Source organism: Ovis canadensis, chromosome 24 (genome assembly GCF_042477335.2).
Source record: "Ovis canadensis isolate MfBH-ARS-UI-01 breed Bighorn chromosome 24, ARS-UI_OviCan_v2, whole genome shotgun sequence".
Lineage (NCBI taxonomy): Eukaryota > Metazoa > Chordata > Mammalia > Artiodactyla > Bovidae > Ovis > Ovis canadensis.
This window is the reverse complement of record NC_091268.1, coordinates 24,498,410-24,641,303: the sequence shown is the minus strand read 5'-3', so window position 1 is coordinate 24,641,303 and position 142,894 is coordinate 24,498,410. Positions and strand designations below refer to the sequence as shown.

The 142,894-nt window shown below is 49.3% G+C and overlaps 2 protein-coding genes and 2 long non-coding RNA genes across 6 annotated transcripts in view; 3 read left to right on the top strand and 1 right to left on the bottom strand.

Annotated features, from left to right (window-relative positions):
- Positions 1 to 44,069, top strand: part of TEKT5 (tektin 5) — a 47,830-nt gene extending 3,761 nt beyond the window's left edge. Inside the window, exons 2-7 of the mRNA XM_069571370.1 lie at positions 2,465 to 2,548; positions 3,401 to 3,471; positions 7,589 to 7,732; positions 12,026 to 12,248; positions 40,636 to 40,790; positions 43,853 to 44,069. Coding sequence (XP_069427471.1) covers positions 2,465 to 2,548; positions 3,401 to 3,471; positions 7,589 to 7,732; positions 12,026 to 12,248; positions 40,636 to 40,790; positions 43,853 to 44,069 — 894 coding nt within the window. The remainder of the gene's footprint in view (positions 1 to 2,464; positions 2,549 to 3,400; positions 3,472 to 7,588; positions 7,733 to 12,025; positions 12,249 to 40,635; positions 40,791 to 43,852) is intronic.
- A 34,933-nt stretch (positions 44,070 to 79,002) lies between these two features.
- LOC138429595 (uncharacterized) lies at positions 79,003 to 95,773 on the top strand. The gene is made up of 3 exons (XR_011252855.1): positions 79,003 to 79,176; positions 90,637 to 90,747; positions 91,553 to 95,773. It is a non-coding gene; the product is annotated as an uncharacterized lncRNA (long non-coding RNA).
- Positions 95,774 to 96,957: 1,184 nt separating this feature from the next.
- Positions 96,958 to 141,193, top strand: EMP2 (epithelial membrane protein 2). Of its 3 annotated transcripts, none has more exons than XM_069571285.1 (5): positions 96,958 to 97,363; positions 129,480 to 129,611; positions 133,127 to 133,217; positions 136,477 to 136,623; positions 137,707 to 141,193. In XM_069571285.1, exons 2-5 carry the CDS (start codon positions 129,534 to 129,536, stop codon positions 137,892 to 137,894), a joined length of 504 nt encoding a protein of 167 aa, XP_069427386.1. In that variant the 5' UTR covers positions 96,958 to 97,363; positions 129,480 to 129,533; the 3' UTR covers positions 137,895 to 141,193. The 3 variants fall into 3 exon arrangements, with proteins under 3 accessions (XP_069427386.1, XP_069427388.1, XP_069427387.1); XM_069571287.1 differs by lacking the exon at positions 96,958 to 97,363 and adding an exon at positions 98,834 to 99,109; XM_069571286.1 differs by lacking the exon at positions 96,958 to 97,363 and adding an exon at positions 113,625 to 113,771.
- On the bottom strand, positions 112,958 to 115,428 carry LOC138429594 (uncharacterized). Its single transcript, XR_011252854.1, has 2 exons — positions 115,358 to 115,428; positions 112,958 to 113,299 (listed from the first exon to the last, which is right to left on the bottom strand). It is a non-coding gene; the product is annotated as an uncharacterized lncRNA (long non-coding RNA).
- Positions 141,194 to 142,894: the final 1,701 nt, after the last annotated feature.

Sequence of the window (142,894 nt, the reverse complement as noted above, 5' to 3'; positions counted from 1 at the left end):
CTGGAGTGGGAAGCCAATCCCTTCTCCAGGGGATCTTCCTGACCCAGGAATTGAACTGGGGTCTCCTGCATTGCAGGCGGATTCTTAACCACTAATCTATGAGGGAAGCCCATTTATACGTGTGCATATATACATAATATATATTGTTGTGTATATATATTATGTATGCATACATATGTATGTATATGCATATTATATACATATAATTATATATAACCTAGTTGACAGTAATCCCAGTGCAATCAGGCTTCCTCAGACTGAATGGAATTTCCTTTCTCCTGAGGGTACAGCAGAATCACAGGTGCTTCATAAAGACATCACAAGCACACACGTATGCGATGGTTTTTAGGAGACGTGTTTCAGTTAACTGCTTTATTTTTCTCCGTAGCCCTTAAGACCCTGCTAACATACTGGACAATTTATGTTTTTTACTTATTTATAGTTTTGCACTGTGCACTAGAATATAGGCTCCTTGAGGGCAGGATTTCAGTCCACTTTTCCAGCAAGGACTGCTGTTCAGCTGCGAGGGACCAGTATGTCTATGAAAAGTGAAATGAAAGTGTTATGTCCCGCTCTTTGCAACCCCATGGACTGCAGCATGGCAGGCTTCCCTGTCCTTCACCATCTCCTGGAGTTTAGCCCATTTGCTAGAACTCTTATAGGCTCCCTGGCTGCAGAGGAGTCTGAGTAACTGAGAATTTGTCACTGGGTCCTGGCCTGGACATTTTGGGGGGAGGGACTGGCATTATCCGTCTTGGGCTGTGGAAGATTATTGTGGCCACATGAGACAATGTCTTGCTGCTTCCTAGAGCACGTGAGGACACAGACATCCTGCCTGCCGACCTCCTGCATCTGCATCTGCTCTTTGTCAGGCAAGGGGACGCCTGCAGGAGGGGCCCTGCCTCCAGATCCCTTGGAGACATGGAACCGGTTCTGACCACCGGGTGGGGTCAGGGTCCCAGCTGTTTCCCTACACCCGCAGGTTGCCCACCTGGAAGGACAGTGGGCAAGGACTGCTGCTCAGAGATCCAGGGCAGCATTCGAACTCCAGTGCTCCCCCCACTTCCTCCAACCCTCCTCACTCGTCGAGCCTGTCTGGAAAGCACAGCTCTGCCTCCTCATGTACGCCCCCCTGTGACAGCCACATGGGGGCACAGGGATTGGAGACATATCACTTCTATGCACTTGTTTCCAACTCCAAGCTGACCACCTCAGTCCAGCTGCTTCTCAGTGAACCGTGATGACAGCCTCCTTCCTGGCCTCCTGACTTCTGCTCCCTTCAACCCATTTTCCAGACAGTAGCCAGAGGGATGGTTTTAAACATTAAACTAGATCTCTGCACCTGCCCACTAAAACCCCCTCAATGGTTTCCTAATGCATCGGAGGGGTTAACATCCGAGTTTCTCGTCACAGCCCCAGTGCGTCCTGTCTGCTGCGCCTCCTACCCCAGGGCCTTGGCGCCTGCTGTCCCTGCTTCCTGGCACAGTGTCCCCATTCATTTCTGCTGCTTCTCATAATTCAGGTCATGGCCTGCCACCTCCTTAGGGAAGTCCTCCCTAACCACCCGGTCGTCCCTTCCCCACCCACTCACAGTCCCTTATTTTCATCCCAGCCACATCACAGTCAGAAATGACTGAGTTCCTTTCTGTGTTCACGTGTGTTTGCATTCTTGCTCTTCTGTTCAAACTCCACATGAGCAAGGGCTGTCTGTTTAGTTCACTGCAGTGTCCCCAGTACCTTGATGGGCTGTGACACAGAGAGGAGGGGGCAGTCAATTCTCCTGGAATCAAGGGCTCCCCCTCCTTCCTGAGTTCCCAGATGCTTTTGCATCCCAAAGCCAGACGTCCTGCTATGCTCCCTGACCCCTTCTCCTCCCATGCTCTTTGTGACATCACAAGCCCGTAACCCGTGACCATTCTTCCTCAGGCTGCTGCTGAAGGAGCTGCTCTGAGCATCTGCTCCCCTGACTTCTATTCCGTTCTGCTCATGTCCCCATGACGCTCGTAAGGGCCATGTGGCAGGGTTGCCTGGGTCTCACTTGGCCTCAGCCACTTTCCAAAGCTCTCCCCTCATTTAGAGATCTCCAAAGAGGGGTTTTCACACATTCGTATTAATTGGTGATACTTACAGACAGTATTTTAAGTGCTTCATACTTGTCGAGCTGACTTAACCAGCATGACCTACTTGAGGTGTGCACTAATTTTGCACTCGTGCACCATCTCAGCATCCCACCGCCCCCTCCTTTTGTATCCCACAGCCCCCATCTCCCTCAGCATCTCGAAGCCCCCACTGATGGAGAAGGGGAGGCAGAAGCCCAGCCAAACACACAGTAATGGGGCCCCATGAAACATCCAGGTTTCCCAGGAATGAAACAGATCATGGCAAAGGTATAAGCGAGTCACTTCCACTCAGGGTCTACAAACAGCTGCAGGGAGAACACACGATTTTTCATCACTCCCTACAGGTGGCCCTGGAGTGTCTGTACCAGCGAGAGAAAAGGATCGGGATTGATTTGGTCCATGACAATGTGGAGAAAAATCTTATCCGGGTAAAGTGTTCCCTGGGTCTAGCCAGCTCCCTAAGGGAAGTGGAAGATCAACGGGTCAGAGAGGTTTCTGAGCTGCCTGTCAAGAACAGAAGCCACACGTGTCCCCACCCCTGCCCCCCCCCCCCCCACGCCATGCAAAGTTAGGACTCAGAAAGTGTGGCAGGGGTTAGGTTGCAATTTAGAAATAGTGAAAGATGAGGTCATTTGACCCTCAGTCTTTTCATCTCCACAACGGGCATCATAAATAGTGTGTGCTGTGGTGTTACTTCAGTCGTGTCCGACTCTTTGGGACCCGGTAGCCCACCAGGCTCCTCTGTCCATGGGATTCTCCAGGCAAGAATATTGGAGAGGGTTGCCATGCCTCCTCCAGGGGATCTTCCTGACCCAGGAATCAAACCTGAGTCTCTTGCATCTCCTGCATTGGCAAGTGGGTTCTTTGCCACTAGCATCACCTATCATGATAGCAATTCTAATAAATACCGGCAGTATTAGGCAGTGTTTATTGAGTACCTATTACATGTCACACAGTGTCACATACCATTTCATATGCATTATTTAATTCAATGATAAGATGTTCTATGCATGGACCTGTGGCACATAGTAGGTGCTGCATTTTCCTTTTTTCTGAAGGTATATAAAAGAAAGGACAGGAGGGTCATAGAACGTACAGCTTCCACAATCAACTCTCAGTTGCCTGGCCAGGGGCCATGCGCATTGAGGCTGGAAATGGACTCCACCCTGACATTTCACCCCATGGGATGGAGAGTGGGTAGTGAGTGGTGAGGGGTGGGGCGCTGGCCTGGGAGACAGGGTGCTGAGTTTCTGAGCTCTTTCTGACATCTTTCATTGCAGGAAGTAGATATGATAAAATGTTGCCAAGAACAGATGAGAAAACTAGCTCAAAGGATTGATATCCAGATGCGGTAAGAGCTGTTTTCTCTTCTTCCTCTTGGAGTTTTTGGTGTCCCAGGTTTCTAGGGGGCAAGACGGATGGGTTCCCCATCTCCAGGTGGCTCTTTTGATCAGTGGTGTGTTGGTAAGAGTTTAACAATCAGCTCTCCCCAGGAAAAGAAAGAAATCCTGATTCGTCACGTTTGTCAGTTTCAGGGACGTAAATACTCCGTGGCTGATCTCAGTCTACCGATAGGATGCCACTGATTGGTTTTCATGAGTCAGCACATCACTGGTGGTTCTTGTTGGCAGTGAGTCCCTTGGCAAAAGAAATTAGGCTCCCTGAGGCTCCTCTTAGCCTGTGGCTTCCCCGTGTGAGTCGTGAACTTTGGAATACATCCAAGAGTGAGTGGCATTGGCCATCAAGGTGAGGGGTCTGGGAATCTCCAGAAGGGAGCTTGAGCCTTGAGCCATCATTCCTTTGAGTCTTCAAAGGAATCAGCTTTTTGTTCTTGGAAGATTATGTACCTGGTATCATGACAAGCCAGGAACCTCCCCCGCCCGCACCCCCCCCCCATAATTGAAGGGGAGGCTTGAGTTTTACAGGACTTGTGAGACTCATAGCTGAGCCCTTGGCACTCAATCACGTGCAGGTAGCAGCCTGGCTCTTGAGCTGGGCACTTGCAGGGCAGGCTGCTCTACTGGTTTCTCCATTCTTCATTTAGATGGGCTGACAACCTTGCCAGGACTGCCCCTTCCTGCTGTGTAGGGCAAGTGGGCAGCCTGTGTGGGATGCTAAGGGGTCTGGGAGCTTGTACTTAGGCTCTGGGAGCTTGGTGCCCTGGTCTGCTGTATCCCCAGAAACAGCAGTCACCCACACCTGATACACATAGTAGCTCTCTGACCCCACTGAGGCTGTAAAAAAGGGTGGCAGGGTTGGAGAGAATTGTCCAGGATAAAATGTCATCCAGGGCAATGTTGAAAAGCTACCTGCAGATCTAAGGGTGCAGTCAGGGACAGAGGAGTTGGAAAGACTCAGGGAGACCTCAGAGGTGGAGAAACATCAAAATGAGATGCAAATACAGCAGTGACTGAGGTGGCAGTTGAATGCATGAAAGGAGAGTTGAATTCCATATTTATGCCTCTGTCCTAATTTGTGGCAGTTCACCTACTGCTTGGACTAAATTTGCCCAATATTTGTCTATAAACTAACTAACTTTTAAAAAAGGCTTCAGTAGTTGTATTTAGAACAGGAAAGTTTTAACAAAGAGAATTCTTTGGGCAGCAAATGTCTTTATTGCATTTTTCTTACCTTTGTTTGTTGATGTTGTTGTTGAGTCGCTACATTGTATCTGACTCTTATGAGATCCCACTGGACTGTAGCCCACCAGGCTCCTCTGTCCGTGGAATTTCCCAGATAAGAATTCTGGAATGGGTGGCCATTTCCTTCTCCAGGGGATCTTCCTGACCCAGGGATCGAACCCGAGTCTCATACATGTCTTGCATTGGCAGGAAGATTCTTTACCACAGAGTCACCTGGGAAGCCCTGCCCTTACGTTTATGATCACCTTTTTTTTTTTTTTTTTTTTTTCCAGCAAAGGAGCATGGTTTTGCATTTGTGGTTGTCTTGGGGCTGTGACAACATTCTGTGTCGGAGTGACAGACACAGACACATTTCCCTCTAGTTTGGGAAATGGGACAGTCTGAGCCGAAAAAGTGAACAAAATCCCAGACTTGAAATTAGGGAATTGAACCCCGGAAGAGAAATCTTGAAACTGGAGTGAGCAGAAGGCTGCTTGTGCAGGAAAACTAGAATGACCAGGGTGGTCTCCTTGACTGGGAGACAGAGAAAAAGAGACACAGAGCGAGCGCTGGTGTCAGAGGGAGAGAGACAGAGAGAGAAAGACACGAAGCTGTAAAAGAGAGAGATGAGGAGCAGAGAGACGGAGGGCCAGAGAGGGACATAGACACGCAGGACAAAAGAAAAATCAAGACTGAGAGAGCTGGAAAAGACAGATACGCAGAAGGAGGAAAAGAGAACAGGAGAGGCTGGGAGGGAAGCTGTTGAGGCAGCACAAGTCGGGGGGAGATGAGAGCGGGTGGACAGGACTCTGCTTTTTGCCAGGATCAGAGGTCCGCTCGCCCTGGAGAGAGGCCCTTTGACCTTGGGCAGTGGCCTGCGTGTCAGAGGATGCCTGTTATCTTGGAGGGCAGCCCGGTTAACCAAGAACTGGCCGCAGCCTCATCAGAGGGTCAGAATTCAGTGTGCCCTGACCCCGTGGGAAGGCTCTATCGCTGACCCACCTGGGAGCCACCCTGGCCCTGAGCAGGTGCTGGGCTGTGGACTCATGGTTTTCTAAGCGAGTCCTGAGGCCTGCATCTGGGCAGGGTTGAGTCCTCACCTCGCCAGATGCCCCAGCAAAGTAGAAAAGGCTTTCCTGACTGGGCAGGAGCCAAGTTCAGGCTTTTCCTTGTGCGACGATTGTAGGGCAAGCTTTGACACTGGCCAGAATCTCCTACGGCGGGTGATGGGTTGCCCCCTCCTTCACTGGGCCTCATTAGCTGGGGCTAGGAGCTGGACTGACTAACCCGTGAGTCTGAGGCCCCAAGTCCTCCTCTGATGCTCTGGTATGTGTCTCTACTACATTCTGGTCTTTTGTTTTTGTTTTTTAATCTTTTGGCCTTGCCATGTGGCATGAAAGTGAAAGGGGCTTCTCTCATGACTCAGATGGTAAAGAATCTGCCCATAATGCAGGAGACCTGGGTTCAATCCCTGGGTCGGGAAGATCCCCTGGAGAAGGGAATGGCTACCAACTCCAGTATTCCTGCCTGGCGAATTCCATGGACAGAGGAGCCTGGTGGGCTATAGTCCATGGGGTCACAAAAGTGCATGTGGGATCTTATTTCCTAGACTGAGGATTGAACCCATGCCTTCTGCAGTGCAAGTATGGGTTTTAACCACTGGACCACCAAAGAAGTATCCCATTCTGGTCTGTCTTCACATTCTGGTTCATAGGGTAGGATGGGGCCCCATTTCTCCATGGCTTTGCCAATTCCAATGGCCCCAAGGGCCCCAGTAGGGCTCTTCCTGCCCCAACATGACCCTCTGTGCATCCTGATGGGTGAGGACCCACCACGAGGATTTAATTTCTTTACTCCTGACCTGTTTTGGAAGCCTTTCACCAGCTTTTAGTATCCATAGCAGAAAAAGAACGTGGCAGAAAGATAGAGACAGGCAGGGAGAGGTGGAGAGAGACACACACACCAAGGCCCCAAATCAGAGAGAAACCAAGCAAGATGGCACAGAAAGATATAAAGATGAGAAAGACAGAGATAGAGGGAGGAAGGGAGAGAAAGAGGGAGAAAATGAGAAGACGCAGGAGGGGGAAGAGATGGATCCATGTGAGATGTGCACCGATCCCTTGGCCTGACCACCCCTCACCCTGGGTAATGGCTTCGTCCTCTATGTTGCTGTGTATCCTTTTCAAACCTGCAGTGTTGCCCTTATTCTTTATTTTTACAGTACTTATTTACACACATCTATGAGCAACTTGAAGGTAATGACTGGGTCTTACTCATGTCTTTTCCTGCTGGGCCTGGCATAGGGTCAGACACAATGATTTGTGAATTGATTTAAATTGAAACCTGACTTTGTCCAAAGTGCAGATTTGTATCTTTTATATTAGGTCAGCAAACTATAGTCGGAGGGCTGGAACTGGCCCACCATCTGTTTTTGTAAATAAAGTTTTATTGGAAAACAGCCATGACCATTCATTTACAGATTATCTATGACTATTTTCCTACGTAGTTGAGCAGTTAGTTGCAACAGAGACCACATGGCCTGCAAAACCTAAAATATATAGTATTTGACCCTTTACAATAAAATGTTTACTCTCTCCTGTTCTAAGTGACAACAGGTCTGTTAGGACCGGGGTGGGGGCAGTGGGAGGGGGAGTAGGTGGAGGCCCTGGATGTGTGGTGGGGCCTCAAGGTGGGAAGAGGGCTGGAAGCTACTGCGGGTGGACAGAACATCCTCCTGGGGTCCAGAGACTCGGTTTCCAGCGGTGGCTCTGCACTGACCTCCCCTGTGACCCTGGGTGAGGGACTCACCCAGGAAGCACAATCTAGGGACACATCCTTGCCTCCTAGTGATAACCGAGATGCTCAGCACGCCCTGGAGAGGGACCTCGAGGACAAAAACTCGGCCGAGTTCATTGATGAGAAGTGCCTTAACCTACGGAACACATCAGACTGCATCAGCTTCTTCCATGGGGTGGAGAAAATTGATGGCACGTAAGTACCGGGCTCTCGGTCCCCACCTGGCTATGCCCAAGGGGAGCCACGAGGCGGGCTCTGGGTTCACTCCTGCCAAGGAACAGAAAAGGGGCATCAGGCCCCAGTCAAGTCTGGAGCCGTGGGTTGAATAGGTTGTGGGTTGAATTCAGTTGCATGCCACAGAATCCGATTCTGGCTAAGCTATGATGGAATTTACTGGAAGGCTGTCGAGGAGCCTGAGGCTCCAGGGGAAGGCTGGAGGGGGAGGTTCTGGAAGCCTGAATGGGCTAATCGGCTTTGGTGTTGGAGCACCACTGTCTTGCCCACTTCACCAAGATCCAAGTTCCAGGAAGGGAGCACAGGTGATTGGCTTGCGAGGGTCCCACAGCCGCTGCTCTTGGGGCGCCTGGATTGGCAGGTGCACTGAACAAATTACAAGACAAGATGGCTTCAACCAGGAGGAGGAGGAAAAAAAGCTTTGTTGGGAGAGCCAACTGATGCCTGCCCACTCTGGTTAAGTGTGGGTTCTGGGAGTTCCAGGGGCTAAAACTCCATGCTTTCCATTCAGGAAGTGCGGGTTCAGTCTCTGGATGGGGAACTAATATCCCACATGCCTCACTGTGTAGCCAAAAATCATATAAAAAGCTTAAAAAAAAAGAATGGATTCTTGAGCCAGGTTGCCTGGTTTTAGATCCAGGCTTCAATTAACCCTCAGGACAAAGGACTTAATCTCTCTGGGCTCCATTTCCCCGCCTCTACCACTGGAATAAAAATAACATCCACCTCCCAGAGTTGCTGTGAGAGTGGAAAGGTGGGTGTCTGAGGCGCCGAGCACAGATCCTTGCATCGGGAATGATGATGGCTAACGTTTATTGAGCGCTTGCTGTGTGACCTGATTTTCTCGTCACAACAACCATAAAATAGGTGCCTCCTGTCTGCCTGGCACTGCTGTGGGCATGTCCCAGCATCACGGAACTGCTTGAAAATGAAAGCAAGCTTTCCCCATTGGTAGTTTGAGGTGTGGGGTAACGACGGCTGGAGAGAGATGCTCTGGGTACATGCAGAGGGTGGGGTCTCTCTTGGATCCCCTTCAAGAAAAAAACCCTCTAGCACATAGAATTGTGCTTTTCACATAGTAAGTGTGCAAAAAATGTCTGTTGACTGAGAAAATGAATGAAAAGGAGGAGGGAGGGAGAGGAGAGAAGAAAGGGAAGGTCTCTTTGGCTTATGCTGGGGTCGCTTTCTGGATTGTATTAAGCATGCGGCTATTGAAAGAACCCTTTGGGGTTTCCTGCAATGACAACTTCCAGGGGCCCTTCTCCTTGTCTGGACAAATTTGACTTCCCCACGGCAAGGTGAACAAGGCCTTGAGAGCGGGGCCCAGTCTCCTCAGCCATAGCTGCCCATTTGGACAGGGAATCTGGAAGGTTCCCTTCCTAAACAGATACCTTCCTGGAAGCTGGGCAGCCACCCTGGTTGGTGGAGACTGATTTCCATGCCCACGAAGGGTCTGCTATTTCAAGGGGTCTGCTATTCCAGTGACTCCAGCTGGAAAGCCAGAGCTGCCATTTGGGGTGACTAACTGCTCCCTAGATGTGCTAACTCGAGGCTTTGTATGTGGGTTTGTTCTTTTTTTGCCGCACCTGGCTGCATGTGGGATCCTAGTTCCCCAACCAGGGATTGAACCTGGCCCCCCTGTATTGGTAGCATGGAGTCTTAACCACCGGATCACCAGGGAAATCCCTGTAGGGTTTTTTAAGGCGAGGCCATGTCTTGGTAGGTCGCAGCACGTTTGGAGTTTGCATTGCCGTAACTGTTCTTGGAATTTCTCATCGCCTCGGATGATGTGGATGAAGAGGCTAGCCATTGCCTTTTACCCGCTGCTTGCTATAGGCTGGGCACTGTGCTGAGTCCCTCCAGAGCATCTCGTGAAAAATAAACATTTATTAAGCGCTTTCTATTGTCAGGTGCCATGATAGGGGGTCTCACATTTAGTCAGTCAGTAGCCTCTAGGGAAGGCACCATTTTTATCCCCATTTCACAAAGAGGAGCCTGAGACTCAGAGAGGTGTAGTGACTGGTCCAAGCTCACACAGCAAGTGGCAGAGCCTCAGTCTGAGTCATGTGGGACACTGGGACCCTGTTTTACCACCGCGCCTTCCTGCCTTCCCAGCGAAGCTTGCTGTGTCCTCCTGTTTTTAGAGGACACAGGCTCCAGAAAGCATGTCCCCTGCCTCCTGAGGCACACCACCCATGAGGAGACAGGCTGCCGCGGCAACCCCCCCAGAGAGAGGGTGAGTAAATGGGCTATTTTCCCTCCGGAGCTCAGCTGTCTGCTCCTGGGGAGGGGCAGCTGCTGCCCTTGACTTCGATAGCAGCCCACTGAGCAGCCGCAGGTGCCCTCAGAGTCCACATAGTGTTCTCTGCTCTCTTTGGTGTCTCCTCCTTCCTTGATTGATGGTGAGTAGCTGTGTGACCTTGGGGAAGACACTTTACCTCTCTGAGCCTCAAGTCTTTGTTGGATGAAAGCTCTGGATCAGACTCAGTGCCCCCTCACATCTCTAGAAGCCGAGACCTCTCCAGAAGTTTGATTTTAACTCCTGCAAAAGCCAGACAAAACAAGCACATGTTGTATGCTTTCTAAAATATTTCTAGTCACCATGCAGTCTAAGTGCTTTAAAATGTCCTGAAAGAGCCTTCTATTTCAGATGATTGAATCTCTTTTTTCCTGCTGTCTGAGAATAAAAATCTGCTTTATTTTAAGAACTGGAGACTTCCCAGCTAGAAAAGACCTCAAAAATGTATCTAATCTGGTTTACCCGGGGACTGAAGTCAGCTCAAAGGAACATGTGTATGTGTCTCTCTTTCTCAAAGGCTTCCCGGAGGAGAAAACTCTTATTGCATGGATTTACATACTCAACCAGGAAGAAATTTCTCTTCCCTAAATGTGTCACCGCCTCCAAGAAGCCTTCCCAGACTGCCCTTTCTAATGTAGCCTGAACTCTATTCATCCTTCCAGATCCATTCTCTAGCTGCCCTGGTGTGAGTCCGATAAAGGAGTTTGCCCTCTACAAACTGCCTTTCCTGGGTCTTTGCCATCTGGTTCCCAGCAGGGTTCAGCCAAATAAGAGGGTCACCAGCAGGAGATGAAGGAGAAGGATGTTGAGGATTTATTCTCCATGGCTTCCTCTCTTTTCCTTTCACAGCTGGGGTTGTGACAACTTTAGCACTCGCTAATCTATGAGCCCCTCAGTGTTCTCTGAGTATAAATTCCATCTATTTCCTTTTATGACACATCTATTTCCTTGACTGACACATAATGACCCACTCCACTTGTCTCTCTTCCTCATTCTGCTTCTAAATTCCTTCCCAGAATGTAACACCAGGTGTAAACATCTTATTAATTTATTGTCTATCTCCCTCCCCTGGAAATTCATCACCATGAAGACGAGGATGTCACCTGCTCTATCGCCAAGTGACTAGAAAAAGTCTTGGCATGTGGTAGGTGTTCAGAGAACATTTGCTGAGTGAATAAGTCAGCGCAAGTAGCGTGGTCGCAGGCTCATCACTGAATGGAAGGGGCCCCGCAGCCAGCAACATGCCTGATGTCCCCTTCTTGAATCTGTATTTTTGGTGGAGAAGGAGGGAAGGTTAAAGAAAAGAACCCGTCCACGGGATCTCTCCCCTCTTGCAATTCACCAAGTGCCCTTTGGGGAAGCCAGCCAGGCTGCAGTTGCTTTATCTGTAAATGAGGGGTTTGGATCAGCTCAGTGGCTCAGCTAGGGGTCATTGTTCCCCCTCCTCCAAGGAATATTTGGTAGTGTCTAGAGACATTTTTGACTGTCACAAGGAGAGAAGCATTACTCCGGGCATCTATCTGGTGGTTAGAGGCCAGGGATGCCATTAAGCATCCTACAGGGCAGAATACAGCCCATCATCCCCACCCCAACAAGGAACTGTCTGCGTGTGTACTAAGTCGCTGCGTCCAACTCTGCATGACCCTATGAACCGTAGCCCGCCAGGCTGCTCTGTCCATGGGATTCTTCAGGCAAGGAAACTGGATTGGATTGCCTTGCCCTCCTCCAGGGGATCTTCCTGACCCAGGGATCGAACCCGAGTCTCTTACATCTACCTGCACTGGCGGGTGGGTTCTTTACCACTAGCGCCACCAGGGAAGCCCCAACAGAGAGTTATCCTGACCCAGACGCCAGAAGCGCCAAGGCTGAGAAACCCTGGATGCAGAGATCTCCAAGCCTGCCGCCGACCCCCCAGTCCTCCTCGCCCGGTAAATTCTCTCTCCTGCCTCCGCTAGGATCTCCGTACCCGAGACGTGGGCCAAGTTCAGTAACGACAACATCCGGCACTCGCAGAACATGCGGGCCAACTCCATCCGGCTGCGGGAGGAGGCGCAGAACCTCTTCGATGTGTTGGCAGACCAGCTGTGGAGGCAGTTCACCAACACCAACCTGGCCTTCAGCGCTCGCATTGCGGAGGAGACGGAGGTGAAAAACAAGCTACAGACGCAGTTGGCTAAGGTAAGCGAGATGCCCCGGAGGACCGTCGTCCAGGCTGCCAGGACCTCACCACGTGCCTCCCCTCCCCCGCTCCTTGGTCTCAGCGGCTTCTGGTTGCTGGTGCAATGGTCCACGGTTTATGAGCCTGTTCACCCAAAAGGGGGCGGAGGCTGTGAGCTTCCTGGGGAGACTCCAGCATCCTGTGGGTAAATCTTCCTTGCTCACTAACTGATGGAGCTTGGCCTGGGTGTCACAGCAGCACCCAAAGAGGTTGCTGATGGCCCCTAGGGTCCTTCAGTCTACCTGGGGGCCACGTGGCTGAGCGTGACCAGTGAGAATGGTTGTCAATGCCAGACCCCCAGGAAACAGGTCTGAGCCGATCTTAAGATCTTAAGAAATGTCACATCAACATCTTAAGAAATGTAACCTCTTGACCTTCAAAGGCTTCAAGGGCACCCCTGTCGAGGGGTGGGGTGCTTTTTGAGTTGGAGGAGCCACAAGGATAGCCTAATCCTGCCACAATCCTCTGCTATTCCCTCACCGACATGGCCCTTTCCCTACTCCTGCATCTGAACCATCATGCTGTTTCCCAGCCCTGGGGAAGCTCTGCTGCATGGAATCAAGCCTCTCTGCTCAATTTAGAGCACCTACTGGGTACCAGATGCTGTGCTAGGGGCTGGAATGAGAAGAGGAGCCACACGAACAGTCCCCTGGTACCCATCTTCAGGGGGCTTATGGTAGCTGTGGTGGGAAGCAGTGATGGCTGCCAAATTTATACACAGTAAGGGCTTAGGGATGACAATCTGGTTGGAGAGGGGGAGGCAGGGGACTAGCATTGAACCTAAACTTGCAAACAGTACCCGTTTTTATTGTATATATGCTTGGTGAGGTTTAGGGGGCTGCAGGCAGGGTTTAATGGATATTATGGGGGCACTCTAAGCCCACCCACATAGGCCACCCTTTGGCGTGGGGTATGGAGTGCTATGCTTAGCCACTAAGTCATGTCTGACTCCTTGTGACCCCATGGACTGTAGCCTGCCAGATTCCTCCGTCCATGGAATTCTCCAGGCAAGAATACTGGAGTGGGTTGTCATGCCCTCCTCCAGGGGATCAAACCCAGGACTCCTGAATTGCAAGTGGATTCTTTACTGTCTGAGCCACCAGGGAAAGCCCAAACATTCTGGACTGGATAGTCTATCCCTTCTCCAAGGGATCGTCCTGACCCAGGAATTGAACCAGGTTCTCCTGCCTTGCAAGCAGAGTCTTTACCAGCTGAGCTGCCAGGAAAGCCCAGTGTTAGTTGCTCAGTCGTATCCGACTCTTTGTGACCCCATGGACTGCAGCCCACCAGGCTCCTCTATCCATGGGATTCTCCAGACAAGAATACTGGAGTGGGTAGCCATTCCCTCCTCCAGGGAATCTTCCTGACCCAGGGATTGAACCCAGGTCTCTGGCATTGGAGGCAGATTCTTTACAGTTTGAGTCACCAGGGAAGCCCATAAAACAGAAGTTTCTCTAAATAATTGCAAGGTTGGTAATAAGTGTTAGTGAGAGAAGAAGCCAGGAGATTTGCCAGAGATCTCCTGGGGTCCTTACTTCAGGTAGATCAGACAGGCAGTTGTCACAATTACATCAAGAGCAGATGGATAAGGAGATAGGCAGCTGAAGGACTGGGCTGGGGGCGAGTGTTCCCAAGATGATGGAGGTGGGATGAGTTTGGAGGGAGGGGAAGACAGAGGAGGTCATGCGGATTCTTTCTTTCCTCCTTCCTTCCTTCCTTGAAAAATCCGTCTATTATTGTGATGAAATATACATAACAAAGCATTTGCCATTGTCTTAGTTGCTTTGCGCTGCTATAATAAAAATACCATAGCCTGGGTGACTTATAAACAACAGAAATTTAGTTTTTGATAAATAAAGGCTGAGAAGTCCAGGATCGAGGCTCTGGGAGGGGTGGTATCTGCTGGGAACCTGCTTCTTGGTTCTTGGATACTGTGTCCTCACATGGCAGAGAGTGTGGAGCTCCCTGACCTCTTTCAGAAGGGCCCTACTCCCATTCATGAGGCTGCTGCTGACCTAATCACTTCCCACAGACTACTCCACTTCCCAATACTGTCAACAATGGGGGTTAGGTGTCAACATCTGAGTTTGGACATTCGGTTCATAGCAACCATTATTAAGGGTATAGTTCCGTCATGCTGGGCTTTCCTGGTGGCTCAGATGGTAAAGAATCTGCCTGCCATGCAGGAGACCCGGATTCAATGCCTGGGTCAGGAAGATTCCCTGGAGGAGGGCATGACAACCCACTCCAGTATTCTTGCCTGGAGAATCCCCATGGACAGAGAAGCCTGGTGGGCTACATTCCATAGGGTTGCAGAGTCAGACGCGACTGAGCGACTAATGCTTTCCGTCATGTTAGACGTATCTTCACATGATGCAAACATTGCCACTATCCATCTCTAGAACATTTGTCATCTTCCCAAAGTATAAAGAACCCTGTGTTTAAACTCTGTGTCCATTAAACGATGACTCCCCATCCCCCTCCCTTTCCCCTGGTGACCACCAGTTCCACTTTCCGTCTCTATGAATTGACTAGGTACTTAGAATTGTGCGGTGTTTGTCCTTTTGTGTCTGGCTTATTTCACTTAGCACAATGTCTTTAAAGTTCATCCGTGCTGTAGATTGCATCAGAATATCCTTCTTAAAGCTGAATGATATTGCCTGGATGTATATACGATTCATCCCTCAGTGGATGCTCGGATGGCTTCTACTTTTGGGCCATTTGTGCAAGCGATTTCTTTAATTTGGCATTTCCTGTAGCGGATCAAATACAGTTCATTGCCACGTTTTACCACATGAGTCTGAGGCCTGGAGGTGACTTGGGATTAAGTTGGGTCACGGTGGCTGGTTTCTCACTTGTGAAACTGGGGGTCAGGATTCCTGTCTGATGCCAACAGCATGAGGATTAGTGAGTTGATCTTTATGGAGACCTTAGAACGCGCTTGGTAGACAGTAAGCACTCAATAGAGGTGTTTATTAATTGATTTAATTAATAAAATCAATATTATTGATAAAGAAAAAGGGATCTTTTGGGTGAGGGTAGGTAGGGAGCAAACATTTCCCCTTTCCATGTATCTCCAGGGAAGTTTTCAGTGATTACTAACAGCCTCATTACTGCTTATCAGGTTTTGCCACCAAGTGGATTTTTATTAATCATCATTATTTAATTACCAGTTGCTTTGCAAACAAGCCAGTACTCATTCTTGTCTGGTGGGCTACAGTCCATGGGGCTGCAAAGAGTCTCGGACATGACTGAGCGACTAGGCACACAACTATCTTTTTCTGTGCTGCAAAGCAATTATTGGCCAGGTGGTCATAGGAATTCACTTTGAAAGACCAGGTCTACACAGTTCCCTAAGCAGATTTTGAATGTCCCAGTGGCATGGGGGCTCTATCCCCAAGGCCACACCCCAAGCCTTGTAACTTATCCTGGGTCCTCACACTTTGGGGCCTTGGGATGTCACCCAATCATACTGACCACCGCTTAAAGAACGGCGGGTGACCTCTTTGAGCTGAAGCAGTTGATGGTCACAGAGTGAGTTGCTGCCTTTGAGAACTGATAGCTCCTGAAAACCAGGCTCCCAGTGTGGGGCGTGGCCAGAGGAGGGGCTTGTCCCCAGATTACCCAGTCCGAGGTGCCCTGTAGAGTGAGACTCAACGTGGGGGGAAAGATACAAGGACCTGGGGGGAGGGAGGTATGGAGGGAGGGAGGCATGGGGACAGAGGTGCCGCGGTCCCACAGCGCTTGTTCTGCAGTTGTGGGCGTGAGGTCCCGGCAGGGGAAATGACTGGGTGTGTTTGCAAGGACGCAGCATTAATAGCATGCAATCACATAGCGAGAAGGTGTTTTCTCCTTCTTAACATTTTGGTTGTGCTGGATTCTCACTGCGGCATGTGGGCTCTTCACTGGGGTACGCAGGTTTCTCTAGTTGCGGCATGGGCTCTGTTGCTCTGCCTCGGCACGTGGGGTCTTAGTTCCCAGACCAGGGATGGAACCCATGTCCCCTCCACTGGAAGGCAGATTCCTAACCACTGGACCATCAGTGAAGTCCCCTTCAACCCTTGTGACGCTCTCAAGAGGAAAGTGTCGATTGGATGCTAGAATGCCTTCCTCAGCTCTTTAACTCCAACTGATCTCCCTTTGAAGCAGAGGGTGTGGACCTCAGGCTGAGACCTTTGGGCCGTACCCAGAGTTTAAATTACACGCTTTTACTCTCATCTTGTTCGTGCATTTTAATGGTTATTCCCATTACGGCAAACGATGCCAATTTTCCATTGATAATAGTGATATGACGTTTTATTTTTAAACAAATACATTAAAAAATTTTTTTAAGACAATTGATTTGAAAAGATTATTAACCATGTTACAAATGGTGTGAGGGGATATGCCTATAGTGGTAAAGATGGTGGGTGAAAGCCTGACTCTTGTGTGCATAAGTCCCTTCAGTTGTGTCCAACTCTTTGCAACCTCATAGATTGTAGCCCACCAGACTCCTCTGTCCATGGGGTTTTCCAGGCAAGAATACTGGAGTGGGCTGCCTTGCTCTCCTCCAGGGGATCTTCCCGACCTAGGGATCGAACCCATGTCTCCTGTGTCTCCTGTGTTGGCAGGCGGGTTCTTCACCACTAGTGCCACCTGTGAAGCCCCTGACTCTTGGCGAACAGCGAAATAGACTTGTGTCTCAACTATTATTTTCTGTGCTGTAATCACCCATGTTGCCTGGGGATTGCATCGAAATGCAGATCCTGACCGAGAGGGTCTGGAGTTGAGCCTGAGAATCTGCGCTGTGAACAACCTCCGGGGTCCCCAGTGCTGCTGGCGAGAAGCAGGCAAGAGTGCATGTTGCAGAGCAAGTTGATCTTGACGATTTTGAGCTGTTTGCATCTCTTCTCTCACTCCTTCCTCCTCCCTCTCTCTTCCAGACTCAAAAATATTGGGGGAACCCAATCTTTCCAAGAGGCAAGGCGCAGTCATCCCATTCTAATCAGATCTTCTCTAATTGCATTTTACTTCCAAGCCCAGCCGTTCCTTCCTGGAGGGATCCGCCGGCTCAGGCCGGCTCAGCCTCCCACACAGATCTTCCCAGATTTATGCAGATGTATATGTCCCTCTGGGGCTTCTGCCGCCCCTCCGAGATGCATGCCCTTGAATCAAAATCTCATTTTCCATCTTGATTACTAATGTGGTGGGAGCGAATGACGTTAGGAGCTGGGGAGTCACGATAAGGCAGAAGCTTAGCTTTGACTGGATGTCAGAGAGAGGAATCGGATTTCTCTGCTGCTGCTCAGCAGCCTCCCCCTTCTACCTCCCTTCCCCCTAACCTCACGGCACCCCCTCCCCCCGCCCCTTTGGCTGAAGGCTTTCCTGTAGCAAACAGAATGAGCCAGCTTTCAAGCTGGGAACTTTCCTGTTCACTCTCCTTCACCTGGAGCCCCTTCCCCCATCTCAGTTGGTAGCTCTCACTTCTAGATGCTTCCAGAAGCTTCCAGGGCTCAATCCTGAATCTCAGAGTCCACCTGGATGCCACTCTTTCTCTCCCATGCCCCCATCCTCTCCATCAGTAAATCCTATTGGTTCCAATTTCAGAAGCTCGTCACTCCTCCCTCCTCCTCTGCTTCCACTCGGACCTGAGCCTCCATCGTTTCTTGCCTGGACCATTGCTGAGGCCTTCTAAGTGCTCTGCTCGCTTTTGATGTTGCCAGCTGATGGGCTGGCAGCTTTTTGAGAGGGCATTCGATCCTTCAATAGGACTACTAGATTTACAGAGAGGAAAAGTTCAATTGCTTTAGATTCTGCAGGAAACCTTGAGAGTCTAACTGGAGAATACAGGTGACAGGCTCTGCCTCCATCTTCACCTTGGCCAGGCCTCTCTGCACCGCTGCTGTCATGGGAATTTCTCACCATGCCTTTGCAACCTCAGTGCCTCCCAAAATGCATGGTGCCTGATGAAGTCTAAGGAAATGCGGGTGGAGTGGTTTTTCTTTTTTTTTTTAAAGATTTTCTTTTTTTAATGTAGACCATTTTTAAAGTCTTCACTGAATGTGTTACAATATTGCTTCTGTTTTACCTTTTGATTTTTTGACCACGAGGCACGTGGAATCTTAGCTCCCTGACCAAGGACTGAACCCTCATCCCCTGCAAGAGAAAGTGAAATCTTAACCGCTGGACTACCAGGGAAGTCCCTGGAGGGGATTTAAAATCAGAGGATAAATGCTTGTAGTCCAGGGGTTAAACTTGGCCCACATATTATTTGGATCCTCATGTTTTCCTTTTAACAGCTCTATTTTTACTTGACATGTAATTAACTTATGTTTCAAGTGCAGAATCTGAGAAGCTTTGACACACATAAGTCATGAAGCTGCTATCTCAAGCAAGGTAGTGAACATATGAAAAGATTCCCTTGTGTCCCTGGTCATCTCTCCCTCCTGATCCCCACCCCCATACCCAACACAACCACTGATCTGCTTTCCATCACTACTGATTAGTTTGCATTTTCCAGAATAATTACATAAAGGGCACCATACCCTATCCACTCTTCTTTCATTAGGCCTTTTTCCATTCACTATAGTTGAGATCCCTAGTTTGTTCCTTCTTGTTCCTGAGTCTTATATGTCTTGAATGGATACTGTATTGTATTGATAGGTACTACCCGTGGTAGGTATCATATTGATACACCACAACAACCCTAATATTCATCAACAGTTCCCTTCTCCTCTTGCCCTCAATCTTCCCCGGCATCAGGGTCTTTTCCACTGAGCAGGCTCTTCGCCTCAGGTGGCCAAAGTACTGGAGCTGCAGCTTCAGCGTGAGTCTTTCAAATGAATATTCAGGGTTGATTTCCTTTAGGATTGATTGGTTTGATCTCCTTGCTGTCCAAGGGACTCTCAAGAATCTTCAACACCACACTTCCAAAGCATTAATTCGCGCTCAGCCTTTCTTATGGTCCAATTCTCACATCCATACATGACTCCTGGAAAAACCATAGCTTTGACTATACAGACCTTTGTTGGCAAAGTGATGTCTCTGCTCTTTAATATGCCGTCTAGGTTGGTCTTAACTTTTCTTCCAAGGAGCAAGCGTCTTCTAATTTCATGGCTGCAGTCACTGTCTGAAGTGATTTTGGAGCCCAAGAAAATAAAATCTGCAACTTTTTCGATTTTTTTCCCCATCTTTTTCCACATCTGCTCTGTACATTGGAGGAAATGCAAGAAAGCAGCCAAGCCTGGAAAGGACTGTAGAGAATACAGGGGCTCTGAGTTTTCACCTTGAAAGGTTTCTGCTTTCACTCTGAAGTTTCTTTGGGGTTTTGACTTCCAATTGGTCATTAACACCAGCAGAACCTCTCCTCCCCCAGGAGTGTGGGGGGCAGTAGGGTGTGCGCTATCTACAGGGGTGAGGGCCTGCAGTCACCGTCTGAGGGCCTCAGTGCCTGCTGCCAGCCCCTCTGTTTGTCCAACGAGGCTTGGACCCCATGGTGGAGTGGGAAACGCTTTTGTGCTTCGCAAGCAGTCGGATCCCTTCCAGCACCAGAGCCAGCAGCCAAGCTCCTGACAGCTCGTTTCCATAACCTCCGAGCACAAGATCTGGGGAGCCGGCCTGCCTGCCCCTGTGCCTCGGTGGATAGGCTGGTGAGAAGTGGACGGGCCAGGCCTTAAAGACCATCGTGGCTATTGAGAACGTTCTTGTTTCCAGTTTCTTCCATCAGTCTTTCCAATAGTGTCGAGCAATGAGGCCTGATGTGACCCTAGTCTGTCTTTGCCATCTCTCTTTTGTTTGGGAATCTCCCTTTCCAGGCAGACTTCAAGTCTCAGGCTGCACTGACCCTTTGAAATTAAGGTCTTTTCCCATCTTCTCTACCACGATGGGACCCTCTATCTATGGCAGGAGATACTCGTTTTCTACATATGTGAAAATCGCTCAGCTGTGTCTGACTCTTTGTGACCCCATGGACTATAGAGTCTATGGAATTCTCCAGGCCACAATACTGGACTGGGAAACCATTCCTTTCTCCATGGAATCTTCCCAACCCAGGGATTGAACCCAGGTCTCCCTCATTGCAGGCAGTTTCTTTACCAGCTGAGCCACCGGGAAGCCCAAGAATACCAGAGTGGGTAGCCTATCCCTTCTGCAGTGAATCTTCCTGACCTAGGAAACGAACCAGGGTCTCCTGCATTGTAGGTGAATTCTTTACCAGCTGAGTTACCAAGGAATCCCTTTCTACATATGGCAATACTATAAAGGTGCCATTTCAAATACATTTGTTCAAGGCTGAAAAGGGCATTGATTTGAAGAAATAGATTAAATAACTAGGGGTTTTCCAGGTGGTGCAGTGGTAAAGAATTCACCTGCCAATGCAAGAGACACAAGAGATGCAGGTTGGATCCCTGGGTCGGGAAGATCCCCTGGAGGAGGGAATGGCAACCCACTCCGTTTTTCTTGCTTGGAGAATCCCCTGGACAGAGGAGCCTGGTGGGCTACAGTCCATAGGTGGCACAGAGTCGGACACTGCTGAGCCATCGAGCCCTTGTGGGTATGTGGATATGGCAAGGTAACCGCCAGGAAAAGCCCCACGTGCAGTTGGTCTCTGCCTGATGCTCACCTTAGTACCAGCAGGAATCAGCGGTTCCCTAGTGTCATGTGGGCTCAGGTCTCATCACTGTTTTTTGCGGGGTCGGGGGCGGGGTGTGCCTGGGGACACCCAGCATGAGGGGGTCCATGAGAGCTTAGATACAGGTGGCTCTGAGGGCTGTGCCAAATGGTGAGGTGATGGAGGGGGTGCCATGTCTACCAGTTATCTGTTCACGCTGACACTGTGCCAAGTGAGAGAGATGCTGCTGGAGTCAGGAACACAGAGGCAAGGTCCAGAACTGGGAAGGCAGCCAACAAATGCCGCAAGCTGGAGGGACCAGACAGGAGAGTAGGGAGAAAATGAGCAAGGTCAGCACGGCCAGGGCTGGAGCTGGGGATGGTACTAATGAGGGTGTTTTGAGCTCACTTTGTGAACCACTGATGCTCAGGGAAGCTAGGACTGCACGTTGCAGTTGGTATTAGCCAATCATATGCTTTGACTGGAAGCCATAGGCGGGGCAATCCCTGGGATTGGCTTCTGCTGAGACAAGAAGACAGTCAGATGCAGCCCGGAGGAGGTAGAGGGCTACCTGGGTGCCTCCTGAGTACGGGTGTGTGCCAACAGTCTCCAAGTTTCTTCCAAGTTGTGGCGTCTCCCTCTTTGGGTCCTCAGCTCCTTGCCTCCTTGAGACCCGCTGCCCAGCCTCACCTCCACTCCTGGCTTGCACATGGGCTTGCCTCCTGGTCCAGTCTCCCCTTCCATCTCCACATGCTTCTCCCACACGTGAGCCCCCACAGTGCAGTGAAGATGGTTGGGTTCACTTCTGGCTCCAGCACTTCCTAACTACGTGGCCAAGGTCAGGTTGCCCTACCTCTCTGTGTCTCAGTCAAATGGGAGCAATAATGGTTAGCAAACGTTTGTTCTGGGAATAAGAGCATCCACACTGGTCACTTCGTAAGTGCTCAATGACTATTAACTGTAAAAATGGTAAAACAAACTAACCAACCTGTGGTCTGATTTATAACCTGTGCTGACAGGGAGGGACAAGCAAACTGAAAGGATATGGCCTCTGGGATCTAAAGACCAGAGTTGCATCTGGTAAACTAACTAACTCCTATGAATCTCAGTTTCCTAATCTCTGAGAGAGGAATAATCTTGTGAGGATGAAAAGAAAATATTGCTGTTGTTCAGTTGCTAAGTCATGTCCAGCTCTTTGCGACCCCATCGACTCCAGGCTTCCCTGTCCCTCACTGCCTCCCCGAGTTTGCCCAGGAAAAGATACAGCTGAGCAATTCTCAACATTCACACATTGGAATCACCCGCATCTCTAGGGATTGTGACTTGATTGGTTGGGATGTAGCCTGGGCATCCAACCTTTTAAACTCCCCAGCCAAGGTTGAGAATGAAAGGATCAGCATTCAGACCAGCGGTTCTCAAGGTGCGGTCCTGAACCAACTGCATCAGTATCATCTGGGAACTTGTTAGAAGGAAGTGCACATCCTTGGGTCCCATCCTGGACATCCTGACTCAGAAACTCTGGGGTCCAGACATCCAAGTTTTTACCAGTCCTCCAAGTGTGCCAGCCAGGTGCAAATGTGCAATAAGTGTTTGCTAATCCAATCCTCTCTCCCTGAGAAGTATTGGTTTAGCCAAAAAAGTTCGTTAGCATCTTGCAGAAAATCCCGGTCAAACTCTTTGGCTAACCCAGTATTTACTAAAAGCACATCCAGTGTGCTAGACTCTGAGTTAGGAGCATGGGGTCCAGTGGGCCCTGCCTATGGGCTTATGTTCTAGTTTGTTGTTTAGTCACTAAGTCGTGTCCGACTCTTTTGCTACCCCAGAAATTGTAGCCTGCTGGGCTCCTCCATCCATGGAATTTCCCAGGCAAGAATACTGGTATAAGTTGTCATTTCCTTCTCCAGGGGAATCTTCCAGACCTAGGGATTGAACCCGTGTCTCCTGCATTTCCTGCACTGGCAAGTGGATTCTTTACCACTGCCCCACCAGCGAAGCCCTATGTTCCAGTGGGACAGACCTTTTTTTTTTAAAGTAGGAACTTTCACGGTGGTCCAGTGGCTAAGACTCTGGGTTCCCAATGCACGGGGCCTGAGTTCACTCCGGGAACTAGATCCCACGTGCCAAAACTAAGAATTTGAGTACTGCAACTAAGACACAGTGAAGCCAAATAAATAGATAAATATGTTTTTAAAATAAGTAAAAACCTCATTAATGAAAATTGTGATAAGCATTAAGAGATGGTTGAGGGCCTGAGATACTGGATGCCCATGAATTTTCAGAGAATTGTACAAGTGTCCTCTGTAGCAGGGAGCCTCCGCCCTTCCAGGACTTTCAGGACACCTGACCCCAGATGACCTCTGAGCAGCTGGTATGTGTACTGGTCTGGCATTGTCTGAAGGCAGACTCTGGACGGAAACAACTGTGAGTAGGGTTGACTCAACGTCTCTCCTCAGAGTAGTAATTCTCACCCTGGCTGAATTTATTCCCCAGTGGCACTTGCCAACGTCTGGAGACATTTTGGTTGTTACAGCTTGCCATGTGGAGCGGGAAGGGGGCAGGGTGCTCCTAACAGACACAAATAGTGGGTGGGATCCAGGGATGCTGCTAAACACATCGATGCACAAGACAGTCCACCCTCCCGACAACGAAGCTGTGGCCCCAGACATCAAGTGGGCCGAGTTTGAGACTCGCCGCTCTGGGTCTTTCACTACTTGCATTTCTGGCCAAGTCCCTCTGGAGCCCTCCTCCACTAGCTCTTGCCCCTGGGCTCAGCTGCAGTTGAAAATCTTCCACCATTTGACCAGAAAAAGGATTCCAAGCTGCTTTCTGCCTTCCGAAGCTGGGGAAACTGCCCTGAGTCAGGCATCTCCTTGGAAACCCCTTGGCTGCACGCAATTTGGAAAACAATAAATTTGCAAGGTTGCATAAAGCATGCAGAAGCCCAAAGCTGGCTGGAACTGCTAAATCCCTCTTTTTCCCTTCACATCAAAAATAATTTCCCAGCCCTGGAGGCTTTGTCTGCTGTCACAAGATGCAGGCAGATATTTTGAAAGGACCAACACCACTGCCAAAAGCGTCCCCCCTTTCAAAGCCCTTGGGTGGATTTCTGTTCCAGCCAGGAACATCAGAGCACTTTTCCACTGAGCTGAGGTTGGTTTCGTCCTCGGCACGCCTAGCAAGGATGTACCTTGCCATCTGGGGCCAAAGACCATTTCCAGTCAGGACTTAACTGTTTCCCCAAGCCTGGGACTTGGGGTTTGCCATCAGCTGGTCCCTCACAAGGTCTGAATGTGGGTGATCATCATCTAGTTTGTCATCCTGTTGCAAGAAGAAGGTGAAAGAAAAAACTCTCCATCACAAGAGGCATATTAACCTCACTCCGTGCAGCTAGAGTTCTAAGTGCTTTTCTAACATTAACTCATTTTCCCTCCTACAACCCTGTGTGTGTATATGTGTGTGTGTGTGTGTGTGTGTGTGTGTGTGTATGTGTGGTGTGCATGCTCAGTCATGTCTGGCTCTTTGCAACCCCATGGACTGGAGCACACCAGGCTCCCCTGTCCATGAAATTTCCCAGACAAGAATACTGGAGTGGGTTGCCAACAACCCTGTGAAGAAGGGATTATTTTTAGGGATTATTTTTACAGATGAGGAACAGGACAAATGTTTTCCTAAAGCCCTTACCTCAGATATGCAGATGACACCACCCTTATGGCAGAAAGTGAAGAGGAGCTAAAAAGCCTCTTGATGAAAGTGAAAGAGGAGAGCGAAAAAGTTGGCTTAAAGCTCAACATTCAGAAAACGAAGATCATGGCATCTGGTCCCATCACTTCATGGGAAATAGATGGGGAAACAGTGGAAACAGTGTCAGACTTTATTTTTTGGGGCTCCAGAATCACTGCAGATGGTGACTGCAACCATGAAAGTAAAAGACGCTTATTCCTTGGAAGAAAAGTTATGACCAACCTGGATAGCATATTCAAAAGCAGAGACATTACTTCGCTGACTAAGGTCCGTCTAGTCAAGGCTATGGTTTTTCCTGTGGTCATGTATGGATGTGAGAGTTGGACTATGAAGAAAGCTGAGTGCCAAAGAATTGATGCTTTTGAACTGTGGTGTTAGAGAAGACCCTTGAGAGTCCCTTGGACTGCAAGGAGATCCAACCAGTCCATTCTAAAGGAGATCAGCCCTGGGATTTCTTTGGAAGGAATGATGCTAAAGCTGAAACTCCAGTACTTTGGCCACCTCATGCGAAGAGTTGACTCATTGGAAAAGACTCTGATGCTGGGAGGGATTGGAGGCAGGAGAAGGGGACGACAGAGGATGAGGTGGCTGGATGGCATCACTGACTCGATGGACGTGAGTCTGAGTGAACTCCAGGAGCTGGTGATGAACAAGGAGGCCTGGCGTGCTGCGATTCATGGGGTCGCAAAGAGTCGGACACGACTGAGCAACTGAACTGAACTGAAAGCCCTTACCACTGTAGCTAGTAAATGGCAGAGTCAGGATTTGAATCTAGGTGTTCTGCTCCAGAGTTTATTCTTTAAGTCAGTGTGAGCATCTTCCCTGCTCCCACCAACACAGGCTAACAACAACAACAACGATAATATCTAGATCAGTGCCCTCCAATGGGACGATTTTATACCAGGGAACATCTGACAATGTTTGGAGAATTTTTGGTCGTTACGACTTGGGAAGGGCTGCTATTGGCACCCAGTGGGTAGAGACCAGGAATGCAGTTAAACACCCTACAGTGCAGAATAACAGAATAACCCTGCCCCAAATATCAATAGCACCAAGACTGAGAAGACTTGGTCTCCTGGCATTAAGGTTTGACTTTTTTAAAAGAAAGGGAATTCCCTGGTGGTCTAGTGGCTAAGACTCCGTGCTCCCAATGCAGGGGGCCTGGTTTGATCCCTAGTGAGGGAACCAGATTCCACATGCTGTGTGCCACAAATAAGACCCGGTGCGGCCAAATAAATAAATATTTTTTAAAAGAAAGGATAAAAGGTAGAAGATAGGTAGACATGGATGGATACATGGATGGATGGATACGTAGGTGTATATATGGATGGATGGGTGGATGGATGGATGGGTATGTAGGTGGGTATATGGATGGATGGATGGGTACATAGGTGGATATATGGATGGATGGATGGATGGATAGATGGATGGATGGATAGGTACAAAGGTGGATATATGGATGGATGCGTGGATGGATGGATGGATGGGTATGCAGGTGGACATATGGATGGATGGATGGATAGGTACAAAGGTGGATACATGGATGGATGGATATGTAGGTGTATATATGGATGGATGGGTGGATGGATGAATGGGTATGTAGGTGGATATATGGATGGATGGATGGGTACGTAGGTGGATATATGGATGGATGGATGGATGGATGGATAGATGGATGGATGGATGGATAGGTACAAAGGTGGATATATGGATGGATGCATGGGTACGTAGGTGGATATATGGATGGATGGATGGATGGATAGATGGATGGATGGATGGATAGGTACAAAGGTAGATATATGGATGGACGGATGGGTACATAGGTGGATATAGGCATGGATGGATGGGTACATAGGTGGATACATGGATGAATGGGTGGATGGATAGAAAGTGCTGAGGTCTACAGAGTGCTTGTTAGTGCAGCCATTGTGCTTAGCACGGGGTACCTGAATTAATCCTCACAGTCACCCTCTGAGGTAGATATTGTTATTATCTCCATTATACAGATGGGGAAACTGAGGCCCAGAGAGGTTTGGCCATTTGCCAAGCCCATGTGCTCAGTGGTGTGGTGCTGGCCTTTGAACAGCAGCCTTCTGATTTTAGGGGCTGGCGCTTCCTCCCTTGGCACACTCCGACCATTACAGCATGCCACATTTTGCCCGTCGTATCCCCTTGTGACCTTGTTCCCTCTGTGTCTCTCCATCTGGACTCTGTGTGGGCCCTCCTGCCTCTCAGTTCCTCGCGGGCTATCTTCTTCCCAGCTTTGTGCCCTCTGCCCACCCTCCTAACGGCAGCCGGAGAGATCTGCCTCAAACAACAAACCCGACCATGCCCTTCTGCTTTAAAACTTTACCGTGCGTGTGGTCAGCTCAGCATTTTGTTAAAATGCGCAGCACCTTGGGAGGTCTGGGGTGGGGCCTGAGACTCTGCATGTATGACCAGCCATGCTGGTCTGCAGACCGCTCCTTGAGTAGCAAAGCTGTTGGAGAAATTACTCCCTGAATGTGGGAAACCTTGAAGGAGCAGCAGCCTTGTGCGTGATGGGAGGCTTAGAGGGATCAGGACTTCCTCTGTGATGAGATACGGCCTGTGTGCATGCTCTGTCGTGTCTAACTCTTTGAGACCCCCATTGGTCTGTAGCCCGCCAGGCTCCTTGTTCAGGGGATTCTCCAGGCAAGAATACTGGACTGGGTTGCCATTCCCTTCTCCAGGGGATCTTCCTGACCCAAGGATCGATCCTGCATCTCCTGCATTGGCAGGTGGATTCTTTACCCACTGAGCCACCTGGGAAGCCCATCAAACTACCAGCCCCGGGGCCAAATCTGCCCCTCCCCTGACTGTTTTTGTAAATAAAGTTTTATTGGAACACAGATTCCCCCATACATTTCTGTGTTGTCCGGGGTTAATTGTGCACTGCCTTGGCTGAGTTGAGCTCAGAAACTCAGAAACTGTATGTGACAGAAACTACACGTCTCCTAAAGCGGAAAATATCTACCACCCAGAGCTTTAGAGAAAAATGTGTCGCCTGTCTGCAGCATCTTCAAGGTGCTCCAGAAGGCTCTGTGCTGGGACCCCCAGACATCTGAGGGGGGTTGATCCCAGACACAGACACCCCTGCACATACACACACGTGCACACACACAGCCACAGCTGCAGCTACTAACAACAGCTCTCAGACTGGATCTCAGAGGACGTGGCTCCGGGCACGCGGAGGTGATGGGTGATGGATTAGGGCTTGAACTTGGTCCAGGAGCACTTACAGCGCCCTAACTGGTGAGGGAGACAGGTCTTGAGTCCCCATTTGCTGGACAAGGAAATTGAGGCCCCCACAGCCCAGGGCTCTGAGCGAGGTGTGAGTTCCACAGCTGGTTTGTGTTAGGGCTTGGATGGGACCCCAGTCTCCTGACTTCCTGCCCAGGACTCTTACCTCCAAGACACCCTGCAAAGAGGCCCCCATGGCTGGGAATCTGCCTGGAGCTGGGGCAGGGGGTGGGGAGGAGAGTGGGGCATTGGGAAGGTAGAGGGGTGTTGTGAACAGAAAGCTCTTTGGTTCCTCAGGCGAGGCTGGGGGGTTGGGGGTTGGAGGACTGACCCACCTTCTACCTTGACCCTCCCTGAGCCGAATTCTAGAAGCTGAGAAAGAGGACACTCCTCCTCCACTGCACAGGCAACCCCTGCCCTGACCCCTTACACCCTAATAAGTGGGTTGATGGAAGTTGAGCCCTGGACTGGACGTCTGAGGGGACTGAAGTCGCCTGCAGAGACAAACTCTGAGTTTCCTATTGTCTGACATTAAACAACAATTATCCCAAAGGAAAAGCCTCCTAAGGGACTGAACACTGCAGGATGGGAGCTGGGCGTAGGGCGGGCAGGAGGGACAGCCTCATGGCACATGCCTGCACTGGACTCAGCATTTTATATACAGTATCTCATTTGATCTGCATGGTAACCTGGTGGGTGATTTATTATTATTATGCTAACTTTATAGCATGATAATAAAAGCATGGGTTTCCCAGGTGACTGCATGGTAAAGAATCTGCCTGCCAAGCACAAGATGGGGGTTCTGTCCCTGGGTTGGGAAGATCTCCTGGAGAAGGAAATGACAACCCACTACAGTATTTTGGGCTTCCCTGGTAAAGAATCCGCCTGCCATGTGGGAGACCTGGGTTCAATCCCTGGGTTGGGAAGATCCTCCGGAGAAGGGGACTGACGACCCACTCCAGCTCTCTGGCCTGGAGAATTCCATGCATATACAGTCCATGGGGTCGCAAAGGGTCGGACACGACTGAGCAACTTTCACTTTCGCTTCACGTTCACAGTACTCTTGCCTGGGAAATCCCATGGTCAGAGGAGCCCTGTGGGCTGCAGTCCATGGGGTCGCAAAGGGTCGGACAAGGCTTAGCAACCAAACAACAACAAAAAGAACAAGTGCCCCGTACAGTGTCTGGCCCCATAGATGGGGCTGCGAGTGAAGAGGCTCAGTGGATGTTGAATACACGAATATATATGGCACAGAGAGGGTAAGCGACCCGTTGAAGAGCACACAGTGGGGAAGAGCTGGAGCTGGGATTTGAACCTAGATCTGTGTGACTGCAGAGGGACTCAGTGAGCTGAAGGGACCTGCCTTCCTTGCCCCTTATGCCTGGCACACGGGAGGCTTAGAACTACCCCTTTCTCAGTCTAGGGCCTGGGGACCCTCCTTCCCAACTGAGTTCCAGCTTTGGGCCAAGGCTGCGGAGACTCCTCCCATGGGGTGAGCACCTGGGCCAATCCCACAGCAGGCAGCCCTTCGCCCTGCCCCAGGAGGCTTCCCCAGCTCAGGGACTGGGGAGAAAGGCAAACAGGGAAGGAGGGCTAGAGCTCTCTAGCTGGCCAAGGGAAGATGGAAGGAGGGGCACGATGGCTTTTTCCAGGGCGTGTTTGTGGGAGGAACACGCACACACAGGCATGGGCTTGCTTTGGGAAGAGCAGGACTTGGTGCCAATGCTTTTCAAGTTACCACAAAGGAGTGTCGCTAGCTTTGCGTGCCAGCAGTGAAGGGCTTTATATACTTGCTAAGGTTCCCAAGAGCTCCTTCTCCCAGGCCTGGCACAGTGGCCTCACCTCCACTCTATGGAGTGGCTGTGATCCCCGTTTTACTAGAGAGGCTCATAGAGCCTAGGACACTTGCTTAAGGTCACCCAACTTGGATGTGCTGGGGCTGGGATTTGGAGAGATTCAGGTTGTCTGGTGCCAATGTCTCTGCTTTCTAGTTAAGCAAACACCTCATGGTGAGCATTGGTCCATCCAGAGAGGAAGTGTTCATTAAGTATCTACTAATTGGTCAGTGGGCTTCCCAGATGGCACAGCGGCAGAGAATCTGCCTACTAATGCAGGAGACTCAGGTTCTATCCCTGAGTCAGGATACTCGGGTTCTATCCCTGAGATGCCCTGGAATAGGAAATGCAACCCACTCCAGTATTCTTACCTGGAAAATTCCATGGGCAGAGGAGCCTGGCGGGCTGCAGTCCACGGGGTCGCAAATAGTTGGATACCACTGAATGACTGAGCAATTGGTCAATATATACGGCTTTTAGCAAAATGCCTGGCACGCTGTCAGCACTATTTTAAGTGTTAGGTGATATTATTACTATGTCCCAGGCACTGATTGGTTTAGGCAGTGGGGGATTCAGCAGACAGCAAAACAAAAATCCCTCCCCACATGGAGCTTACTCCCTGGTAGAGGATGATTGACAACATTAATGAGTTGTTGTTGTTCAGTAGCTCGATGTCCGACTCTTTGCGATCCCATGGACTGCAGCATACCAGGCTTCCCTGTCCTTTGCTATCTCCCAGAGTTTGCTCGAACTCATGTCCGTTGAATCCATGATGCCATTCAACCATCTCCTCTGTCACCCCCTTTTTCTCCCACCTTCAATCTTTCCCAGCATTAGGGTCTTTTCCAGTGAGTCGGCTCTTTGCATCAGGTGGCCAAACAGCTGGAGCTTCAGCTTCATTATCAGTCCTTCCAATAAACATTCAGGGTTGATTTCCTTTAGGATTGACTGGTTTGATCTCCTTGCTGTCCAAGGGACTCTCAAGAGTCTTCTCCAACACCATAGTTCAAAAGCATCAATTCTTCGGCTCTCAGCCTTCTTTATGGTCCAACTCTCACATGACTCGCAGCCTAAATGTGTACATGACTACTGGGAAAACCATAGCTTTGACTATATGGACCTTTGTCTCTGCTTTTTAATATGCTGTCTAGGTTTGTCATAGCTTTTCTTCCAAGGAGCAAGCGTCTTTTAATTTCATGGCTGCAGTCACCATCCACAGTGATTTTGGAGTCCAAGAAAATAAAGTCTTGGGCTAATAAAATAAAGACTGTTTCCATTGTTTCCCCATCTATTTGCCATGAAGTGATGGGACAGGATGCCATGATCTGTTTTTTGAATGTTGACTTTTAAGCCAGCTCTTTCATGCTCCTCTTTTACCTTCATCAAGAGGCTCTTTAATGAATAAAGCACAGTATGTCAGAAGGTATAAGGACTATAGAGAAAAGAAAGCAGAATTTGAACAGTTGGGAGTGCTGGCCAGTTTGGGGGTTGTAAGTTTAAAGGAAATAATCAGAGAAAGGTCTTCTGGGCATTTTAGCCATAACCAGAAGGGTGTGAGGGAATGAGCCATGTGGAGATCTGGGGAAGGAGCATCCCTGGCAGTGGGGACAGTCCCTGCAAAGGCCCTGTGGTGGGAGCATGCTGGGTTAGATGTGGATTGTGAGATACACCAGCTCCACGGGCAGGTAGGTAGGTGAGTGGGTAATTGAATGTCTCAAACACCTCTATCTTCTTCCCCCTGCAGAGGGTGGTGAAGATGTTCGAGACACTCATTCCGTGTGTGTGCGCGCGCGCGTGCGTGCCCACATGCCTATAACAGGCACCTTGGGTCTGAGTAATTCTGAGCCACAGAGCATGTACAGACTTGCCCGGCAAGGCTGCCTGTGCTCTGAGCTTCCTGCCTGCCTGGGCCGGGGTCTGGATCGCCTAGGCAACCACAGTGTGGAACAAGGGCACAGCTCTGGGCTGAGAACCAGGATTTCCAATTGCTGATGTCAAATTTCCCCCAGAAACTTGAAAACCCTGTGATGAGGCAGCCTCTTTTCCCCCAGGCCCCTTGCTGGAAACCCAAGCCCATCGTGCACAGGTCACCCACATGCGCATCTCCAAAAATATCTTCAAGGGATGAAATTACTCCCGTGACTCCACTTGGGGTTTTCCTGCCAAGATGGGCAGTCTTGAGTTGCACCTCCAAGTCCCTAACCAGAGTCCTCAATCCATCTCCTTCCCCTTGGGACTCTTTAGCATTTGCACATCTCTTATCACCCGCATCAGTGTTTCCTGACTCTGGCTGCACCTTTAGGGAGTTCCTGAAGCCTTTTGACACCCACTGCATCCCGGGCCAATGAAATCTGAACCTCTGGTGGAGGGGGGCAGACAGCTGCAGTTTAAAAAACTGTCCAGATAATGCTAATGGGCAAACAAATGCAAGAATTAACACCCATTATGTGGGAGACCCGGGTTCGATCCCTGAGTTGGGAAGATCCCCTAGAGAAGGAAATAGCAGCCCACTCCAGTATTCTTGCCTGGAGAATCCCATGGACGGAGGAGCCTGGTGGGCTACAGTCCACGGGGTCGCAAAGAGTCGGACACGACTGAGTGAGGCACAGCACAGTACAATTAGATAGCATTTTCTCTTTAATAGAATTTCTCCCTTAGAAAAGTAATTTTAAAAAGAAACCTTAGCTCTGATAGGATTATGGGGATTTTTTCCTCCTCTTTTGATCCTGGGGAAGAGAGGTAAGTTTATCATATGTCTTGGCTCCTGGCACATGTGTTTGTACAAAGCCCCTTATTTCCTTGTTTATACCCTTTTATCCCTAAACTTCAGGGTAACTCCCATTCTCTCATAGATGACCTTGCGGTCAGGGACTATTTGAATGAATGAATGAATATGACCTCTTTAAAGAATGTTGACCTGTTGATTTAAATGTTGTTCAGTCACTCAGTCGTGTTTGACTCTTTGCAGCCCCATGGACTGCAGCACACCAGGCTCCTCTGTCCTTCACTATCTCCCAAAGTTTGCTCAAATTCATGTCCATTGAGTCAGATGCAACCTAACCACTCCTCCTCTGCCACCCATTTAAATGTGTTCTTACAAAACATGGATTGCCATTGCTTGTGCAAGGATCTTTACTTTTCTCAAAAGGGATTGTGTCAAATAGCTCATTCTGTTTCCCAGTTCCTCACCTTGCATTGTCCCTCTGGATGTGAGGTTAATCCATCTATGGGCTGCCAAAATCCTCCACCTGCTCATTTACCATTTTTCACATGTCCGTCTCTGTGGTCACAGGCAGCCGGGTGCTGCCGGCTCACTGAACCTCCTTGACACGTATGTTCCAGAGTGGTCTTGGGCTCCTTCAGTGTATATAGTATAGACCAGGAGTGGACACGCTGGGATATGTGGATTACCCTCTCGGACTCCAAGCTCTTCTCCTTGGGGGACATCATGGAATTTGGGACCAGGCTGCCCTGGAGTTCAGAGCTCAGAGCTCAGTCTTGGCACCTTAGCTTCCTGCTGAGCCTGAAGGCCAAGGCTGTTCTGTCTCCAGCCCCTGCCTCTGGTCAGCCCAGGTGGTCTCTGCCTCCTGCCCCTTGGGGGTCACATTCCTCAAACTTCTGGAAGCTGAGTCACTGCCCCCAGGGCTTTTGGAGGTGCACAGGCTGGAAGGACTGTAGTAGGCATCAGGGGCTGCCCCCTAGACAGAGTGTGTGTGTGTATATATATCTTTTTTTTCTCTTCCATTGAAGAGGACCCTGGCTGTGAGTGACGGAGGCTGGACAGGAGGTTTGGAGGAACATTTTTCGGCAGAGTTTAGACCCGCCTGGGCAGATTTACCTTGGGTGTGAGTCATCAGCGGGTTCTAGAAGAGCCAATTCTGGAAAACCCCTTCTGTTCTGGAAAATCCACAGGCAGGCCTGTTCGAGAAATGCTAGGGGGTGGGGTGGGGTGGGAAGGGGTGGTGGCATGGAGAAAAAGCAAGAGTTGGTTCCGACTGCTCCATCACACCGCCAAAAGCCAGCCCCGAGGAGGAGACGGGGGGCAAGGGGTTTCATAGTGCCCCTTAGCACCCTCCTTCACCATCACCCTTCCTGATTTTACCTGCCTGCCCCCTCACCCCCGCCCCACCACCTGGGCTGTTACTCACTTTACATGTTTCATTCAAGTCGTAAAATGTAATTATATTATTCTATGGATGGAAAACCAACAGCATTTGCCAGGAGTAGAGAGTAGCTGGGTTTCCCAGGTGGTGCAAGTGGTGAAGAACCCGCCTGCCAATGCAGGAGACATAAAAGAGGTGGGTTTTGATCCCTGGGTCGGGAAGATCCCCTGGAAGAGGGCATGGCAACCCACTCCAGTATTCCTGCCTGGAGAATGCCAAAGACAGAGCCTAGCGGGCTACAGCCCATAGGGTCGCAAAGATTCTGACACTGAAGTGACTTAGTGCGTGCACACGATAGAAAGATACGTATAACGAAAGCAGAGCAGGCGTGTTAACATGTAACTGGAGCCTGTTGCCTGCAGAAGTCTCTGGATCCTGCAGCTGCTCTTTGCCAATCAAGGGAGATGAGCAAGTGTTGGGAGGCTGTGCCAGGACAGGCTGGCCCCATGCTCCTGGAAGTGGTCCTCAGGTTTGAAAAATAATTAGTAAGCTTTAGTTTTCTCTGGGAGCTGCTGTCTTCCTGCCTCACTGCTGTGCTCACATGAGAGTTCCCGGAAAACTGAAATGTACTGGATGCCTCCTAGTGATGGCATCTCCCACCAATATCCTGCACACTAAAGGCACTGAAATTTGTGTTGTTAACAGGAAGAAAGGAACTTGAACTTCTGTGATGGCAAAGATGGTCACTTCCCAGGTGGTGCTACTGGTGGTAAAGAACCCAGCTGCCAATGCAGGAAATGTAAGAGACATGGGTTCGATCCTTGGATCAGGAAGATCCCCTGGAGGAGGGCACGACAACCCACTCCAATATTCTTGCCTGGAGAACCCCATGAAAGAGGAGCCTGGCGGGCTCCATAGGGTTGCAAAGAGTCAGACACGACTGAAGCAAATTAGCACAGCACAGCACAAAGATGGTTGGAGTTGTAGTAAGGGCTTATGGGTGCTAAATGTGTGTGCGTGCTTAGTCACTTCAGCTGTGTCCAACTCTTTGCAACTCCATGGACTATAGCCCACCAGACTCCTCTGTCCACGGGATTCTCCAGGCAAGAATACTGGAGTGGGTTGCCATGCCCTCCTCCAGGGGATCTTCCTGACCAAGGGATCGAATCTATATCTCCTGCATTGGCGGGCAGGTTCCTTACCACTAGCACCATCTGGGAAGCCCAGGTGCTTAATAAATCTTGCCTAAAGAAGTGGGCAAATAACCCACTAGAACAGGGGTCCCCAACCTCTGGGGGATCTAATGCTTGATGATCTGAGGTGGAACTGATGTAATAATGATAGAAATAAAGTGCACAATAAATGTAACGCTCTTGAAGCATCCTGAAACCATACCCTGCCTCACTGGTCCATGGAAAACCTGTCTTCCATGAAACTTGTCTCTGGTGCCAAAAAGGTTGGGGACCGCTGTACTAGGATGTAACTCCTTGAAGATGGTGTTTTCTACCTGTTCTGTGCACTGCTGTGTCCACTACCTACAGCAGTGCTTAGCACCCAATAGGTGCCTCATCCACAGTTAAGTCAATGAGTGAACCAATGAATCCGTAAATTAGTGAGTGAATGAAGAAATGATTGAGCATGTGAATGAATGTCCACCCTTTTGCTAAAGTCAAGAGATAGGCCTTTTCATCATCAAAGAAAATCTACAGAAAATCTACAGAAGATCTACAGAGGGTGTGGATAAAAGGGAGCCCTCCTACACTGTTGGTGGGGATGTAAATTGGTACCGCCGCTGTGGAAAAACAGTATGGAGGTTTTTCAAAAAACTAAAAATAGAGTTACCATATGATCCAACAACCCCATTCCTGGAGAAAACTCGAATTCAAGAAGATACATGCACTCCAGTGATCACAGTGGCACTATTCACAATAGCCAAGACATGGAAATGACCTAAAGGTCCATGCATAGATGAATGGGTAGAACCTGTGCTGTATAATGGAATGCTGCTGCTGCTGCTGCTGCTAAGTCGCTTCAGTCGTGTCCGACTCTGTGCGGCCCCATGGATGGCAGCCCACCAGGCTCCCCCGTCCCTGGGATTCTCCAGGCAAGAACACTGGAGTGGGTTGCCATTTCCTTCTCCAGTGCATGAAAGTGAAAAGTAAAAGTGAAGTCGCTCAGTCGTGTCTGACCCTCAGCGACCCCCTGGATTGCAGCCTTCCAGGCTCCGCCGTCCATGAGATTTTCCAGGCAGAAATACTGGAGTGAGGTGCCATTGCCGTCTCCGATAATGGAATGCTACTCAGCCATAAAAAACAATGAAATAATGCCATTTGCAGCAACATGGGTGGATCTAGAGATTATCACACTAAGTAATCAGAAAGTAAATCAGAAAGTAATCTAAGTAAATCAGAAAGAGAAAGACAAATACCCTATGATGGCCCTTATACATGGAATCTAAACTATGATACAAATAAACTTATTTACAAAACTGACTCATAGACACAGAAAACAAACTTATGGTTACCAAAGGGGGAAGGGGGGGTGGCGAGAGGGATAAGTGAGGAGTTTGGGATGAGCAGATACACACTTCCCTGGCTCAGACAGTAGAAAATCTGCCTGCAATACAGGAGACCAGGTTTGATCTCTGGGTCAGGAAGATCCCCTGGAGGAGAGGATGGCTACCCATTCCGGTACTCTTGCCTGGAGAATTCCATGGACAGAGGAGCCTGGTGGGCTACAGTCCATGGGGTCACAAAGAGTCGGACACCACTGAGCTACTAACACTTTCACTTTGGTGGTGTGAGTTGAGGGTCCACACACTTCTTTACATAAAATAACAAGGATCTCCTATACAGCACAGGGAACTGTGTTGAGTATCCTGTAATGAAGCATAATGGGGATTCCCATGTGGCTCAGTAGTAAAGAACCTACCTGCCAAAAATCCTCCTGCTTGGCGGGTGGATTCTTTACCACTGGACCACCTGGGTTGGAAGGCCCAGTTTTATTCTATACTGTGTTGGGCGCGCTCTCTGAACTTTGCATACCTGCATATCCAAAGGGTAAGTTTCTGAGAAAAATCCCCTGGGCTTCTAAGGAGCTGTTCTCCCCACTCAGTGGAGTGTTTACCTTCCCACATGCTGGGCACGGAACATTCTTATGGGATAGCGTTTAACCAGCCTCTGGCTGGCGTTGCTCTGGTCTGGGTGGCCCACTGAGGACCAGGTGAGGGGCCAGTCTCCCTCCTTGGTGGGATTTGAAAGAGGCAGTGTAGCACCCCCTCCCACCCCACCCTCAGATAACTCTGCCTCTGTCTCAGCCCAAGTAGGAAAAGGGCATCCTTTTGTTCTCTTGAAACAGAGACGTGTTCACTTTGTAGGCTTCTTTTTTTTCTTTTCCTTAAGGTAGGGCTTCCCAGGTGGCTCAATGGTAAAGAACCCATCTGCCATTTCAGGAGACACAGGAAACTCGGGTTTGATCCCCGGGTGGGGAAAATCCCCTGGAGGAGGGCCTGGCAACCCATCCCAGTATTCTTGCCTGGAGAATCCATGGACAGGGGAACCTGGCAGACTACTGCCCGCAGGGTCGCAAAGAGTTGGACGCGACTGAGTGACTAAGCCACATGCAAATTCATTATTGACCAGGGCATGCTGAGTGGTTTTTCCAGAAACTAGTGCCTGTGGCCAGCGATTTTTTATTTTGGCTGGCCAAAATTAACTCCTGTTATTTCACTAACACTTTGTGGGTTATTATATTCAGTAGTCACCTGTGTGTGTGCGCTAGGTCGACTTCAGTCGTGTCTGACTCTTTATGACCCTGTGGATTGTAGCCCACCAGGCTCCTCCGTCCACGGGATTTCCCAGGCAAGGATACTGGAGTGGGCTGCCATGACCTCCTCCAGGGGATCTTTATTGACCCAAGGATTGAATCTGTGTCTTTTGTGTCTCCTGCATCGGCAGGTGGATTCTTTATCACTGTGCCACCTGAGAAGCCACACCTGTAAAGTCGTCTCCAGCACCATGAGTTTCATTTTCACTTTCCATTTCAGAATCCATCGCTAAGATTTTTTGTCTTTTTTTTTTGGTCTAATATTCACATCAACTGATTTATAATCTGAAGAACTGTCATCTTCTAAGATACTGGTATATGTGTTGCTCAGACAATCAGAAAAAGTATCTGCATAAAATTCAATGAAAAATACTTCTTTACTCAAAATTTTGCAATGCATCACTTTTGAAAATTTTTGGTAATAAACTTGCATTTATAATATATATAAGGTTGGGTCAAAAACCCCTAAGGGAGCAAAATGTGAATGATAATGACAGTCAGAAGCTGGATAATGAATCTTTGATCAACTTTAAGTTCTAACAGCTTCACACAGTGATGTGAATTGTATCACTGTCAAAAAACGTATTGATACATCTCCAGTCAATAACGTTTGGGTGACAAAAGATATATTCATACATCTCCAGTCAATAATGTGTTAAGGTAATAGGGAAGCCAAGACTTTACTTCTTTGGGGAAAAAAATCTCTTTTAAGCAATTTTTTGTTGCCCATAAAATATGGGCCCTAGCCAGCTAAAATAGTCATGTTATGATTTGTGAGTATTACATCAATTCAGTTCAGTTCAGTTCATTCACTCAGTCATGTACGACTCTTTGCGACCCCATGGACTGCAGCATGCCAGGCTTCCCTGTCCATCACCAACTCCTGGAGCTTGCTCAAATTCATGTTCAAAGAGTCAGTGATGCCGTCCAACCATCTCATCCTGTCATCCCCTTCTCCTCCTGCCTTCAATCTTTCCCAGCATCAGGGTCTTTTCCAGTGAGTCAGTTCTTTGCATCAGGTGGACAAAGTATTGGAGTTTCAGCTTCAGCATCAGTCCTTCCAGTGATTTCCTTTGGAAAAGGACTGATTTCCTTTAGGATGGACTGGTTTGATCTCCTTGCTTTCCAAGGGACTCTCAAGAGTCTTCTCCAACACCACAGTTTAAAAGCATCAATTGTTCGGCGCTCATGTCAAAGAGAAAAACAGTATGATTGTAAAGTCCCTAAAAGTGAGACAGGGTCTTAGACTTGCAGTCCCCACCCTATTCAGGAGCACTAGTATACTCACATGTAACAGTTCTCTGCATATTAAAATCTGTGACAGGACGATATAAATTTCAGGGCACACTGGTCCAAAACTTCAGTGTGCATAAAGACCCTTGGGGAACTAACTAAAAATCTAGACTTCGAGGTCCCACTGTGATTCATTCATTCATTCAATGGATATTTATTGAGCTCCTACTATGAGTAGAGTTGCCATATTTAGCAAATAAAAATGCAGGATGTCCAGTTCCACTTGAATTTTAGATCAACAGCAAACAACTCTCTAAGGTAAGTATGTGTTATGCAATAGTTGAGACATATCAGTAAATCCCCTACATATGAACCTTCAAGTTGTGAACTTTCAAAGATGTGAACTTGCGTTCCATTAACGTCGGGAGTGAATGAAATTGCAGCTTGCCCTCCTGGGTCGGGAAGATCCCCTGGAGGAGGAAACGGCAACCCACTCCAGTATTCTTGCCTGAAAAATCCCATGGACAGAGAAGCTTGCTGGGCTACAGTCCAAAGCGTCGAAAAGAATCCGACACGATTAAGTGACTCCGCACACACACTGTCTCCCATTGCTTACGATCCTTCAGCTCTACCATCTCCCACCTCTACTTCCTTGAGTCAGTAATTCTTCTTGCCTGTTCACTTGATGCCAACCCCTGTATGCCAGCTGTTGTACTGTAGTACTGTAGTTTCAACGTACTGTACTGTAAGAGTAAAAAAAAATTTTTTTTTTACCTATTATTTGTGTGAAAAGTATTATAAACCTATTATCGCACAGTACTATATCACCAATTGTGTTAATTGGGTATCTAGGCTAACCTTGTGGACTTAGGAACAAATTGGACTTACTGTACTAAAAATGCTTTGTTGTTGATCTGAAATTCACATTTAACTGGGCGTGCTGTATTTTTTCTGACAGCCCTCACTCTGCACTGAGCTCTGTGCCTGGTGATGGGTAGAGAGGATGCAGCAATGGATAAAGCAAAGCACCTGGCCTCTTGCAGCTCACATGCTAGGGAGGGAGAGAGACAAGCTCATAGATTACTTGAAGGAAGGGTGTTGAGGGACACTGTGGCAGGGTACCCTTCCAGGCTTGTCCAGAACAGAGCACACAGCACCTCGCTATTTGTTGTTGTTGAGTTGCTGAGTCGTGTCCGACTCCTTTGTGACCCCAGGGACTTTAGCCCGTGAGGCTCCTCTGTCCAGGGGATTTCCCAGTCAAGAATACTGGAGTGGGTTGCCATTACCTCCCCATTGGGTCCTGTCAAGTCTGGGAGGGGTGTCAGCGCAGTCCACCACTAAAGAACCTTCTCGCAGGTGAAGGGCACCATGAAAACCAGAACTGCTCATACCTAGGTCTAGAGCTGCCGGAGATGACAGGGAAGAGAGTGGCCGTTTTATGCACAGTGGCGTGTGCTGTTTCAGTACACTCAGTTCTGGGGGGTACTTATGGTTGGTTAAGGGCAAGTTCTTCCCTGGTGGCTCAGAGGGTGCAGAATCTGCCTGCAGTGCGGGAGACCTGGGTTCGATCCCTGGGTTGGGAAGATTCCCCTGGAGGAGGGCATGGCAACCCCCTCCAGTATTCTTGCCTGGAGAATCCCCATGGACAGAGGAGCCTGGCGGCTTGCGATGTACGGGGTGGCAAAGAGTCAGACAGGACAGAGCGACTAAGCACACAAGTGCAAGGTCAGGTTCCTTCTGATACCGCAAATGTTCCCCGCAGACGCTGCAGGAGATCTTCCAGACGGAGAGCACCATCATGCTGCTGGAAAGGTCCATCATGGCCAAGGAGTGCCCGCTGAAGGTGGCGCAGACGAGGCTGGAGTGCCGGACCCGGCGCCCCAACGTGGAGCTGTGCAGGGACAGCCCCCAGTTCAAGTGAGTCTCGGGGTGGGGGTCGGGGGCCGGCAGGGGAGGGGCAGGTCTCGGGAGCTGGAAAATGGACACTCCGCCCATCAGGAGACTGGGATCAACGACTCCACAGGGCACTGGGGGCCTGGGGCTCTGAGGATGCCCGTGGTAGTCTCCCCACCAATGGAGGCCACCCCTCTGCGCTGCCTCCTTCTCATCTAAGCGAGGATGGTTTTGTAGGCCTGTTCTGCTCCGGGAACTCTCCAAGCCAATGAGAGGGTGCCGCCCAGCCCGGAGGCGTGGTCCTTGCCCTTTGATCGCTCCACACCCGCCCTGCCCCCCTCCCCCCTCCAGGCTCCTGTGAAAGAGGCACCCAGCCCACACCTCACCCATCCGCCAGTGCCCTTTCTGTGAAATTCTCACCTGCGAGCCCTCGGAACAGCCCAGTCCTGCCCGTCCCACTTGGCTAAGGAGGAGCTGCTGCTGTTGACGGAGAGGGGCACAAAGCTCACTGCAGGCCCAGAAACAGGGTTTGTGAGTCTAGGGGTGGAGGGTTGGGATGGAACGATGATCAGGCAAGGAAGGAAATGGCCATTGGCCTTGGGAATGTTTTTCCTGTGACCTGCTGTGTGACTTGGGGCTGGTCGCTTGACTGCTCTGTCCCCTCCAAGCTCAGGACACTGTCTTCATTCTCGGTGGCCATGTGGCAGGCTCCCCCCGACGCCCACCTCAGTGGCTTGTCTTCCTTCTGAGCTGAGATAATGGGGCAAAGAGAGCTGGAGGAGTAAAGAGGAGGAAGAAAAATATTCAGAGAGAAAATGATGACTGGTACCATGCGCTGAGGTTTCTACAGCCTTGGTCACTGCCTGAGAATAAAATTCAGGTTCTTGTTTGCACAAACTGCATATCAAGTGGTCAGGAGCTATGTGTGGCTGGAGGCGTGGAACGGACTATCTCCATCGCTGCTGAAAATTCTGCTGGACAGCGCTGGCTGAGAGAGCCCTAAGGAAAGAGGGGTCTTCAGGCTTCTGCTCTCACCTCTCTCTAGCTCAGGCTTGTCACAGGGAAGCTCACCCTGATATCAACCCGGGTCCTCCCAGCAGTGTGTCCTCCAGTTCTGAGCACTGTCTCTCCCCCGACCTCCAGGTGGGTCCCAGCCCCACAACCAACCCACCATCACAGGTGTATTCATGACCCAAGGCTGCTGTAACAAATGACCACAAGCTGGGTGGCTTAAAACAACAGGATCGCTCCTCTGAAACTTGCAAAGGCCAAACCTCTGAAATCAGAGTGTCAGCAGGGTTGATTCTCTCTGGGGGTTCTGAGAGTGCATCTTCGCCCGGCCCCTCTCCTGGCTCCTGGTGGTGGCTGGCAGCCCTTGGCTTGTAGCTGCATTATTGCAGCTGCCTCCATCTTCACGTGGCCTTCCTCCCTGTGTGTCTCTGTGTTTCAAATCTCCCCCTCCTTTCTCTATAAGGAGATCAGTCATTGGATTTAGGGTCCATCCCTGGTGGCTCAGACAGTAAATAATCCGCCTGCAATGCGGGAGATCCAGGTTTGATCCCAGGAAGATACCCTGGAGGAGGGCAGGGCAACCCATTCCAGTATTCTGGGAAAATCCCATGGACAGAGGAGCCTGGCAGGCTACAGTCCATGGGGTCACACAGAGTCAGACAGGACTGACTGAGCACAGCACACTTAATGGAGGATAATTTCATCTCAAGATCCTTAACTGAATTCCATCCACAAAAATCCTTCTTCCAAAAAGCATCACATTCACAGGTACTGGGGTTCAGACGTGGTGCCTGGTATCTTTCACTCAGCATCATGTCTTCAAGGTCCATCCATGTTGTAGTACATGTCAGCACTTCATTCTTTTCATTCAGTTCAGTTCAGTCACTCAGTTGTGCCCAACTCTTTGTGATCCCGTGAACTGCACCACACCAGGCTTCCCTGCCCATCACCAGCTGCCGGAGCTTGCTCAAACTCATGTCCATCAAGTCAGTGGTGCCATCCAACCATCTTGTCCTCTGTTGTCCCCTCTCCTCCTGCCTTCAATCTTCCCAGCATCAGTCTTTTCCAATAAGTCAGTTCTTCGCATTCCTTTTGATAATATCCCCATGTGGGGACAGAGCATATTTTGTGCATCCGTTCATCTGTCGATGGACATTTGGGTTGTTTCGACTCTTGTTATTTGTGCTGCAGGCTTCCCTGATGGCTCAGACGGTAAAGGATTTGCCTGCAATGCAGGAGACCTGGATTCAATTCCTGGGTAGGGAAGATCCTCTGAAGAAGGGAATAGCTACCCACACCAGTATTCTTGCCGGGAGAATTCCATGGACAGAGGAGCCTGGCCGGCTATAGTCCATGCAGTTGCAAGAGTCAGACACAACTGGGCAGCTAACATTTTCACTGACTTTTCATTAGCGCCACACGAGTATTTGTGCAAGGATTTGAGTGTCTGTTTATTCTTCCCTGGTAGCTTAGCTGGTAAAGAATCCGTGTGCCATTCAGGAGACCCTGGTTCAATTCCTGGGTCAGGAAGATCCCCTGGAGAAGGGATAGGCTACCCACTTCAGTATTCTTGGGTTTCCCTGGTGGCTCAGCTGGTAAAGAATCTGCCTGCAATGTGGGAGACCTGGGTTGGATCTCAGCTGGTAAAGAATCCGCCTGCAATGTGGGAGACCTGGGTTGGAAGATCCCCTGGAGAAGGGAAAGGCTGCCCACTGCAGTATTCTGGCCTGGAGAACTCCATGAACTGTATAGTCCATGGGGTTGCCAAGAGTCAGACACGACTGAGCGGCTTTCACTTCACTTCACTTTTAGTTCTTGTGGCTCCTGTCTTGAGTCTGTGCTTAACTGAGGAACCACTGGCTTATTTTCCTGAACACCCCATCTGTGTCTCGCTTTGTGCTCACCATCCTCAGCAACTCTGTGGGGTGTTCACCCCATGCCTGCCCACCTCTGTCTTTCCTGCTGGCTGAGCCCCGCCCACCTGGCTCTCTGAGTCTCCCAGCGCCTGGCACATGGGAGAGGCACCTATGGCCTCTGGCTGGCCGAACCCACCTTCCCCTCTGCTCTCTCCCCAGGTTGGTGAACGAGGTGTTCACCATCGACGACACCCTGCAGACCCTCAAGCTGAGGCTGCGGGAGACCCGGGACACGCTGCAGCTGTTGGTCATGACCAAGTGCCGGCTGGAGCATGAATTGGCCATCAAGGCCAACACCCTGTGCATCGACAAGGAGAAGTGCATGGCGATGAGGAAGACCTTCCCCAGCACCCCGTGCATGGGCGTCTGCCCTTGAGCCTGCCCCCTCCCCCCCACCCCTACTCCGCCCCTCTCCACGCACACTCCTTACATAGCACAGAATTTGCAAAGGCAGAAAAACCAAAATAAAAGAAAGTGTCATTTTTCTCCCTTTCCTCCTATCATGGAAAAAAAAATAATATGTATATATATATATGTAAAAGAGCCAAAATAAATGTGCCCAAACCAGAGACCTGGGAGCTTGTTCCTTGCTGCAGAACCAGCCTCATGATGGATCCCAGGGTGGAGACGCGCTGTGACCCCTTAGGGACCGAATGCTGTGAGGTTGTCAGCCTCCCCAGGAACGGAAGAGGTCACGTTTTTAAAAACCTGTTTGTCTGTTAAGGAGCACAGCATAGACCATGGGGTCCAAAGGCTGGATATCCGAGCTAGGAGTCCTGAGACCAGCTGTGACTTAGGAGCTGAGGGGTCTTGTACAAGTTCCCAGACTGAGCTTGTTTCTATAAAACAAGGTTGGTCCAAGGTGGAGGTGACTGTCAGCCATGTGGGGTGGTGCAAAAAAATTAGGAACTGGAGCCAGAAGTCCTGGGTTTGAATCCTGCCCTTAATAGACAAGTTTACTTATTTATTTACTTTTATTTTGTAATAGAGTATTCTTACCGTATAATTGACTTCCCTGGTAGCTCAGACGGTAAAGCGTCTGCCTACAATGCGGGACACCTGGGTTCAATCCCTGGGTTGGGAAGATCTCCAGGAGAAGGAAATGGTAGCCCACTCCAGTACTCTTGCCTGGAAAATCCCATGGACAGAGGAATCTGGTAGGCTACAGTCCATGGGGTCTCAAAGAGTCGGACATGACTGAGCGACTTCACTTTCACTTTCACCATATAATTATCTATAATCCATTACATTAGTGTAATAGAGTATTGTTGTTGTTTGGGGCTTCCCTGGTGGCTCAGATGGTAAAGAATCTGCCTGCAGTGCAGGAGACCTGGGTTCAAGCCCTGGGTCAGGAAAATCCCCTGGAGAAGGGAATGGCAACCGACTCTAGTATTCTTGCCTGGAGAATTCCCTGGACAGAGGAAGATGGGCTACAGTTCATGGAGTCGCAAAGTCACTAAGTTGTGTCTGACTCTTTGAGACCCCATGGACTGTAGCCCACCAGGCTCCCCTGTCCATGGGACTTCCCAGGCAAGATTACTGGAATGGGTTGTCATTTCCTTCTCTGGGGATCGAACCTGGGTCTCCTGCTTGGCAGGCAGATTCTTTACCACTGAGCCAACTAACTATACTTTAAAAAAAAAAAAAAAGGTGCAGAATAAGATGGCATTGAAATACACTTGCATGTTAACAAAATCAGCAGTAAGTAACTGCTGGTTTCTTATTTGTTTATATTTTAATCATCTACAGTGAACATGTGTTCCTCTTTAATCAGGAGGAAATGCTTTTTTAAATAGACTTTTAAATTGTGCAATATGTTTAGGTTCTTAGAAAAGTCGCAAAGACAACATGGAGAATTTCCACGTACCCTTCACCCATCGCCCCCTAATAACTGTTGGAACTGTTTGTTATGGTTCATTTGTTAAAAGTAAGAAGTAACATTAGTGCATCACTACTAACTACACTCCAGAATTTGTTTTTCCTGTTTACCTTATCTGTTCTAAGATCCAATCCGGTGTATGTTACACTACTTCGCATCAGCTCTCCTCTGCTGATGGCTGTTTCTCCATCTTCCCCTGTTTTTCATGATCTTGACAGTTTTGAAGAGTCCTTCTATTTGTTGGTATTTGAAGGTTTTCGTTAAATGTCCCTGAACGTGGGTTTGTCTGACACTTTTCTCGTGATTAGTCTGGGGTTACAGGTTTGGCAGGGAAGACCAGGGATGTAGTGTCTTTCTCATTCCTTTCTGTGAAGGCATTCATGATGTCTGCATGACACCCTGTAGAGGTACAACTGGTCACGCGGTTAAGGGGCCATCTGCCAAACTTCTCCTCTATGCCCGTTACTGCTCATCCCTTTGCGTACTCCACTCTTTAACAGTGTGTCATTGAGTCCAGCTTACACCCACGGTGGGGTGGATTAAGCTCCATCTCTGGGAGAAGGTATATGTATATACATGTATTATTTGTAATTCTTCTCTAAGAAAGTATCCTCACCGTTATGTATTCTATCATTTATTTATGTCAATATTACTCATGGATATATAGTTTATACTCTGGGCTTTAATCCAATACTACATTATTTATTGTGTTGCTCAAATTGTTCCAGCTTTGGACATTGGGAGTTCTTTGGGTTGGATCCTATGTCCTGTGGTTCCTATGTCCCTTTGACAGCCCCTGTCCTTTTGTTTTTTGAGCACTTCCTTACTTTCTGGCCCTATAAGATGCTCCGGGCTCATTTCGAATTTTTCTGCTCCAGTCCCAGAATCAGCATTTCTCCAAGGAACCCTGTTTCCTTTTACTGGAGAATGGTATTTAGAAACCCAAAGTCTGGGTGCTCGGTGCACTATTAGGATTGTTTTCAATTTTTCTTACTATGATAAAATCCATGTGATGTAAAATTTATCTTAAATTAAAAATAACATAAAAGTAGTTTACAATTCATTGGTAACAAATAACATTCATAATATTGTGTGGAAAATTCTTAAAGAGATAGGAATACCAGACCACGTGACCTGCCTCCTGAGAAATCTGTATTAGGTCAAGAAGCAACAGTTAGAACTGGATATGGAACAACAGACTGGTTCCAAATAGGAAAAGGAGTACGTCAAGGCTGTATATTGTCACCCTGCTTATTTAACTTCTATGCAGAGTACATCATGAGAAATGCTGGACTGGATGAAGTCCAAGCTGGAATCAAGATTGCCAGGAGAAATATCAATAACCTCAGATATGCAGATGACACCATCTCTATGGCAGAAAGTGAAGAGGAACTAAAGAGCCTCTTGATGAAAGAGGAGAATGAAAAAGTTGGCTTTAAACTCAACGTTCAGAAAACTAAGATTATGACATCTGGTTCCATCACTTCATGGTAAATAGATGGGGAAACAATGGAAACAGTGGTAGACTTTATTTTTTTGGACTCCAAAATCACTGCAGATGGTAACTGCAGTCATGAAATTAAAAGACACTTGCTCCTTGGAAGAAAAGTTATGACCAACCTAGGCAGCATATTAAAAAGCAGAGACATTACTTTGCCAAGAAAGGTCCATCTAGTCAAAACTGTGGTTTTTCCAGTAGTCATGTATGGATGTGAGAGTTGGACTATAAAGAAAGCTGAGCACTGAAGAATTGATGCTTTTGAACTGTGGTGCTGGAGAAGACTCTTTGAGAGTCCCTTGGATTGCAAGGAGATCCAGCCAGTCCATCCTAAAGGAAACCAGTCCTGGATACTCATTGGAAGGACTGATGCTGAAGCTGAAACTCCAATACTTTGTCCACCTGATGCAAAGAACTGACTCACTGGGAAAGACCCTGATGCTGGGAAAGGTTGAAGGTGGGAGGAGAAGGGGACAACAGAAGACAAGATGGTTGGGTGGCGTCACTGACTCAATGGACATGAGTTTGAGTAAAGTCCGGGAGTTGGTGATGGACAAGGAGGCCTGGTGTGCTGCAGTCCATGGGGTTGCAGAGTCGGACATGGCTGAGCAAATGAACTGAACTAAACTGAACTGAGCCATCACCACCACCCATCTCCATAATTCTTTTCATCTTATAAAACTAAAAGTCTGTATCCATTAAACAGTAACTCCCCCTATTTCCCCTTGCCAACCCATTCTACTTTCGGTGTCTATGGTTTTGACTACTCTAAGTACCTAGTGGAACCACACAGTATTTGACTTTTTGTGACTGGCTTATTTCACTTAGTATAATGTCCTCAAGGTTCACCCAGGTTGTAGTATATTGCAAAACTTCGTCCATTTTTAAATCGAAACAATATTCCCTTGTACTGAATCTTGCTTATCCATTCACCTATCAATGGACCCTTGGTTTGCTTCCATGTTTTAGCTATTATGAATAATGCTTCAATGAACACAGATATACAAATATCTCTTTGAGACCCTACTTTCAATTATTTTGAATACATACTCAGAATAGGAATTGTTAGATAACACAATTCTAATTTTTTGAAGAGCCACCATACTAGTCCCACTAACAAGGGCTGGTGGGACTATCCTTGTCAAAATTTATTTTCTGGGTTCTTTTTTTTTTTTTTTAATACTAGCCATCCTAATGGGTGTGAGATGGTATCTGTGAGATTTGTTTGATTTGCATTTCCCTAATGATACTGGATGTGCTCATCATTAGGAAATTTTTTAAATAAAATAAAAAGTTTATTGGGTTTAGTGCCCAGGAGTCTTTGGATGAACTGTGAGAAAAGGTGTTTTTGTAGAGCAACGGGGTCAGAAAACGCAGTGGAGAGAACTGGGGACAGCCTGAGCTTTTAGTCAGCTCTGCACCCCAGTCGCTGTAAAAGTGGGTGTTCCATAAAGAGGTGATTGTACTTGCATGCTCAGTCACTCAGTCATGTCTGACTCTCCGCGACCACATGGACTGCAGCCCACCAGTCTCCTCTGTTCATGGTATTTCCCAGGCAAGAATACTGGAGTGGATAGCCATTACCTATTCCAGGGGATCTTCCCAACCCAGGGTTTGAACTCAGGTCTCTTGCATCTCCTGCATTCGCAGGCAGATTCTTTACCACTGCGCCACCTGGGCAGGTGGATTCTTTTACACAGTGGTGAAGAATCTGCCTATCAATGCAGCAGACTCAAGAGATCCCTGGGTCGCACAGAGTCAGCCACGACAGCACGCACGCGCATGCAATACTTGATTGGGTGAATTGTAAATAAACAAGTGCATATAAATGCATGTACATTCATCTTGGACAGACGGGATGACTTCTGAGTTTTAGAAGAAAAAAGGTATAGTTGCATTTTGCCGTGGGAAGGTAAGTCTCCTATCTGCTTTTACAGCTTAGGGACCTGTGAGGTGTTTTCCCCTGTGGCTCTCAGAGGCTGGCACGGTGACCACAGCCTCACTGGGTATCTTCCCTGATACAGCCCAGGCAGGAAATCCTAGAGACACGACCAAGAGCTGGCTCCCTGCCAGGCCTGGGAGGAAACTGGGAGAAGCTGGAGGATCTCTCAGTTGACTTGCTTTCCAGTGGGTTCAGGAGGATGCTGTCCAGCTGGCTCCAGGGAACAGACCACTCCCTAAGCAGTGCATGTGTGTGTGTGTGTGTGTGTGTCCATGTATGGGCTCACACTTGTAGTCTTCCCTGTCTCCATGGCCTTACCCAGCATTTTAGCATTTCTGAGACCAGACCTGTGGTGCAGAGATCCAGCAGGCTTCAGGGACAAAGTGAGAAGCCACAGAAGAGAGACAGGGTTGAAGATGGAAGGCTGATGGGCATGGACCTGAGTCTCAGTGATCAGGAAGCTTTCAAAATGTATTGAATTAATTGCCAGTGACTAAATAATACATTCCACACACATACACACACACACACACACACGTGCACACACACATTTGGTTGTATTAAAGATGGGATTATCTGGCTGCCCTGTCTGCACACTCTCCCTGAAGCTGATACACCGAGCTTGCAGCATTCATTTTACCACAGTCCCCACCATTCCCTATTGCCACACACCAGTCCTGCTTCACTCACATAGCTGGCTTGCTGACCCTTTAAGCAGTTGATTTTGGTGTTTTGCTTTGCTGAGGCTCCTGAAAGATCCTCTGATCCAGAAAACTGAGGCCCAGGGGCTGCAGAGGAGAAGGGGGTCACACTTCAAGTGGGGTTGCATGATACAGACAAGGCAGATATGCAGTGGGGACCAGGTTGCTTGTCTTCTGTCTGGTTGATTTCCTATGCCCCCAGGTTTCTCCCTGGGTGAGTCGTTCAGAATTTATGATCATGTTTGACACCAAAAGTCACTCTCTGACCTTGCTATCTATCTACTTCCCAATAGGGGTGCTTCAAAAGAAGGGGTAAAAAACAAATAAAAAAAAAGAAAATTTAAATTAAAAAAAATAAAAGAAGGGACATAGGGTCTGAGATATCAGGGCTGGAGCTGTTGGGGGCCAGGATACTCACTAATTTGAATGCTGTTGTATTCTCTTTCCCAATTTCATTTCACAAATTCAGAGGCCAGGAACAGTACAGTAAAACCTCAAAAGCAATGCTCTAGGAATGCAAAGGTCCTGGGTTTTTTTTCATTTTCTGGTTAGCAAGAGTGATTCAGAGGCGGCCCTCTGGTTTGGTTTTAACCTTTAGAATCACCAGATGTTTCTTGAGTGGATGGATGAAGGAATAGATAGGGCTCACGGGGGCCTCAGGAGGTGATACTTTCAAGCCCTTATTTTTCAGAAGAGAAAGCACAGAGGCACAGTGATTTGCTCATAGTCACACAGCCAGTTAGAGTTGGAGCCAGTACCCTCTCCTCTTCAGAACTCCCAGGCCTGTTGCAGAACCCACTTTTCCCCCCAGGTTAAGGAGAGCTGAGAGGGTACATCGAGCCTGTCTTTGCTCAATGACTTTGAAGGGCCGAGAGTTGTGCCAGCTGGTCTGGGACTGAAGGTGCCTATGGATTAGTAAGACACATAGAAGGGCTACCCTTGAACACTGTGTTACTCCATGTAAGCTTTCATTCATTCATTCACGTCTTCATTTGAAATATTCACGGAACACCTGGCCCCTGTGCTGGGCATTGCAGCTCTAGCAGGGAATCCACCTGCCTTCACAGAACTTCAAGCCACAGTCTTCAGTCAAACAAACCAGGGGAAAACAATTCTGTTTCATTGAAGAGTCATATGAGGTTTTTAAAAGTGAGCTTCAAGGACTTCCCTGGTGATCCAGCGGTTAAGACTCTGCACATCCATTGTAGGGGGTGTGGGTTCAGTCCCTGGTCAGGGAACTAAGCCCTGGAACATGGGTTCTATTTACAACGTCATTTTATGGAAGTGGAAATTAAGGCCCAGAGAGGTTAAGAATCTCACACAGTGAATAAATGGCTGAGACAGGACATGAGTCTAGCTAAGTGACTTTAGGGTCTGAACAGCTGACCCCAGCCTCCCAAATAAAAGTTACTGTTTAAAGTGGACCTGGAGTCCAAGAGGGGTCTGGCGAGGCCAGTGGCAATCACTGCAGGGAACAGAGGACCCCAGAGCCCTACTCACCAAGCAGCTGACCTGGTGCGACAGCATTTATCTGTTCTCTGCTAACAAACAGCAATAATAATAATAATAATAATTGAGATAACATCTTGAACACTTGTGAGATGCCGAGTGCTACCCTCTTATCTCAGGTAATCCCACATTCATCCTTTGAAGTCACTGCTGTGCCTGTCCCCATTTTACAGATAATGAAACTGAGGCATAGGGCAGTTTAGGAAGTCATCCAAATTTACAGAGATGGTGGAGCCAGGATCCACACCCAGGCAATCAGGCTGAGTCCAGGCTTCCAACCACATGTTATGGGGTGCCCACAGCAGTATAGTTAAGTTGAGTTGGCACTGGTCCCAGGGGGCTTTCACCTTTCACCCTTCCCCAGCCAGCGTCAGGCTGCTAGGCTCTGGGAGGGAGGCAGCTGCATTTTTTGCTTTGACCAGAAATGTCACTGCGTCACCATCACACAAAGTCCTGGCTGTTTGCTCCTGTGGCTCCTGGGGCACCCTTGACAAGTGTCCCCTCACATAGGCTGAGGGGGGTGGGGCAGGAAAGGAAGCAGGTTCAAGGCACATGATCAAAATTCCTAAGGAGCTATGTGGAGTCCTTCAATTCCTCCCTTGAAAACACACAGAAAATTCTTGGTCTCTATATTGGGCTGGGCTTTGAGCCTCTGGCTGCACCTTCTTGGGTCCCTTGTAACTACAGATGGGCTCCCGGGAGGAATTTTCTGTGTCCCAGGGAGGGCTGGTCCTTCCCTCCTCCCCACCCAACTATGCTGCTTGGGATTCCTGGCGCTCCTCCGCAGGCTGGACAGGGTGTGGGCACCCATGGGGGGCAAAGTCCAGGACAGCCTGGTGAGGGTGGCCAAGGGGCTCCTGGAAAAGCCCCTCCCCTGCCACAAGCCCAGTGGGTTTGAGCCTGGCAGAGTGTGAGTGTGTGTGTGTTGGAGGGCGTCTCTGCAGTGCCCACAGCTCAACCCCAGCTGTTGGTGGTCTCAGATGAGTGAGACCCATCAGGGGAGGATGTGAGTCAGAGAACTGACCTTTCCAATGGGTATGCAGCCTCCTGTTCCAAAGCAGGACCATCCTGACCGGGAACTACAGCAGACCAAGAACTGGTCCAGGAACTTTAAATATATTCAGGCACTGAAGTTCATTCTCTGGGTGATTATGGACAACTCATGTAACTGCCCCAAGCCTCGGTTTCCTCACCTGTAAAGTGGGAATAACAATAATAGTTTCTATTCGTGGGGGCTTAGCCAGTTGACCAGAGTAATGTCTATGAAATGCAGGCCACAGAGACTGGTGCATAGCAGGGGCGCCTTGCTGGTTGGGTTAGTTAGGGGGACTCCTGCTTTCTCAGTATCTGTTAAGGACCCCCACCAGACAGAATTGCAGGCCAGGGGGGACTCTTCAGTGGCCTGGCCAGCCCAGGACTCGCTGATCCACACGTCAACTTAGCAAATCATGTTGTGAGCTTGGTGACTGGGGTCCTGAAGCTGACCCAGAACAAAAGGAGGAGAGCTTTTGAGGCCCCAGGAGGTGTGCATCACCCGTGGAAAGGAACGGTGCAGAAAAAGCCGTACAGTCCCACTCCACCTCCCCAATTCTGCGTGCGTGCTCAGTTGCTTCAGTCGTGTCTGACTCTGCGATCCTATGGACCATAGCCTGCCAGGCTCCTCTGTCCATGGGATTCTGCAGGCAAGAATATTGGAGTGGATTGCCATTCCCTTCTCTAGGGGATCTTCCCAACCCAGGGATGGAACTCGCCTCTCTTACGTCTCCTGCATTGGCAGGAGAGTTCTTTATCACTAGCGCCACTTGGGAACCCCCCTCCCCATCTTGGTTCCTCATAAACCCCAGTGGCTTCACCTTTCCCCAGAAATCTTCTCAGGAGCCTTTTTCATCAGTTTGGAGAATGGACGTCTTTTCTCCCCTCCTGTCCACCCTCCCTGGATTCCAGGAACTGGTCCAGGTGCTTTAAATCTACGCAAAAGAGGAGATAAAGACATTGGGTGTGTGGGTAAGAGCATCCCCCGAGAGTAACGGGGCCAGTGGGCCTGGGAGCAGCGGAGGTGGGGGAGATGGCGTCAAGAGTTACCGGTGGCCTGGCCCCGCCCCTCAGGGTTGTATGCAAATAAGGCCTAGTGTGTAGCCCCGCCCCCTGAGCCGTGCCCTGACCCCACGCCCCTGAGTGGATGTTCGGGCATCCCGCCAACTCCATGCCAATCGTGCTTGGCGGCCCAACCCCTGTGGGCACTGCCCACCTTCCCTCCAGCCTCCTTCCCAGCAAGCGCTGAGGGTCTGAGGAGGGGCTGGGGACGCCCCCTTTCCTCGGCCAGCCAGACTTCAGGGCATGTGGGCGGTGGGAGAAGGGGCTTGCTCAGGTCTGGGGGTTCGGAGGAGAGTCTCCTGAGGGCGTGAGCGTCTGCACTGTGGCCCTGGCTTGTCCCCCCCATCTGTTACCACCTTGGCAGGTGACTCCAGAGTCAGAGGAGGTGGGTGGAATGGCGGCGAGGGGAGGATTGGTCCTGGCACTGCCGTCTGAGGGCGGGGCAGGGGAACCAGAGGGGGATCTTGGCAGCGGGACTGGAAAACAGCTTCCCTCTCCCTCTGGAGCTGCTGGGCCACCCCCGGGGGACACAGAGATGGGCACAGCACATGAGAGCCGACACCGAGTCCGGAGCCTCCCGTCTGGCGAGGTGGGACTCCGGACTACGTGTGCTCCATGCTGCTCCCTCTGCGGGGCCCCACGGAGGTGGCAGCTGGGAGAGAAGCCTGATCCTGCCGGAAGGCGGATGGACCTGCAAGGCTCCGTGTGTGCATCTGGGGAATGAAAAAGCTTGGGGTGTTTTTGAACTTTTTATTTTGTATTGGGGTGTGTGCTAAGTCCCTTCAGTTGTGTCAGACTCTTTGTGACCCTCTGGATCATAACCCGCCAGGCTTCTCTGTCGATGGAATTTTCCAGCCAAGAATACTGGAGTGTGTTCCCATGCCTTCCTCCAAGGGATCTTCCCAACCCAGGGGATCGAACCCACGTTTCTATATCTCCTGCACTGGCAGGCGGGTTCTTTACCATTAGCACCACCTGGGAAGCCCTTGTATTGGGGTATAGGGGTATATAGCTGGTTATCAATGTTGTGATAGTTTCATGTGGACAGAGAAGGGACTCAGCCATACATATACATGTATCCATTCTCCCCCAGACTCCCCTCCCATCCAGGCTGGCACAGAACATTGAGGAGAGTTCCCTGTGGCACAGCGTAGGTCCTTGACGGTTATCCATTTTAAAAGTAGCAGTGTGTACCTGTCCATCCCAAACTATCCCTTCCTCTGGCAAACATAAGTTCATCTGAAAAATGAAAAATTTTTTCAAAGCATCAGTCATGTCAGCCCCTCTTGCACAAAACCCTTCCAGGGCTCCCCAGACTCCTAGGGTATCCCCCACCCCAACATTAACTCTGATCCACTTCTCCAGGTCCCCTTCCTCCTGTGCCCCATCCACCCTGGTCTTTCACTTTCCCACCACAGGACCTTTGCACATGCTGTTCTGGCTCCAGGAACATGAGTCCCTTCTCCACCCAGTGAATTGCCTTGTGCTTTAGTTCACAGCTCTCAGTCAGTTCCCCAGGAAGGGCTAGCTTGCTCCCTCTGATGGGTCCTTGCAGCTTCCTTTCCTTCTCAGCTCTGGGTATAAATCCTATTCCTTAGGCCAGCCTTTCCAAACTCCCTTGTGAAGTTCTTATTTATTTATTTGGCTACACCAGGTCTTAGTTGTGGCATGTGAACTCTTAGTTGTGGCATGCAGGATCTAGTTCCCTGACTAGGAATTGAACCTGGGCCCCCTGCATTGGGGATGTGAAGTCTTAGCCACTGGATCACCAGGGAAGTCCTTTTGTAAAATGCAGATTCCTGGGCCCTTCTCAGCCTTAGAGTCAGAAAGCCCAGCAAGAGGTTCTGGGTGCTGTTTAATGAGCCCCTTGGGGGGATCCTTTCCATTACTGTAAATGGAGGGCTGATAGGTGTGTGCCTACTCCCAGTCAGTTCTGAGTCCCCAGAGGTGGGCACCATCCTCTTTATTTTTGCAACCCTCCCTCCAGCACAGCATCTGGCACACGATAGGCCTCAAGAAATATTTGTTAAATGGATGGATGATGATAGAATGAATAGAATTAGTTCCAGTGACTAACTTTAATTCAATTCCAAGTGTATTTATTACCCTGCCTACACAAGAGCGGAACACTAGGAGACTCCCAAGATGGACTCATGTGTCCCTGAGCTGAGAGAGTGAACAGGATATGAACAAACCCAAGCTGGAGACCCTGCCTGGGCTGGGAGCTCTGAGCAGAGGACAGAGGTGTCCCGGGACCGTCCTGGGGCAGCTAAACCCACTCTTTTCTCTGGGAAGGCAACTTCCCCTCCCCAGCACAGGTGGAGACAGAGACACCGTGCACCCCTGTGGGGAACTGAGGCCCCAGAAGGAAGGCAGGGTAACAACAGGAACAGCAGCAATAATAATAAACACAATTAAGATACGCAGTTTTGGCATCCCTGTTCAGAGATTCCACAAGTTAGCTCATGCAGTCTGGTAGCTGTTTGGGCAGAGATAGCACCTTGATTTCCTGCCTTGCACCCACTTCCTCTCCCTTTCCTCCCCCTCAACTCCCACCAAGTAATAAGCTCTGAATTGAAAGAGATCCATCATCCGTATCTCCACTCCACCTGGGGGTCCTGGATTTCAAACAGTCTGCCCCCCACCCCACCCAATCTCTACATGCAAAGCACACCTGCCTCTCATATCTCTCTCTGGATTTGGGGTTCTGAAAACTTCCCCACTGCCCTAGAGGGGGCTTCCCAGATGGCACTGATGGTAAAGACCTGCTTGCCAAAGCAGGAGACGCAGGAGGCGGGAGACGTGGGTTTGATCCCTGAATCAGGAAGGAGCCCCTGCCCCCGCCCTTGGAGGAAGGCATGGCAACCCACTCCAGTAATCTTGCCTAAATAATCCCATGGACAGAGGAGCCTCGTGGGCTACAGTCCATGGGGTTGCAAAGAGTTGGACATGACTGAAGTGACCTAGCATGCATGCATGCCCTAGAGTGGGGGTGTGGGTCTTCGGGGGGCTATGTCTGATGCCAGAGTGGAGTGTGTAAGGGGAGGAGGGGTTGGGTGCCACCGAGGGAGCCAGCCCCACCCCGACTCTTCTTGGGCACCCACGAGGCGGTGGCTTGCATTTCAGGATTCTGAGCTTGGCAGAACGCCTGCGAGGTTCATTTCTGAGGGGGTAGGGAATGGAAAGAGAGGACGGATGGAGCCAGAGGCTTTTCCCGGGCCCTGCCCAGGCTGGGATGGACAAGATCTTTGAGATTAAAAAAAAAAACAGCTGGCTTGCACCCAGGTCTGCAGGGAGTCCCTCCCTCTTGATGAAGGAGAGGATGGATGGGGATATAAAATAGGGGTGTGAGATGGCGGGTATCCTGCAGTCACTGGGCCCTGAGGGGTTACGATCAGGCCCCACCCCCCAGAAAACAGAGAGGACGTGTTTCAGAGCCTGGTGGGCTGCACGGACACTGAATGCTTGTTCGCCGGCTGCCCACGCTCGCCGGGAATTGCCCGGGCGGCTGGGCACTCTGGAGCTGTCACTTACGCCATTGCCTGTGCCAGCCGGCCAGGCCCCCTGCTCCCCTACCCTGCCTGCATGGGAGCAGCTCCAAGCGCCCCGGAGGTCAAGGGCCTGTGAGTGGTGACCTTTAGGACAGGGGAGAGTGGGCCCAGAGAGAGCTGGAGCCCCTGGACTTTGCCAGGCTACGTAAACAGAGCCCCTGAGAGGCAAAAAGCCCTGAAGTCTCTGCCAGCCTCCCTCCTCCCCGGGAGATGGGGGGGTGCAGGTACATGGCCAACTGGGTGACTGGAAGGTGGGGAGTGCATGGACAGGCTGGGACTTGTTCCTGCCCGGGGCTTCTAGGAGCAGGCATCCCCCTGAAACCAGGAACGCTCAGCCCACCCTTGAGCAAAGCTGAATCATCAGTGTTAGCTACCCCCAGTATATTTTCCTTCCCAACCTGGCCCCTGGTTCTGCTCTAGTGGGTTCACAGAAAGGAGGCCCCCTCGGAATCCTGGGTCCAGGATTTCAAAAGGAAGCAGGCAGCAAGGCATTTATTTGGCAAGGCACACATCTGGGCCAAGGTTCCACGGGTTGGGTCGGAGGAGTGAGATGTGCCCACAGGCAGGAGGTCCCCGAGTTTCTGACCTGTCAGGTGGAGCAGGTTGGGGCTGGGAGGGGGAGGGGCGGCATGGCTGGCCTCCTGGATTCTGACCTTGCCCTCTGTCTGTGGATCTTCAGCAGAGCCAGCTTCATAGGCATGAGACCTGGGCCATCGCACAAAAGGACTCTGCACTCGATTTAATGCCCTGCCAGGACCAATGTGGGATTCTTAAATATTTTGAGTAGGGGGTCCTGCACTTTCATTTTGCACTAGACCCTGGAAATTATGCAGGTGATCTTGACCTAAAACTCAAGGAAAAAATGATGGTTGTAGAGTTTCTATTTAGGGGAAGCTTGGAAGCGAAAAGCTGGCTGGAAGAGCTGAGCAACTTGCCCTGAAGCTACACTTGATAATAATAACAACAGCAGCAAAACCACCATGCTCTTAACAGTACTGTGTGCCAGTCACTATCCTTTTTTTTTTTTTAACATTTGACCACACCAAGTGACATGTGGGATTCTAGTTCCCTGACCAGGGATCAAACCCATGCTCCCCAAGTGGAGGAACAGAGTTTCAACTACTGGACTGCCAGGGAAGCCCCATCAGTCACTGCTCTAAAGGCTTCATATGAATTAGCTCATTGAATGCTCAAAATATCTCTACACAATCATAACTATTATGATCCCATTTTACAGAACAGAAAACTGAGTCTCAGCGAGGTTGAAGAAACAGCTATCAATCAAACCTGGGCAGTTCAACTCCACAGCCCTTTACCTTCTGCTAGAACTCCCATTCGTTCAGATTTAAAGTCGGTTTCTTGTATACATGTGGTTGAGTCTTGTCTTTCTGACAGCCTCTGTTTTTTAACTGGTATATTTACGCCATTCACATTTAATATAATGACAGAGGTGGATTGATATCTACCATGTTTGTAAATGTATTCAGTGCACTTAATTCTTTTTTTACTCTTTCCCTCTTTTTATGCCATCTGTTTTTAAATATTTTATGATTTCATTTTTTTTCTCCTCTCTTAGCCTATCAAATATACTGAAAATTTTTTTAGTGGTCGCCCTCAAGGTTTTACAGTATCTATGACAACTAATTTAAGTCTTCTTTCAAATAGCACTATGCTGCTTCAGACAGTTTTCCCAATTTCTCCCTCCCCTCATTGCAAGGTGGCTGCCACTCATTTTCCAGATCCACTTGCTACCATCACCTAGTTGCTACTCTTACTGGGCATTCATTGACGTTGTTTCCTGAATCCTCATAACAATTTTATGAGGTGTGGCGGGGACCGTCCTCAGCCACATTTTACAGAGGTGTTGACAAAGGCACAAAATGTGTGCGGTTCCCCAGATCACAGCGAGTGGCAGAACTGAGCTTTGAACGCAGCCATCCCCTGTTCTGTGTGGCAAGCAGCCTGCTTTCCTTTAGTTGCTCTATTCCATGTCAAACAATGGAGCCAAGTGTTTTAAAGAGACGTTTGTGCTTATTTGCTGTGGTGTTTGCATTTCCTCTTGTTCTAGTGTATTATTATTATGGCGGCGGGGCGAGGGGGCTCTAGAAGGGCTGATTGAGATGGGGAGCTACCAAAAGGGAACTGGGGTTCCAGCCTTACTTGTTGAAAGTGAAAGTTGCTCAGTCGTGTCCCGGCCCTTTGCCACCCCATGGCCTATACAGTCAGTCATGTCCAACTCTCTGCGACGCCACCGACTATACAGTCCAGGGAATCGTCCAGGCCAGAATACTGGAGTGGGTAGCCTTTCCCCTCTCCAGGGGATCTTCCCAACCCAGGGATCGAATCCAGGTCTCCCGCATTGCAGGCGGATTCTTTACCTGCTGAGCCACCAGGGAAGCCCAAGAATACTGGCTCGGGTAGCCTCTCCCTTCTCCAGCGGATCTTCCCGACCCAGGAGTGGAACCCGGGTCTCCCGCACTGCTTCACTTGTTGACTCCAGCCCAAGTCACACCCACTCCCCCGCAGGCTTAGAGTGAGAGGGAGGGGCTTGCAGTGCCGCCTTGCGGTGTGAGGTGCGAGGGCTGGGGCACCTTATGCAGAAATATGGGCGTCAGCTCCCGCAGGTCAACGTGCTGGATTGTGTTGCAAAACCTCTTTACAGAAGAGCCCAATCTCTGGATTCCCAGGCTGTCTCCTGATGGCCTTTGGAGGGAGGCCAGAAGAGGCATTCTGGGAGCCCTCCCTGTAAGAGCTCTATTGCTCCAGCCCGCCCAGACAGCCCCATTCTCAAAGGCGGGCAGGAAGGAGCAGTTTCTGTTTGTAAACAGCAGCTACGCCCTGCGGGCATCCTTCCTTCCTCCTCTCCCCACCCCAGCCTCAAAGCTCTGCCTCCTCTGGCAGGGGACGAAATCTGGCCCAGCGCCCTAGGACAGGAGTAGGCAGGACCGTCCTCACCAACCTCCCTGGGATGATTTTCCAGGCCAGTGGGAATCCCCCTGCAAGGGCACCTGGAGTCAGATCTGAATTCCTGGGGCAGACATAAACCTAGCCGGCCTTTTGAGGGGACTCTGGCTTTGGGGGACCCGGGGACAGGCTTGGAGGGTACACACTATGGGAGACATCGATTTCTCTGACCAGCATTCCGATTTCCCTTTGAGGAACCACCCTCCCCACTTTCTCAAGTGACCACACCCTTCTGCTCCAGAAGGAGCCAGGTGGGTCAGCCCTGGCCAGTTAGCATACTCCCTGCCACCATGCCGGTTCAAGCGGTCCACTGAGAGTCCACCTTGGGGGTTCGCTGGGACAGCTGGTAGAGGGGAGACCTCTGTGTACTGAGCTTCTGGAGCTGGTAAGATATAAATTTGTACATGCTGGTGGCTGACTTACCAGCCAACAGAGGGAAAACAGAGTCTAAAGATGATTGTTTTTTAAAGGTATTTCAAAGTGGTGGAGAAAGAATGAATTATTCACTAAATGGGACAGTTGGCTACACATTCAGGGGAAAATTATATCATATTTGTTATGGAAGAAGATTCCAGTTAGATGAAAGAAAAAAGGATTAAAAAGTGAATGTAGGGACTTCTTCAGCGGTCCCATGGTTGGGATCCTATGCTTCTGATGTAGGGAATGCGGGTTCAGTCCCTGGTTGGGGAACTAGGATCCCACATGCCATGCTGTGGCCCCCCCAAAAAAAAAAATTAATGTAGTGGAAGAAAATGCAAGATAATACATTTTCAGACACTTGGCAGTGGGTGAGCTCCTCTTTCATGTGACGCAAAACCCAGAAACCCCTGAAGAGATTCGCAGATTGGCTACATAAAAACAGAATCTGTATAGTCAAGGATACCATAGAAAAAGTTGAAAGACTGATAATGACCAGGAAAAAATATTTGCAACCCTGAAACAAGTAGGTCATTTGCAACAAATGACCTCTAGTTACAAAGAGGTCCCTCAGTGGAACAAAAGGATAAAACCACTCAAACTCAAACTGGCCGAAGGACGTGAACACGCAAATCGCAGAACAGTCAGCCGGACGTTGTTTGCTTCTAGAAGCCCTGAAGTTCGCTTCTAGCAGCACCTCCGGGAAGGGATTAGAAATGACGTCATGTGTGAATGGTTGAAGGCAGGGAGGCTATTTAGCCCAGAAGGAAATGGGCGAGAGCAGCGTGGTCCAATAAAACATAATGCCAGCCACACATGACATTTAAAAAACTTTCAACAGCCGCTTTTAAAAAAGCAAAAACAGGTGAAATTACTTTAGTCATGTATTGTACTTAACCAAAAGTATCACTTCAACACACGATCAAGATAGAAATTATTTATGGGTTTTTGTTTCGACTTTTATCTTGGAAATCTGGTGTGTATTTTACACTTACAGGCATATCCTGTTTTATTGGGCTTCCCTTTATTGTGCTTTGCACAGTTATTGCTTTTTTGGTGTTGGTTTTGTTTCAGAGTGAAGGTTTGTGGCAACCTCTGGTAAGCAAATTTGGTGACATTTTTTCCAACAATTCACTCACCTCTTGTGTCTGTCACATTTTGGTACATCTCACATGGCTTTTTCTTTTCAATGATATTTATTACAGTGATCTGTGATGGATGACCTTGGATGTTACTCCTCCAGGTCACCGAAGGCTCCAGATGATGCTTGACATTTTTTTTTTAAGCAGTATTTTCACATTAAGGTATGTACATTTAGGCATACGCCATGGCACACTTTACAGACTACAGTTTACTGTAAGCCTGACTTTCTGTGCACTGGGAAACCAAAAAGTCATGTGACCTGCTTTATTGGGATATTTGCTTTACTGCGATGTTTGCCTTATTGTAATATTTGCTTTATTGCGATGGTCTGAAGCTGAACCTGCAACATCTAACGTCCCTGAGGGTTGCTTGTACAGTGCACCACCATTCGGGACAGCCACATGTCATGTGCCCAATCGTCACAAACGGTTGGCGTCAACCACAGAGTCAGAGGCTGAGAGGGGCCCCACACTTGGGGCCACGTCCTGGTTTTCTCATTTGCTATCTGTCTGACCTTTTTGATTTCCAGTCTTCATTTGAAAAATAACACTATAGGGCTGTGTGGGGTGTCATTTATTTGTTTGTTTTTTTCTGGCCTCACCCTTGTGGCCTGTGGGATTTTAGTTTCCTAACCAGGGATTGAACCCGTGCCCTCCGTAGTGAAAGTTTGGAGTCCTAACCACGGGACCACCAGGCACTTCCCCTGTGAGGGTTTTATTTAACATGAAATTCTATCACCTTTATTTTCTCTCTTTTTAAAAATCCTTTTCATTTTCATATTTTTATTGGACTATAGCTGCTTTACAATGTTGTATTAGTTTCTGCTGTGGAGCAAAATGAATCCAGCCACCCTTACATTCATAAATCCCTTCTTTTTTGGATTTCCTTCCCATTAGTTCACCATAGAGCACTGAGTGGAGTTCCCAGTGCTATGCAGTCGCCCACTCCGTCCAACCCTGCTGTGTGGGTTTTAAATAGAATCCATGTAAGGTATTCAGCTCACTGGCTGGCACCGAGTTGCATGCTAAGTTGCTTCAGTTGAGTCTAACTCTTTGCACCCCATGGACTGAAGCCCACCAGGCTCCTCTGTCCACGGGATTCTCCAGGCAAGAACACTGCAGTGGGTTGCCATGCCCTGCTCCAGGGGATTTTCCCGACCCAGGAATCGAACGCATCACTTATGTCTCCTGCATTGATTGGCAGGCGGGTTCTTTACCACGAGTGCCACCTGCAAAGCCTGGCACAGAATTGAGAGCATAACAAAGTTGTCGATTTGAAGTTACTAATTATTACCCAATAGCTGATAAGACTGTAAACACAATGGACCAAACAAAAGCCAACATGTAAAACTGGTAGGGTGTGGGATTTGAATTCAGCCTAAGAAAAAACTCCAGGGTCGAGAGCTGCACTGTCCAGTCCTACAGCTGCCAGCCTCATGTGGCCTTGGAGCGTGGAGGGAGCTAGTCCAACCAAGAAATGATGAAATGGAAAATGCACACTGGATCTCCAGGACTTAGTGCAAAAAAACAGAATGTAAAACATTTTACTAAATTGTTTACCATTGATTACATGCTGATATGACATTTGGATATATTGGGTTAAAGGAAATGTATGATTACAATTATTATTATTGCTTTTTAAAATGACATGAATGTTCTCACGTTATAGCTCTGTGGAACAGCACTGGTTTAGAACTCTGCAACAGTGGGATACAGTGCTTGGTCGAGTAGTGAGTTCCCCGTCCTAAGAGTGTCTCAAGCTGAGAATGGGTCATGGGGAAGTAGGGGCTGTACACGATGACTTCAGAGCTGGGGACTTGAGGGTTCCTTCAGCCTGAGTCTCCTAGTCATGGAGGGGTTTCTGGGGCCACCGCTCAGTGCCTGGCTGGCAGGCAGTAGATGTCTGTCTGGAGGTGGCTTAGAAAGCAGCCCTCACTCCTGCACTTCAGGACTCCGCTCATCCAAACATGAGGCCAGCATGGCGCACTGTTGGCTCAGGGGGGCAGCGACTGGCTGGAGGAAGGACTGGGCCCCGCCTGCCTTCTGCACCCTCGTGGCTTGGACCAGCTCAAAGTCAGCCCGTGAGGTCCCTTTTTCTCCCAGCTCCCAGACACTGTCTAGAGGGAGGGGCCCTCATGATCTCCGCTCAGCCCCAGATCCTGGGCAAAGCTCCCATGGGAGGGGAGCGCTTGGCTGCCTGGATGCCTGGAGAGGCCTTGGAGTAAGTATCTTAGTGTACGTGAAGCTGGCAGCAGCTGTTTACTTCACCCCAGTGGCCAGACAGCTTCCTCCTTAAGGGCCTGCATCTCATCAGGGAAGGGTCAACCCAGCACCCCAGTGTGGGCTTGCCTGATGCAAGCCAGGCAACCAAGAACTTGCATGAATTTTGCTTAATAATTAAAACCCACAACCAGCAGGATGGCATAGCCTGGAGGTTCTGTTTCAGCCCTGAGGCTCTCCTATTACCATAAGACCAAAGTCCCTTGCCATCTTTGGGTTTCCTTATTCATCAAACAAGGATGGGGACACCAAGTGGCCTTTCTAGTTTTTTTAAATTCAGGGATCCCTTGATTCCTCCTGGCTGCGGCATCCTCTTATTTCTCACTGCTAAGTCCTGTCTGTCCCAGCTGGAGGACAATGATAATAGCAACAGTAAACAGCAACTAACTCAAAAGGTAAAGAATGTGCCTGCAATGCAGGAGATCTGGGTTGATCCCTAGGCTGGAAGATCTCCTGGAGAAGGGCATGACTACTCCAGTATTCTTGCCTGGAGAATTCCATGGACAGAAGAGCCTGGCAGGCTACAGTCCATGGGCTCGCAAGGACACAACTGAGCTACTGACACTTTCACAGCATTTGTCAATTTCTGCTTTACGTGCATTTAAATCATTCAATCCTCCCAACAACATTAGGAGTTAGGGACCATTGTTATCTCCATTTTATGAAGGCAGAAACAGAACTATGAGCCCCCTGTGTTAGTCTGTTTGAACTGCCATAACAAAGTAGTCAATATCTCAGACTGACTGGCTTAAACAAGAGAAGTTTATCTTACAGTTCTGGAGGCTGGAAGTCCAAGATTGAGGTGTCGGCAGGGTTGATCTCATCTGAGGCCTCTCTCCTTGGCTTGCAGGTGGCCACCTTCTCCGTATGTCTTCACATCGTCTTCCCTCTGCAGTGTCTGTATTCTCACTTCCTCTTCTCATAAGGACACTAGTCATGTTGGAATTAGGGTCCACCCATATGGCTTCTTTTTAACTTAATCACCCCTTCCAAGACCCCTGCCTCCAAATACAGTCATGTCTTGAGGTACTGGGGCTTAGGATTTCAACATATGAATTTAGGGGGGGGCGCACATTTCAGCTTGTAAAAGCCTCTTGATGAAAGTGAAAGTGGAGAGTGAAAAAGTTGGCTTAAAGCTCAACATTCAGAAAACAAAGATCATGGCATCTGGTCCCATCACTTCATGGGAAATAGATGAGGAAACAGTGGAAACAGTGTTAGACTTTATTTTTTGGGGCTCCAAAATCACTGCAGATGGTGACTGCAGCCATGAAATTAAAAGACGCTTACTCCTTGGAAGAAAAGTTATGAGCAACCTAGATAGCATATTGAAAAGCAGAGACATTACTTTGCCAAGAAAGATCCGTCTAGTCAAGGCTATGGTTTTTCCAGTGGTCATGTATGGATGTGAGAGTTGGACTGTGAAGAAGGCTGAGCACCGAAGAATTGATGCTTTTGAACTGTGGTGCTGGAGAAGACTCTTGAGAGTCCCTTGGACTGCAAGGAGATCCAACCAGTCCATTCTGAAGATCAGCCCTGGGATTTCTTTGGAAGGACTGATGCCGAAGCTGAAACTCCAGTACTTTGGCCACCTCATGCGAAGAGTTGACTCACTGGAAAAGACTCTGATGCTGGGAGGGATTGGGGGCAAGAGGAGAAGGGGACGACCGAGGATGAGATGGCTGGATGGCATCACTGACTCGATGGACGTGAGTCTGAGTGAACTCCAGGAGTTGGTGATGGACAGGGAGGCCTAGAGTGCTGCCATTCATGGGGTCGCAAAGAGTTGGACACAACTGAGCGACTGCACTGACTGACAATTCAGCCTGTGACATTCCTCAAAAAGGCAAGAAGAACTGGCATAAATTATTAAGCAAAATTCACACTGGTTCTGGGTTGCCTGGCTTGCGTCAGGCAAGCCCACTCTGGAGTACTGGGTGGACCCTTCCCCAATGAAACACAGGCCTTTCTCTTGTAATCCTCATGGGCCTGGCACACCACAGAGAAACTCAGACAACCATAGGTAGAGGGTTGAGCAGGGGATGGGGAGAGGGGATGGTTGGGGAGCAGAGGATGAAGGATGCCCCCAAGGTCTACCCTGACAGCACCCCATGGAGTGCTGATGGCCTAGATGGCACAAATGGCCAAGGGAACAGAAATTGCCTCCTGATCATAGAAGCGTGATGACCCCACTGGGAGGGTCAGGAAGACTTCCTGGAGGAGGCACAGTAAGGAGATAAAGAGGTTGGAGAAGAGCTTTCCAAGCAGAGGAAACAGCAGGTGCAAGCTGGTGTGCCTGAGATGGGGTGTCTTGTGATGGGGGCTCTAAGCATCAAGTTCGAATTCAGGGGCCAGCAGTTGCAAGAGAAAGGAGAGGGAATTCCAGGAAGGTCCTGGACGCTAAGGAACATGGAATTATTGAATGATGTCAAGCAAGGGAGTGGAGGGTGATTTTACAATATCCACCACAATGGTGTCATGTCTTGTTGCCTTTTCATACTGTTCATAGGGTTTCCGTCCACATTCTAGTACGGATGTAAGAGTTGGACCATAAAGGAGGCTGTGCACCAAAGAATTGGTTCTTTTGAATTGTGATGCTAGAGAGGGTTCTTAAGAGTCCCTTGGACAGCAAGGAGATCAAACCAGTCATTCCTAAAGGAAGTCAATCCTGAACATTCACTGGAAGGACTGATGCTGAAGCGGAAGCTCCACTACTTTTGCCACCTGATGTGAAGAGCCGACTCATTGAAAAAGACCCTGATGCTGGGAAATATTGAGGGTAAGAGGAGATGGGGTGACAGAGGATGAGATGATTGAATTGCATCATCGACTCAGTGGACATGAGTTTGAGCAAACTCCAGGAGATAGTGAAGGACAGGGAAGCCTGGCGTGCTGCAGTCCATGGGGGTCACAAAAAGTTGGACACGACTTAGCGATTGAAAAAAAACAACAATCACAACGGTGAGTGGGCTCCAGGCCAAGCTGTCACTCAGCCCGCCACATGCCACACCTCATCTCTGCCCGCTCTCTGGTCCCTGCCATGCCTCCCACTCACTCCCAGTCCTTTCTTCCCTTCCTCTGGGAACCCAGGGTCCCTTCTCATCTACTGTTCAGCTAGAACCACCCTGAATGGTTCAGCTTCCCATCATTAGTATTGAGCAATCACTTTCCAAACATGGATTTTGGGCACAGAGTCTGGGAAGGCTGTCTCCCAACCACACTGAAAGCTGGTGGTCATCTCTGTCTTTACAAGGAATGCGTGTGTCTTTCTGAGTTCCCTCCACATGTAACTGGTGGTGGGGGGTCAGGAAGAAGGGTCTCCTCTGGCTGAACCTCTGGGGGTGGGTGGAAAACCCAACGACTTGGGGTGGGTGAAACTGGCTACATCCTGTGACACAGAAGTTCCCCCTTCAAAGCTGCAAATAACGACAGTAGTAATAATAGAGTAAGTATTTACCAAGCACTTACTTCATGCAGACTTTACAATATTAATTCATTTAACGTTCACAGCAACTCTTGAGGTAGAACTATTATCTCTGTTTTACAAATGAGGAGACTGAGGCACAAAGTGGCTAAATCACTTGCCCCAAATCAAAGTGAACTGCTCAAATAAAAGAGAAAGGCAGTGTTTTGCTGAGTGTCGATGAAGAAATCTCCCCACAGCTTGGAAACAGTTCTACCATCAATTCTGGGCCAAATGCTTCCTAAAAATTAAAGGATGTGAACTAGTGTCTCCATTTATTCTACACAAAGCTCTAAAATTGAGATGCAGTTATTCAAGTGGAGGAATTTCTTGAAAAATCTGGCTCCTGCCATCCTCTTGGAAACCTGGAAGTGCTTGCACCCTGGGCCCACGTTCCCACGTAGGGTATATTAGTGAAAGATGTCAGAATGGCAAATACTGTATGTTTTTATTAATATGTGGAATCTAAAGAGAGTGAAGTCGCTCAGTCGTGTCCAACTCTTTGCCACCCCATGGACTGTAGCCCACCAGGCTCCTCTGTCCATGGGATTTTCCAGGCAAGAATACAGGAGTGGGTTGCCATTTCCTTCTCCAGGGGATCTTCCTGACCCGGGGGTTGAACCCGGGTCTCCCGCATGGCAGGCAGACGCTTTACAGTCTGAGCCCCTAGGGATGTGGAATCTAAAAGGCAAAACAAAAGAAAGTAACAGAACAGAAATGGACTCAGGCTTCTGTCGTTGTTTAGCCGCTAAGTTGTGTCCAACTGGTTTTCGACTCTGCGGACTCACAGGTAAAGGGAACAAATTAGTGGTTACCAGAAGGGAGAGGTATGGCGGAGGAGAAGGGGATTAAAAGAGGCAGAAACTACTGGGCGTAAAATAAGTGACAATGTAATATACAACACAGGAAATAAAGTCAGTGTTTTATAATAACATTGCATGCAGTATATTCCATAAAAACACTGAATTACTATATTGTACATCTGAACCTAATGTTAATATTGCAAATCAAATATACTTCAATTTAAAAGTTACATAAATGGTGCTCTGTGATGATCTAGAGGGATGGGATAGAGGGAAGGGAGTGGGAGGGAGGCTTAAGATGGAAGGGATACACACACACACACACACACACACAGACACACACACACACAGAAAGCTGATTCATATTGTTGCGAAGTAGAAGCCAGCACAACATTGTAAAGCAATTATCCTTCAATTAAAAATAAATTTAAGTAAATTAAAAAAAAGGTTACATAGAATCTATAAATAGGGACCAAACAAAAACAGAATCTATACATTTTCGTATGTAAGATGTCATCGTCCGTAAATATCACTTGCGGAAGTAATTACAATGCAGATTCCTCAGCCCCTTCCCCAGAGATTCTGATTCAGTAAGTCTTCCCCAAGGTCCAGAAATCAGTGTTCTCACAAGCATCCCCACCACCACCACCACACATAGTGGGGATTCCCTCACTGGTGATCCTGGGACCATATTTAGAGAAACGCTGCTTTAGTCCTTGGGCACTCAGCAGTACCGGATGACACGCTACCAAATGGGCGTCCAAAGACTCAGGTTTCATCCTGAGTGATCAGGACACATCTGCCTTCAACTTAATGAAAATGTCTTCTGAACACCAAGACTGTGCCTGGGGCTTCTCCTCCTGGACCGCCTAGTCCAGGCTCACACACCTGCATTTTCGGGCTTTAAAGAAACTCTTCAGCCCCTCCCCGTCTTCACTCTCTCTACCTGCCCCACCTCCCACCTACAGCCGAAGGTGCCAGGTCTGCATGGAAACTGTTGCCTGGCTTGTTGTGCAGGTTTGGATGAAACACACTTTGGGTTGGGATGGGTTTTTAGAGGAGAGGGCCTGGCTACAGCCCTCTCCAACTCTCATGACACAAGGGACCGGTATGTGATCACGTACAAAGGCTTACAGATAAGGAGTCACACTTACCAGCCCGCCCTGCTGGCAGCTGGGGCATTTGTTATTGCCTAGAAAATCAATGGGCAGGGAACGGTCACACTCACCACAACGCCCCCCCCCCCCCACCGACCCCCACCCAGAAAGAACACACTGCATTTACAACAAGGAATCAAAGTGGGCGTGTGAGCCAACGGATCCCATGTTGCCAGCTACCCAAGAGGTGGGGCAGGGCTCTCATACACAATGTGCTCCCCAAAGGTCCACATCAGCCCTCGGTATCAAGGTGCCAGCATGTGACCATCGTTTGTCTCCAAGAGAGAAACCTCTCTTGGGTGAGGGGCTGCGGCCCTGGGCATGTGGTTTGGCCACCAGCGGCGAGGGAGAATGAAGACCTCACAGGACCACCTCTCCTCTTCTCTTGTTCTGGGTGCTCTCCATGATCAGACATAAATCCCATCACAAAGAAACATCTGTTCTGTTCTTTAGCATTCAGGACCCACATTTCACCTAATTCTCATCCCTGTGCAAACACCTGAGATGATGCAATTAACCCCATCTCATGATGAGGAAATGGAGGCTCAGAGCTCATCAGAGGCCCCGCAGGCGGTGGCACTGGGTTTTTAATAAAAGGAATAAAGACTCTTTTATGTCTCAGAGGGACTGGGACTCATTCTCCTGGACACCCAGTTCAGTTCAGTCGCTCAGTTGTGTCCCATTCTTTGTGACCCCATGCACTGCAGCACGCCAGGCCTCCTTGTCCATCACCAACTCCCGGAGCTTACTCAAACTCATGCCCACTGAGTTGGTGATGCCATCCAACATCTCATCCTATGTCATCCCCTTCTCCTCCTGCCCTCAATCTTTCCCAGCATCAGGGTCTTTTCAAATGAGTTAGCTCTTCGCATCAGACAGCCAAAGTATTGGAGTTTCAGCTTCAACATCAGTCCTTCCAATGAATATTCAGGGCTAATTTCCTTTAGGATGGACTGGTTGGATCTCCTTACAGTCCAAGGGGCTCTCTAGAGTCTTCTCCAACACCACAGTTCAAAAGCATCAATTCTTTGGCATTCAGATTTCTTTATAGTCCAACTCTCACATCCATACATGACTACTGGAAAAACCATAGCCTTGACTAGATGGACCTTAATCAGCAAAGTAATGTCTCTGCTTTTGAATATGCTATCTAGGTTGCTCATAACTTTTCTTCCAAGGAGTAAGCGTCTTTTAACTTCATGGCTGCAGTCATCATCTGCAGTGATTTTGGAGGCCCCCAAAATAAAGTCTGACACTGTTTCCACTGTTTACCCATCTATTTCCCATGAAGTGATGGGACCAGATGTCATGATCTTCGTTTTCTGAATGTTGAGCTTTAAGCCAACTTTTTCAGTCTCCTCTTTCACTTTCCTCAAGAGGCTCTTTAGTTCTTCTTCACTTTCTGCCATAAGGGTGGTGTCATCTGCATATCTGAGATTATTGATATTTCTCCTGGCAATCTTGATTCCAGCTTGTGCTTCATCCAGCCCAGCGTTTCTCATGATGTACTCTGCATATGTTAAAGATGCACGGTCACGATATATAGCCTTGACGTACTCCTTTTCCTATTTGGAACCAGTCTGTTGTTCCATGTCCAGTTCTAACTGTTGCTTCCTGGACAGCCAGCATGGGTCAGACTAGCCAGTATGTCCCAGCAGATCTGAATAGCTTTGAATTTAACAAGATGGGATGGTAGCTGCACTGTCTAATAATGGGGCCACAGGCCAGAGGTCGCCACTGAACACCTGAACTGTGGCTAGTACAAACTGAGATGCTCTAAGTGTAAAATACATGCCAGGGTTTGAAGATAAAATGCAACAAAAGGGGGTGGGTGGGATGTATAATATGTGTTTTTATCTTAAGCGTGTGCTGCAATGGTAACATTTGAGATACTAGGTTAAAGAAAATCTTTTTGACACATTATTGACCAGAGATGTATTAATATGTCTTTTGTTACCCAAATGTTATTGACCAGAGATGATATCAATATCACATAAGAAATCGCCACCCACAGGCATTAGTTTCTGCAAAAAATCCCCTAGTCAATAATGAGGTAAGATTACATTCATCTGTTTCTCCATTTCTTTAAAAATACAGATACTAGAAAATAAAATTGGGTATATGACTCCCATTTTCCTTCCACCAAACAGTGTCTCAATTATTTCCCTTTTAGAAGGCCCCTGCATCTTTTAATCAAAATTCCCTACTATAGCCTAGTCACCTTTCAATTACAAATCACCATGGGAGGAAGAAACGGGTGACTCTTCTTCATCTGCCTACAGAGCCCAAGTCAGAAAAATGCCCCTAGCACTCCCTCTCTCGTCCCCTCCTTCCTGCTTATAACCATACAGATGGAAAAGGAACCCTATCAGCCTTCTTGGGTTGCTGCAACGAGCCACCACAATCTGGATGGCTTACAGTGACAGCAACTTACTCTCCCACACTCTGGAGTTCTGGAAGTCAGAAATGGAGGTGTTGGCAGGGGTGGTTTCTTCAAGGCTCTGTTCCTAGCCCCAGGGGGTGGCCAGCATCCTTGCCATTCCTCAACTTGCAGCTGCATCACTCCAATCTGCTTTCGTCATCACACGGCCTCCCCTCCTACCCCCATGCATGTGTCCAAACTTTCCCTTTTTCTATAGGGACACCAGCCACTGGACTGGGACCCACCTTACTTTGGTGTGACCTCACCTTAAATACTAACTAGTAACAGTTGCAAGGACCCTATTTCCTAAAAAGGTTATATTCTGAGGTTTCACGTAGATCTGAGTCAGGGGTGGGGGGGCAGTCACTGTTCATCACAGTACAGGTACATGTGTGCATTCAATGCACGTGTGCGTGCCCAGTCGTGTCTGACTCTGCGGCCCCCATGGCTGTAGTCTGCCCACCAGGCTCCTCTGTCCATGGGACTTTCTAGCCCATTTTCTCCTCTAGGAGTGGGTAGCCATTTCTTCTCCAGGGGATCTTTCCAACCCAGGGATCGAACCCACTGTCTTCTGCATTGCAAATGAATTCTTCACCACTGAGCCACTAGGGAAGCCCACACCTAAAAGTAACACATTGTAAATCAACTTCACTTCAATAAAGTGTAATGAATCTGTATGGTCAAGTTGACAAAGTGTTGACAAAAGAAAGAAAAATTAGGCTGCTCTCTGTATTCGAGGTGGGAGACAAAGCTGGATTTGTGTGGTGGATGGTTACAGATAACACATACTATGGGGGAGGTACTTTAACAAACAGGCACTGCCCTGGTGCCAGAGCTCCTGCAGACACACCAGCCCTGCCAGTGAATCCCCAGGGATCCGGCTGTCGTCGCCACCATGGGAACCTAAACCAGGCCGTGCCTGAGTTGACCACCCCCTATTTGCACAGAGGTCTTACATGGCTGCATCTGGGTTGTGATCCAGGACTTGAATCCTAGATACACAGAGCCTTGAGACTGAGGCGGGTTCTGTCTGTTTGGTTGGCAAAACTGAGTTCTGTTTGTACGTCAGTGAGTGCAGCTCGTTACCAGGGATACTTCTCCAGAGACAGAATAAGAATGGAAGATCAAGGGCAGCCAAGGATATGAGAAATACCCATGATATTCCACTTTACAGATGCAACAATGGAGGCACAGAGAGGTCGAGTGACTCGCCCAAGGCAACACAGCTAATACATGACTCAAATCCAAGCCATCTAGCTACAGAGCTGAGCTCTCATACCTACAGGAAGAGTTTGGACACGTGGGGGTGGGAGGCGGGAGAGGTCTCATCTGATGCAGAGACTTGCGTGATCAAAGGCACAGGAGGAGGGGGCAGGTTCCTGGAAAAAGACCCATCATTCCTCATATCCTGATGAAAAGGGCAGTGAGAGAGGGGCTGGCAGCCTGGGATGTCAGCAACGAGGACCCACAGAACTCCCACTGCCTGACACCTCTCAGGTAACTTGATTCCAGGGCCCAGAGTGACCACAAGCCTGAGTTGGGGTCTCCAACACAAGAGGACCAAGTAGGAGGCCTGGGGCTCCCCACGTGGCTGGCTCCCATCACTCAGCCCCGCGTCCTCCCATCCCTCCCCCACTGGGAGGGCAGGCCTCTCGAAGCCGGCTGGTCTTGGAGCCAGGTTGACACTGATGGTAAACAGGGACATTCCAGACCTGGCAGAATCGTAACAATGTGTCACCAGGGGCTGAGGGCAGGGAGGGGATGTCGGGCAGGGTTCCACCCCAGCTCAGCTGCAGTGACCTTTGCAAATACTTCAAGTGCCTACTGTGTGCGAGACGTGGGGGGTGCGGTGGGGCGTGCATTCCTGAGTTCCCTGTCCAGAAACTGTGGCAGCCAGCCCTTTGGGTGCGGGTCAGCCTCCTCTCTGAGGAGTGGGGAGAGTTTCGATCTCTCTCTCCCACTTCTGGAGAGCTCAGGGAGGGGCAGGGCGGGGCCCTCGGAGCTGCCATCCTCGAGGAGGAGGCTGGGTCCGGACTGCATTTCTCCCCACCCCACCCTAGCAGGCCAGGCAGCGGGGCGAGCGGTCCCTCAGCCCTGTGCATTCCTCCCAGGCTGGAATCTGAGCCAGAAGGTATAAAACAAACATCTTGAAAGAAGTGGAAGGACTCCAGGCCAAGGTGGTGTGGTGCTGACAAGTGGAGAGCTGGGCAGAACCGCTTTCTGCCCCCTGCCCCCAGCCCTGAAGAGGTTTCCCTTGAATTGCGGGAGGACCCAGGAGTTAGATTCTGGCCTGGGAGAGTCCTCCCCATCCCCAACCTCCTTGTTCCTGAGGTTTCCTCCTGGTTCCCAACAGGATCTCTTCTGTCAGGGACACACATTGTATAAACCAGGGATACACATTGCATATGTATATACCTGACTGGCACCCCCATAATCCAAAGCTCCAGCCCCTGGATGGGTCTCTGGGGCCTTAGATTAGCCAGTAGCTACCCACCCATCCTTGGTGTGTCCGGAGCTATGCAGCGCAGAGTGTGGTCCCAAAGTGTCCCACTGCCCTTGAAAAGCTGAGCCCAACTTAGGGAATGAAGGTTTAGACATCTTTACAGCCACTGCTGTGACCTGCAGGCATCTGAAGCTTATTGTCACATGTTACAAAAGTACAGTCAAAGCTGTGGTTTTTCTAACAGTCAGGTACGGATGTGAGAGTTGGACCATAAAGAATGCCGAGCACCTAAGAATTGATGCATTTGAACTGCGGCTGGAGAAAACTCTTGAGAGTCCCTTGGACAGCAAGGAGATCAAACCAGTCCATCCTAAAGGAAATCAACCCTGAACATTTATTGGAAGGACTAATGCTGAAGCTTTGGCTACCTGATGCAAAGAGGTGACTCATTGAAAAACCCCTGATGCTGATAAAGGATTGAAGGCAAAAGGAGAAGGGCGTGGCAGAAAGATAGAGAGCATTAGTAGCTCAATGCACATGAATTTGAGCAAACTCCGGGAGATAGTGGAGGACAGAGAAGACTGGCGTGCTGCAGTCCATGGGGTCGCAAAGAGTTGGACACGACTTAGCAACCGAACAAGATAAAAGTATTGGTCCATGATGAATCCCTAGTTAAAAACAAGCCATCCAACTGGTCCCTCGCCGCAAATTTGACAAGCACCCAGATGCCAGAACAACAGAGCAGGAAAATCTTCCCCTGGGAGCCAGCAGGACCACAAACCTCACGCTCCTTCCCTTCGTCTCTCTGAGCTCAGCTTCCTGAGAACATCAGGACCATCAGAGCTTCCCTGCAGGGTGGGGAGTAGGCAGGGCTCCGATGAAGTCTGGGAGCGCCACTGACAATGAACCAACCAGCAGATGAACCGGGCCATTTCAGGCGGAAATAAAACAGGACAATGTGATAGGGAGCGAAAAAGGCGAGTCTGGGGCTGCAGTATATTAAATGAGACAGTATGCCACTTACAGGTGGTAGGATTGTGGACAGCTTAAATCAGGCACAAGGAGTTATCCTAGAAACCCTCAAGGAAAGAGAGAAGGACAGAGCGGAGGAGAGGAAGGAGGAGCTGAGTGCTGGGGGCTTGGCCCCGCCCAGTTCAAGGTCAGCCTGGCCTCTCTGCTTGCTCACAGCCTGGGTAGGGGGCGAGCCACCACTGTCCGGAGGACTGCAGGCAGGGCAAGGGAGCACCCCCCTCCTAACCCTCTCCCACCTTCAAAGTGCATGAGAAGTTGAGATCCTACCTGAACCGGTTACATTCCCACGGCCCCCAGGTCTTGCCCAGGCCTGGGGTGGAATCTATGCAACGATATTGATCTGTCCCAAGCCCCATGCAATCCCGTCCTACCTGCAGATCAGACGTTCGTGAGCGTCATCTCCCAGCACGTGCCACCGTGAGTTCTGGGATGCGCTGAATTGGGCGGGGCCGCGGCAGGACTGCGCATGCTTCCTGCGCACCTGCGGCGCCATTGCCCTGGCCGCTCTGTCTGCCTGGCCTTTTGGGCCGCAGACTTCCCACTTCCTCCTCACGCTCTTCTCAGTTTCCAGGGCCTTTGGGGGAGCCTGGTTGTGAGCGTCAGGACTCCACAGCTCCTTCTCCAGCTCGAGCGAGTGAATTGGCTTCTCCCTTGGCATGACACGTTCCCACAAACTTTGAACCAGTAACCACGCATGTATTAGCTCCCAGTTCTGCAGGTCAGAAATCCAGGCATGGCGGGGCTGGGTTCCCTGCTCTGGTGCAGGCGAGGCCGAAGTCGGGGGTGTTAACTTTCGAGTGGAGGACCCCGGGCAGACTGCTCTCCAGCTTGTTTTGGTTGTTGGCAGGATTCAGTTCCTCGTGGAGCTTGCCTGAAAGGTCGACGTCCTTGCTGGCTGTCAGCAGGACGACTCATTTGCTCCTAGAGACCCCCCCATCCCCACATTCCTGCTCACATGGCCCCATTTTCAAAACCAGCCATACTATAGTGGGTCCTTTCGGAATCTCTTGATTCCCTCTTCTGCCACAGGCCAAACTCCCGGCTTTTAAAGGGCTGGTGTGATGAGATTAACCCCACCTGGGTAATCAATCTTTTGAGAAACTTAAGGTCCGCTGATAAATTCCTTTTGTAAGGTAATAAAGGGCTTCTCTGGGGTCGCTAAGAGTCGGATAGGACGGAGCGACTTCACTTTCACTTTTCACTTTCATGCATTGGAGAAGGAAATGGCAACCCACTCCAGGGTTCTTGCCTGGAGAATCCCAGGGATGGGGGAGCCTGGTGGGCTGCTGTCTATGGGGTCGCACAGAGTCGGCCACAACTGAAGTGACTTAGCAGCAGCAGCTGGTGACTCAGCAGTAAAGAATCCGCCTGCCGATGCAGGAGACGTGGGTTCTGATCCTGGGTCAGGAAGATCTCCTGGAGAAGGAAATGGCATAGATCCCACCCCAGGCCTGGGCAAGACCTGGGGGCCCTGGGGATGTAACCAGTTCAGGTAGGATCTTGACTTCTCTTGCACTTTGAAGGCGGGAGAGGGTAGGAGGGGGATACTCCCTTGCCCTGCCTGCAGTCCTCCGGACAGTGGTGGCTCGCTCCCTACCCAGGCTGTGAGTATTCTTGCCTGGGAAATGCCATGGACAGAGGAGCCTGGCAGGCTACAGTCCATGGGGTTGCAAAAGAGTCGGACATGACTTAGCAACTAAACAACAAGGTAACAGAACCGCAGGAGTCCGTAGCTCATCATATTCACAGGTTCCCACACACCTAAAGTGGGGGGATTATACCAGGGCAAGGGTCCATGGGGGCCAGTCTTTCAGTTCTACTTACCTCCACCAGCATGTAGTTCCAGGTGTACCACGTAGACCTCATCTGAGACTTCCCTGTCCAGGCACCTGGGCTAGCCTGGGGGCCACAGAACTTTTTGAGCTCTGCTTTTGCGTGGTGGCGCTAGTGGTAAAGACTCTGCCTGCCAATGCAGGAGATGCAAGAGATGCGAGGTCGATCCTTTGGTTGGGAAGATCCTCTGGAGTAGGAAATGGCAGACCGTTCCAGTATTCTTGCTTGGAAAATTCCACGGACAGAGGAGCCTGGTGGGTTACAGTCCACGGGGTCTTGAAGAGTCCGACACGACTGAATGACTGAGCATGACGGTGTGACCTTGGGCCAGTCATTTTCCTCTGGTCCTTGGTCCCCCTGTCTGTACACCAGGGAGACTGGGCTATCAGAGGCTCTCCACCCTCACTGCCTGTTCAAGTCCCCTGGAGAAGCTTTAAAAAAAATATAGTGCCTGCTCCCTATCCTGCTTGATCCTAGCTTAATGGGTCTGGGAGGGGACCCAGACACAGGTTTATTAGAAAAACTTGCCCAGGAGATTGAGAGGATCAGCCAGTGCTGAGAAGCACAGAATCTGAAACTTTCTAAAATGGGGGTTCTCAACCATGGCAGCATATTAGAATCCCCTGGGGAGATTTTTTTTTTTTCCCCTAAAAGACCCCTTTGGGGGAGGGGTCTTAGCTGAATTTGTTAGAGGCAGGATCCTGGCAGCAGCATCTTTTAAAATCACCCCAGGGGTTGCCTAGTGCAGGCAGATGACTTTAATTTCCAACTTCTGCCTTCTTGCGTCTTTCCACCAAGTGGATTGGAGACGAGAAAATGTCAGATTGGAGGAGGAATCAGGGAGAAGGAGGGGGAAACCTGAGTTCTGGGTCAGCCTCTAAGACTCCTCCCCTCCCTGGGATCGTGACCTTCCTCCCGAACCCCCTTCACAGGATCAAGGGTTAAAAAGCCATCAGGAGTTGAGTCAGTTCTAATAAGGCGGATGAACCTAGAGTGTATTATAGAGTGAAGTGAGTCAGAAAGAGAAAAATAAATACCATATATTGACCATATATATGGAATCTAGAAAGATGGTACTGATGAATCTATTTGCACGGCGGCAATGGAGACACAGACATAGACAGGCTTGGGGACTCAGGGAGGGAAGGAGGCGGGGGACAAATGGAGAGACTATCAAGGAAACATATACATGATCGCATGTGACAGAGGACGAGATGGTTCGTTCGCACGACTGACTCAAAAGACATGAGTTTGCGCAAACTCCAGGAGATAGCGTGGGACAGGAAAGCCTGGTGTGCTGCAGCTCATGGCGTCACAAAGAGCTGGACACAACTTAGCTACTGAATACCTTCCCAGGTGGTGCTAGTGGTTAAGAACCTGCCTGCCAATGCAGGAGACCCAAGAGGCTGGGGTTCCATCCCTGGGCTGGGGAAGATCCCCTTGAGAAGGGCATGGCAACCTACTCCGGTATTCTTGCCTGGAGAATCCTGGCAAGAGGAGCCTGGTGGGCTTTATCCGTTGGGTCACCAAGAGTCGGACGTGACTGAACAACTAACACTTCACACTTTTTAGCTACTGAATAACAACAAAAGTATGTAAAATAGATAGCCAGTGGGAATTTGCTGTATGACTAAGGGAGCTCAAACTAGGGCTCTGTGACAACCTGTAGGGGTGGGATGGAGTAGGAGGTGGAAGGAGGTTCAAGAGGGAGAGGACATATGTATACCTATGGCTGATTCATGTTGATGTTTGGCAGGAAACCAACACAGTATTGTAAAGCAATTATCCTCCAGTTAAAAAATAAATTAATTTTTTTAAAAAAGCCATCATGTCTCTGGTTGCTGAGCTCAGTTGCTCCAAAAATGGCAATAACTAAAACTCTTGGGGGCTCCCTGGGGCAAGGAGGAGCAGGTGCCTGGCTGAACCAGACCTCCTCAGCCCCAGGAAGGCACCAGCCCCACTCCCGCCCCCCACCTGATTCCTCAGCCACTGGAATCTCAGCCCTCATGCTCCAGCTTGGCCCTGAAGCAGGCCCCGGCCCTATTTTCAAGGTGGCCACTGCCTCTTTCTGCACCATTTCCTTCCAAACAAATAGCTTCCCCTTTGGGGAAGTTATCAGAGCATGTCCAGTGTGGGCAGGGCCGGATTTCTGCCCGGGGCACTCCCCGGAGGTGGGAAGGACCAGAGGATGTGGCGCTGGCAGGGCTGACGGACCTCGGGCTGATCCTGGACTGGAGATGCAGGCAGGGCTGCCGCGGAGCTTGCTGTCTGCCCAGGGCACCCAGGACGCAGGAAGTTCTCTTTCAGTCTTGGAATGCCGCAGTCTTGCAAACAAGGACCAACCTGCTGGCCGGTGAGTGGTGCTCTGGGATGGCGGTTGCCCAGGTAACCATCTTACCACTCTGCAGGGACCTGGGGATGGATCCTCATCAAAAGTCCCACAACTGCTCTCTCCTCTTCCAACCTGTGAGTGCATGCTAAGTCGCTTCAATAGTGTCTGACTCTTTGAGACCCTATGCACTGTAGCCTGCCAGGCTCCTCTGTCCATGGGATTCTCCAGGCAAGAATACTGAAGAGGGTTGCCATGCCCTCCTCCAGGGGATCTTCCCGACCCAGGGATCAAACCTGCATCTCTTACCTCTCCTGCACTGACAGGCAGATTCTTTGCCACTAGCACCACCTGGGAAGCCTCCCCTTGCAACCTAGCCCCCTTTATTTTGTCTTCCTGGCAGGGGCTACAGTGGTCTTCAGAAAACGTGGGTGGGATCTGTCATTCCCCTGCTGAAACTTTTCATGGGTTTCATGTTGCCCCAACTCAGTCGGTAAAGAATCTGCCTGCAGTGCAGGAGACCAGGGTAGGGAAGATCCCCTGGAGAAGGAAATGGCAATCCACTCCAGTTTTCTTGGTTGGGAAATCCCATGGACAGAGGAGCCTGGTGGGCTACAGTCCATAGGGTCGCACGACTTAGCAACTAAATCACCACCACCCGTGAGAGCTGCTCACTGTGGTCCCAGCTCTCTGATCTCTCTACCCGCCATCCCCACGCTTGCTCATTCCGGTCCCAACACCTCTGCTTTTCCTCCCCAGGGCCTTTTCACTTGCTCTTTATTCCCGTGGCTCGTGGTTCTTCTCTTCCACCTGTCACCTTCAGAGAGGCCTTCCCAGATCAGCCTGCTTGAAACAGCCCTCGCACCGCCATCTCCCTGTTTCATTTCTTTCCAACATGTATCACTATTAAAATAAGTCTTCTTTATTGATTTTTTTTTTTCCTTCATGGTCTATCTCTACCCCTAGAAAGTTAAGTTCCTCAAGGACAGGAACCTTGTCTGGCCTGTTTGCTCTGAGTTCCTGGGCCCGGCAAGTACGCAGTAACTGTTGGCTGAATGAACGAATGAAGGAAATTAATGCAGATTTTCACAGTGCATAGGGGTTTAGAAAGAATGCATCACCATCCCAAGTGGAACACATGCCAAGGATGTATGTTATTCTACACGCTTCAGTGTATGAACCCGATCTTTCAGCAACTCTATGAAGTAGGCAGTCGAATATTATTCACATTTTATAGATGAGAAAATGTAGCCACAGAGTGGTTAAGTGGCAGCCCGAGGTCACATAGCTGCCAAACCTGGGCACAGCCACCACTCTATGCTGCCTCATCTATGGGGAAACATGAGGTGTGATGCAAATTGCTTCGATAGGTTACACAAGACAGAGAAAGTCCATTGTGTTGCATGTGGCCACTCCCACCGAAGGGCAGGAAAACCTGGTGTGCTGCAGTCCATGGGGTCGCAAAGAGTCGGGCACAACTTAGCGACTGAGCAAACAAACTCCCACATGGGTATAATCAAGCTGCAGACAGCAAGAGGCAAGGATCCCCTGAAAGAAGCAGCAGAATCCTAGGGTGGGGCGGCTCAGAAGCACCCGTGTTCCCCGCCACCCCAGACTCAGATTCTCCATTTCCAGAGTGCAGAGAGGATGGTGGTAGCGGGGTGGAGATGACAGTGAGTGGGATGCAGGCAGCAGGGCTAAGCCTGAGGATCTAGGTCAGAACCCGGAGGTGGAGTGCCGTGCACACCTGCAGTTTCTGCTTGCCTGGTGTCCAGGTCCCCTTCTTCTGCAGGGAGCACTTTTCTCTTTTGGGAGGCACACCCTGGCGGGGCTGGGGAGGGGGCTGTCCAACAAGGTGCCCTGCCTGCCCCTGGCTGCCTGGTGGGCGTGTGACCCAACTGAAGGCAATGGAATCCTTTCTCCAAACTGGTAGAGTCCCATCTTGGAGGAGCAGGAGGGAAGGAGGAAGGCATACCCTTTCCAGGCTCTGCCCAAAACATGTGCATCCTCCTAGCTGGGGAGACCCCGCCACACTCACCATCCTCAGGAATCTTTGCCTCCCCACCTGACCTCATTTCTCACCACTTCCCTATCACTTGCCACTTTCCTGCAACACCATCACCTTTCTATTCCCCAGATCAGGCAAACTTCTTCCCACCCCAGGACATGTGTGGCTTGCTGTTCCTTCCACTTGGAACATTCAGCTCCAGACCTTCCTTTGCACAACTGGCTGCTTCTCCTCATTTCAGCCTCCGTCAGAGGTGTGCTCGGAGAGGCCTGCCAAGATCGCCCACTGAGCCCTGATCCACTGCGCATCCTCTGATTGTGTTTCTTCATGCATCCATCATCACAGCTCAGGTTGTTTCACTGATTTACTTGTTGGCTTATTTCTCTCTGCCTCCCGTCACTTGATGTCAGCCCCCTGAGAGCCCTTCTTTGATTATCTCACTTCCCACTGCCTCTCTGGGCTTGACAGAGCTCCGGGCACTTGGTTGGTGCCCAGTAAATAAATATTAACACTCTCCTGGTGGGTCAGATGGCAAAGAATCTGCCTGCAATGCAGGAGACCTGGATTCGATCCCTGGGTCAGGAAGATCCCCTGGAGAAGGAAATGGCAACTCATTCCAGTATTCTTGCATGGAGAATCCCATGGACAGAGGAGCCTGGAGAGCTACAGTCCATAGGGTCACAGAGTAGGACACGACTGAGCGACCAGCAATTTCCCTGCATATATATGGAAGCTGGAAAAATGGTGAACCTATTTACAGAGCAGGAATAGAAACCCAGACGTGGAGAACAGACTTTGGATGATGCAGGGAAAAGGGAGGGTGGAACAGATTGAGAGAGTAGCGTTGAAACATATACGTTACTGTATGTAAAATAGATTGCTAACGGGAAGTTGCCCTGTAACACAGGGAGCTCAAAGTGGTGCCCCGTGACAACCTAGAAGGGTGGGATAGGGTAGGGGGCAGTGGGGTGGCTCCAGATGGAGGGGGCATATATATGTATACGTGTGGCTGATTCACGTTGTTGTATAGCAGAAGCCAACACACTACTGTAAGAATCAAAAATAAATTTCAAAAACACAATTAAAATTTTTAAAGTTTACAAATAAATAGCATTTGAATCAATGGGACAATGGAGTAAGTCTAACCCCAGGGAATCCTCACAAGGAATAATGCTTCGAGGAGCAAGAGGGTGAGGGAATTCTTTGTCCTGTCTTCGACCAGGAAACCTGGCGTCCAGCAGAAGAGGTGACCAGTCAGGACTCATTCAACCTGCTCTTCCCTGGTGGAGCAGTTGTACAGCCTCGCTTGGGCTTTGGGGTCACTTCACACAATTGTGTGCGGAGTCTCCCTGAGGGCAGGGAATCCCCATCTGTAAGCCTCCCTTGCTCCTCTCCTCGAGCTTCCAGGAATGACTCTTTGCTTCTCTTCTTTGAGAGAAACACGTGTGGCCTGAGGAACCTTTGAACACCTGGACCGGAGGCATCTGGGAAGCGGGAGGATGGGAGGATAGGCGGCCGACAGGCTGGGTCCTGCCCCGTGCCCGTCCAAACGCATCGGCTGGCATGTAGGCGGTATGGTCTGACTGGTTGGGTGAGGATAGGGTGTGGGCTGGTAAGGGTGCCAGCCAGTGAACTGCGACACCCCCACCCTGGAGATGGGCAGGCTCTGTAGGAAGACAGCTCGTCTCCAGCCCCATCAGCGCTGACTCTGGGTTTAGGACCCCCAACTCAAGAAGCCCTGAGATTCCCTGGCATCTTTCCAGGAGCCCGGGAGCTGCTGGGCTACATGACACTGCCATTCGTAGGGGGGTAGAATTTTCTGGGTTTTCCTGGTGGCTCAGTGGTAAAGAATTCACCTGCCAATGCAGGAGTCTTGAGTTCGATCCCTGGGTCGGAAAGATCCCCTGGTGAAGGGAATGGCAACCCACTCCAGTATTCTTGCCTGGAGAATCCCGTGGACAGAGGAGCCTGGTGGGCTACAGTCCATGGGGTCACAAAAGAGTCGGACACAACTTAGTGACTAAACAACAACAATAAGAATTTGCTGCCCTAAAATATGTCTCTTTGACATATTAATTATTTTAAGCTGGTTATTTTCTGGAGAACTCTGAAAACCGAGTAGGGGTTACCCTTTTGTCAGAAACATTTGCATTAGGAAGGGGAATCTCCATTGCAAGCGTGTCTCTCTGCACCTGGAACAGGAGGCTGACCAAACCTCTAGAAACTCTTAGCTGGGGAGAAAGCAAGGACTTGAATTTGCATAACGACCTTACCTTTGTTTACTGTGCGTTTCCTGGTCACCTCCCAGAAATGACTTTCCCACCCTCAACATCCGCTTTTGTCTTTAGCTGAACATAGAATTTAGGTGAGGCTTTTGGTCATCCTGGGCTTCCCAGGTGGCTCAGTGTTAAAGAAATCTCCAGTCAATGTGGGAGACGCAGGAGATCCCAGGAAATCGACGTGGGTTCAGTCCCATGGAAGACCCCTTGGAGGAGGCAATGGCAGCCCACTCCAGTATGCTTGCCTGGAGAATCCCATGGACAGAGGGGCCTGGCAGGCTACAGCCCATAGCACAGAGTCAGACACGGCTGAGTAACTAAGCATGCACACCATGAGGATGGTGTTAAAGGCGAGGGTTTGGCCGTTTGGGGGAATAACCCCGTTTTCCTGAGTCTCTTCTAAATATACTTTTTTTTTTTTTTACTTTTTACTTTTTTTTTTAACTTTTGTTTGATTTTCTGCTGTTAATCGGTCTCATGTCAGTTTACTTCTTAGACCAGCAAAAAGAACCTAGAAGGATAGAGGAAAATTTCCTCCTCCCTGACACATACATACAACAGATGCTTGTTGAAAATCTCCTATGTGCTCCATAACATCATCTTATGGAAAAACCCAAACAAACTTTCTTGGCCAACCCAGTATCACGCCCAATAGTGGCTGTTGCCCTTGGGGGACCTACCTGGTGCCAACTATTGTTTTAAGCATCTCATATGAACTAATTTGTTCGGCTCCCTTTACAGCCTATGAGGTGGATACCGTCGTCTCCTTTTATGGGCACACTGAGGTACAGAGAGGTTGAGAAACCTGTGAAAGTTCCACAACGAGAGGTTGAAAAAATTGTAAACGTCCCACCGTTAGCTAAGTTGTATTCTCCCCAAATTCATCTAGGTTTCGTTGAAGTCTTAACCCCTCGGGATGTGACTGTTTGGACTTTGGGTCTTAAGAGGAGTAATTAAAGTACAAATGAGCTCATTAGGTTTTCTTAGAAGAAGAGGAGGTTAGGACACGCAACATACAGTTGCGTGAGGACACAGGAGAAGATGTCCTTCAAGAATCCAAGGAAGAAGCCTCAGAGGAAACTCACCCCGCTGACACCTTGATCTTGGGACTTCCAGCCTCCAGAATTGTGAGACAATTTCTGTTGTGTGAGCCAGGCATCTGGGTTCCTTTGTTATCCAGTCCAAACAGACTGACAGAGAGATGCAGAGCCTGGATGTGATCCAGGCAGCTTAGAGTGCCCGTCATAGCCACCAAGCTTTCTCCACCAAGCTCTGCTCTAGGCATCCTAGCACCTAACTAAGCCTCTCTCCTTGTGGTCGTCAAAGAGACTGAATGGGACTTAGAACACCATTCTTCTTCTTCTTTAAAATTTTTATTTATTTTATTTTGGCTGCTCTAGGTCTTCATCACAGTGTCCAGGCTTTCTCTAGTTGTGGGATAGGGGCTCTCTAACCGTGGCACCATGGGCTTAGTTGCCCCACGGCATGTGGGATCTTAGTTTCCCTACCAGGAACTGAACCCACGTACCCTGCCTTGGAAGGCAGATTCTTAACCACTGGACCACCAGGAAAGTCCCCGAGAATAACATTCTTAATCCATGATTTAGTGTTACTAATTGCATCCCTATGTATCCCATGAAAGAAACCATCGCCAGGACTGCCAGGGTGTATGGATCTCATTTTGGGAAGTATAAACTGGACTGGTTAGGACCAGCCTGGGTCTCTGACAATCCACAGGCCCCAGTTCCCTAGTGGTTGGCTCTCTCAGGCTCTTGCAGGATAGCTGAGTGTCTTCAGAGTCTCCAGACTGGCACTTAGCTCTACTGATCTGCGTGAACTTGACCACCAAAAGCCGTCTCTCTCTGGGATCCTGCCATGTGGACCAGCCCCTGTGTGACCTCATGGAGTAGGGCAAGGCTTCTCAGTCTAGTGTGCATTTTCTGGAGATCCTGCTTCAGTTTGGTCTGGGCGGGGCCTGAGATGCCGCTTCTCTGACAAGCTCCCAGGTGATGTTGACACTGCTGTTGGGAAGGGAGGGTGACTCAGGATCTGGGCTCATGTGAAGACTTCAACAGATGCTATGGGTCCCTGCCACGCACCAGAAGCCAGTGGTTGGAGAGGAGGTTACTCCCCCTGGGAGTGGGAAAGTTTAGAAATCATTTTCAGAAAAAAACAAAACATCTCCTTACTTAATCTACCAAAGGGCTCATTTGCAAGCTTTCTGGCCCCCAAATCTGGGATCTGCCATGAAAGAGGTCATGGAGTTAGCTGGTTCTAAGCCATAGGACCAGGGTCTAGTAGACTTTCATACTCCTGAAGCCGAGAGTAAGACTGGGAGCCTTGGCTTAAGCTCTGCAGAGTGATGCAGAATTGAGGTGAGCTGGGGAGGCCCCTATAGCTGCGTGGGGAGGGGATGAACCAAAACGGATGAGTGGTCAAGGCCCTCTCCTTCTCTGAGAATCTTACACTCTGAGTTCTGACACTCCACACTCCAATTCACCGCACAATCCTGGACAAGATTTGAGCATTCATTCCAGAATCTTCGAACTCCTTCCTCAAGGATCACCCACTTTCCAGGATCAAAAGACACTTCAGAGAGACCTTCCTTTCTTAGAGCCCCATGGCTGTTCTGTCTGATACAACTCCTTCCCCTTGTCTGTTGTTAGACGGTCTTATAATTTATTTTTAATACTGTGATCACTGATTTTTTTTCACTTCCTTAATAGCAATTACCACACCTTGAAATTACATGTTTGTTTATTTATTTATTTATCTCATGGCTCCTCCACCAAATTGTACCTTCTACTGGTTTGAAGACCCTGTCATTTTCATCCATCCATATCATTTGTCTCCCAGCACTGTATGGAGCCTGGCCCTTGAGAGTTCTTAGCTAAATAGTTGTTGATGAAGAAATAAGGACACGGCTGCTTCTGAACTTTAACATACATATGATTCACCTGGGGATTTTGTTAAAATGCAGATTCTGATTCACCTGGTCTGGATGGGGCCTGAGAGTCTGCTTTTCTTTTTTTTTTTTTTTTTTTGGCTGCTCTGGTTCTTCGTTGCTGTAAGAAGCTTTCGCTAGTTGTGGTGAGTGGAGGCTACTGTAGTTGCAGTGAGTGGGCTGCTCACTGCAGCGGCTTCTCTTGTTGCAGAGCACTGGCCCTAGAGCTCAGGCTCAGTAGTTGTGGCACAGGGGCTTAATTGCCCCAAGGCACATGGGATCTTCCCGGACCAGGGATCGAACCCTGTCCCCTGCATTGGCAGGCAGATTCTTAACCACTGGATCACCAGGGAAGTCCCAAGAGCCTGCATTTCTCAGAGGTTCCCAGAGGCTGCTCAGGCTGCTGGTCTGTGGACTGTGCTCTAAGTGGCAATGACCCAGGGAAAGTCTGTCCTCATCAGCCATCCAGCCCACCATCCACTTCCCCTTTCTCATTGCTCAGTACTGGAGGAGAGGTCTCAGAAGCAAGGAAGGGGCTACTGAAATGCAAGGAGGATTAATAATGAAGTAGGAGAAATTCCAAGGAGCTCAGGATTAATGATGGTGCAGAAGCTTAGCTGAGCATAGCACACCAGGCTGACAGCTTACATGACCTGGATTGTCTAGACCTGGGAGAGCTGGACGAGGATGGTCCTAGGATCACTCCCAGCAAGGAGCTAGGCTGTTTCAGGGCTGGAAAACCTAATCCTTGCTGTACCAGCTTGTCTCCTCTCTCAATGCCAAGTTCACCATGTACATCCCAGCAGTGTGACATGCCTGACTTGGATGTTTCAGTGGCGGGTGCTCCACATTGCCTTGGTGACAATACCTGTCCCCCACCCACCAAATCACTCACACACAGTGCTCTCCAGTAGTGGAGAGATGGGCAGCTCTCCTGGGACCCACCTCTGTGGGAAGGTAAGATGGCCTTCCATCGGCCAAGAAAATCTTTCTCAAAAGGATGTCAACTCACACGTGACTAGGGTGTTGGGAAACCTGATGTTCAATTTGATGCTCAGTGACTATGACCATATTTGGCTAAAGGACTAATGCAGAGTTTCTCAAACTGTGGTCCACACATCACCAGCATCAGAAACATTTTGCAGTTGGTGAAAGACCTTGTTAAATATGCAGATTTGGGGTTTCACCATTAGATCTACTGTTCCAGCATTTCTAGAAGGGGGAGTGGGGGTGTGGAATTTTCACGGTTCGTAGATTCTCCCAGGTGATTCATTTGTGCTGTCTCCTTTGAAACTCAATGGGTTCATATATCTGCTTCCTTCTCAGTCTGTGTACTTTTTATTTCCTTTTGTGTCAGTTCTATTGTGTGTATGTCTTTGATTGTCAAGCTACCTTTCCCTTTGGAAACCAGATAAGTAGAGTAAATACACGAGGCTTTAAATGTGACCAGGTGTCCCAGGGAACCAGTCCTGTCCCTTTGATGCTCTTCTTGCCAGTGAATCTATCATCAAAGCGAAGCTCACACAGAAGCTGCCCTATGACCCTTCCTTTATACCTGAATTGAGCCAACTGGTCCCTGTGTCTTTAGGAAACATCTTCAGCTCTTCAGGAAACACCTGCACCCTTGGACATGCCAATGGACCAAGCCAAGCCCTTCACACTGGCTCAAGAGAAGTGCCCGTTATAAGTGAGCCCCAGACCCCTCAGATTTCTATGTAAGATTACTTTTTACAGCTCCCTGAAGGGACTTCTGAGTCTTGTTTGGGTTATTCTTCTCCCAGACCCAGCATCATTCTAAAGTAGGAGTAAAATCTTGGGTTACAAGTTACTATCATTTCTCACCTCTTAATTTCTCTGCCTGAGCCCACTCTCACCACCCCCCAACCTTCTCCACACTACAGTCAACCAGGGTTTTCCTGGCTCAGTGGTAAAGAATCTGCCTGCCAATGCAAAGGACACCAGTTTGATCCCTGGTCCAGGAAGATCCCACATGACTAAGAGCAGCTAAGCCCATGTGCCATGACCACTGAGCCGGCACTTTAGAACCCATGGGCCGCAACTACTGGGTACACGTGATGCAACTATTGAAGCCCGTGCACCCAAGAACCTCCGCAAGAGAAGCCACCACAATGAGAAGCTCCCGCACGGCAACAAAGAGTAGCCCCTGTTCACGGCAACTAGAGAAAGCCTGCGTGCAGCGACGAAGACCCACCACAGCCAAATAATTAATAAGCAAACCTTTAAAAAATAAACACAAACCACCTCACTACTGCCCTAAAACCTTCAACTGTCCTCATCACTCCTAGAATGAAGTCCTCAAACTACCTTAGCCCAACTGCCTTCTCCAACCTCATTCTCACATTCCCCCCTTCCCAGCCACACTGGCTTCTTTCAGACCCTCCTACCTACCACATTCCCACCCACAGGGCCTTTGATAGTGCTGCTTCCTCCCTCCCCTTTTGCCCAGCCAGCTCCTAGCTACCCTTCAGCACCACCTCCTCAGGAAGGCCCTCTCTGATATTTCTGTCTGGGTCAAATCTTGTTACTGCAGGCTCAAAGAGCACCATCTTCCTTGTCCTTCATAGCACACATCACATTTGTTTGTGGTTGCTTAATTGTAGTAAGGGTGCTTGTGCATCCCAGTTTCCTTAGGTCAGTTCTTATTTATGACTATTGTCCCACTGGAATTATCAATAGCATCCCTTTCTAGTTAGGGAGTTTGGGATGGACATGTACCCACTACTATATTTAAGATGGATAACCAACAAGGACCTACTGTATAGCACAGGGAACTCTGCTTAATGTTATGTGGCAGCCTGGATGGGAGGGGCATTTAGGGGAGAATGGATACATGTAAATGTATGGCTGAGCCCCTTTGCTGTTCATCTGAAACTATCACAAGTCATTGTTAATTGGCTATACTCCAACATAAAATTAAAATTTAAAAAATAGCATCCCTTTCACTCTTAAGGGTCTTCCCTAGTGGCTCAAATGGTAAAGAATCTGCCTGCAATGCAGGAGACCTGGGTTCAGTCCCTGGGTTGGTAAGATCCTCTGGAGAAGGAAATGGCAACCCACTTCAGTATTCTTGCCTGGAGAATTCCCATGGACAGAGGAGCCTGTCTGGCTACAGTTCATGGGGTCACAAAGAGTTGGGCACAACTGAGCGACTCTTTCTCACTCTTTAAAGTGTCCTACTTCAGATGAGCAATTATATGGCTGTCCGCATGACAGCCCACCCCACCAGACTGTAAGCTCTCTGAGGACACTGCTCACCCTTGCACTCGAGAGAACCAGGCAGAGCCGGCATGGCTATTGATGACCTACCCTTGATACTGACATAACATCACTCCCAGCATGCTCTGTTGGTTGAATAGATGAGCCTGAACTCTCAATGGACTGAGTATTTTAAAGAATTTGCAGACAAGTCTTAAAACCCCCACATATCTCCAAAGACTTGAATTTCATTCACTAATTCATTTGTCAAATATTTATGGATTCCGGTGCTCCTGCCTCTTGTCAGTAGTTTGGGCACAAGAGCTCCTAGCTGAGAGGTAAGGGGTGAAATCTAGACTGTTCACTAAGCCAATATGCCTGGCTTGGAGCTGTGTCTGCTTGGAGGAAGGAGCATTTTTTCTCCCCTTTATATGAAGGTGACCTCTTTATGGGCCTCTGTGGTGGCTCAGATGGTAAAGAATCTGCCTGCAAAGTGGGGGACTGGGGTTTGATCCCTAGAGCAGGAAGATCCCCTGGAGAAGGGAATGGCTACCCGCTCCAGTATTCTTGCCTAAATCTATGGACAGAGGGGCCTGGTGGGCTACAATCCATGGGGTTACAAATGGCCCTCTTTGTACCAGCTGTATGTGGCGAAAGGATGCCTTTTAAAAATCATCAGGTTGGAAGGGGTGCTTTTTCTGATTTTCATAAAAGTGCTGTAAAGACTAGCAGAGACCCTGACTGATCATCTGTGATCATCAGGTTGGAAGGGGCACTTTTTCTGATTTTCATAAAAGTGCTGTAAAGACTAGCAGAGACCCTGACTGATCATCTGTGACGTGTGAGACACAAATGAAAAAGCCACGGGCAAGACAAGAGATGGCCTCTGCTCTTGGAGACCTCATGTTCTATCAGGGAGTGAGGACAATGAATGAGAAAGCACATAAATAAAAAATTAATAAATACAATTGCAGATTATAAACAGCGTGAGGGGAGAAAAGTCCTGTGTCTGAGCACCTTCTCTGTGCTGGTTGCAGGAGGCAGAGGCTGAACAACAGACTGCCTTATCCAGGGCATCAATCTCTCAGAGGCAGTCATGCAGGGGAGCAAACAGAAATGGGCTGTGTCCAGAAGGAGTCCTATCCCAGGTAAGGAGGGAATTCCAGACTATTCAGGTATAAGAACTTGCCAATCAAGAAGTGCCCAGCATGGTTTAAATACCTTCTTGCCCAGAAGCATTGAATGGACAGGAATTTCTGGGTCTCCTTGAATTTTGAACTGCTGGACCATGAGTGTGGTGTGCAAGCGTATGCCTATGTATGTGTGTGTGTGTGTGTGTGTGTGTGTGTGTACCTTCCATTGGAAATAGAAGGCACCCCGATTTCTCTATACCCAAAGATCCCTAAGGACTTGTAAGCCTGGCTTCAGTTCTGAGACTGGAGTTGCCTGGCTGGGTTGACAGTCACTCAGCTGAGGGGAATGTGTCCATGGTTTTACAGCCTAAAAGACAAGCCACATACACAAACATACCCATCTTAGAAAGCAAAGCAAAAAAAACTCGTATCAGTGTCAAGCACAATAGTGAGTGCAGCTGACCGGGGCTGGTTAGTAAGTTCCAGGGAGCAAAGGTGTTTTGACCAGCTTGTGCCCTGCTGTCTTCCCAGTGTCTGACACACCGAAGAGTCACAGCAAGCACACTTTCAGCAAATGATTGGAAAAATATTGTTTTCCTGAGCAATTGCTTGGCAGAAAGGAAGGAAAGGATGTTTTTTTAAAAAAATTAAAAATATTTAGAAAAGTACAAAGGATGCTCTCATAGACTGCAGGAATAATATTTATGATTGTACTTAAGATCCCAGGAAAACAAGAGCACACCCTGGGACACTATTAACAACAGGAACTCTTTTCTTCTCCTTTTCCTTCTCGGTGCCCAAATGTACTCTGTCTTTTCAGAAGATGGGCCAACAGAACTGGCCTCTACGTACCTTGTGTGTTGGGAGACACATGGCGACTTGCTTTCGAACTTGCCCAGAACATCCCCTGGGCCATCCTGGACTCCAGACGCTTGGGTGGTAATGGCATGGGTGGTGGGAGCAAACTCCCATGCTTCCTGTTAGTCTTCCTGACTGTATTTCAGGCAAATTCAAAACTGGGAGTGCTCTGAAGCTCTGTCCCTGCGGTGCCAAGACTCCTGCTGCAAACTAGAAGGGCAGTCAAGCAGCCAGACGTTTTTGGATCTCAGTGCCAAACATTTCTATAACGGGAAAAACTCAGACTCAACTCTCAGATTCTGCTCACAGTACATTTGTGCTCATTACATGGTGGAAAAAAGACGTGAAAGTCCCAAACAGCATGAGTGGGCTCAGTCGCTAAGTTGTATCTGACCCTTTGAGACCAAATGGACGATAGCCCGCCAGGCTCCTCTGTCCATGGAATTTTCCAGGCAAGAATACTGGAGTGTGAGGCCATTTCCTGCTCCAGGAAATCTTCCCCACCCAGGGATCGAACCTGCACCTCCGGCATAGGCAGGTAGATTCTTTACCACTGAGCCACCTGGGAAGCCCAACAGCATGGCATGGGTAACGTTTCCAGAGGTTTGGAGGTTCCACGGCTCTTGTCTTTGGTTATCAGCCATCAGTCAAATGGACAATATTTGTCTTGAGAATTCTTTTTGCACCGGCAGGAAATTTGATGATGAAAAGAAGGGGTGGGACCCAGAGCCCCAAGGTTTAAGTGGGAGGACATGAGGGCTTGTTTCTCTGCTGGAAACCATTGTCTCCATCCCGCCCCCAACCCTGTCTGCGGAGGTGGGCGACAGGGAGGAAATGGTCTCCAGAGAGTGTATTTCTCAGTTACATACTCAGGGAATTCAGATTTCCTGAATCTGTACACAGCAGGCATGAAAGGGCTTTTCCCAGATGTCTGTCTGTGGCAAGAAGGGCAGGCAACTGAGCCCCATCTAGAAGTGCTGATGACAGGGTTTGGTTTGCAGGACCCTACTCCATATCTGGAAGAGGAGCCAAAAGAAAATGTTGCTAGCTAGGTCTTTGGATGTGCTTGTTATATTCCTACACTGAGAAACATCTAGCACTGTAAGCCGAGTGCAAAGATAGAGTTGGACCCTGAGGGGTGAATGACTTGCCAAGACAACAAGGCTAGTGGGAGATGTTTTTGCTGCTTGGCTTCATGACTTGCTTTGCCAATGAAATGTGAGCATGTAGAAGCTTTTAATAGCCAGCGAGTGGTTCATCATCTTTTCTTCCCAATTCCCTGAGACCAGCAATGGTCCTTGTAGAGGCTGTTGCATCTGCCTGCCTCTGGAAGTAAAGTTGATACGGAGTCATGGTCAAAATCAATCCAGAACGGACATATATTATGGTCAAGATATATCAATACTTTGGACATCGCTGGTGGTTCAGTGGGTAAGACTCTGTGCTCCCAATGCAGGGGGGACGCAGGTTCGATCCCTGGTCAGGGAACTAGATCCCACATGCTACAGCTAAAGAGTTTGCATGCTCCAACTAAAGATCCTGCATGTTGCAACTAAGACACAGCACTGCCAAATAAATAAAAATAAATCAATCAGTATTTTAAAAATGGGTGGCAGGACCTGAAAACACTCAAGCCAGAAAGACACGCAACAGGTCACTAAGTTTTCAACTACTTTCTATCTCCACCTCTGAACCAATGCCCCAGGCTTCCTCATGTTCTTTCATGCCTTCAGATACCTTCCTTACGTTTCTCTCTCCCAACATGAGATGATCCTCTTATCAACCAGCTACAGCTGGGAAACTGACAACCATGATGCCCCAGTGATGTGCAAGAACAGACACTCTTTCTCATTCACACGTCCGCAGCATGGCTGGAGCACTTCTGCGTCCCACATGGAAGTTCTGCAGTCACGTAGGGAGCCTCTGCTCCCATGCACATTTTTCAGGGGCCAATGGACTACTGGAGGTTTATTCTGCTCAAACAAATGGCAAAAGCACAGAAGGGCAAGCCCTACCGCTCAAACACGTTCCCAGCCTTTGCCTGTGTCGAGTCTGCTAATATCTCATTGGCCAAGGCCAGTCACGTGGCTTAACTCAAGGCCAAGGGGGTTAGTACGCTCTATTAGCCAGGAGATTACAGCTGCAGTGTGGATATACTGCTCCACAGTGGGGGTGAAGAATTGGGACCCAGAACTCAATCGAACACACTCTTACTTCCCCACTACACCATGCTGAAGTTTCAAACTTGCTACTGAAACACCAGGAATGGGGATACAGTGGGTATGACGTAGGCTTCGGCCTCTGCTTTTCCTGGAGAGACAGGTGTGTATTTATTTATTTAATAATTACTTTTTCATATTATTTTGGCAGTGCTGGGTCTTCGTTGCAGCTTGTGGGCCCTTTGTGGTAGAGCGTGAGCTTCTCTATTCTCTAGTTGTGGCGCACAGGCTGAGTTGCCTCACGGCATGTGGGATCTTAGTTCCCCAACTGGGGATCCGACCGGCATGCCCTGCCGGTGGATTCTTAACCACTGGACTGCCAGGGAAGTCCCAGGTGTATATTTAAAGAGAGAAGAAACTAAGAGGTGCAAGCAGCAGGTAAATTGCTCAGGCAGGTGGGGCTCTGGAGAAGGTTTGGAAACAAGTGAGAGATGCAACCCCGTCATTCCTTTCTCTGGTCCTAGAGAAGCATCTTGGTGTCTGGCCAGGTTCTTCCCTGTGTGGGGCATGCCCCGCGGGCAGGTAAATGGGAGGTGTGTTTTGGTGACAGGAGGAGGCGGCATTGTCCAGCTTTGAGTCACGGAGTGAGAACGTATCCTCTTTGCCAATGATCTTGCAGGAGTTCTGATGACAAGACAAAGTCCCCTGAGCTAGCTTGACTTTCCCACCTGTCTTACACTTGCGGATCTCCCTTTTTAACAGGTCCTAAACCTCAGGCTCATAGACTCTTTCGGGCAACAGTATCTGGTTAGAAGGTGCTAACACTGTCTTCTCTGGGTAGTGTTTATATTTGCAAGTTTGTCTTCTATTTTTGGTAGTTGGGCATTGGTTTCCTGTTTACCATACGATATAGGGCTTCCTTTTTTAAAATAAATATAGTTAGATAAACAGACTTGATTGAAAGAAAAATATTAAGTGAATACTGGTTCAGTTGGCCTGTGGATATGGCGGAAATCATGGTGAGTGTTTTGTAAATAGCGATATAGTGGGCGGAGGAGAGCGAGGTTTGCTACAGTGAGAGTGGGTTCAAATTCACACTCCGTCTCTCGGATAGGGTCTTTGGATGAGCTACTTAGGTAGCTCCTGTGAACCTCAGTGTCTTTATGGGCTGTTGTGTCATGTTAATGATAGAGTTCGTGGCACAGTGTGAGGCCTCAGCAAACGGCAGAAACACGCCTCTCCAGCCTGTACCTGGACTGTCCATTCTGGGAGAGCCTCTGGGTTTTTCAGGCCCCCAGGTGGCCACGGGATAGGCAGGCATCAATGTTCCTGCTTGTGGTGGGCCCTGCACAGACCCCCTCTGCAGCAGCCAGACCCCTTCTCCTCCCCTTTTATGTGGGACCTCAGTTCACATGGACACCTTCCTGGCCCCTTGCCAGCCCCACAAAGACTCTCTTGCTTGGGAGATGAAAGTCTTGATTAGTCATAGAATTTCAAAACGAAAAGAAATGTGGGATGTCAGACACTTGTCCAGCTGGGGAACATCGAGATGGGGCTTGGATGAAGGCTGCTTCAAATTGCCTAAGGATCTCTAATCTAGACCCAGGGAGGGTTTCCCCTTGCGCAGTTTCCCAAAAGGATTGAAGAAAGACTCATCAGGGGACTTCCCCAGTGGTCCAGTGGTTAAGAATCTGCCTTCTGATGCAGGGTACACCAGTTGGATCCCTGGTCAGGCAACTAACATCTCACATGCCTCGGGGCAAGTAAACCTGTGTTCTGCAACTACTGAGCCCACACATTGCATAGAAAGTCTGGATGAGGCAACGAAGACCAAATGCAGCCAAGAAGAAATACTTCAGAAAATTTAATGAAGCATGGTTTCCCAGCCAGACCAATTATCACACAATAAGTTAGCATTTCTTAAAAGAGTTTCTAATTCTTTTGTTATTGGCACAAATCCTTTGCCTTGTTTTGGGGTGAGTGCAAGTAACATTAACCTGTTCAATTAAATGCTTAAAAACGTACTGTAATATTGTTGTGGTCCTGTTTTGGAACTTCAACTTTTTCAACAGTCAGTCCTCCCTCCCCACCACTGCTCACCCCCCACAGATGGGAGTCAGGCCCCTCTGACCTTTTCCTTTATCCCACAAGAGCCTCCAGGGCAGAGTAACCCTCTCAGTCCCAAATGGGGAAACTGAAGCTGGAGATAACAGCGTGTCTTTTGACATCATTTCCAGGGACAATAAATTCCAGGACTGTGGGTTCAAAACACGTGTGGTGGTTTGTGTGAGGCAGACTCTGGCGGAGTCCTAAGATGGGATCCCTGGTTGTTCAGCCACTTCCCAAGGTTTCCCAGCCACTTCCCAAGGCTTCCCAAGCCACCAAGGTCAGGGACTCTGTCAGATAATAAGAACAACTACAGCTTAGACTGGTGGTGGTTTAGTTGCTAAGTCGTGTCCCACTCTTGCGACCCCATGGACTGTAGCTCGCTGGGCTCCTCTGTCCATGGGATTTCCCAGTCAAGATTACTGGAGTGGGTTGCCATTTCCTTCTGCAGGGGATCTTCCCCACCCAGGGAAGTCGCTCAGTTGTGTCCGACTCTTTGTAACCCCATGAATCGCAGCACGCCAGGCCTCCTGTCCATCACCAACTCCCGGAGTTCACTGAAACTCATGTCCACCGAGTCAGTGATGCCATCCAACCATCTCATCCTCTGTCGTCCCCTTCTCCTCCTGCCCTTAATCCCTCCCAGCATCAGAGTCTTTTCCAATGAGTCAACTCTTCGCATGAGGTGGCCAAAGTACTGGAGTTTCAGCTTTAGCATCATTCCTTCCAAAGAAATCCCAGGGCTGATCTCCTTCAGAATGGATTGGTTGGATCTCCTTGCAGTCCAAGGGACTGTACTAAAGGTATGAACTAAAGGTATGACACATCACTGTGTCCGTTCTCTTCCCTGTCATCTCCGGCGTCTTAGATTAACTGAGTTTAGATTAATTGAGTTTAGATTAACTATGTACCAGGCACACTCAGGTATGACCATTTCCGGTCTTATAGTAACCTAAGGAAAGCGGTTCTACTGTGACTTCCATTTCCAGAAGGGGAAACTGAGGCAGGAAAGATTAAAGAAAAAATCACTACGTTGAGAAAAGGGCCAGGGAAGGGGTGCTAAAGTAGGGAGTCGATTACAGAACGCTCGTCCTTAAGCCACGGGGAGAAGATGGGCAGGGGTGGAGGGAGAAGGGCGAACGCAGCGCAGAGAGCCTTCGAGCGCCCACTCCCTCCTTCCTTACCCCCTCACCCGGCTACCAGCTCTGCCCCAAACTGGCCCAAAGGAGCGCAGGGAGGCGGGCTGGGGCAGGGGTCGCTGCCCGGGCTCCGGCCTTGCCCTCCCGGGTCCCCCACCAGCCTCCCGCGGTCCCTCCCCCTCGGCTCTCCGGGCTCCTGACATCACGCCCTGGGAGGCGGGGTCGGGGAAGGAGGGGGATGTGGGGAGGAGGCTCGGCGCCAGCGAGAGGGAGGAGGGAGAGCGCGCAGTCCCAGCCCAGAGCTTCAAAACAGCCCGGCGGCCTCGCCTCGCGCCCCAGCCCGTCGGTCGGTCCAGCCGCCCGCGTCCGGTGAGTCGCGGGCGCGCCCGGGAGCCGCGCGCTGGTCGGGGCGGGGGGCGCTCGGGGCAGCGAGAGCCGGGGCAGCGCGGGGCGGGAGCCCCTGCAAGTACCCGACGCAGGGAGATCCCTGCGATTGGGGTGGGGGGCAGGGAGGGGCCCCTTCCCAGCGGAAAATCCACTGTTCCTCCGCCAGATCGCACGGGGGCCGACTTCCCGCCTGCCCCCCGGCCCGCCCTGGATCCCGAATTCCACCTTCCCACCCCCGGACTGCTTCCTTCGCCTTTCGCGCCGAGGCGGGCGGGAAAAGTTTGGGGAGGAGTCAGGGCGACTCCCCTCGCCCCCGCCAACTCTACGCCCAGGGCTCTGGGATCCCGGGCCGCCCCGCTCTCGTCGTGTGAGAGTCCCCGGCGCCTTGGCGCGGGTCCCCCCCCTCGTGGGAGCGCGCGGGACCTGCTGCGCCCAGGCTGAGTCGGTGGGTCCCTCTTGGCCCCTGGCGGCGGCGGCGGCTCCGTGGCGCCCTCCAGCGGCGAGGAGCTGCTGACTTCGGTCTGGGGCGGTGGAGGGGCTTGGGTGACGCCTATGTCCCCTCTACCCTGCGGTTGGACTGGGGAGGAGCACTGAGAGCCCCACCCATAGGTCCAGAGCGATGGGAGGCTAGCGTTCGTGTATAGAAGGCCTATACACTCCCCCCAAACCCAGGGTCCTAAACCCACCGGTAAAGAATCTGCCTGCAATGCAGGAGACCTGGGTTGGGACGATCCCTTGGAGAAGGAAATGGCAACCCATTCCAGTATTCTTGCCTGGAGAATTCCATGGACAGAGGAGCCTGGCCGGCTACAGTCTATGGGGTCGCAAAAGTGGGACACGACTTAGCGACTAAACCACCAGCACCAACTCCACCCCAGGGAGGCCCTGTTTTGGGGGCTGACACAGGAACCTCAAGAATGAGGGTTAGGTGGGGGCACCTGTACCTGCTGGAGACCCCACATTGCAAAGCCCTTCCCTCCAGGCCACCAAACCCACCTCTGACTTTGGAACAAGAATGACAGCCCTGTTTCAGGTTTGGGAAAACAGTCAGTGCCCCCTCCCAGGCTCCAAAGCGGTGCATGTGAAATGCCGTGGGGTGATCTTTGAACTTGGCTGTACCTAAAATGCAGAGAACAGGTAAGAAGTGACCGGCAGAGTAAGGAGTAAGGCAAGGGGCTTGGAGAGGGCCTTGAGAAGCACTGACAGGAGACACCTAGAATAGGCGAGTTCATAGGGACGGAAAGTAGAGTAGAGGTTAGCTGGGCCGGGGGAGAGGGATGGGGAGTCCTTGTTTAATGGGTGCAGAGTTGGGGACGATGCAGAGATTTGGGGTATAGATAGTGGTGATGGTCCTATGACATGGTAAATGTATTTAATGGCACTGAATTCTACACTTAAAAGTGGTGAAAATGATTAATGTTATGTTCTGTATATCCTGCCACAATTAAACAGACTCTGTAGCCACCTCTGTGCTTCAGTCTGAATCAGCTAGAAATCTGGGAGGCCCGTCACGGTTGCCGGCTACCTCTCCCCAGAATTTGGCCTCAGCATAAGGAAGTGGAAGGAGGGCGAGGAAGGGACCGGAGCCAGGTTTCCCCAGGAGTCTGGAAGGGACGAGGAAGGGAACCGAAGCTGATGGAGCCTCTGCAGGGCACGACGCGCTCCTAGAAGCCACCCCCCACCCACCCCGCCACGCTGCACCAGCTCCTCCACGCTCCCAGGCTGCAGGTGGGAAGAGCCAGGCCAGAGACCTTAAGTCAGTTTCTCAAGGTCCTTGAGCTAGTAGGTGCCAAGAGCCAGACCTTGGATCTCCATCTGTTTTCCCCAGTCCCTGCTTGTATTGCCACCTGGAGATGCCCTGGTGGGACTTGAAGAGGCAGGGGGAAGACTGTTCTGGGGAAATCAGGGCCCCGATGCCTTCGGGGCCCTTGGCAGATGCCAAGCCCGAGGCAGAGGGAGGGCGTGGGGGTGGCAGGAGGGTGCAGAACCTGTTTTCCCACCTAGGGGTTTTGGATCAGCGTCCTCCACCCTCACTGGGAATTGGGGAGTGGGAGGCAGGGAGTGGGCCACATAGCCTGTAGCTGCCTCTGTCCTTCCAGTGGGGAAAGTGAGATTCACCCGAAATCTGGGAACAAGTGACTGCGTTGGAAGCCACAGAGGGGGGCCACTGGGCAGGTGAGGGCAGGGCCAGGCCGGTGGGCACTGGTACTGCGCTGCCCCACCCAGAGGGGAGAGGTGGAGCCCTCTTCTGCAGTCCAGGCCCCAGATTAGGGCACAGTTTATGAGGGGCTTCCCAGGTGGCACAGTGCGTAAGAATCCACCTACTAATGCAGGAGACATAGGAAATGTGAGTTCGATCCCGGGGTCGGGAGGATCCCCTGGAGAAGGAAATGGCAACCCACTCCACTATTCTTGCTCGGACAATCCATGGACAGAGGAGCCCGGTGGACTCCTGGAGCCCATGGGGTCACAGAGTTGGACGCCACTGAGCACACGCAGCACACAAGGGGCTAACGAAGGTCCGTGGCAGCCAGTCGTAGATCCAGGGCACAACCATCCTGTCCTCCCTGCCACTCCCCTGCACACACAAGTCTTGTCTGAGGCCCTTTGTTTATAGAGTGGAAGTGAATGTTTCACCTAGATTTTCTCTCTCTGCCTGTGCACATTATCTTCAGGGCGGGAGCTGAAAGCACGTGTGTGTGTGTGCGCGCAGACTCTCGATTTTCCAGGCACGGGCGATTCCCAGGAAGGCTCAACTGGCCCATGTCTCATCCCAGGCCTGCACTTATTCCCCTGCCCTCCGGGGCCTTCCTGGTTGACAGGGGCACAGTGGAGGCTGGCTCTTTGTCACAGTGAACTCTGTCAGACGTGACCAGGAAGGGAAGTCTGTCCAGACAAAAATACAGGAATGCCTTTCCAGGCCAGATGGGGTGGTGGTGGATTGCTGGCTGCTTGGCGGGATTTGTTTGGAAGGCAGAAGTCCAGCGGACTGTCCTGGGGAAGGCAGATTGGTGTGTGTGTGTGTTGCAACATGTGGCTGCTGCCCAGCTTTGTGGGCAAACGAGGCCTCTGACCCTGGCTTCAGGGGCTAATGTGGCACAGAGGTGGGTTCTCCAATCATGGGGTGGTGACAGACATCCCCCCAAAGAGGGAAGCAGACTCCTTCCAGGAGAGGCCGTTAAAAGCTGACGGCAGGACTCCAAGACAGGGGGGTGGGCTCCAGGGACCTCTTACTGGGCGATTGGCAGCAGCAGCTGGAATGGGGAACCAGGTCAGCTGGCACCTTAGACAGAACTGGGACCTGACCCTTGGATGTTGGCGTCATCTCATCCAGAGAAGAATGGGGGTGGGGTGGGGGTGCTGGGAAGAGGAGGCACCCGTTCTCACCCCAGGAGCGATGGAGCCCGGCTTCCTGCGGGAGTGACCCCAAAGTGCAGTTTTGGCAGGACTGGCCCGTGGCTGGGGATTGTCAGATGCGTCTGGCTCTTGTTAGGGACAGGCCGAGGGGGGGAATCTAAAAATACCCAAGGCAGAGCTGCCACCCAGCAAGAGCATGGCCTGTAACTGGGCAACCACAGTAGCACTAGCTGTCCCCGCTCCAGTCACTGGGGCTCTTCCAGGCGGCTAAGCCCTGGGCAGAGGCTGGGAGGCGTGAGAGTGCCCTGGGCCTCCGTGGGCTAGGATCAGAGTGTTTCAGGGGCATAAGGGCCTTAGTACGGATATGAGAGTTGGACCATAAAGAAGGCTGAGTGCCAAAGAACTGATGTTTTCAAGCTGTGGTGCTGGAGAACATGCTGGAGAGTCCCTTAGACTGCAAGGACATCAAACCAGTCAATCCTAAAGGAAATCAACCCTGATTATTCATCGGAAGGGCTGATGCTAAAGTTGAAGCTCCATTACTTTGGCCACCTGACTTGAAGAGCCGATTTACTGGAAAAGACCCTGATGCTGGGAAAGATTGAAGGCAAAAGGAGAAGAGGGTGACAGAGGATGAGATGATTGGATGGCTTCACTGACTCAATGGACATGAGTTTGAGCAAACTTGGGGAGATAGTGAAGGACAGGGAAGCCTGGCGTGCTGCAGTCCATGGGGTCACAAAGAGTTGAACATGACTTGGTGACTGAACAACAACAACAAAGGGCCTTAAAAAGTCCCAGTGTAACTGCTAGGGATGCTCAGAGGAGGAGTGACTCACCCGGGGTCACTCAGCAGGGTGGCAGCAGTACCTGGACAAGAACTGCGTCTGGGGACTCACTGCCAAGCAGCTGGATGACTGGGAGTTGCCAGTGGGTTCCTAGGCCAGGTCCCCTTATGGTCCCCCAGGTCCCAGGGACCCTTATGGCACGTGTCATCCATCTAAGATGTTGAGTTTCCACACTCATGTGCTGATCAGTGAAAGGTGGGCCAAGAGCCATGCTCAGGCAGTGGGTCACTTCCCACTGGCCTCAGGTCACTCCCAGCCAGAGCTGTTGGGCTCTGGGAATATCATCCATCCTCAGGCAGGAAATAGGAAGACTTGGGGGCTGGAGAAAAGCAGTCTTCCCACCTGAGGACAATTGGTTTGTTCACATGGTATCTCCAGGGCTTAACAAGGAGTTGTTGACCTGAATAGTTAAATTCCCAGGACTCTCACCTTTTTGGGAAGCTGGGCTTCAGTTGATCTAGAAAGGGACTGAAGGTGAAGAGATTCTCCAACTTCCTGCCCTCCTTGGACAGGTTAGATAACATCAGCTTCTAGAAGCTTCCTAGCACTCCTGGGTCTAGAGCTGAGGGATATAAGCTCTAGATATTTGGATATTTGGTGCCAAAACTGAGCTGAGAAATTTGGGTATGAAACATCTCTCACCCTGCAGGATGCAGAGAGGGACTGGTTAAGTCCCTCAGTGCAAACTGCTTGTAAGCCTAAGATCAACTAAGTTTGTCCAATAGGGAAGTCCCTTTGAAGATTTCCCTTTCTGACCCTTTTGATCACAAACTTCTCTGGAGAGCTTTCTTTCCTTAAAATGAAGTTAGTTAACAATTTTTGCAGTGAATACATGTGACCCAAAGTCTCATTCATCTTATTCTAAGGAATGTTTCCCAAAGTGTATTATCACTGGTGGTAACCAAGATCATTTTTAAAAGTTCATAGTTGAATGTGAAACAAACAAACAAAAAGAGTAATTATGTCTTTTTCTCCATTGACATGAAAAAAACAGACAGAACACAAACCCATAGTTTTGCTACTGCATAGGGTAAAACACTGAAGTTGATGTTTTAAACTCTAAAGCTTTTTTTTGAAATAATGGAAAGGTGTCATTAATAAACAATGATGATCCTTGGGTTTGGTAAAAATCTTAGTGCAAAAGGGACTGCCTTTGGGGAGATGGCATAAGTGTAAGTGTTAGTCGCTCAGTCCTGTCCGACTTTTTGTGACCCCATGGACTATAGCCTGTCAGGCTCCTCCATCCATGAGATTTTCCAGGCGAGAATATTGGAGTGGGTTGCCATTTCCTTCTCCAGAGATGTTCATCCTTTTGACAACAATCTTGAAATATCTGTGAGCTCCCCGCCCAAGCTCCTCGTCTACAAAGAGGCCCCAACGTTCAGCTTCAGACCTGATGTGCCGCTCAACTTCCGAAGGAGTCTCTGCATCTTTGATGAGGGTCATCATGCCCCCAAATGCCTTGGACGGTTGTTCCGGGGATTGGAAGAGTTGGAATATTGATGTTCATGGAAGTGGCTGAAGGTGTTTGTGGTTTGCTTGAACCAAAGGAAAGCTGAGGGAGTGTCTGGCTTGCCCACTTTCATCCTGATGGCTGTTATCACATGACTCTGGGCAGTGAGCCGTGTAGGCAAAGGGGGATTTCGCTCTCTTTGAAGGAGGTTTCAGTCCCATGCAGAAGATGGTGGGTACAAGCATGTATGTGCCAGAAGCGGAGTCACGAGATGGGGTTTCAGGGGAGCCCATGTCATGGTGTGCAAGAGTTTCCTTAAGCTTGTTGGACTGGAGATGGGCTTGGAAGAGTCCCTAGAATCCCCCTGGGCAGTGATGGCTCCGGGTTTGCAGAAAGGAGGGAGAGGAAAGGTAGCGGGTGCAGGCAGAGGTCTTGCTTGGGCTGATGCACGTGTCTCGATAGCTGGCAGTGCACGGTGCAGGAGAGGAGGGCAGGCCTGGGGGCCGAGCCGGATGGCGGAGACGAAGGGGGCTTCCCTGCACATCCTGGTGAACCTGGTTGGCGAGGCAGGAGTGATGACGTTCACACTGCAACACTGGGAAGAAGGAGTGAAAGGGGAAAAGTGGAAGTATCCTAGAAGCAACTAAATACCCAGTGGTCACATTAGGGAGTATTTTGCAGAAGTTAGGGCTTCCCTGGTGGCTCACATGGTAAAGAGGCTGCCTCCAATGCAGGAGACCTGGGTTCAATCCCTGGGTCGGAAAGATCCCCTGGAGGAGGGCATGACAGCCCACTCCAAAATTCTTGCCTGGAGAATTCCATGGATAGAGGAGCTTGGTGGGTTACAGTCCGTGCGGGTCACACGGTCGGACAAGACTGAGTGACTAACGCTTTACAAAAGTTAAAAAAGAGCAAAACTCAGGATCTTCCCTTGGCAGTGCAGTGGTTAAGACTTGCACTCCCAATACAGGATTCTGTCCCTGGCTGGGGAACTAAGATCCCACATGCAGAGTGGCCAAAAAGCATAAAAATAAAAATTAAAAAAAAGACAAGATGTAAGGAGGGTGGGAGGGGTAAAATAGGTGGAGGGGATTAAGAGGCACAAACCTCCAGTTATTAAGTAAATAAGCCACGGGGATATAATGTATTTAGCTATTAGACTTATCATGATGGCTATTTCATAATGTGTGCAAATGTCAAATCACCATGTAGCACACCTGAAACTAACATATTGCACATCAATTATATTCTCAATCAAAAATTTAAAAATTTAGATCTCAGAGAAAAAACTTGGAGGTTCATCTCTGTGTACCAATGTAGAAAGGTTGATAAGTAACAAAGGTATATATGGGAAAATAGGTTATTTACATAAAAGCAAACTGAAACAGTGTTCCTGTGGCCTCATATGTGTTACATGTATGCAAGGAAAGTGACTGGAAGGACATATCAGAATCAATCAGTGTGGCTACCCGTGGAGAGGAAGGAATGGACTGTGGGACTCCAGTCTTGTTTGTTTCTGAGAAAATATATTTAAGAGTTACGTAAGTGTGGTGGTGGTGGTGGTGGTGGGGCAGTTGCTAAGTCATGACTGCTCCTCGGTCCATGGGATTTCCCAAGCAAGAGTCCTGGAGTGGGTAGCCATTCCCTTTTCCAGGGAATCTTCCTGACCCAGGGGTGGAACCTGGGTCTCCAGCATTGCAGGTGGGTTCTTTACTGTCTGAGCCACCTAGGAAGCCCTAATATGTGTCCGTGAAGTTCAGGAATAATGAAATAGTCTTCCCTGAATTTGGTAAGCAGTATGAGTTTTGCAGGTTTGGAGTGGGGAGCTTTTAGAGGTGGGGTGGGGGCAATGGTAGACAGACTAGGTGGGGGCTGTGTTACAATTCAATGGCAGGGTAGCCAGGACATGTACCATTCAGCCTCCATGGAACGTGCCCCTGGAAACGTCCCTCTGTGTACCTCTCCTGGCCGTGATGGTTTTCCGTCTGGATGCTGTTAACAGACAAGTGGTAGTTTGGGGAGGGGGTAATGTGGTACATTTAGGGTGTGTTAAGAATCCACCTGCAGTGCAGGAGATGAAAGAGACTCAGGTTTGATCCTTGGGTTGGGAAGATCCTCTGGAGTGGGAAATGGCAGCCCACTCCAGTATTCTTGCCTGGAGAGTTCTGTGGATAGAAGATCCTGGTGGGCTACAGTCCATGGGGTCGCACAGTGGGACATGACTGAGCGCGCACATACAATAGGGCCATTATGAGATCCCTGGAAGGGTGTCCAGCAGACCATTAGGAGTGGCAGTCTGGGGCTTTGAAGAGAATTCAGAGAGACACATAAAGGATCTGGAACTGTGCTGTAGGTTGGTGTTTGAGAATGGAGGAGAGAATGACTTACATTTTGCCAGTGTTAACAGCGGTAATTTGCCATAGCATTTACAGGGTGCAAAGCAGTTTGGGCCACTTGCTTTACAGTGTCTATCTCATTTATAATGAATAACAACCCTCAGGGGTTAGGAGTGTCATTATCTCTGCCCAATAGATGAAACGGAGTCTTAAGAATTTTGCGTTAGGGTTTGAATCCTAGTCTTGTAGACCCTGGGGGTTTCTCAGGTGGCTCAGGGGTAAAGAATTCTCCTGTCAGTGCAGAAGAGGAGGGTTCAATCCCTGGGTTAGGAAGATCCCCTGAAGAAGGAAATGGCAACCCACTCCAGTATTCTTGGCTGGGAAATCCCATGGACAGAGGAGCCTGGTGGGCTATGATCCATAGGGGTCGCAAAGAGTCGGACTTGACTTAACAACCGAACAACAATAAACTCTCAGACTCTGCAGACCCTGTTCCATTGGATGGTTGGTTGGGTTCCATGACATCCCTCTTTTTGACAGACATCTGAGTCCTCTTGAAAAAATCCTGGTCCTTTGGGCCAAGAAAGTGTCTTTGCTGCCGATGTGTTGATGGATGTCTTAGAGGCCTGTGTTCTTCCTCTCAAGTCAACTTTCTCAGTCCTGAGGGTCCTGGACCACATGAGGGTCCTCTGCCTTTAACAGCCTGGTCACAGACAGCAGAACTCACCCCCACCTCTGCCCTGGGCAAAGCCATCTTGATTCCTGTGTTTCAGATGTGTGTGTGGAATGGAGAAGGAATCCTCTTTCTAAGCGGTGATCACTTCCATTACTTCCGACGGTCTTTGTTTGAGGGACCAGCTCTTTTGAGTTCCCAGGGGTTTCTCCAGCACCCTCTAGCACAGAGCTAAGTATGCAGTGCGTGCTCAGTTGTATTTGATGCTTTGCGAGCCCCTGAGCTGTAGCCCGCCAGGGTCCTCTGTCCGTGGGATTCTCTAGTCAAGAATACTGGAGTGGCTTGCCATTTCCTCCCCCAGGGGATCTTCCCTGCTCAGGGATTGAACCCATGTCTCTTGTGTCTCCTGCACTGGCAGGCGTGTTCTTTACCACTGAGCCACCTGGGAAGGGTGCAGTAGGTGCTCAGTAAGTCTCTGCTGTGTGACTAGTTGAGGGAGGGCATCCCCCCAGGAGTCCCTGGTTTGCCTGCTTTTCAGCCCACCCCCGGGAGGAGTGGCAGAAGTGAGGCCCCCTGCCTTGGATGAGAAGTGGGCAGGAGGCTGCAGGGGTGGAGACGGGCAGCGTGGGGAAGGGCTGAGGGCAGCTGCTCCCCTCCCCGCCTGCCGCAGTTGGTTCAGCCCCAAGTGGCACAGTCAGCATCCCTCTATGTCAGCATGACATGGGGTCACATTCTTCTAGGCCAGAGCCCGAAAGAGGCTTAATCATCGGCCCTCCCAGAGTGCGGTCTGCACACCCACAGGCATTTGGAGATGATTTCTGTAGCATACAGGCAATGTTACAAACTGTAATACGCTCTTTTTTTTTTTTTATGTATTACTAAAATGTCAGTCACTTGGCAAGTGATACTGACTTTCCCTTTACAGTATAATACACGTTGAAGGGGCTTCCCTGGTGGCTCAGTGGTAAAGAATCTGCCTGCCGATGCAGGAGATGTGAGAGACTTGGGTTGGATCCCTGGGTCAGGAAGATCCTCTGGAGGAGGAAATGGCAACCCACTCCAGTATTCTTGCCTGGAAAATTCCCTGGTCAGAGAAGCCTGGTGGGCTACAGTCTATGGGGTTGCAAAGAGTCAGACACGACTGAGCACGTATCACTATCACAAAATAGTGAGTATAATTGTCTGTGCTCCTGTTTTCATTTCCCTGGGGTACTTACCCAGGAGTGGAATTGCTGGGTGCTATGCTAACCAGATGGCGAAGTGGTAAAGAATCCACCTGCTAATGGAGGAGACGCAAAAGACGCAGGTTCGATCCCCTGGGAGATCCCCTGGAGGAGGTAATGGCAACCCACTCCAGTGTTCTTGCCTGGAAAATGCCATGGACAGAGGAGCCTGGCGGGCTGCCGTCCACGGGGTCATAAAGACTTGGACACGACTGAGACATGTACACAGACGGTAACTCTGTGTTTAATTGTTTGAGGACCAGCTAGACTTCCCCACAGTGGCGGCAGCATTTTACACTCCCAGCAGCACTGGATGAAGTTTCCCTGCTTCCCCGAGTTTTAATTCCGTGCCCAGCCCTGTCCTGGCTCCTGAGAAACTTCCGCTGGTGGAATTCCTAGAGGTCTAGAGCAGGTTGCAGGGGGGCGGGCTCCTGGGTTTAAGGAAGGGCCCACCAAAGGTTCTGGGCTGGGCTGGGCCCAGCTGAGTAGGCGGGGGGATGGCGGGGAGGAAGGAAGGGCACATGGGGACCACCTGCGAGAACTGGAAACCGTGGAAGGCAGAGCCCTCCATAGCGCTGTTTTCTGCAGGACCCTGGACTGATTCTAGGTGCTGCTGGATACCACATCATCTTGTAGTGCGTTGGTCTCTCAGTTGTGTCTGACTCTTTGTGACCCCATGGACTGTAGCCTGCCAGGCTCCTTTGTCTGGCAGGAATTCTCCAGGCTTGAATACTGGAGTGTGTTGCCATTCCCTTCTCCAGGGGATTTTCCCAATCCGGGGATGGAACCCGGGTCTCCTGCATTACAGACAGATTCTTCACCATCTGAGCCACCAGGGAAGTCACTCGGTGACAAGGTGGTTCTCTTTTCAGTTGTCTCTCGGCTCTTCTGATTCCATCAAGGGGAACATGCCTCTCTGACTGTAATTTTCCTTCTTTTTTTTTTAAAGCTGTATTTCTTTTTATTAGTCACAGTATCACAGGCGGTATGCACTCTTTGTGTCTGGCTTCTTTGACTCAGCATAAGGTTGTGTGAATCATCCATGGTGTGCGTGTAGTACCCTTGTAGCTCCTTTTATTCCTTTTTCATTGCCGAGTAGCGTTCCATTTTATGGCCATGTCACACTCTGGCTTTGGGTGTGTGTGTGGTCATGACACATGCTTGCAGAGTCTAGTTCCCTGACCAGGGACTGAACCTGGGCCTGCTGCAGTGAAAGTGTGGAGCCTCAACCACTGGGCCACCAGGGATTCCATCAGGGGGAAGACGCTTCTTCAATTCTAGTTTTCCTTCTTTAACCAGACAGACAGACCAGGTCTCCACACAGCCTTTTGGAGGACAACAACATTGAACCAGAACATGTGAAATTTTTTTAGTGGGGGTGGCTATTAATTTTCTCAATCAATCGATATGGCAGGTCATGCTGATTTCCCACTCCCAGGGAGCCAGAGGATTTCTTCTTGAAATACCTGTATTTCTCTAACAGAGTGGATTTATTTCATGACAAATATGGAGTAAAATCTTACAGTGGTACTCAGGAAGGAGGTAAGCTGATGACTGAAGTTCTTCTAATGTTTAGAGCTCAGTTCTCAGGTGCTGTGTCAGGAAGTGGTGAGGTCTCCAGTCCTGGGGCTCATACACGTGGAGACTGGTTGCTATAAAAACCATCCAGGCAGAGGCTGGGGCAGCGGTGATGCTGTACGATCACACAGCACCCGTAGCTGAGACTGCGTGAGTCTGTGATTCTCATTGTGTGGGGTCCACTTCCCAATTCCACGGCTGGATGCTTGTCATAGCTGCAGATGGAGATCATCAGAGGTGGCCCAGCTGGACGGGCAGGAGGCCTGGGGGGCTGCCTTTCCTTCCAGCCAGGCAATCTCACAGTCCCCCCCGACACCCCGGGGCATGCTGGTGGGGATATGTTACAGGGTGATTCAAAGTTCATGGGGATCACTCCCCAGCTGGCTCAGCATCTGTCCCGATCTTGGATGTTTAACAGAGGGCATCCCTTCCTTTTGTTCCTTTTTCATTGCTGAGTAGTATTCCATTTAATGGCTGCGTCACACCCTGGTTTTGTGTGTGTGTGGCCACCACATAGCTTGTGGGATCTGGTTCCCTGACCAGGTTCCCTGACCTAATTAAAGGGCATGGCCTGCCAGCTCTCGGGTTAGCGAGTCTGTGTGGGCTGCATAGGTATCCCAAAGGAGAGCTGCTATTTAGTCGGGGTTCTCCAAGAGACAGAGCCCGCAGAATGTGTATACATTTGTATGGCAGAGGATGCGATGGTGAGATAGCATCACTGACTCAGTGGACATGAATTTGAGCAAACTTCAGGAGATAGTGAAAGGCAGGGAAGCCTGGTGTACATGGTGTACATGGGGTTGCAACGAGCTGGACATGACTTAGTGACTTCACAACAACAACCACGGTATACGTGTGTGTATACAATGCTCTCCATATGGAGAGAGGTGTATTTTTAAGGAACTGGCTTATGCAGTTATGAAGGCTGCTGCTGCTAAGTCCTTTCAGTTGTGTCCGACTCTGTGTGACCCCGTAGGTGGCAGCCCACCAGGCTTCCCTGTCCCTGGGATTCTCCAGGCAAGAGTACTGGAGTGGGTTGCCATTTCCTTCTCCAATGCATGAAAGTGAAAAGTGAAAGTGAAGTCGCTCAGTTGTGTCTGACCCTCAGCGACCCCATGGACTGCAGCCTTCCAGGCTCCTCCGTCCAGGGGTTTTCCAGGCAAGAGTGCTGGAGTGGGGTGCTGCAAGTCCAAAATCAGTGGGGTAGGCTGGCAGGCTGGGCACCCAGGGGAAAGCTGATGCTGCAGTTCAGCTCCAAAGGGTGCTGGGGTGGTGGTGGTAGTGAATGTAAGTGTTTTGTTCTATTTGAACCTTCAAATGATCAGATGAGACCCACCCACATTATGGAGGGCAATCTGCTTTACTCAAAGCCCACTTATTTAAATGCTCATCTCATCCAGAAACACCCTCACAGAAACCCTGTGGCCCAGCCAAATTGACACAGAAAACTAACCATCACAGATGCTGCAGGTGGGCTAGACTCACAGCATTAAATAAGATAGTGCTGTGCTGTGCTTAGTTGCTCAGTCACGTCCAACTCTTTGCAACCCCATGGACTGTAGCCCACCAGGCTTCTCTGCCTGTGGGGATTCTCCAGGCAAGAACACTGGAGTGGGTTGCCATGCCACTCCAGGGATCTTCTTGACCCAGGGATCAAACCCAGGTCTCCCGAAGCCCTTTTAAAATCATTCCTTTTAAAATTCCCTCCAAACCCTCCAAGGAGGAAACCTCAGTTTTGTGCTATTATGTCTTTAACAGAACTTCCCAAGCACATGGGATGTCCTGTTGCTTCAGCAAAGAAGGAGAAAGCGAGCCTTGGACTCAGAATTTTGAGCAGCAACAGTTTCTCGCTGGAACTGAGTGATGTTCTGTTTCCATTGTGTATTTCTTTCCTCCTCATCGACTGCCACCTTTCCATGTTGGTTGTGATATAGGGTTTCCTTTTGTAAAGAGGTACGTTTAAAAAGTGAGCAGGCTGCTGGTAACACTGGTAACACAGGTGGTACACAGATACACCAGAGATGCTGCACGTGGCGCAGGAATGACAGGTTTGGAGGGACATTGACACAAGCACAGGGAGGACGGTGCCTGAGGAGCCCCTACCTGTCCACACGGCTTGAGCTGCCTGTTGTCTGTTTGTACTTCTTCCCTGCTGGAGACAGCTGAGCAGTTTATTTCCCCTGGGTGACTGCCCCCCGAGAATGGCAGTGGATGAGGGGAGGATGCTGACTCGGGACGGGAAAGGTCTGGGGGTGGCTGTTCTAGGAACTCCTTGGCCATGGTGGTGGCTGTGATCGGTGCCTGTACGTAGCACTCGTTGGGTGCCAGATGCTGTTCTAAGCACTTTCAGCCTATTATCTCCCGGTGGTCCTAGGAGGTGGGCGTATCATGGTCATTCCCATTGTACAGATGAGAAAACTGAGGCACCAGGTTGTTAGGCTGCTAGACTGCGGTCCAGTCTGGCTCTGTTTATGCTCTTCTGTGTTTTGCACATATTACTTCCTGCTCATCTTCTCCCCTTTGTCCCCTTCGTGTGTTAACTTACCTGGAGGTGGAGGCCTGGCTTTCTGGTCCTGGGGCTCCCTGGGTCTGGCCAAGTTACAAGCATTGATTCCCAGTCCCTAACTTGCTGGCAGAATTCACCCAGTTTTAAATGACAGTTTAGGAAAGACGGAAAAGCTGTTAAAGTGAGCACCACTGATCTGGGGATTACTTGGAAGTCACTAACGCAAGATGCTCTGTGAAGGGAAGGACATCCCTAACCTGATGGCTGTGAGGATGACAAGCACCCCGAGCCTGACACTTGCCTCACCTCAGCCACTTAATCCAAATGACATATTGTGTGCCTGCAGGTCCCAGCCCGCTCTGAGCTAGGGTGAGGGTGTGTTGGGTGGCATAATTATAGGGAGCTCCTTGGATGACAGCAGCCAACAGGGAACCCTTTAATTGATGGGGTCAGACAGCAGTCATTGGCAGAATGGTGGTTATTAGCTCTTCTGCCAAAGCTGTGCAAATTAGCAGACACTCACCAAGTGTTTGCTGAGTAACTTTGGGCACTGGGGATAAGTAAGGCGTGGTATCTGTCTTTGAGGAACCCTGAATCTAAGAACATAGTGTTTCTGTTGTATCAGTTAGCTCTTGCTGTGTAACAAACCATCCTGAAATGCACAGGCACATCCCAATTCATTGCCCTTTGCTTGATTGCACTTTGCAGATTCTGTGTTTTTGTACAGATTAAAGGTTTGTGGCCACCCCACACTGAGCAAGTCTGTCAACACCATTTTCCCAACAGGGTTTGCCCACTTTGCATGTATCGCATTTTGATAATTCTCTCAATATTTCAAACTTTTTCACTGTTACTCTATTTGTTATGTGATCTGTGATCTTTGATGTTACGACCACGATTTGCTAGTCTCAGATGATGGTCGCTTCCCTGGTGGTTCAGGCAGTAGAACGTCTGCCTGCAGTGCGGGAGACCCGGGTTCGATCCCTGGGTCAGGAAGATCCCCTGGAGAAGAAAATGGCAACCCACTCTAGTACTCCTGTCTGGAAAATTCCATGGACAGAGGAGCCTGGTAGCCTACAGTCCATGGGATTGCAAGGAGGTGCACACGACTGAGCAACTTCACTTCAGATGATGGTCAACAACTTTTGTAGTAGAGTGTTTTAAAATTAAGGCATCTACATTGTTTTTCTTTTAGGCATCATGCTGTTGCACACTTAATAAACTACAGTGTAGTGTAAACATAGCTTTTAAAAAATAACTTTGTTTTTAATATGTATTTATTTTGGCTGTGCTGGGTCTTTGTTGCTGCCCACAGGCTTTCACAGGCTTTCTTTAGCTGTGGCAAGCAGGGACTGCTCTCAAACTGCGGTGCACATGGGCTTCCCATCGCAGTGACTGCTCTTATTTCAGAACACAGGCTCCTGAGTACATGCTTAGTGGTCGTGGTGTACAGGCTTAGTTGCCCTGAAACATGTGGGATGTTAGTTCACTGACCAGGGATCAAACCTCTGTCCCCTGCCTTGGCAGGCAGATTCTTAACCTGCGGACCACCAGGGAAGTCCCATTTAACTTTTATGTGCACTGGGAAACAAATTGACTCACTTTATTGCGGTATTTGCTTTATTGAGGTGGTCTGGAACTGAGCCTGTAATATCTCGGAGGTCATAATGTCTTAAAAGAGAAAACATTTATTTAGTCACGATTCTGCAGGTGGGCAGTACTGGGTTGGCTCTGCGGGGCTGTCTCCATCTCTGTGGCCAGCTGGGGGGTCAGCTAGGAGCTGGCTGGTCTTGGGAGCCCCTTGCTGGAGAAAAGCTCATCTCTGCTCCATGCAGTCTCCTACCATCCATCAGGCCAGGCTGGGCTCGCTCCTGTGGTAGCTGAGACAGGATGTACGTGAGGTCTCTTGAGTCCTGCGCTCAGAACTGGCCCTTTTGCTGCCTTCTGTGGATAAAAGAAATCACCCAGGTTCAGTGGGTGGGGAAATAGAGATTCCACTTCTTAATAAGAGGATTCGATTTGCTAATAACATTTTGTTAAAACCTTTTGCACATATGAACATGAGAAATATTGGTCTGTATTTTTCCTGTTGTGGAATGTGTTGCCTGGTATGAGGATCAGGGTGATCTCTGCAGGCCTCATAGAATGAATTGGGAGCCATTTCCCTCCTCTTAAATTTTTTTGGAATGTGTGTGTAGAGTTGGTATTGATGTTGTTGACATTTAGTCGCTAAGTCGTGCTTGACTCTTTGCAATCCCATGGACTGTAGCCCTCCAGGGTCCTCTGTCCATGGGATTTCTCAGGCAAGAATACTGCAATGGGTTGCCATTTCCTTCTTCAAGAGATCTTCCTGACCCAGGGATCGAACCCGTATCTCCTGCGTTGGCCGGCAGATTCTTTACCACTGGGCCACCAGGTAAGTCCACCAGGTATTATAATAATACCACCAGGTATTATTCTTCCTTAAATGTTTGACAGAATTCACCAGTGAAACCATCTGGGCCTGGAGTTTTCTCTTTGGGAAAGGACTCCAGAGCCTTGATAAATACTTCTTTCTTCTTGTATGGCCAAACGGGAAGGAAAAGTCTGGCTCCACTTCTTTATTTACTTATTTTTCAGTATGTGTTTTTCTGTTGAAGTGTAGTTGATTTACAATGTTTATTAACATTTTTGACTTAGCACAGCCCCTTGAAATCTGGCTCCTCTCACCCCTCCTTTTCTGCCTTCTTCCTTCCTTCCTTCAGCGCATTTATTGAGCACCGTCTATAACCAAGGCACTGTTCTAAGTGCTGAGAACACTGACCTGCAGAATCTGCTGGGTCCCTGACATGGTGGCGGGGAGATAGTTAACCCCCAGATGACAACGAGGAGGGAAATAAAGAAGGGCTTTAGTTCACTTCACTAAAATGGTTACAAGTTTGCCAGCGAGCTGACTTTCCTGATGCCTTTTTCCTACTCTCTTGGCTTTCGGGCCCCTTTCCTGATGCCTTTTTCCTACTCTCTTGGCTTTCGGGCCCCACCCTCGGCTCTCGGTTTCCCCGTCCCCTCCCCTCTCCCAGCCCTTTCTCCCTGGTGCTGTTTCACAGTTACTAGCGGCTGTGTCTCCCATCCAGCTCACAACGCGGGGATTTCTTTTCCCAGCTCCCATTTTCCTGTGGGTGATGGTGCTACCCATATTTTCAACTGTCCCAGGAGCATCTCCACAGCTGGTAACTGGACATTTCTACCACCAATGACCTGTTCCCCTCATCCTTCAAACTGCTCCTCCTGCTCTGAGCCAAGGACATTAGCAGAGCCAGCATCTACTCTGAGCCCCCAGAATCCTTTGCCTGATCCACCACCCATCACGTTTTTATCTTTATCTGGACCCTCTCCCTTTCCTTTTGAATAAATTAATTTTTAAAAACGTTTAATTTTGTATTGGGGTACAACGTTAAGATAGATTTAGGTGAACAACGAAGGGACTCAGCCATGCATATACGTGTATCCATTCTCCCCCAAGCTCCCCTCCCATCTAGGCTGCCACATAACATTGAGCAGAGTTCCCTGCAGGACTTCCCTGGTGGCTGAGACAGTAAAGAGTCTGCCTGCAATGCAGGAGACCCGACTTTGATCTCTGGGTCGGGAAGATCCCCTGGAAAAGGAAATAGCAACCCACTCCAGTATTTTCGCCTGGGAAATCCCATGGGTAGAGGAGCCTGGTTAGGCTAAAGTCCACGGGTTGCAAAGAGTCAGACACGACTTAGGGAGTAAACAACATACAGTAGGTCCTTGCTGGTTATCCATTTTACATATAGCAGTGTAGGCAAGGACCCTGTCCTTTTCTCACTGGGGCTTCTCCAGCAGCTTCCCCAGTTCTCCTCCTCCTCACCCATCCTTCTGATCGTGGAATGTTTTTCCTCTAGAGATAAGTCTTATTCCTTTCCTACTTCAAAGCCTACCCCATCTCCCCACTGCCTCTAGGGTAACTCTCAAACTTCCAAGCCCCATCGAGCTTCTCACCCAGCGTGGAGTTCTGGCTCAGCCCGGGGCCCTGCCCAGCTCTTCTCAGGCTCACTCTGGTGATACTTCTGCGCCTCAGAGCATCCTGTTCCCTTTGCCCGTAACACCCTGTCCCCATGGCTCTGCCTGGCAAGCCGCCCAGCCTCTGAGACCCAGCCCAGTTGTCACTTCTTCCATGAAGCCTCAGATGCTGCCCCCACCCTAACACGGGGCTAGTCACCCCTTCCTCTGCGTTCTCAGAGCACGCAGGTCATCACCTCGTGCTTATTTGTTTATATGTCCCGTTCTTTATGTACCAGGCAGCTCCCAGGAGCTGCGGAGCCTGCCTTTCTCACCCCTGTGTCACCAGGACCTGGGAATTGGTGGACACTCCGTGAATGCTGGTTGCCTGATTAACTGCTCCTTTTAAAAACAATAGAGCGCCTACTGCTGATTCATGTTGATATATAGCAGAAACCAATGCAATATTGTAAAGCAATTATCCCTCAATTAAAACTACATAAATTAAAAAATAAACAATGGGGGAATTCCCTGGCAGTTCAGGGGTTAGGACTCCATACTTCACTGCCAGGGACCTGGGGTTCAATCCCCGATCAGAAAAGAAGACACCCCCTCCAAAAAGTGGGTGACAGGCTAGTGATCTGAAGGCCGGGGTTTGAGCCCTGGCTCTGCCACCTGCTAACTGGATGATGGGGACGAAGCCCTCAACTTGACTTCTTGCCTGCAAAGTGGATCCTAGTCCTTGCCCATCCTTTTGACGGAGCTGTCACTTCACTGACAGGTATTTATCCCGTGTGCAGTGAAGAGAAGTGCTTTCAGCCTGGAGGACTCATGAGTGACTTTGTGCTCTGCTTCCCATGTCCCAGTGTGTGTCACAAAGCGTGTCCCAGAGTGAGGGCATAGTGATGACCAGCCTCCAAAGCCACGTGTGGACCCAGGACTTTGGACCGATCTCTTGATCAGGCTACCTGGATCCCAAAAGGGAAAAGAAATTCAGATTTAGGGTGGGCAAGGCTTAGGGTTTCTCTGATGCTAGATTGTCTCTCTTCAGATCCCAGCCCCAGCCTCTGCTAGCTTTGTAACCTTCTAGAAGGCGCTTAACCTCTCTGAGCCTTAGTTTCTTTGCCTAACTATAGCACCTATATCATAGCTGGTTTTGTGAAGAATGCCAAGGTAATGCACAGAATGAGCTTAGAACAGTGCCTGTCGCATTCCAGGCAATAAATATCAGCTATCGTTATTGTCAATGCCATGGTTATCATTATTCCAGTGGATTGAAAGGCTCAGGCCTGCACAGATAGAACCATCCTCAGTGGCTTCTGCCCTGGAGCACCGCCAAATCCCAATGTCCTCGGCCTGTTGCCATATTTGGACAGAGCCAAGCGTTGGCTTTGTGCCCAGAAACCCCAACCACAGTGAGCACAAAGCGGGGCCGCCCGGGCACAAAGGGCTTCCGCCATCCCCAGGTCATCTCGGACGCCTGGTGATTCCAGGCTGGCTGGTGTCCACATACGAGGGCAGGAGGCGGAGCTGACCTCTGCCTTCCTGAAAACAGGCCAAAGCCGCCATTCCCTCTGAGTGCCAGGGGAGCTGGGCTGCGGGTGCTTCCAGCCAGCCTGGGGGGGAACCGCCAGCTTCAGAGTGGGCCTGGGGGTGCCCCTGGCTGCGTGGCCTTCCCTGGCCTGCTGGGTGGGAGCTGTGGGCGGAGCCCTGCTGGGCTGGGGGACCTCAGACACCAAACATTGCGGGTCTGTTTTGCAAAGTTCTAGACCTCAGGACTCTCCTTTTGCTTACAATTCTGGGAAAAGGCTGCAGCTCAGCTGAGAATGGGCCATGGCGTAACTGGTCGGAAGAACCCCTGAGGGCGGGGTTGGAATCAAGTGGACAAGTGGTCATCTCACAGTGTGTTCTCACCCGGGGGGAAGCCGCCACCCTCTGGCTCCCCTGCACGTCATGACCGAAGCCAAAGCAGCTTCCTTTAGCTGCAGCAGCCAGGCCAGGGCCGTGCTAGGGGGGCTTGCGTTTTTGTGAAGGAGAGGAGGGGAGGGGACACTCACATCGCCCTGGGGAAGCTCCCTTGGCCTCTCTTCACCTGAAAGACCCTGCTGGTGATGTCCCACCATAAACAACAAATAAGATGGTGCTTCTGGGGGGGATGGGGGGGCCAGGGAGTCAGCAGCAGGACCTTCACACCCAGTGCTGGACGTGCAGCACACACACAGGGATGCAGACACAGAGACACACAGAGGCACATAAACACACACAGAGACACACACACAGAGACAGAGACAAATACACAGACACACACAGAGACAGACACACACACACAGACACAGACCCAGAGACACACAGAGGCACACAAACACACGGACACACACACACAGGTACAGACACAAATACACAGACACACATACAGAGACAGACACGAATACACAGACACACACAGAGACACAGACACACACACACACACACAGACACAGAGACACACAGAGACGCAGACACAGAGACAGAGACACACAGACACACATACACACACACACACACAGACACACGCAAACACATATACAGAGAGACATACACATACAGACACAAATACACAGACACGTACAGACACACACAGATGCATATACAGAAACACACAGAGACACACACACAGAGACAAATACACAGACACAGAGACACACAGAGGCACACAAACACACGGACACACACACACAGGTACAGACACAAATACACAGACACACATACAGAGACAGACACGAATACACACACACCCACAGAGACACAGACACACAGACACAGACACAGACACACAGACACACAGAGACAGAGACACAGAGACAGACAGAGACACACAGACACAAATACACAGACACGTACAGACACAGATACATATACAGAAACATACACACAGAGACACACACATAGACACACACAGATGCACACACAGACACAGACAAATACACAGACACACACACAGACACCTATACACAGACATACACACAGACACACATGCACACAGACACATACACACACAGAGACACAGACACACACACACACATAGAGACAGAAGACACACACACAGACCCAAACACATTTCAAGCAAAGCCAGGTCCAAGGTGTAACAGGAGGGCACCTCTGCCTAGGAAGCATTGAGGAGATGCCAGTTATTGGTGTATCCTGGTTGCTATCTGAGGTCTGGAGGGACATTTCTGGGAGTACCGTCCTTTATCCCAAACCATCAGCCTTTTTTCTTTTTAAACCATCAGCCTCTGGAAGTTGAAATTCGCTGACCCATGCACACTGCATGCTGGGCAGAACCCCCAGGGCCCACCCCTGCTCCTGGCGCCCCTCCCCTCTGCCCCCCTCCCTCCAGGGTGATGCCCAGAGGACGCTCGCTCCTGTTCAAAGAAGCACATTTGCTCCTCCTGCTATTCCAGCTCCTGATTCTTTTTCCTTAAAAACATCTGAAGTTCTAGTATCTTGTGTTCTCTATTATTTCATGCGATTATTTTTATGGCTGTTTTGTAGAATGGGGAGTAGTTAGGCCTTCAGTCTGAACTTACTTTGCCATGATTCCTACACGGCACCTAAATCAAGGTGGGGGATCCAGGTGAGACATCCCACCTGAGCTTCTGCGTGGAAAGGAGGCACACTGTGATAAATTTAGAAAACAGAACGGACTCCATTCTCTTGTGTCTGAATAAATTCCCTTCAAGGAAAAGCTCTATCCAAAGTCCACACCAATCTCAGAGCAGATCAATAAAGACAACACACGCTTCAGCTGGGCTGAAGAAGTAATGGGATTAAGAGTGCAAGAAACTCTGTTTTTAGTACAAATGACAACTTAAGCATGGTTTTTAATCAAGCCCTCTCTTGATTAACACAGTCACATCTCTACTTTAGCTAATGGCCAGGGCAGAGAGACACTGCCTTCCAAAATCCCTCCTGCCTCATACAGAGGTTGCAGGAAATCCAGCCAAAGGGAAGGATACAAAGATGACCTGGGGGACTTCCCTGGTGCCAGTGGTTAAGAATCTGCCATCCAACGCGGGGGATGTGGGTTCAATTCTTGGCCAGGGAACTAACACCCCCATGCCGTGGGGCAACTAAGCCTGTGCACCGCAACTGCTCAGCCCTCACGCCACAGCTAGAGGGAAGCCCATGTGCCACAACAAAGATCCAACACAGCCAAATAAACGAGTGTTTTAAAACAGATGACTTGACGCTGCCTGTGGCCTGTTGCCTTACTTTCATCAAGCCCTAAGCGTGGGACACAGGAAAGCGGGTGGCAGGGCGAACGTCCCAGATTTGGAGTTGGAAAAAGAGGGGTTAGAGTCTGTGAACTTTGGCGAATCGTGTGACGCCTTTGTGAGCCTCAGTCTTTCATCTGTAAAATGGGGATAATGACACCTTGCTCTGCCAGCTTCAGAGGGTTGACCCAGAGATCCAATGCATGATACACATTGTAAACTGCAACTTGACCTTTAATCATGAGGAGTCTCATTTCGTGTGGGTTGCCCCTCTGGGCACCACCCCCTCCCCAGGGGGCTTTATCTCCTACACATCTTAATGCTGGCATCCTGTGCCCTGGACACAGGAGAAGATTTGCTGGTCTCTGTCCTGTGACAGTGGAAGCTGCTGAGGCTGCACCTGACAGAGGGCAGAGGAGGACAGAGTTGGGAGAGAGGGACTGCTGGAGATAGTATCCTGCAAAGGAGGAGTCGAATCACAGGCCCTTAACTGAAACCCTGCATTACTTTGTGTCTGGGGTTCTGCAGTAGAAGTCTTGGAATGATGAGAAGTTTACAAGAACTGAAGAAATGGGGGACATAGATGGAGCCACAGAGGGAGCAGGGAAAAGACGATTAGTAATGCTCGGGAAAAGAAGAAAAAGGTGCATAGTACTTTAGTTGGCTCTGCAGTGTATGACGTTTACATGGTCATAGCATAAATGAGAACTACTGATGTATGAAAAGATTGCCTTCCCAAGTGGCGCCGGTGGTAGAGAACCCACCTGCCAATGCAGGAGACATAAGAAACGCAGGTTTGATCCCTGGGTCGGGAAGATCCCCTGGAGGAGGGCATGGCAACCCACTCCAGTACTCTTGCCTGGAAAATTCCTATGGACAGAAGAGCCTGGAGGGCTACAGTCCACGGTGTAGCAAAGAGCTGGACACACTGAAGCGACTTAGCCTGCTCATACAAGACTGTATTGGGATGGTGGAGTAGGAGGGTGATGATGATGAAAAAACTCAGGAAGTCTGTATTGTTTGTAATAGATGAATCAGGAAAGAGAAGTGTATGAATATTGTTTGGACATACAGAACTACGGGAAAGAAACAGCTGAAAAGGTTAGAAGTGATTGCTTCTGGCGATCAGGACTGGGGCAGGGGCAGAGACTGTGGTTTTCATTATATGCCTTGGGTTCTATAATCTTTTAAAAGAGAAGTTCGGCAAATCGTGGGACTTTGATTTCTAGACAGGAACTTGAGAAACTCAACTAGTACAGTCTCCCAACTGTACGTCTGCCTTAACATTCAGACTGGCTCAGAGGGTAAAGCGTCTGTCTGCAATGCAAGAGAGACCATGGTTTGATCTCTGGGTCAGGAAGATCCCCTGGAAAAGAAAATGGCAACCCACTCCGGTACTCTTGCCTGGAAAATCTTATGGATGGAGAAGCCTGGTAGGCTACAGTCCATGGGGTCACAAGGAGTCAGACATGACTGAGCGACTTCATTTTCACTTTCAGACAGGTACACGCCCTGACCCAGGCAGCCCCTAGACTCTCCTGCTCAATGCCTGAAGGAATCACAAAAGGAGAAACAACATCTTTTGGACCACTTGGTGAAATTTGTGCTTGGAAATGGCAGAGGCTTTGGGGAAATAGTCGTTGACCATTGAGAGACTGCTGGATGCCTTCTGAGGGGTCTCCCACCGAGGCCAGAAGGGCAGTTGGAGTTGGGGCCAGGACACTCCCTGGCTCTGCTCCTGCCTCTGCCTTGCCGTGGGATCTCACTGTGTTACAGCCCTTTCTGGCCGCAGTTCCTGCCTCTGGACCCACGGCTTTAGTTTTCCCATGGTTTTTATATAGTTTTACATTTCTAGAAATGACAGCAAATAGCTTTCTGTGCACCGAGCACAGCAGGGAACAGAGGGGCAATGGATAACAATTGAGTGAACAAATAAGATACTTTCGACAGTGAAGATCCTCCGAAGAAAACTGTATAAATCTTAATTATGTCAAATTGGTTCGTAATGCTTTTCAGGTCTACGATATTCTTCGACTTCTCTGTACATTCATTCAGTTAATTTCTGAGAGTTTGATATTGAAACTCCAACTAAAAATCTTAATTTATCTACTTAGAACAAACTATATGTAACTTTGTTCTGTATTTTCAGGTCTCCTGTAAATGTGTTATCGTATTTTCATAATTTAAAAAATTTTAAAAAGGAAAGAAAATAAGCCAGTGGGATGGGATGGATACCAAGGGGATAGATACTGGAGGGGCTACTGGGTGATCAGGATCCAGGATCCTGGGGAGAGGATGCTTGGCTTGAGACCTGGACAGTGTGAGAGAGAGCCAGCTGACGGTGGAAGGGACGCAGTGCTCCTGGGAGCCCTGCTCCAAGGGACTGAGACCAGACCCGGCTGGCCGAGCGCTGAAGCCCACGAGGACAAGGGGAGGCAAGAGGGATCAGCATTCAGTATGATGATTTTGGAAAGGAAAAGAAATTTCTGTGAATGGCAAAGATAAATTTGATGCCACCCTGGGTTTGGTGGGGCAACCTTCATCCAACATCTAGCTCATGGAGCTGTCTGTTCTTCAGTATCTCCAGAGAGGGCCCATGAGACACAGCAGGAGTGAAACATGGGAGGGAGAGACCACCACTGGGGAGAGCCGGGGATATGGCAGAGGCTGGTCTGTATAGGCCAGAATTATGCTTCCAGGGGAATTGAGGGATGTTATTAACAAAAACAAAAACAAAAACCACCACATGATGTCAAGGCTTGTCCACCCACACGATCCTCATGGAACAGTCGGTCCCGTACTTTATACTCCTTGAAGACCCTCTGAAGATCAAGGCTGGCACAGTGTCCAGTATTGCTTGCACTAAATTAAATTTGAATTGAATTGAAAATTAAAAGTAAAAGAAATGTACTTTCCTTTGACCTAACACCCCTACTTCTAAGATTCTGACCCTCGCAAACACTAACACAAGCACGCCAAGAAATAAGTACAAGGATATTCACAGCGGTGTAGTTTCGAGTAGCAAAAAGTCTGGAAATGCCCTAAATAGCCATTATTGGGGAACTAGTGGAGTAGACGTTGGCATCACCGCCCAACAAAACCCCAAGCAACCATTGCAAGGATGAGGTGGACTCATATGTGGGAAAAGGATCTCTAGGGATATTATCAAGTGAGGAAAAACGAGGTTGGAGGATGGCTTCTCAGTTCCACAACCCTGCCTGCCGCTCCCCGAGCCCTGGACCCCGAAGCCAAGGGAAACTGGGGCTCTGGGAGACAGACATACCCACTTATTATCTAGTAAGGAGGTGTGGGGAAGGACAAAGAAAAAAGGCTTGTGAGGGAGGCTGTCAGTAGCTGAGCTCTACCAATCCAGGAAAGGGGACACTGATGCACCCTCCAATCAGAATCAAAGGAGTGAGTGGGGGCGGGACCTGAGGCCAAGAGTGTTGCCCTGGTGCAGCTCCCTCCACACTGGAAACCAGAGGAGTGGGAAATAAGTGTTCCTATCTAACAAGTATTTCTGGAAGGATGTACAGGAAACTGGGAGAGTGTTTCCTTAAAGGAAAGGAACTTGAAGACTCAGTCAGGGCTAGTGGTGAAGGGGGACTTATTTTGGTATAGAGCTGCAAGAGCAGAGGGTCGTTTTTTTAGCATCTCTTCACGGTTCATGGGTTTTTCTCTAGGAATGAAGTGCCTCCAAAGGGTCTGGTGAGGTTACCAGCCATGCCTTAGGTCTGAAGGGTTTGTCATTGATTTACCCCGTTCTGTTTTTCACTGGGGATCTGAGTTCCAGACACCATCACGCGGGAGGACTAAGTAGGTGAATTTACTTCTCTTCTCCCTAATTTCCCTGGACTCTTAACTGTTCAAGCCAATCAGCAGCCACCTTTGTATGCCCTTAGACTTTTCTCTTAAACTGGGCTCAAGACCTTACTTAACCTCTTGTAAAAACTTGCTCTTCTCTGTAGGAGCTTACTCCTAAATGTCTAGAATTACAACTGAAATCACTCCCAGGTGTTAAAGCAGTGCTTCTCAGACATGAGGCATTTGAGAACCATCTTCAGGATTTTTGCTAACATTGAAGACAAAGTGCCCTTTTATTTACACAATATTTTTCTTAAAAAAATTTTTTTAAACTTTTTTATTATGTGTTGGGATATAGCCGATTGACAGTGTTGTGATTGACAATGTTAGGTGAACAACGAAGGGACTCGGCCATATATATATATATAGCCATTCTCCCCCATAATTTTTCTTAAATGATTCACTAAAACTCCAATAAAGTTGTTTTAAAAGGTGACTTTCTATCACTACTGTAAATGCCATTACTTCTTATAAAAAGAAAGAACTTTAAAAATAAACATAATAAAATCTAAAAACATTGTTAAATTCTAGCTATGCACTGTGGCCAGTCCAAAGGTCTGCTTTTTCTTTGTGTTTAAAGGAAAATTGCTAAGTGTTAGAGATAGGCTCCCCCCCACCCCGGTAGCTTAGTTGGTAAAGAATCTGCCTGCAGTGCAGGAGACCCAGGTTTGATTCCTGGGTTGGGATGATTCCCTGAGAAGGAAATGGCAAACCACTCCAGTATTCTTGCCTGGAAAATCCCATGGACAGAGGAACCTGGCAGGCTACAGTCCATGGGATTATAAGAGTCAGATACGACTTAGTGACTGAACCACTACAGAGACAGGCTAGCACCAAGCTGCGTCTTTTTCCTTGATGAGCTTGGAAGGGTTAGAATGGGGACTTTCTTACTATGTGGTTCACTGTTGTGTAATGCCATGTCAATGCACCATCCAAAGGCTTGCCCTATAACATTTGAATTCCACACTTTAGGAAAGAGTTAAAGTCTTTCTTTTCTGTTCCAGAAAGGTTTAGTTAGGCGTCCTTATGTATTTATGCCATCTGAGCTGAACAATATGTAAAGCTATTATCACCCTGGAATTATTGGCACTGCTTGTGATGCTGGCATTTTGGCCTTCCAGCTGATACTGAAGGAACGTGGCATTCAGTGTGGTAATGCTCCTTTTTTTGTGAGGACCAGAAATGCATCTATTTGAAGGCAGCATAGGATGGCAGCTAAGAATGACGCAGGCCTGAACAAAGAGGAATTTGTCCTTTTTGAAAGAATTGGAAGAATCTGTGAGCTGGTTCACTGCGTTCTTCCAAATGATGATGCGTACACAGAATGGTGGCTGAGAACTTGGCTCTTGGATCACTGTTCATGAGTCCTGGGTCTCAGAGAGCGGCTGGCCCTGGTGTGAGCTCATGAGCCTTGGTCTGTCTCATGAGGGAATAGTGCATCCCGTGAGTGAGAGTGAGCAGAGAACGGGTAGGGGGTTTTGTGCAATGCAGCTCTCTAAGTGGGAGAGTTAGTGTCAGAAAAAGGCTGTTTTATTTTTTTTAAAAAAATGTTATTGAAGTATAATTGATTTACAATGTGTTAATTTCTGCTATCCAGCAAAATGATTCAGTTATATATATGTATGTATTTCATCTTCTTTTCCATCATGGAGTATCACAGGATATTGGGTATTGTTCCCTGTGCTCTACAGCAGGACCTTGTTGTTTATCCATTCTATATACAATAGTTTGCATCTGCCAACCCCAAACTCCCAATTGTTCCCTCCCCACCCCTTGGCAACCACAAGGTGGTTCTCTGTGTCCGTGAGTCTGTTTCGTTTTCGTGGATCTGTCCATTTGCATTGTATTTTAGATTCCACATATAAGTGATATCATATGGTATTTTTCCCAAAAAAGCCCATTTTAAGTGATTCTACTTCAGAAGTACCAATGGATGCTCTAACTATTGGGGTGACATTTTAATGAAAGATTGGATCTTAAGGTCAACCCAAAATATCTCCCTACGCGTGCTACAACAGGGATGAACCTAGAAAATACTACCAAATGAAAGAAGCCAGACGCAAAAGGACAAATCTTGTGTCATTTCATTTTTTATGAAATATCCAGAATCAGCCCAATCCATAGACAGAAAGCAGATTAATGGTTGCTGGGGGCTGAGTGGAGGGAGGAATGGGGAGTGTCTCCTTAATGGGTACAAGGTTTCCTTTCAAGGAGAGGAAGTGTTCTGGAACTAGACAGTGGTGATGGATGTACAGCCTTCTGAATGTACTAAATGTCATCAGTAGTACGCTTAAAAATGATGTGCCTTTTATCACAGTTTAAAAAATACCTCCCCAGAAGTTACTTTTTAATTACAAAGGAAAAGTGCACAATGGAGAAATCTGGTGACCCTGAACCCCTTAATCAAAGTTAGCATCACCAATAATGGACAGCCTGACATCCTATGCCTCCTGGTGGAACACACCAAGGTCACATGAGTGTGTAATATTCACACCCTGAATCTAATCATTAGGAAGCATTTAAAAATGGAGACTTTCATGTACTGATGAACCTATTTGCAGGGGAGTAAGGAGACACAGACATAGAGAACAGACTTATGGACATGGGGGCAGGGGGTGGGGAGGGGAGGAAGGAGAGGGTGGAATGTATGGAGAGAGTAACATGGAAACATATATATTACCCTATGTAAAGTAGATAGCCAATGGGAATTTGCTGTGTGACTCAGGAAACTCAAATCAGGGCTCTGTAACAACCTAGAAGGGTGGGATGGGGAGAGAGGTGACAAGGATGTTCAAGAAGGAGAGGACATCGGTATCAGTTCAGGCAGTTCAGTTGCTCAGTCATATCCAACTCTTTGCGACCCCATGGACTGCAGCACGCCAGGCCTCCCTGTCCATCACCAACTCCTGGAGCTTGCTCAAACTCATGTCCGTCGAGTCGGTTATGCCATCCAACCATCTCATCCTCTGTCGTCCCCTTCTCCTCCTGCCTTCAGTCTTTCCCAGCATCAGGGTCTTTCCCAATGAGTCAGTTCTTCACATCAGGTGGCCAAAGTATTGGAGTTTCAGTTTCAGCATCATTTCTTCGAATGAATTTTCAGGACTGATCTCCTTTAGGATGGACTGGGTGGATCTCCTTGCAGTCCAAGGGACTCTCAAGAGTCTTCTCCAACACCACAGGTCAAAATCATCAGTTCTTCGGTGTTCAGCTTTCTTTATAGTCCAACTCTCACATCATACATGACCACTGGAAAAACCATAGCCTTGACTAGATGGACCTTTGTCAGCAGAGTAATGTCTCTGCTTTTTAATATGCTGTCTAGTTTGGTCATAGCTTTTCTTCCAAGGAGTAAGCGTCTTTTAATTTCATGGCTGCAGTCACCATCTGCAGTGATTTTGCAGCCCAAGAAAATCAACTCTGTCACTATTTCCATTGTTTCCCCATCTATTTGCCATGAAATATTTTCCATGAAATGCTATGGCTGATTCATGTTGATGTTTAGCAGAAACCAACACAATATTATAGAGCAATTATCCTTCAGTTAAAAATAAATAAATTTAATTATAGTAAATAAATATGCTGCAAGGATATATTATACAGCACAGGGAATACAGCCAGTATTTTATAATAACTTTAAATGGACTATAATCTCTAAAAATATCAAATCACTGTGTTGCATACTTGAAATTCAAATAATATTGTGAATCAACTATACATCAATTTTAAAAGGAAATATATTTAAATTCTTGTTTAAGTTTCAATAAACTCTATGCCTCTAGACTATAAAGAAAGCTGAGCACAGAAGAATTGATGCTTTTGAACTGTGGTGTTGGAGAAGACTCTTGAGAGTCCCTTGGACTGCAAGGAGATCCAACCAGTCATCCTAAAGGAAATCAGCCCTGAGTGTTCATTGGAAAGACTAATGCTGAAGCTGAAACTCCAATACTTTGGCCACCTGATGCGAAGAACTGACTCATTGGTAAAGACTCTGATGCTGGGAAAGATTGAGGGCAAGAGGAGAAGGGGACGACAGAGGATGAGATGGTTAGATGGCATCACCGACTCAATGGACAGGGGTTTGGGTGGACTGCAGGAGTTGATGATGGACAGCGAGGCCTGATATGCTGCAGTTCATGGGGTTGCAAAGAGTTGGACACGACTAAGTGACTGAACTGAACTGAACTGATGCCTCTAGAAAAAAAAAAAAAAGAGACTTTCTACAAAATAAATGGTCAGTACTCTAATATCAGTGCTAGGAAGGCCAAGAAAACCTGAGGAACCATAAAGAGATATGACAACAAAATGCAACACATTATCTTGGATTTGGCCTGGACCAAAAAAATAGCTAAGGCCACTACTGAGATTATTGGAGAAATTTGAATATGGACTGTAGATGAGATAAAAGTACTATATAATGTAAAATTGGGGGGGTTATCATGCTGTGATTACGTACAGTGATGGCCTTATTTCAGAGATACGAAATTTGTAGACATAAAGTATGGCATAGACAGAGTGAGTGAGTGAGAGTCGCTCAGTCGTGTCTGATTCTTTGCAATCCCATGGACTGTAGCCTGCCAGGCTCCTCTGTCCATGGGATTTCCCAGGCAAGAATACTGGAGTGGGTTGCCATTTCCTTCTCCAGGAGATCTTCCCAATGCAGGGATCGAACACAGGTCTCCTGCATTGCAGGCAGATTCTTTACCATCTGAGCCACCAGGGAAGCCTACTATTAAGAGATGTTTCTAAGTATAAAGACAGGTCCACTCAAAAAGTATCAGCAGATACATGCTTGACTTTATCTTATAATCTATAGACAATACGTTAGAGTGTGTAATGAAGCCACATATCTTTTCCAAAGTAATACCCAAGACAGAAGTAGCACTAAATTTATAAATGACAATCATCAATCGGATGAAATAATTTAGATGAAGCTTTTCTCTTTCAAAGAGATGGTATAGGCAACCTACTCTCAAATGGTTCAGAACACAATGTGTGTGTGGTGGGGGACGGGGTATTTGGAGGGAGAGAAAGAGAGGGTTAAAAAAATAAAATCAACCCACTGAAAACTGGTGCTGTAATATCATAAAATAGTGAAAACAAGGTCTGATTTGGACTGTGTTTTTTAAAGTGAAACTAAAAATTAACTTTATGTTCTACAAAACTTTAGCGATGGTAACTGGTCACAAATGATTAGAGTGCAAGAAGAATGAATCATGTGTTGATTTGGAGGGCTGGTAGCATTCACTCGTTCAACTGGATTAGTTGATGTGGCATTTTAGACATTTTCGTGTTGTTTGACCAAGATGATGGTCATTTTTTTAGAAATATTCAAAGACTTCATCAGTTTTCCCAAGTGTTACTTTTTGTCCTTTGATATTCACAGCATTCTTTTGAATGCTTGCTTTCTTTGCTTTCTTCTTTGGATCTTTTCGATACAAAGATGTGTGCCCAGGAATGGGCTTGCTGGATCACATGGCAACTCTAGCTTTTTAAGGAACCTCCATACTGTTTCCCATAGTGACTGCACCAACTTACATTGGGATTAATTTTATAGTCAGATCATTAAGAAATATTTCCTTAGTTGATCACTTTCGCTTTGTTAAGCGGCAAGGCAGCAGGGACTGTGATAATGAATACTCAGACGGTGAGCTTACTCTGGTGCTATGAAGTCCCCATGGCATTGCTTGGTGGGTGGGGGATCCGAAACAGTATTTTAGAGCGCTCCTTCCTGCCCTGGTGCCTGCGGTGTGCAGCTTTGAAGGCTGCATTGCTCTTCTGAATTAGGGATTGTAATTGATCCTCACTTCTCCTCCTCCACGAGAAATGTCTGGCCTCTGGATGCAAAAGAGAGCAGCTCCTCATGCCAGACTTTGTCCAGTGAAGTCTCCAGGCAAAGGAAAGAGGGAAGAGCTGTTTAAGCTTTTCTAAAATCTCATGAAAGTTTAATTTTTCACTTTCCTAGTGCTTTGTCACTGACAAATTTGAATTTCTTTCACCCTGTTTAGCACGTCTCCTCTGGGCTTTAAACACTGCTCTGTGCCTCTTGGTGCCCCGTGAAAATGTTGGTGCTTCTGGCCTTCATTATCATCTTCCACATCACGTCCGCGGCCTTGCTCTTTGTCGCCACCATCGACAATGTAAGTTCCCTCTCCTTCTGACCTTCCCAGAACTGGATCCTAGAGTCAATAGAAGCAGGGTTGAGAACTCCCACAGTTCAGTTCAGTTCAGTCGCTCAGTCGTGTCCAACTCTTTGCGACTCCATGAATCGCAGCACACCAGGCCTCCCTGTCCATCACCAACTCCCGGAGTTAACTCAGACTCACGTCCATTGAGTCAGTGATGCCATCCAGCCATCTCATCCTCTGTCGTCCCCTTCTCCTCCTGTCCCCAAACCCTCCCAGTATCAGAGTCTTTTTCAATGAGTCAACTCTTCACATGAGATGGCCAAAGTACTGGAGTTTCAGCTTTAGCATCATTCCTTCCAAAGAAATCCCAGGGCTGATCTCCTTGAGAATGGACTGGTTGGGTCTCCTTGCAGTCCAAGGGACTCTCAAGAGTCTTCTCCAACACCACAGTTCACAAGCATCAGTTCTTCGGCGCTTAGCTTTCTTCACAGTCCAACTCTCACATCCATACATGACCACAGGGAAAACCATAGCCTTGACTAGACAGAACTCCCACAAGGTGATTATGATTTGGGGTTATCCTCCCTACCAAGGGCTTCCCCGGTGGCTCAGCTGGTAAAGAATCCGCCTGCAATGCGGGAGACCTGGGTTTGATCCCTGGGTTGGGAAGACCCCCTGGAGAAGGGAAAGGCTACCCATTCCTGTATTCTGGCCTGGAGAATTCCATGGACTATAAAAGTCAGCCACGACTGAGCGACTTTCACTTCACACCCTACCAAGGCACACCTGTCTCCTCAGCCCAGGCCTGAGGACTCTTGGATGAAGTGTGGGAGTTTGAAGCACCCCATATATAAGTCTGGATGGGCAGGGACCTTGGTCCACTGTTCCCTGAGTCCCCCACAGATGCCTTAGCTGTAGGAATTCCTTTGCAGACGTGGCTTAAATCCAGCTCTCCTCAGGTCATTTTCTCAGCTTCAGCACTGTTGTCATTTTGGGACACCAAGAAGATCAAACCAGTGAATCCTAAATGAAATCAACCCTGAATATTCACTGGAAGAGCCGATGCTGAAGCTGTAACCTCAATACTTTGTCCACCTGATACAAAGAGCCGACTCATTGGAAAAGACCCTGTTGCTGGGAAAGATTGAAGGCAAAAGAAGAAGGGGGAGGGAGAGGACATACAGTTAGACAACATCACCAACCCAATGGACATGATTTTGAGCAAGCTCCGGCAGACAGTGAAGGGCAGGGGAGCCTGGTGTGCTGCAGTCCAAGGGGTTGGAAAGAGTTGGGCATGACTTAGCGACTGAACAACAACTTTCTTTGTTGTGGGTGCTTTGCACATCACAGGGTGTTTAGCAGCATCCTTGGTCTCCAGCAGCACTCCTGCCCCTAGCTGTGACACCCCAAAATGTCTTCAGACATTGCCAAATGTCCCTGGGAGGCAAAGTCACCCTTGCTTGAGGACCATTGCTCTAGATCCCTCAGGTGACCCATCCCAGGTAACCTTTGCCCCTCTTGCCTCTGACATCTCCTTACCAACAGGATTCCTGTTGTAAGCCTACCTGAGCATGCCCTTCCCAGCAGAGTGGAACACTCCCCACTCTGACCATGTACCCATGAAAAATTTAATTTTTTTCTTTGAGTATCCATATGGCAGGGGTGCATTTGATAAATAACATATTGGCATAGATTAACATCCCCTCTGGCAGAAAAATGAAGCTTTTAACCAGATGTTCCCTAGGGCCCACATCCTGATCCAAAGGCCTCGCTTCAGTCCTGGTGGCTTCAGACTGTGGACACATTTAGAGTCAGAAACTCTGCTCAGAAAGCCAGAAAGGGCATTGTACAAGTGGCCTCCAGGTCAGTCTGCATATAATCATATAATTGACTCCTGTCAATTCATCATCAAAATAATAATAGCAACACGGACTGGGAGAAGACCTGTCACTTAGAGGCTGCTAACTCTGGAGCTCCTACCCTCTGCCCTTTGATCATCTCCTGTGATCGTCACCTCAAGTCTATGAGATCCTTCCTCTCCTGGCGGTATTGCATGATGAGAGACCTGGGCTTTAGGGCAGTTAGGGCGTCTGCTGGAATTTACGGGACAGGAAGCGGCGGGGCTAGGATTTGAAGCATTCCAGAGGCCCCTGGTTCTAGATGCCCTAAGGGAGATGAATGAGTGGATTTGGGTTGGCGTTCCTGGGGGTTCTGGAAGAGCTGTCATGAGTGGCCAGGGCAGGGGCCACGTTGTTAAAGCCTTGGGAACCTACCGTTATCCAAAGAGCCCACTTTGTGTGAACCGAATGGTTTTGAACGTGCTTTTACAATCTTTTTCTATTTCTTGCATCTAGCCCTTGGGATCCTGCAAAGGTCCCAGACAGAGTGAAAGGGATACACTAATGTTAGGGGCAGAAAAGCCATCAGCCATAGCACCAGCCCATCCTGTGGGTGTTTCTGTTACCATGGGCCTTCCTGAGAAGACAGTGGTTGATGAGTCACTCGGTCTTTATTATGTGTTAGGAATTGCGCTTGGCAGTGTCACTGGGGCCCGTAGTGAGAGCTTAGTGACCAGCTGTGGCCTGGATGGATGGTGGTTTGGGGAGATTCCAGTCTTTGGGTGGATGGAAAGCAGAAGGGAGGGCATGGATGTGTGCTAAGTTGCTTCAGTCCTGTCTGACTCTGCGACCCCATGGATTGTAGCCCGCCAGGCTCCTCTGTTCATGGGGATTCCCCAGGCAAGAATACCGGAGTGGGTTGCCATGCCCTCCTCCAGGGGATCTTCCCAACCCAGGGATCGAACCCACATCCCTTATGTCTCCTGCATTGGCATTCTTCACCACTAGTGCCACCTGGGAAGCCCAGAAGAAAGGTCACCTGGGCGCAAAGAGCAGCAGGAACACAGAGAGACACAGAAGCACTTGCACAGAAGGCGGGAGACTCTTGTTTGATCATTTCATTCGTAACAGGCTCCCCCCCCCCAAGATATTATCTTTCTGTCTGCCCCTCCAGCTTTGCCCTGGCAGTTCTGGGGGGATTCACCGCCATCTGCTCTTATCATCACCAGCTGAGCCTCGCCTCCTCACCCAAGTCCTGGGAGAGCCTGGACCTTCCCTGTCAGCACCCCGGCAGCATGGGCATCACCTGGGAGCCTGTTAGAAACAAACACTCTCACCCCAAACCTCTTTTTTTTTCTTAATTTTAAAATTTAATTTAGTTTTTAAACATTTTTAACATTTATTTTTTGGCCACGTGTGTGCATGTTCAGTCACTTCAGTCGTGTCTGACTCTTTGCAACCCCACGGACTGTAGCCTGCCAGGTCCCTCTGTCCATGGGGCTTCCCAGGCAAGAATACTAGAGTGGGCATTTCCTTCTCCAGGGGATCTCCCTAACCCAGGGATCAGACCCGTGTTTCCTGCATTTCAAGTGGATTTTTTTTACCACTGAGCCACCAGGAAAGCCCTGGAGGCCTTTGTTTTCATAATGAACAAACACCCTTTCCCTGTGTTTCTCTGTCGTGTTCCAGGCCTGGTGGGTAGGAGAGGAGTTTTTTGCAGACATCTGGAGAGTGTGTGTCAACAATACGAACTGTACGGAACTCAATGACACTGTTCAAGGTGAGTGTGAAGCTGATGGGAGAGCATTGAGTGAAAAAAGACCCCTCGGGAGAAGGGCTTCCCTATGGTCTGACCCCTCACCCCTCCTTCCGTCTCAGCCTGTGCAGAGGGGCCTGGCTGCTGCCCAGGGCTGGGGGAGCAGGGTCAGCATAAGCTGAGGACAGGAAGCGGGGGGAGCCGGAGGCTAGAGGGCACCAACCCCAGCGACACTGGGCCCCACCCTTCTCTTCTCTCTTGACCTAGCAGAGCTTCCCTCCCTCACCCCTTCTGAGCTCCAGCCCTTATCTAGAATCTTCTCTCCACTCCTCTAAATAGCTCAGAGACATTTGCGTCACTTCCTCGCATCTCAGCAGCCTCATGGGCAGAAACCCAAGAGCTGGCTCCTTTAAGAGCTGTGTGACCTTCCCTGGGGCCGGTCACCTGAGCGCTGCTTGGACTCTCAATAACCTCAGCTGTCAGTGCGGGTGACAGCAGTGCCTCTGCCGTGCTGCTTCGGCACACGAGCTGCAGTTGAAAGATGAAGTGAAGTGAAGGCCGCTCAGTCGTGTCCAACCCTTTGCAGCCGCATGGACTATAGCCCACCAGGCTCCTCTGTTCATGGGATTCTCCAGGCAAGGATTCTGGAGCAGGTAGCCATTCCCTTCTCCAGAGGATCTTCCCAGCCCAGGGACCAAACCTGGGTCTCCTGCCTTGCAAGCGGAGTCTTTAACAACTGAGCCACCAGGGAAGCCTCAGAAAAATAAAGGGTTTTGTAAATACAGAAAATCGCATCTAAAAACATGTCAAGCCCTCTTCTTCCCTGTGGAGTGAATGGTTCGGTTTTCTGTTGCAGAACTAACAAAAGCGATACTTTGGCTGATAAAACACTGGACAGCCAGTGAATTTGATATCTCAGATAAACAATGAAAAATTGAGTGTAATTTAGGTGCCAAATATTACATGGAACACACTTAACACTAAAATAAATTGTTGTTTACCTGATATTCAGACTTAACAAGTATCCTGCTTTTGTGTTTGTTTTTTTCTTAGAATCCTACTTAGGGAGAAAGGGACCTTGCTCACTGGGGCGTAAAGTCTTACTATTCCATCAGCAACAATGGCAATATTCATAATAAAAGCAAAACTACCGAAAGGAGGCATCATTTACTGAAGGTTTACTGGGAGGCGCTGGGCTCAGTCCTTCACATAAGTGGTCTCCTGGTTTCAAGATGGGGAAACTGAGGCACAGGGCAGAAACCCAAGGTGACAAAGTCAGGAGTGAGTGATGGAGTTAGGAGTCCATCTAGACGTGACCAGCTCAGAAGCCTGCCTTCTAAGCCCCTGACGCTGCCCCCGCTCTGGGTCTGTTTCTCTGCCATTCTAAGCCTTGACCCTGGAAACAGCCACTCTTCCCCGTTGGAGCCTCATCGTTGCCAGGGTGTGTGGTCAGCTGGCGACACTGGTGGTGCTCTGAAGCAACGTTTCCAAGCTTCTGTCATTTGTGGGCCACTTCCCCATATGCAGCTATTCCCTTTTATTTTTATTTTTTTAATTAAAAAATTATTTTGACCACTCAGCATAGCTTGTGGGATCTTAGTTCCCCGACCAGGGGTCAAACCCAGGTCCCCTGCAGTGGAAGTGCAGAGCCCTAACTACTGGACCACCAGGGAAGTCTCTTATTATTTTTTAGCATAACAGGCTGTCAAACCACCAGCCAGACTCAGTCCAATAAGCTAAGAGTGGTTTTTTATATTTTTAATACATTGTAAAAAACCAAAACAAGAAAAAAGCCAAATTAAACAAGACAATGAACAGGGGACTGTATAGCCACAAAGCCTGAATATTTACTGTCTAGCCTTTATAGAAAAGGCATCCTGACACCTGCTTTAAAACAGTTCCTTTTTTTCTACATGTGCATGCATTGCGTCCGACTCTTTGCATCCCCAAGGACTGTAGCCCACCAGGCTCCTCTGTGGGATTCTCCAAGCGAGAATACTGGAGTCAAACCCACATCTCCTGCATTGATAGGCAGGTTCTTTATCACTGAGCCACCAGGGAAGCCCAAATAGTGGATTAAGTACTTAAAAATCATGCTTCTCTTCAGTCAGTTTCCAGCAAAACTGAAAAAAAAAAAAAAAAAAAAGATCTATCCTTAAGTTTTCCTGTGCCGCTTTGGGCACTGTGCCCCTCACCAGTTGCATCCTGGTGGTAATAGCCATCCCTTATACACGACTCTCTCTCTGCCAGCACTGCCTGGAATCCTTGGCATCCTTGGTGGCTCACTGGTAAAGAACCCTCCTGCCAGTGGAGGAGATGTGGGTTCGATCCTTGGATCAGGAAGATCCCCTGGAGAAGAAAAAAAAAAAAAAAGGCAGCCCACTCCAGTATTCTTGCTTGGAGAATCCCATGGACAGAGGAGTCTGGCGGGCTACAGTCCATGGGGTCGCAAAGAGTCAGACGCAACTGAGCAACTGAGCATGCGCTCACTGCCTGGTATCCTCGCACAGCTGCGAGCATTCCACCTTCCCCTGCTGATGAAGTGGAGCACTTACTCTCCCCAAGTTACAGGTGAGGAAACTGAGGCCCACACAGGTGAATCCAGGGCATGCACTTGACCTCTTCACAGCCTCGCCTGTGTCTTTCCTACATGCAGTGCCCTCCACCCAAGACCAGCTCCTTTGTCCCCTAAAACTTCCCGGTGCTAAGCCCCAAACTTTGACGCCCTGCTCACTAAGGCTAATCTGAAAAGACCCTCACCTTTCCTTTTCCTGAATAACAATCACAAGGCTCACACTGTTATATTTAGAGGGTATTTTGTATCGACAGGGCACTTTCAGGAGGTCTCTCAGCCCCGTGAGCCCCATATATCTAAGAATCCCTTTTGAGGTCTTTATAAGGTGCAGGACCCCCAGTCCCCACCCAACCCATCCCATTCCAACCTCTTGATCCAGAATCTTTCAGGATCTGAGGGTTTGTACTTAAAACACAAAACCTGCCATTGACCCAGGCATCTGGGGGCAATACCCAGACCGGAAGACTGCAGAGTGGCTGGTTCTTGCACCATTTTCCAGATAAGGACACTGGGGATTATTGGGTCAACTGCACAAGTGGACAGAGTGGGTGTCGCGATGACTCACTGGCGGCACATGTGCTCTTTCTGTGCCAGTGGAAGGCTCGTGACCTCTTGGCTCCGTCCTTGCTCTGGAGCCGTTACCATGCTCCCCAGGGGCCCAGGAGGTCTGTGGTCCTTAGTCGTGTGCTCTTGCCCCTTCTTCCACAGACTTCTCCACGGTGCAGGCGGTCCAGGCCACCATGATCCTGTCCACCATCCTCTGCTGCATTGCCTTTCTGATCTTCGTGCTCCAACTCTTCCGCCTCAAGCAGGGAGAGAGATTTGTTTTAACCTCCATCATCCAGCTCATGGCTTGTAAGTGAAATGACGGGCTTCCCAGAATAAACACTCCCTTCCCAGCCAACCATGAGTATTCTGGTGGGAGGAGCGTGGCAGGTGAGGAATTGGAAAGGAGGGGTCAGCAGCTGGGATATTTTTTGCGCTTCAGAGTTTGGATTTAGTTAGAGCGTCAGAAAAGGTGTCCTAAAAATGTGAAGCCTGAGCTAGGATCTGTAGGGTAAGTAGGAGTTGCTGCCGTGGTAGAGAGAAGAGAGGCATAGCTCTCCCCCCAAGGAAAATCTGGGTACTTGGTCTCATTGTACCACTAATATCTGTGAATGCTGATGGTTCAGTAAGGACGTTTTCAGCTGTGATTAAGAGAGAAATCCAATTAGCAATGACTTCGGACACAAAAACTTTACTTTTTCAATATAACAAATAGCTTGAAGGTGGAAGGTGCCAGAGTTGTTTTGGCAGCTCAGCAGCAGCATCAGGAACCCTCCACTCTTTCCATCCTTCCATGCTGTCATCTCCAGAGTGTCAGTGATGGCTTCCTCATGGCCCCAAAAGGGCTGCTGTAGCTCCTGACATTCATCCTGACCTAATAAACCACCACCACCAAGAGTTTCTAAAGCAGTAAGCAAGGGAAAATACAGCATCAAAAAATGCTTTCTCCTCTCTCGTCTCCCTCTTTTCAGGATAATACAGTAATAATTTTCACTGTAGAATTTTCTATGGCCAGAACTGAGATATATAGAACCATAAACTATAACAAGTAAACAGGACAGGATGAGTAGCTGCGATAGAGACCATATGTGTCCTGCAAAGCAAACTACTTCCTGCCTGGCTGACCCATATCCTGGAGCAGTTATGACCCTTTGGGCTGGGTAGCTGGCTGTCCAAATGACACTGGATTCAGCCAGCAAGAATGGGCAGCTGAATGGCTACAGGGCAATATTCTGCCACAAAATACTAGTTGTAATCTTTCCAAGAGACTAAAATAAATGCCTGCTAATAATAAAACCTGAAATTTGTCTTCAGCTCCGACCACAGTCCCCATGGGTCCCTGGTGCACACTGTGGTCTGTGATTTATTTGGGCCCTGGCTTTCTTCCAACAGGCCTGTGTGTCATGATCGCAGCTTCCATTTACACAGACCGGCGCAAAGACATTCACGAGAGGAACCAAGAACTGTATGCCCAGACCTCGGGTGGCAGCTTCGGCTACTCCTTCATCCTGGCCTGGGTGGCCTTTGCATTTACCTTCATCAGCGGCCTCATGTATCTGATACTGAGGAAGCGCAAATAGAGCCAGGAGCTGGGTGGCTTTCGCCGCCGTTCAGAATCCACATAACCGTTTTGTAGATAATCAGTTTTTTTGTGTGTGTGGTTTTTCGAGCAAACACATTGTTTCCTTTAAAAGCCAAAAGAAGAGTTTTTATGTTCTTGAGATCAGAGAATAGACTATGAAGGCTGGAATTCAGAACTTCTGCCCATCCGAAAGCCTCAACATGGCAAAGCCAAAAATCTTGCAAACCTCAAATCCAAAAGTGTTCAGCAGGATAACCACGGGGATGTAATGGGATGGACAAGACGCCGAGAAAGCCAGGTCTTGGGGGCATCTTCCCCTAGGTTTGGGCTACACTGAACCCCACTCCCTCACCTCAGCTTCCTGTACTGAATCTCTATGTATTTAGTGGTGGAAGGTGGGGAGGGGGGTATGGGTACAGGAGAAAACCTCCTTGGATGCTTAGCCAAGTTCCGCATGAGAAGCAGGTATAGGCCTCCCGGTGTTCTGTCTACATCCAGACCAGAGCCCCAACCCTCCTGTCATGGACTGGCTTCAGAAAGTGCTACCCACGTTTGCTGACAGTGTCACCTGCTTGCCTTCAGGAAGGTGAGCTTTAATCTGAGGGTCTGATTTAGGCTCACACGTGATCCCCCAGGTACCTTGTAAAACGCAGGCTCTCCGGGTCCCTTCTTAGACCTACAGAATCAGAGTTTTTGGGGATGGGGCCCAGGAACCTGCATTTGTAACAAGCTCCTTGGTGATGCTCAGGTGCCTTAAAATTGAGAACCACGGTGGTCCCAGGGCTGGGTGAGCAGAACTGCCTCATACATGTTAAAGATCTCATCGTGTGGAGATGGGGAGGTGGATCTAGACTGCACTGAAAGCCCAAACCTTGGCCTCCATCAATGGCTCATTCTTCACTGCCTCTTCCACAGCTGCTCACATCTGGACCACCCAAAGTCCAGTCCCAGGGCTTGCATCCTGATAGCCAAACACCCTGGGGTGCGGGGTGGGGAGGGGAAGATACAGCTTCCTCCCTACCCTAACTCAGAAGGCCTCTCCCTTCTCCTGCCCTGCCTTCTACTAAGCCCCACTTCTGGAGCCATAGAGGGGCGTTTGCCATTCATTCATCTGTCCACATAAGTGATGGAGTGTTTGTGCCAGGCACAGGGGAAACCGTGTCCAGACAGCCTGTCTCCTCGTGGGGCTCACTATCTAACGGAGGAGACAGATTAAAAAACCGATTAGGGAAATGAATTACAAACAGCGGTGAAGGCTGCCGAGAACACAACCAAGGATTCAGAAGAGAGGTTCCATGGGATGGGAGGGGACCCGCACTGTGCCTGCCTGCGTTTTAAAAGCTCCCGGAGGATTTAGATCAGCCTGAATATCGCTCTGCTCAGCCGAGGCAGGTGGCGCGGATGGGACGGGGCAGTCCACCCGGCACCCGGAGAACGCTTCCTTCCCTGGAGGGGCCCAGGGTCCCGACAGAGAATGAAGTCCCCCCGGGAGGGCCCCAGATTGCTGTGGTTCTCAGTGCATGTGCCTCTCATGGGACGCTGCCTGCCAGGATCCCGGGTAAATGCGGCCGGGAACTCTGAGTCCTTAGGGTTCTGAGAGGATCGGGCAGCACGGGGACCCCAGGACTTGACTATGGGAGAAGCCCTTTGCCCCTCACTGCCGTTTCCCTTCCGTGTTGTGAGCCTGCTGCGGGAGGTGTGCCTGGGAGCCATCTGCGCATGTCAGCCCTGGTGCCATGTAAATGACCTCCTGCTAAATGAAGCATCAGCCCGCTTCCTGTGGAGCTGGGGAAATGTCTGGTTTAAGTCATCCAGGGTCTCCATGGATACCTCTTTCATGCAGGATCAGGTTTTCTCTCCATCTACCTGTTCACTCCGTTCAGTTTCAGCAGAATACTAAATGCTGTGTTCCAAGCATTGTGCAAGGTTCTGAAAACAGGCCAATCCAGACATCCTGCCTGAGACAGGGCCCCCCTCCCTGCAGAGAGGCCACCAGGACAGTGCAGGGAGGCATGGGGCCAGAGGCAGGAGAAATGATCACTTCCTGCCTCAGAGGAAAACTCTCATTAGTCCTGTTTGGGGTAGGAATGCAGGTTACACCCTTGGGCTTGGCGGGATGCTACGTACACCTTGTGGAGGAAGGTAGGTGTAAGTGCCCCCAAGCTTTCTGCTCAGGTGGCTTGTCTGTAACTCTCTGATAGCCACAGTGGAAACAAGCAGAACCCCTTAGAATCAGAAATCAGAAAGCTTCATCTCCAAGCAATGAATGAATTTCGTTTTCCAAAAGGCTCCAGGAGTGGTATCTGAAATGACCCATGGATTTTCCTGGCCGGTCTCTCCACTATTCCTGTATAGCATTCAGTGCCCACATCCGTCTGTGATGCCAAGGTTTTGTGAAGCAACAGAGCTTCCTTTCCCCTCACGACACGATGTGCCCTGGAGAGGTAGAAAAGTGGTGATGGCATGAGCAAGACAGTACCCAGCCTTCTTACCCATCGGTAGGTTCAGCCCTCACTTGGTGCTCATGATCAGTTACCCAAGGGCAGCAGAGACAATGAGCTAAGACATCCGAGAGGCAAATATTAGGACCAAATGTATTACTGATGACGACTGCATTTGAGGGAACTGTAGTTTGCATATTTTAGGACATTTTTATAAAGTACTGTAATTCTTTCATTGAGGGGCTATGAATGAAGACAGACTAACTCATTTTTATTACTCGCATTAAAATTACTTTGGGTCTCTGTTCAAATAAGTTTGGAGAATGCTTGATTTGTTGCTCTGCGTGAATGTATATACTCATATGTGAATACAGGAAAATTGGAGACATTTTCCCCCGCCCTGCCCCACGTTCTCTGCCATGGGTTGTGTGTCTCTGCGCATCCCTAATCAAGAGGATGAAGCCCTAGGATGCTCTGTATTCGCTGGTGATGAAGAAACCTAACCCCACAAGCCTGTATGTAAGCACACTAAACGCGGTAGCTTGAATAGATGCTGTAGCCTCATTTAAAATCTGCCTGGATGGGAATTACTAAACTCGCTAATAGTTGAAAGATTACTTACAATACAGCAAGTTGGACAGTTTTGTATATTGGGGTGGGTGGTGCAGTGGTGATGGGGAGATGCTAGGGAAAGGTGTAGAGGTTAAGTTTGAATCTTGACTTGGGGACAAATGTGATTTTAAGAGTAGTTAGATACTTTCTACTTAATGTGCCTTTAAAGTAGTCCATTTTCTATGTTTTGTATAATCTGAAACTTTACATGGAAAAATAAAGTTTAAAACCAAATTGCCCAGAACAGTAGACTCCAGTGTTCCCAATGCTGCCAATATCTAGAGAAAGAAGCTGTCACGTTGAGTGCAGGGTCCTAACGTGTGGCTTGTACAGCAACCTGGGAGGGGCTGAAAGGTGGTCAAAGGAGGGCTTCTCACTCTGTCTGCTACTTTCGTGGGCCAGCCTTCTGGATGAATGACCAACAGTGACACAGGAGCCCGCCCACACCTCGAAGGGCCCCACGCCTTGGTTAATGATCGGCTAGCACCGACTTAAAATTCTTAATGATATTTGGACGAACAGCCCCACATTTTCCTTTTGCGATGGTCTCTGCAAGTTATGTAGCCAGTCCTGTTCTTCAGTTTGTATTTAAAAGACTTCTGCTTGAAAGGGTTGGGTGATGATGAAAACAAAACTATCATAAAAATATACTCTTCACCCCACCCCCCCCAAAAAAAAAAGAAAGAAAAATTAAACCAGAGCTTTCACTTTTCCCTAAGGAATGCCAAAAGTAGTCAAAAGTTATACATTCATGAAATGAACCATACCCCTTGCCAGGAGGTACACACCCTGAAGTCACAACCACTCCAGGGTCACTTGGTGATGGGTTGATATCCATCAGGCCCAGTGTGGCTCCTTATGGCCCATAAGGCCCGTATGACTCTATGACTTAGAGTCATCACAGGCTCCTAAAGGCACCCAGTGAGGAATAGGGAGCAAGGAACAGGAGGTCTACAATAAATGGTCTGGTTTGGAAAATGGATGAGCAGGATAAGCATCAGTGCCCAGTGGTCCAGGCATGGTTTCCCTGCTGGTTATCAGTTCCAAGAGCTCCCATCCATGGTGGGAGTAAGACCAGGGCTGTGTCGATGCAGGATCTGTCTGGTTCCACTCCACGTGATGATCTCTCTAGTGCACAGTCCTCCAAGGCCTTATCTACGGTGGGTGTGGGGAGGAGGCCCTTTCCTCCTTCTTGTGGGTGCAAAGGGTCTCAGCAGTACCTGGGGGTTGAAGGCTCTCAGTTCCTCTGACGATGCAAGGCTAAGCCAGCCAGACCTCTCGTGGATTTTTTTAAACAAAAATTTATTATCACACACATTTTGACAGGGACCCAGTAGCAGCATTGTAGGGTGGTTTTGCTTTATGATCTTGATGAATGAGGTGGACTTCATCTTTGGACCTGAGAATTCTTGCCTCTCAGTCTTACGCTTCAGTATCTTCCAGCCTTTAGTCCAAGCCATGTCCCCAGGCTGATCCTTTGTCTGATGAAGAATGCTACAGGATCTGACATCTTTTCCTATCACCCCGTATATCTTCTGCCTAGTTTTTTGCCTTCACACCACAGACCCTTAGTCTAGACCAGGGCTTAGCAAACTACTGGCTTGCTGGCCAAAGCCCTGCCTTTCTGTGGTCCTCAAATGCGGAATGCTGTTTCATTCTTAAAGAGTTATTTGGGGCCTCCCTGGTGGTCCCAGTGGTTAAAAATCCATCAGCCAACGCAGGGGACATGGGTTTGATCCCTGGTCTGGGAAGATTTCACGTGCTGTGGGCCAGCTAAGCCTGTGTGCCACAACTGACTGAAGCCTGTGCACTCCAGAACCCGTGCTCTACAGCAAGAGAAGCCGCTGCAACAAGAAGCCCACGCGTCGCAGCTAGAGGAGCCCCTGCTCACCACAGCTAGAGAAAGCCCACGCGCAGCAACGAAGGCCCAGAGCAGTCAAAATTA

Excerpts from the sequence above, each read along its gene's own strand:
- EMP2 (XM_069571285.1), top strand. The coding sequence starts at position 129,534 with ATGTTGGTGCTTCTGGCCTTCATTATCATCTTCCACATCACGTCCGCG. Across the intron at positions 129,612-133,126 it reads TTGTCGCCACCATCGACAAT|GCCTGGTGGGTAGGAGAGGA; the intron begins GTAAGTTCCCTC and ends GTCGTGTTCCAG. Across the intron at positions 133,218-136,476 it reads ACTCAATGACACTGTTCAAG|ACTTCTCCACGGTGCAGGCG; the intron begins GTGAGTGTGAAG and ends CTTCTTCCACAG.